Source organism: Thunnus thynnus, chromosome 24 (assembly GCF_963924715.1).
Source record: "Thunnus thynnus chromosome 24, fThuThy2.1, whole genome shotgun sequence".
In the NCBI taxonomy this organism is placed as follows: domain Eukaryota; kingdom Metazoa; phylum Chordata; class Actinopteri; order Scombriformes; family Scombridae; genus Thunnus; species Thunnus thynnus.
The window spans coordinates 10297784-10441962 of NC_089540.1; the positions used below are offsets into that span (position 1 = coordinate 10297784).

General features: G+C 39.6%; 1 protein-coding gene across 6 annotated transcripts; it reads right to left on the reverse strand.

The window, feature by feature from the left end:
- Positions 1 to 1850: 1850 nt before the first annotated feature.
- Positions 1851 to 61873, reverse strand: LOC137177148 (uncharacterized). Of its 6 annotated transcripts, none has more exons than XR_010925982.1 (30): positions 61680 to 61873; positions 61152 to 61345; positions 60315 to 60386; positions 59969 to 60202; positions 59037 to 59143; positions 58728 to 58896; positions 57982 to 58120; positions 57759 to 57877; positions 57520 to 57642; positions 57357 to 57422; positions 56972 to 57060; positions 56245 to 56350; positions 56002 to 56098; positions 55745 to 55818; positions 10035 to 10141; positions 9726 to 9894; positions 8980 to 9118; positions 8757 to 8875; positions 8518 to 8640; positions 8355 to 8420; positions 7970 to 8058; positions 7243 to 7348; positions 7000 to 7105; positions 6743 to 6816; positions 5766 to 5888; positions 4946 to 5161; positions 4604 to 4802; positions 4245 to 4399; positions 3729 to 3967; positions 1851 to 2175 (listed from the first exon to the last, which is right to left on the reverse strand). XR_010925982.1 is itself a non-coding variant. In XM_067583274.1 (26 exons), exons 1-25 carry the CDS (start codon positions 61798 to 61800, stop codon positions 5799 to 5801), a joined length of 2907 nt encoding a protein of 968 aa, XP_067439375.1. In that variant the 5' UTR covers positions 61801 to 61872; the 3' UTR covers positions 1851 to 2175; positions 5766 to 5798. The 6 variants fall into 6 exon arrangements, 1 of the variants encoding a protein (XP_067439375.1); XR_010925983.1 differs by having other exon boundaries at positions 7000 to 7096; positions 56002 to 56107; XR_010925981.1 differs by having other exon boundaries at positions 56002 to 56107; positions 61680 to 61872.
- Positions 61874 to 144179: the final 82306 nt, after the last annotated feature.

Below are 144179 nucleotides of genomic sequence, written 5' to 3' on the forward strand. Positions count from 1 at the left end.
CATCAGTTAAAACTAAAAGCAATAAAGTTAATAAAATTGCAAATCAATTTTCCTGTTCCTTTCCTGCTACGATGCAGCCCATCATATTTGAACAGGTCCCACTCAGTCCAGAATGAATCAAAGTGACTGATAAAACCAAGTCCAGTTGCAGCAGAGACATTTTGCATCCACAGGTGCAGACTAAAAAGACAGTTAAAACGTTCAACGCTCTTGGTTATAGTCGGAGTGGATTGCCCGGTGTGCGCTATCACAGTGTGGACTGAGGGATGGATGTCAAGAGGAGCTGGGATTAGCTAAATAAAATCAACTGTCTTGCCTCAGACAGTATGTAATGGCACCAGGAAGCTTTACGCACCTAATGATAAAGTCTCCAACAATTAAAATCTCAGGCCGCTCAGTTTCAGGGTTGCCTTTGTAAACTTAAAGCTTTGATCTGAGATTATGGTCGATTAACAAACTAACTGAGTGCAGGTGAGCTGAGTGATTGATTACCTGATCTGGTGATTGTGTGTGTAACAGGTGGCTGTGATGAAGGAGAGGAGGTCACTGGAGCTGACTCCGACTGCAGGAGTGACAAACGGGGACGTTTGCACTCAGGGGGGCCGATGAAGGGGACGGTGAGCCCGAAGACGGAGTGAAACTGGCGGGCATGGAGCGCTTTCTGATGGCACTCCGGACACGACCCGCTCCTTGAGCAGGAGGTGGGGTAGGGGAGAGAACAGGCTCTGGCGGCAGCTCAGCCAGAAGAGAGAATAAGTTAGAGAATGGCATATGATCACCACCGATACCGAGCGGGTCATATAGGGGGAGAGAGAGCCCTCTGTGACCCTTAACAACAGACGTCCAGGAGTGGGGAAAAGGTGAAGTCAGGCCAGGTGCGTCAGCATGGTTAGCCGCTGCTGAAGAGGCCAAGAGCCGCTGGCTACTCGCAAACTCGAGACTCGTTCGCTCAATGGATCGCAGTTCACCTTTCAGCTCATCAACCTCTGTTAATGGGGTCATAAGTGGAGCTGTAAAAAGAGGGAACACCACAGCCAGCAGCGACATAAGGGACAGGCACAGAGGTCTGGAGCTGTCGGCCGCAGTAAGGACGTCTGAGGAGCAGGGATACATCTTAATCGCCCGGGCTCCGTACAGGAGCCCACAACGGTGAAACGGCAGATTTCCGACCAAAAATAGAGGAGAAACCTAACACCGGCCCGCTGCGGATGTATGAGCTCTGGTAAGTTCGTCAATAATTATTATAACTTTAATGATTATTATAATTGCATAGCAATTTAATTTGATGGGGCATACTATAACTTCCTAGCTCTAACAGCTCTACAGCCAATAAAGGCAATAAAAGTAATCGAAGGAAAGAGTCTACATTACTTCTGCTCTCATGAGCTGAACCAGGATAGGAGTTTAGGAGGTGACCTTATAGGGCTGAGGGAAACGAACATATCCACTCAATAAAAACATTTCCATAATGTGAAATTCAGAAAGTGTATGTATACATATATACATAAACTAATACACTTGAAATTGAACATCCAATCACACCGAAACAGTCACCCAGCCCTATAACCCTGCCGTGGGAAATCTTCAGATGGGCCAATAAATCTTTAGGTCACCCACAACTGAGCATTAAACTCAAAACGTATAAGAGAGAGACTCAAAAAATACACTTGAAGCTTGTAGAGTTCAATGTGAGAAGGTTTACTGTGCGTAAAGAGCAATACAAAGCAAACCGAGGCCTTGATCCCGGGATAGAGAACCCAATTCAAAATCATAAAACATCATATTATATACCTTTCACAACTCCTCCTATTGTGGAGCGTAGGGGTCGTTCAAAATAATATTCAAAACTGTTCTGTCATTATTTCTGAGTTTATTAGTGACCTTGATGCTTTGGTAATAATCCAAGTATGATTCATCTTAGAAACAATGGTGTCTCAGACTTCCCTAAAATGTATCAGTTGCATCTGGCTTAGAAATAATCAACTCCCTCTTCAACAATGCTTCTTGGTAGTGAGATACAGAGACTGCAGGTAGATGCGTAGGGGAATCGTCGTGTTCTTGGCTCCTGGTCATAAAAGTCTATGACACAGGACTGCTGGAAACCCAAGGGTGGGAGGCTGTCAGCCCCGGTGACAAAGACCAACAGCTCCTCGAAGCTTATGTCAACTTCCCCCTCTGTTGACATAAATAGAAATGGTATTATAAACAGTGAATTTTATGAATTATATGAAATTAATTATCATGGTTCTTTGTTTATTTTTCCAAATGAGTGTAATGTGGTTATTTCTATAGTTATGTAATTACTTAATAGAGCTAATATAAAGAAAACGTTTTAGATCTCTTTATGGATATAAAAAAAACACTCAGTCTAAGGATCATTAGCCAGGTTGTGAAATAACAGAGAGAAGGAAGACTAAAGAGACAAGGTGACTGAAATGCTCAAGTGAGGAAAATACTAATTTTTCCCTTTTATAAATATACTACAGCATAAGTTTTCACAATGAAAATAATGATTATGGAACTACTTTTCAGTATCTTTTGTAAGCAAGAAAATGGTGATGACTTTCAGGGGGATTCAATACTTCTTCAAGGCACTGTACCATTAACATTCAATGCACTATACAGGTGTATGTTAGTGCTTTGCTGGTTTTTAAATTGAATAAAAATACAGAAAGAGTTTGTTGCTTACAAACAAGGTTTATGTATGCAAGTTTCATTAACCTTATAATAGTGAGCAATAAGCTTTCATCTAAAATTCAGACTTATTCTTCTAACAAGATGAATGTCCCTCAAGGTAATGTGCAATTGTAGTATTGGGAAAACTACTTTAAAACTGTAGTTAACCAAAATACTAGCTACTTCACAATGAAAATTAGTTAAACTACATCTTTACTACTATCAGATTAATTTAGCTTGTCAAACTAAAACTACTTTTCAAAAAGTAGTTAAACTATATCCAAACTACATCATGGAACATTATCACAATCTGAGTCTGTAATCTCTAGGACTAGGACAGGCCAGTCCTCAGGCAGCCTGAGGATGTATTTTAAGGAGAGGATAGGTAGAAACAGCTAAGGAGTAATCAGAAAAAAGCTTGATTTCTAGGGAAATTCATAGTATTCAATCACAGACATCTTGGTCGCAAACCATAGGTGATTTTAATCATATAGCAGGTGATTGTTATTAAATGACAACCATGGCCAATGAGCTGTGACATTGTGCCATATTGTATGGCAAAATACATCATGAGAATACTTTGAATATGTAGTTTGTAATTAACTACCTAAACTACATGACCCAAAGTAGTTAACTGAAAAAATACCACCCAACATCTGCAAATTGTAGTGAAACTAGCTATTGAACTACATGTAGTTAACTAATCCCCAACACACAACACAACTGTAGAATTGTTGCATCCTCATTTCTTTATAATAATCACATTTGATGCTGTGATTGCAAAATACACCTCCATCAATCAATCATGTGATCGTGTGGAGAATTAGAGAGCAGAAAGAACTGAGATATGTGCAATTATAGAAGAATGACTGCCTTGAATTTTGTGCATTTCATGAAATAGTTGGCTGGAAAGAACAGGAAATATATTCAGCTGTATGTCTGTATTATACTGGTGTATGAAGTATTTTTTTGATTTTCCATCTTAAGATTAGTTTAAAGTGACATATGGAAAAACAGATCAACCAAGGAACTCCAAATCTATGAGAACTCACCTTGAATGGCCATAAGCCACCACTCCCACTGGAAAACTGTGGCTTCTTCCTCCTCTTGCTTATTGCTTCCAGCAGGACTCCATGAAATGGTGAAGAGATTCTGGATACAGTTCCTCGACAGCCCCTCCCCAATATTAGTAAATACTGGAAAGGACTGTCTCCAGTATCTCTTCACCATTTGCCAGAAATTGCCACAAGACTCCATGCTAGACATGAATTGCTGTGTCATACTGGCGACTCTGTTGAACACAGATAATTATGCTGTTATTTCTTTTTCTTTCATATCAATACTACAGACTTAAGAGAGAGCAAGAGAAATAGCAAAACTAAGAAATGGTTACCATCTTATCAACTTCAAACATCATGTGGAGTTAGTACACATATATCATGTTGGGACCACAGCATTTGCATTTTGCGTATACTTTTCAGGATGAGTGGCAATCATAGAAAAAGTTAGTCAGTCAGCCAACTGCCAAGGTGTTGTACCTCATAGTTAATTCCATCTTCATTTCTTACCGGTGAAAAAGGAAGTGGGCAACAATCTGTTGCCTGACTCTGGGCAGGTCCTGGAGTGTGGCTGTATAGATGTTAGGCACACCACAGCCAGTGATCCAGTCCCCATTTTCAGCCTTGAGGCTGACCAGGTCCTGTGCTGTGCTGCACATCACAACCTTTTAAAGTAAGCAGAATAAGAAAAGAAAAAAAAACTAAACATGCACAGTTGTAATTCCAGACTGCTTTGGTATTTTCTTGAATTTTCTGTGTAGTTATAATAAAATATGGTATATCATCTACATCCTTCCACTCAAACCTCTGTTGTCATGCTAGGTTTGTACTAATATATGACAGGAATTCAGTTAACGTCATTATGTTACCTTTTCCATGTTTAGACGCAGGTCTTCTTCCATGAAGAGGTTGACATCCACTACCTGGTCCATCATGCATAATGGACCAGGCCGTCAGCTTTCCAGCTGTATAATACTTGTTAGCAGCTAGGGCCTGTTGGTGAACATTAGGTCCCCAGGCTTCCCCTCAAACACTCCAAGGGAGTTTTGTACATCCAACATCAGTAATCTGCAAGAAAATATAAAGGGAAAATATTTTGTCTAATTTGATTGAATCAAATAATACTAATTTCTGTGTAATTATCATAAGAACTCACAATAAAGCATTCACTGTATTATATTATTCACAAGTAAGATGGGAGTTTAACCTACCTAAAAAAATTCCCTCCTTGGGCCACCATAGTCATCAGCCATTTCAGAAACAAATTCAATGTTGGGCACTTCATGCCAGTCAAAGTAAGATTTTGATAGCGCCATACAGGCGCTCTGGAGAACATGCCTGCGTCTGGTGATAACTGTCATGTGGGAGTCACTATTTATGTTTTCCTGTCAGAAAACATTTATTATAGTGAAGAGATCTCTGATATCCTGAAATAAAATGGAACAGTTTAGTTAGTTATAATTTAAACAATGAGGTAACAGAACCTGTGTTTTTGGGTTTTTTATGTCTTTATTAACACAACCAACTACTGTTATTTCTATCAATAAATAATATTAGCCTATGTTTGTGAGATTTTTCAATTTAAATACTGTAGATGCTCTGTTGTCCACTTTAGTTCACCTATTTACACTCAACTATATCTGATGATTTTCTGTCACTTTCACTCCATTTTACTGAAAAAATGTCAAAAGAAATTGTGGCTGAAAAAAATCACCACGCAAATTTTTAGGTGTAATCTTTGTCTTAAAACCACCTCCGTTACAGCAAGGTGACGCATCCTGACAGCTGAGAAATTTACTGTAAGATACTGTTCCCCCTGTGTTTAGTAGGAAAGGAAGCTCAAATATTACATGGAAGACTTAAATAACATTAAACAAAAAATAAATTGTGCTCACCTGCCTTTTCAAATATACAATAATGTTCAATTTGGTTGAAACCAGCACAGTAGCAGCTTGTCTTGCTGTCTACATGTTTTTCACATGACTTATAAAACATTCAAAATCAAGAAAAATAATAAACAACAATACTCACGTCTTTTAGTTCCTTTTTTATTTCTGTGTAGACTCAGCATGCTGCACATACAAATCTCTCCTCAACCTTTGGCCTTCCTACACACACATAGTGGAACCGCCTCCTGCAGGCATGGCAGGATATCTGTAGTGCAAAACATTTTAACAATTGTGTTATAATGTACACATTGATGTTAATTCTTTCACCAATATTGGCTTGGGGGATAATAGAGGTTGCTTAAGCTAGTGCTTTAGTGCTTGCCATTTGGGGGGTCAGACTATTTAGGGCACAAAAGTGAAGATATCACCAAGTTTATTGCAGGTCATTTTTGTTAAATACCCAATGCTGAATTAACCTGCCAGTACAGAAACTGTTGTGTCAATAGCAGATACAATGTACATACAGAAAGTGAATTTAATACTCTTAAGTATTTGTAACTGTTGTTACCGCCGCCTGGCCAGCTACAATAGTAATCGTGCCCAAAGGTTTGGTATTTTAAGCCTTGCACAAAAGAGTTAATTCCTTACCTTGGCATGAGTGATAATAATTTTTAATTCAAATGCACTCTTAGTGGTTTCATCAGAGATCACAAGCACTTACAAATAATCATTCAATACCTTACATTATCTGTTGTTGTTAACACTGACCAAAATATTTAAAGACAACATGGAAAGACAACTTAAGATTGGCAAAACATGTGCAAAATAAGATTTTCCTTGCTCCCCATGATGAGAATTTTTCATAAAAATCAGAATGTATTAACAGTAAAGTATGTTAACAAATATAAACATATGTCTCGGAAGAAATTGTTCTGTGAAATGATCCCAACACATGGAGTGTGGCTTGTAATTACTGGAGAAATCTTCTTAATGAAAAGTGAAATACTGGCACATGAGTAAATGGGTAAAAGAGACATTAAATAATTTAAAATGACATTGGAAATGGAATCACCAATGAATGCACCCACAGGACTGCATTATATATCTAAAATAAAATACCCATGTCAGCTCCTCCTCTTCAGTGTCATCTACGTCAACCTCCCCGCAGAAGAAACACAGGTCTGTCAGATCATCTGTCAGAAAAATGGAAAAATATTTGAAAGGGGACGACATTTGTGAGGACAAGAAGCTTTCTTTTGAGCAAAATCCACTGTATTTGTATTATTTGTATTTTCTGTAATTATCGAAGATGACAACCAGAGTACTCATAAACATTTTCATTCACAACTTGTTAGTAGTGCTATCATGTAACTTACCAGACTCCCGAAGAAGAGTAGTGGCAATCTGCCAACGTAGCGCTGTCATATCACTTAAGCCAGCAGGGAATTTGAGCTTTTCCTCCATTAAGATTTTCTCAATGAACTGATATTAAAAATACATGTTATAATTTACCAACAAATATGAATTTTATTTTATTTTATTCTAAATATATATTTCACCAAGGAGGCAATATTTTATATGTGCACATACTGGAGTATAAAGAACATGTTTTTTCATACCTTAATGGCAAAAACCCCACAGGAGGTGCTGTCTTGTTGGTGAGGATGAGGCACTGTGTCACATTTCCACCTTGACACATTGAACCCTTTCTTCCTCATGAGTGCTCTAAAAACACAAAATATGTTTAAATAAAGTAACCAGATTTACTGACTTAAACATCATACAAGCATCACAATATATTTGTTATACAATACAAAAGTGCAAAGGGCGGAGCACAAGAAAATACTATTACCAATTCCTCAGACATCAGAACAGAAAAGATAGTTGTTCCAGATAAAAATAACCAGTCTTCTTTCCTTACTTATGCACTTGTGAAATATTCATCTATAATGTTGAAATTGAGCCAACTTGCCATTGTCCATGTTTGACATACACATCTGCATTTTGTCATTTAGTCATTTCAGGTCTGCAATTGCTCTCTTGACCACCAGCAGTACTTAACCCAGTCTTTTGGCTGATATTCACCAGATACTACACATATACTTACCATTTCTGCAACTATTTCTAGTTCTGTTTGTCTGCATGAGCAAATGTCATCCCTTGAACTCCATTGTTTGTCTTGAATGCTAACCAGTTGCCATTTGAGAGTATTGTAAAGTAAGAGATTGTTTAAATCCACAACTGGTCAGCTGAGTCTGCTCCCGGGTGTAAGTTGTTTAAGAAATTATAACTTAAATGTATTTGTTATTTAGTATCACAATTGCAATTAAAAAGTGCAAATTGTACCTTGTTACATCCTTGCACCTTTGCAGCTTTGCAGCAGTTTCTCCAAGTGAATCCATCAGTAGAGTCCTCTTTTCGGATGGATATATTACCTGTATGAAACATAAACAAAAACCAAAGATTATTGTACATATAAGTATACGCTTGTCCACCATATTGACTTTAAAAATAGCTGTTATACTACTACTACTGCTATAGCTGCTACTGTATGTGATCTTAAACAAGAACATCTTCTCACATTTAGCTTCTTTGGCATCAAGGTGCAAGATGAAGAGTTTACAAAGCTGAACATAAACTAAAAAAAACAACCACTTGATCTTTTACTGTATGGTATATTGTATGTAACATGTCAATATGTGCTCCCAGTTGCTGAAAAAGTAATACTTACAACCAGGAACCAGTGATGGTGTTCATTCACAACAGCAAACAGCATTTTATAATGTGTGGGGTCCCACTGAAATAATGTAAATATAGTACAAAAGCTTTAGCTTGCAAGTCATCAACATCAGTCACTGTTACCAGCATATGTAATGAGACAGTCTGCAACTAACCCTGAATCGTGGAATATTTCCTTTCCACACTGAGGTCATTCCAAATGTATCTATATGGAGCACCTTCTCCTTCGCTGTTATATTATGTTGACGCTCCAGCATGGCCAAGTACGCATTTATGACCTAGTAAAATTGACTTACAATTATTAACAGTTTAAAATGAACAATTAATTATTTTATTCATACATTATCCACATATGAATTAGGTATTTTTATATATTTATATATATATATTTTACCTCACTCTCAAGCTCCAATCCAGGCCCCGTTCGGCCAATGTCCCAGTAAAAGATCTTGTACGGCCCAATTTTTGATAGCAGGACATTGGCCTTTAGACCATCCCAGGCATCCTTCACGCCTTAAAGAAATAAGCACAAAGTGCAGGGATTACTACATAAAAACCTGGTATGTGAGGGACTTTGTTCTTTACATTAAAAGAGAGCTAAATATTCTGAAACATACATTTTTCGATATTGCCTGGAGACAAAGCTGTGACTGCAGCAGACTTTGGTGGCGCTGGGCCTGTTGGTGGTGCTGGGCCTGTTTCATCAGCCTCTGACACCACCTCCTGGTCAAGGCCATTCTCCACGCTGCTGTCAATCTGTAAAATACAACTTTCATTTTTTCATTGTTATTGGACTTGACCCCTTGCTTGACCGTTGCAGTCATTAGACTGTATGTGGGAATGAGACAAATTTATCTATTTGTTGACTAACTGTACAATCTCAAAGCACTCCTGATCACTATAACTATAACAGTAATGACATTTTTGTTAGCATAGTCATTTCGATCATAACCTCAAATATGAATAACTAATGTTGGCAGAAAGTACTGAAAATTATACTGCCCACACCCAATCTATCAATAATGAGGACAGAAAAAAACCTACAGTATCACATAATAAAATGCTGTCCAGTACAAAACCTCCCTTAACTATGACCTTGGTAATGAATATCTAATTAAAATAACATATTTCCAACAATGTCAACTAAACAAAATTAGGTCCCATTAAAGGTTTAAATGGGCACTTGCCTTCTACTAAGAGACATGGAATTTTCCTCGGCCACAAAATATTGATACAGTGTGTAGATTACTTATTTATTGCATAGCATGTAACAAACATTGACACATATTTTCAATGAGCTATATTTTTTTTAATTGGTTATTCTAAATATGGATTATCTGTAGCTGTTTTACACTAAACCAACCTTGTAATCCTCTGGAATCTCACTCGGGAGACGGGCCTCTGTCCCAAACAGGAGGAAGAATGGGGAGAACTTCATAGTGCTGTCTTTTTTGGTTCTCAACCCAAACATCACTCCTTCCAAATATGAATCCCAACTCTCTGGATGCTGCTTCACAAGTTGGAACAGTGCCCTGAAAAGTATTATCACATAAATAGGCAGGCCACCTTGCTTCCAATACATTTTCAGTTCACAATATCATAAATATATAAAAAATTACATGTATCAAAAAACAATATACACAGTAAAGTAAAATAATTACAGTGCTGTTACCTCTGTATTGTTCCGTTCTGTTTTTCGACAGGCCCATTTGTTTTTGGGTGATATGGTGCGCAAAGGCTGCACTGAATCCCCAGACTGTTGCACACCTCCTTGTTTAGCTGTTGGCAAACAATAATAAGCATTATCCTTTGTTTGAAACAAATAACTTTTAATGATTCATTGCAAAAAATATTACCGCCTATGCAGATAAATGTGAGATCATCAAAAACATTTTCATTTATGTAACGACATGCTGTAAACAGGGTGCGATGTGCCACACCTGGGCCCAGTGTGGTCGGGACTACAAAGCTTGGCCGCCTAGAGTTTCTCCCCCCTCCTTCATCACGCCTCGTCCACTTCGAGAGCGGCGTGGCACGGCTGTTTTGTTTTTTTTGGTTGCCGACACGCACACATCCACACACGCCTACATTACTGATTACTGACTTCCACGTTTGTTCCGTTATCATTTTGTAAATAAACGCTTATCCTCAGTTACAAGACTCGTCTGGTCTCCCATATTTTGTCGCAGCCTATGAGCCGGGCTGTGACACTTGGCACGTCTGCGGCGCTATCGATGGTGCTGAAAGGAGCGTTGGGGGATTTAATTCAAGCATCTAAAATTAGCATTTAACTTTTTGTTTTATTGTACATGATCACATGTACTATGTGTCTGCATGAGCTTGACATCACACCCCTGAGAATGAAAATATCACGCTACTTGATGAATTAAATTAATTAAGAAAATGATTCAATTATTCCTGCAAATGTAGTGGCCAACTTAAAATTTTGTAGCCTTATTGTTTTTATTTAAGTTCATAGTTATTTTATAAATGTTACTGCACAACAGCAAGAAATAGCCTAATAAGCTCCATAGTCTATATAGGCCCACTGTGGTTCTGATTTATTTTCCACAAATCGCAACCTGGCTGTAACATTCAACAAACCTCATTAACGAACTCTTGTCCCTCATCAATGAGGATCCTTTTTGGGGCCCCAAAACGGTAAAAGAATCTGACTATACAGTCAGCCACATCTGCAGGTGTTTTTGTGGGCAGGGCAAACGCTTCGGACCACTTGGTGTAGTAGTCCACCATCACACAGATGTATGTGTTGCCCGCCTCTGTCTCAGCCACTTTGCCAAAAATGTCCATCCCCACAAGTTCAAAGGGCTGGCTCACCTTAACAAAGGAGAGCAAAATAACAAATACATTATTCACTTAGAATTACTATAAAGCATTCTCCATCACAAAATATAAGCTTCAAAGAGTAAAGCAAAATATTGTGAATTACTTGTATGGGGATGTACTCGGTCTCCTGCTTCATAGTTGAAGCTCTGGCCTGGCATTCTGCACATTCTCTAACCTGGAAAATAATATGTTAACAGTGAACTTCAGTATTAGAAGGAGGGAATATTTAGTCTGTGATTATAAAGTTTTATGTGGTATGGCAGCCTGGTCGCCTGAATAAAATGTTGGCTTTGTACGTTTCTGCAAACCACAGATACATTGAATCTGTATCATATCAACATTTCTAAAGTGATGTAGTTCACATGACATCTATATGAGCTGAATTTCTTATTAGGAGGAGAGAGGGTTCGAGACCACCTCGAAACCAAGGCCCGCTTCCCGTTTCAACCGACAAAACCATGAGTTTTTAGTCAGACTTCGGGACATTTGCAGCCATTTTTATTTTTATTTTTTTTAACCCAAACCATGATCTTTCCCTAACCCCAACCAACTGTTTTTTGTGCCTAAACCTAACCAAACCTCAACCACAGTGTTGTCACATTATAAAACATTATTATTTAACTGATAATGGCCAACAACAACGTAGACATTAAATGTATCCGTGGTTTGCAGAAACATACAATGCCAACATTTTATTCTGGCGTTTGGGTTGGTTGTGGCTAGTCTCTGGACAAACAGATACATATTTGGCTGCATCGCACCATACATGTTTGATACTGGGTCCAGTATCAAAACAGGACATTGGCCTTCTACTAAGTCCAGTACTCAAGTAAGAATTATGAAGTGGTATGTTCCATCACTTATGTGTGTTTTTGCTTGAAATGAAGTGATGATAAATAGAATAATTTTTCTCTTTAGATGAATCAAAAAATATACTCACCCACTTATCAATAGCAGATGTCATGCCAGGCCAGTAAAATCTTTTGCACACTGCGTTCCTTGTTTTAACAATACCACAGTGGGCTCCAAAGGCACCTGCATGGCATTCCTCAAAAATTTGGTTGGCTTCTTCCCTGTCATAGACAACCTTTCTCTTGGCTTCTTCCTTCCCTTTCTTGTAGTACAATGTTCCTTCTGTTAGAATATAGAAAAAAGTAAGTGGCTTACTTTACTTGCAGGTCATAAATATATTTTTAATTTATCTTACATTAAAACAAATTATTGTATATAAAGTGCATCTTACTCCACATGTTTATGTAATATTTCAATGCTTACATAAGTTATTTGTAGATCATAATTGGATTTGCGTAAATGATAGACGAGTATATAGCTAAATATAAATACAGCCTCCAAATTAACCAAGATGACACTAACCGTTGTAATAGTTTAAACAAAATTGTATATTATTACCTTCATGGAAATAGGAATTTTTGGATTATAACAAGAACTTTAATGTCTTTTCACTTACCATCAATGATGAAGTCTGATGACCTTCTTCGAATCACATATTTCTCTGATTTTGTAGCACCTTCTGGGTAGTTACCATTTGAGATGTAATTAACAATCTCGTGGTAAATGTCTGGATTCATTTGCCTTGAGGACAAGAGGTAACATGGCTAGAGTTAATGGAGAGTTCTGAAACTTAAGGTAGTTAGTCTATTTCAATATTGGTGATGAAAATCGTCCACAGCACAATTTACATACCTTTTCTATTGCTTATCCACAGTTTTTCAACTTCAATGATGTCCTGGTTAGGGTTCTCCTATGCAAATGGCCTACTGTAACTGGGGTTTAGGGTTGATCCACTCCGTGAGCTCCTGGTAATATACAAGCACGTGATGAATGCATGTTGTGTTCGTGACCTCAGTGAGGGGGCTGTCTCAGGAGGTAGGTCAGAGGTCAATCTGAAGGTAAATTTGATTTTTTTTTTTTCGTACTTTCAATTTTGTTATTGATAGTATTGTTGTTTATAGTTTTCCTTGATTTTGAATGTTTTATGTTTTGTATTATTTTGATTTTTCCAAGTCATGTGAAAAACATGTAGACAGCAAGACAAGCTGCTACTGTGCTGGTTTCAACCAAAATGAACTTTATTGTATATTTGAAAAGGTAGGTGTGCATGATTTATTTTTTGTTTAATGTTATTAAAGTCTTCCATGTAATATTTATGTGAGCTTCCTTTCCTACTAAACACAGGGGTAACAGTATCTGACAGTAACAGTCTTAGTTGGATGCGTTCCCCCTGCTATGACGGACAAATTGAGGGATATCAGTCTGAAAATCACAGGACTTAGCTGTTTTGAGGAAACAATCCAGCAGTATGAATTTGACAGGTGTGTGAGCTTCCTTCCCTACTAAACACAGGGGGAACAGTATCTGGCAGTAACATTTTCAGCCGTCAAGATGTAGGCCTAACTTTTTCACTGAAAAGATTGAGCTAATCAGGAATGATATTACTGGTAAGGCAGTGTCCCTCTCCTCTGATCCCTCCCACCCTCTGCTTCCTTCTCATACTGGTTTCCAATCCATAAGCTACTTTTTTCAGTTTGATCTAGTCAATTCATGCACCCTCTCGCAAATTACTAGCTCCAAACCAACCACGTGTTCTGGATCCCATCCCTGGTAACCTCATTAAAGACATGTTCACTGTGACTGGAAGCCCTCTTCTTGACATCATCCATAAATCACTCAGTTCTGGTATCGATCCCACTGCTTCTAAAACAGCTGTGGTTACTCCACTATTAAAAAAGACCTAACCTTGACCCACAAACCCTTAACAATTTTAGGCCGATTTCAAATCACCCATTCATGTCCAAACTGTTAGTAAAGGTGGTTGCTAGTCACATTACATATAATAATACTATGTCTTCCTGCTCTAAGGTCAAACACGGTGTCCCACAGGGATAAGTACTCAGTCCACTTCTGTCCTGTGTTTACTTGCTGCCTTTGGGTCACATTTTCAAAAAACACAACATAAAATATCACTGCTATGCTGATGACACACAAGTCTATCTTTTTGTAACAGTCAGCGACTGTTGTAAGACACATATCAAGTATATAACATGAACAGTCTTCTTCCACCTTAATAAAATAGCTCAAATACGCCGCATTCTATCAAATTCAGACGCTGAAATCCTCAGACATGCCTTCATAACAATTAGAATAGACTATTATAATGAAATTTTCTTTTGCCTACCTAAAACAGCATCAAAATGTCTTCAATTGGTCCAGAAACCAGCTGCCAAAAAACTGGATCATATAACACCGGTACTGATGTCTTTGCATCGGCTACTGGCTCATACAAGAGCTGATTTTAAAATCCTCCTGCTTACCTTTAGGGCTTTAAATGGATTAGCTCCTTCATATATCTCCAGCCTTTTGCTCCGTATACTCATCATGTCCCTTATGTTCTCAAGGTGCCAGGTACTCAACTGTTTCTTGATTCAATAAGAATGCTTTTGGTGGTCAAGCCTTTGCCCACCAAACTCCATTTTTCTGGAATAATCTACCACTGCACATTCGAGAGGCAAGCTCTGTTGATACTTTCAAATCCAGGCTGAAAACACATCTTTTTCTGTTTTTATTATGACCATTCCTAATTTCACTGGCTGGGAACCCAAATCACAAATTGTTTTTCTCTTTCACATGAAGCTACTCCAACCGTGTTAAAGCTACATGATCTCTGTTTTAAAATCAAAAACCTAAACCTTTTGTTGTAATATTAACATTACTACTGGTATATATGTATGACTTGTAAAGTGTACAGAGACTCTCTGGGTGACGTGCACTTTAAATAAACGGAAGTTTATGTTGAACAAACATAGGTTCTGTTACTCCATTGTTTAAAATAATGACTAACAATCATAACTAAACAACCATGAAATTTGCCATTCACTTTTAGAAAACAACTTTCTATAGATAAAACTCCATAAAAGTTAGTTCTAAGCCTTAGCGCTCTCCATAGTACCCCGATGGCAGAGCACAGCATCACGGGGGGCGAGTTTTTAGTGAAGGCGAGCCTGGACGGGGCGGGACTAGGGTTCACCCACATCTCCACGTGGAAACAGAGTTCGACACACCTGTTAGCTCACGAAAAATCGAATCTGCACATTTCACAGAAAACTGCATCAAGAACACTATCCATACTACTGTGATGGCTAATTTTCCATTATTGTCTGTGCAGGGACATACACATTAGGCTGTGAATGTGGTTCATAAATGGCACATAAATCGGTGGGTGAACCCATAGCCACGAGAACCTGATTTCAGTCGGAGGTGCGGGGGTGCTGACTATCAAAAAAAGTTTGAATTTATGAAACACTCGCAGTGATCCCACCGCAGCAGAAACGATAAATGCGTCTCCCCATTGAGAGAGACGCTGTGCGCATTTACACGTGAGGCACAGCAGCATAATTTAATTGATTGGGCTACTTAATCTCCCTACACGCCGACAGGATCTCATGTTAATTAATGTCCTGTGTTCTTCTACACATCCAAAAGGTCACACACACAGTCCAGGTTCATACAGCGAAATTGTTTGAAGTAAGCAGCTGTCCTCCTGATAAATCCTGAGCTCCATCAGAGTTGTCTAAAAATATTTCAGAAGCTAAAAGTTTAATTTTGTTTTCTCTGGAGAGTTTCCTCTGTCCTGTCAAGTTCATAACTACAGTTTTTAGTAGTCTGGCAGACTACGCCTGGTTTTTTTTCCCCACTTGTGCCATTAATCGCCACTATTTCAACAAAATCTAAATGAAAACGTCGGTGTTTACACCGTTTTAGCCGATATCTCTGACGCGCTAGTGACTTACCGTAAACCGCCGGAAAAGCCGGTAAAACCCGCCGCTTTTTAAGGCGTTTTTCACATTTTTTTAGGCGTACCTTTATTAATAACAATACTTTATATGTACATAACATGTACAAAAGATACATACCACGGGTACATATACCAAATGTAAAAACAAAACAAACAAAAAAAAAAAACGTAAAGAAAATATACACTTTTTAATGCTAGCAATGAATTCTAGGGGGAATAAAGATATAGCCTATGTTAGAAAAAATTGAACACAGCACAAGCTGTTACAGTTTTAATTGGTTTTTGTTTAAGAGTGTTGAATTGAATAAACGTATTGTTTGAATTCTTTGCTAAAGGCAATAAAGCACGATTTCTTACCGGTAAATTTACATTTATGGATATGGAATTTGGCCATTATAATAATAAGATTTATCATGTACACACCAGTGTTCTTCTGTGTATTATTTTCCTGGAGATGAAACAATACATTTTTCCAAAGTAAGATAAAACTTTCATCAATATTTTTATTAATGAGAACACAAAGGTTTTACCAGATATTCTTCACAATTAGACATTGCTAAAATAAATGCACATCAGTTTCTGGATATTCATAACAGGAACTACAACTCACATCAATGTCTCTCTTTCAATGTCTAACTTCAATGTCTAACTTTTTTATCATAGTTTTTGGCTGGATAGAATTTATGAATAAGTTTAAAGGAAATTCCCTTAACTTTATTGGTGATTAAGTATCGATTAGGTAAAAGCCAGGCCTTCTTCCATACCATGTCATCCACAAATTGATTTCTGTATGAAATCACATATGGTAATGTAGTAATATCTCCCTGGAACAGAGCTCTTATAGATCTGTTTTTATTACCAGAATAAAAGGAAATATAAATTTTGCCTATAAGGGAATGTATGTTGGAGATAACAAGGGCAGTTGTTGAGTAACATTAACCCTTGGCTGAGATTGAAACAGCATACAGACTCCAGAGGGTATTGCACCAATGACTTTTGCATAATCCCCAGGTGTTATATGGATATTATATTCTTATAGAAACTCTTCATAAGTAAAGACCATCCCTATTAAATCAAAGTTTCTGTAATCAATCAGTGAAGAGTAAAGCATCAAAAATGCATCGATGAATGATGCCTGCCATTGTTAGGCTGTGTTGCTCTTCTGAATTGTACAGGGAAGTACTCAGATTCAGAGGATTAAATACTGATTTGCATGAAAATATAATTCATAATATAATTCATTGTCTTAAAAAAAGCCTGGGTTAATCATTGTAGTGTAAATATAACTATATTGGGTTGTCTGTCACTTCAAGAGATGGGTACTTGGTCAATAGCTAGCCAATTAAGATTCACAATAGTTTTCAGGATTCAGATGATTGAGTCTTGATTTGCGTGAGAATATAACCTTACCTTCTTTTAAAATGACCTGTATTTATCACCACTGAAGATACAAGAGCCAAATTACACTTATCACAGGTGACTGACGATGGTCTAACGGTCTCACCATCTTCATTTTTTCTCCCTCGCAGCTCTTGAAATGTGGTTTGTCTCTAGCTGTGATTCAAAGTATGCTATTGTCAGTGGCACCATTTGTCAGGTCCAACATCAGTTATTACTTTATCTTACTCTTATTGTTATTCTATGGGGAAATCATTTACATGTTATACACTTTACATTTATTACTCTTGATTTTGTAATTTTTTGAACAATCTCTGGCAAAAGAATTTTCTTAAGGATAAATAAAATGTTATCTTATGCTGACGTTTCTAATTCACCTGTGCCTAGTTCACTACCAGGAACATACAATTAGGCAGAACCCAACTTCTGCCATATCCAGTGCCATTCTGCAGTAGGGGTCAGCCTACTCTTAATAATTACTCCCATGTCCATAATACAACAACAACACTGTATTTAATTCAACTTATTGCAAGTGCTGCTACACCTTAATTTTACCCACTAGTTAACCACTAAAACCTTCGCCAGTGAGCCAGATGAGGAAATGAGGGAGGAAAGTGATGCTGCAAGCAAATTGATTGTCAGGCCTCTCAGCCCAGTGAACCCTCCAAAGACACCTTAAGTGTCAAAGTAAGAAGTTATTGTTAATTCTTTCCTATCAATTAAATTTTCACAAAATTTCAATCCAAACATACTGTAAAATAAAGATTTTTTTTTACTCTAACGGAGTATTGAATTATATTTCTTATTGCAGTGCTGTTAAGTTCACATACATTTTAAAACTTTAAGTTACCCTCCTGTGCGAGCTTTATGTACGCTGCTGAAGTTACATTATTGCTTGTCTCCTCTTTTTTCATTACAGAAACAACGGAGATAATAATAATTAATAATATCATTATTTATATAGAACCTTTAAAAACAGAATTTACCAAGTGCTTTGACAGACAAAGCAAAGACATGATACAGAAAACAACTACAGATCTGACCTTAAGAAGACGGCGGCCGAAGACAAAGAAAAACAATAAAGAGATGTTAAAAAGTTTAAAAGACAATAAAAGGATTATTGAAAGACAACGTTTACATAAAAGCAAGTCTGTAAAAATGGGTTTTAAGAAGTGATTTGAAAGAAGTTATTATTTTTTTGTTTGCTTTAACAATGTGTCAGAGTTATCTTACTTAGACTTTGTTCTTATTGGTTATATCGGGCAATGCAGACTTCTGATTGGAAATAAGTCCCAGGTAGGAGCAGTGGATAACGTTGTTATGAATGACACTAATGTGGAGTGAAAGAGGCATTCCGGGGATCTGTGCCCCAGGAGTTCACCGCTGTTATCAGCGTCTTGGTGAGTTTAGCTGAGTTGAGATAGTGCGGCTAATAATATCCGGTGTTACAAATCAACTGGTTTTCCTGTTAACATGTTACCTTTGTTTGTAAATGTCGGACGTTTCTCATGGCGACAGCAGATGTTCCAATCATGGAGAGGAAACAATGCTGACCTTGCAAATGCCTGATTATGATATTATTAAATTATTTTATCACTCATAATTCCGCAGACTAGGCTATCCATCTGATTAATTCAGGTTATTGATGATTTATGGATCTACGAAAAACTGTTTAACTTCAGAGGCGCAACAAACCGGGCTTGTGTGGGCAATAACAGTGGTCACAAGTTAATCTAGCAGAGGTATTTTAAAACCCAAAGATAATAAAGGCTACGGTTGTTTTTGCGTCAAAATAGGCTGTGTGTTTTAGTATATTGGTAGTTCTCAGAGCCGCATTGCTCAGTGGTGTAGCACAATGTATTGTAAGTTTTCCTTTAGATTTAACACCTGGTACCAAACCCAGATGGTGAGTTTTTACTTTGAAGAAAATGCATCAAAATATGGTTAAGAATCTTTCTGATCCCACAGTTTCATTGATCTCCATAAAACATAAAGTGAATTAATCAGATGGATAGTCTAGACTATGAAATTATGAGTGATATAAAATCATAATAAGACATGTGCAAGGTCAGCATCGTTTCCTCTCCGTGATTTGAACATCTGCTGTCGCCATGAGAAACTCCTGACGTTTACAAATACGGGTAACCAGTTAACAGGAAAGCCAGTTGGTTTGTAACACTGTTGTCTGTCGTGGCGCCACAGAAAGCTTATTTTTTCCTTGCTGATATGTGAGTTTAACGTTATATTTACAGCTGTGATATTAAGAGTGTTAATGGTCTAGTTGAAACAGCACATTCCTGCATTGATAATCTGATAGAAAATAGGAAATCGCTCGCTCAACTCTTTTACTTTGGTACGTTTGTTTGTGTTATACTACGTACGCTTGGCTGCACTGCCAGTGCTAATCATAATATGTGGTGTGTTTGAGAAGACTACTGAATATGTCCATTTTAACTGCAGTCTTGAATATACGAATGGAATGTACGTAAGATTTATAATGTGTTTTTATTCAGTTAATGATTTAAAGAGAGAAACACATGTCGATGTCATGGTTAAAATGTTTAATAATCATAATTCATGGTAAAAAAAAAAAATAAAAAAAATAAGAAGAAAATAAAAAGCTAAAAATAATTCCTCATTGGTGTTTAAAAGATAAAATACCCCATAAGAGAGAATGCTGTACAATTAGAAATAATTCATGAGTTTAATCATTGTTGTGTTAAAATGGGTCCAGACTTTCGAATCTGCCAATTCCACCAGGTTCACTTATAAATTCTGTCTAATATCAGGCAAAGTAGTATTATGAGAATTCTGATGTGGCCATATTCATTATTACATTAGCATCTACAAGTGCTTTCCAGTGTAACCAGAAAAAACACGTTACATTCTGTGTGTTGTATTTTACAGTAGTCGTAACATAAAAAAATCGCCATATTAACATTAACAATGTGTAGGACTATAAACAGAATAAGGCTACCTGCCTTTTGGGGAGAACGTATTTTTCATAATGATCAACAGAACATGTATTCTTTCATGTTAACGTGAAAACTTTTCTACTAATTGGTTTGAATTTATTATCAATATGAATTAGAAAAATATGGATTAAATGGTTACATGATGTACATCACAATTCTACTTACTGACCAATGACAGTTGGCTGACAAACTTTTAAGTGTGATCATTTTGGACCCCAAGTTGCGTTTTATTATGCATGAGCTGTCATGGATCGCGACCATGTATTTGTTTTATCTTTGAGAACCATACATACTCTTGAATATTGCATTTAAGTGTAGTAAACATATCAACTGTCTGAAGAATCACTATTTTTAGAAGGCTTTGGGATGGACATTGCAACATGGAGGTGAAGCTAGTTTCAACTACTTTACATACAGTTAGCTAGTTTAGTCCAGTGGTTCCCAACCTAGGGGTCGGGCCCCTCCAAAAGGTCACCAGATAAATATGAGGGGTCATGAGATGATTAATGGGAGAAGAAAGAAGAAAAAACAAAGTTCTGATACACAAATCTGTTTTCAGTTTTTGGACTTTTTCTCTAATCTTTGATTTTGGTGAAATATTGGATCAATTGAACATTTATTGAATTGAAACCATGTGAGAAGTTTAGAGGGGAAAATCACTATTTGGTGGAGCTGTTAACAACTCATAGACATCTGAAATGTGACCCCGACTACACACTACTTTGTATAAGACGTCAAAAGCCAAAAAGGTTGGAAACACATAATTTAAATTATGTGTAAATTACTAACTGTCACAGTGGTCCCTGTCTGACCTTTTCTGTTTCACTATCACTGCATGACACTGTGAACATGAAGGGTGTAAATTAAAGGACAAGCTACAGTATGTGTCTGCTGCTTAAGATCACATTGTACAACAAGCTGTTGGAGCTTCCACTGTTTTTTGTGAAACATTTCAGTGGATCATCATGTTTTCATTATTGGATATTTATTGCTGGTTTTCTGTCACAGATTGGGATAGATAAATTACCTTTAAAAACCTTCCAAGACAGAGGTTTTTTTTTTTTTTTTACTATTCTTGTGGACAACAGAAATGAATTATGCTTTTCTGTGCTAAAAATGTTGCAAACTTGTAAATAAATTCTGAGTGTTTGCTAAAAAGAAAGTGGGCTCATGGATAAAAAGGTATTTGAATATGTAAACAGAGCGGAGCCACAAGAGTTATGCTGAGTTATGTTCTCACCCTTTCTTTATTCAAATAAGTGTAATTCTCCATCTTTCACACCTTATTCTTTCTGAGTAGATGTCAAACAGTTTTACTGCTGAGCACCATAAATGGTTTCTCTTCCTCTGTAGTTGCGTGAGATGATATTCTAATATTCATTTTCTTATTTTGAAGCAACGGGGAAATTATGATTTTATGCATCAAAGTCTTGGAGAGTATTTCTGCATATAGGCCCAGATAAACACTGTAAACATCCTCATTAAAACTAAAAGTCAGCACTCACACTCAAACCTCATGGTCCATTTTAACCCTGTTTCATAGAAATTACGTTGATATCCATATAATTTGCAACAGAGTATATTACTAAAACTATAAAGATTTGTTTCTTCTCATGTGGACTGCACCGTATGCTGACCTGTTCTTCACTCTGTGATTTGCCTATCATGTATTCTTTCTTATAACACAGAGCAGTGTGTAGCACATTTTGTTCCTTTATCTTCATTCAAATTGGTTAGAGAAACAGTTGGTGTTCATCCCCCTGGATAGTATATAATGAACTGACTGTAACCAGGTCGCAGCTTCAGAGGATTTCCTTCACTGAAGACTCTTCAGCAACTGACTCAGTTGACCAACTCCTGCCTGGATCACAGCCAGTGAACCAACCAGTCAACCAACCAACCAACCAACTACTCATCAGCCGAGCAAGAAATAAGGTAAGGGACCTTATTAGAAAAAGTTCCTCTTTAAATGTCTTGGTGGTCTGATTCTCCTCAGTGAACCTCGCTCACGTTTGCTTGATTAAATTTGTTAAATTAATAAATGAAAAAAATGTATTTTTCCAGATTTGAACAAAACCATCCTGAATCTGCTCAACTTTGGTCATGTAGTTCATAATGTTTCCACAGCAGCCTTCTGGAGATTTTTTATGTAGCATTTTTGAATGCATGAGTTTGCAGTATTTTCTTGTGTTCTTCCTGTGTTGGATACTGACTCACTGAATACAGTTCACACAGTCCCATGAAAAACTGTAGTTCAAATAAAACTTAAGGACTTCAAACTTCAAACCAATCCTCTCTGTCCAAAACAGCAGGTACTGATGTTTTCATTTCATTATAACACAATAAATGCAAACATGAAAAGAAAATATACATACCAGTGTGTGTTGTACTTCACTTTATTCCTTTTTTTTTTTTGTCTGCCTTCTTGGCTGCAAGCTGACAACAGATCCTGAGTTTGTGTTTAATGATTCATTGTTTTATGAAACTTAACGAGCAGATGAAAAAATATTACATTAAATATACCAGGATGACTTTTGCTCACACTCTTGTTTTGTTGTATTTAATCACACTTGTTTTAACAATAAACATGCATAAAGATCCAGGATCTTTAAGGTCTTATCATTGAGGACTTTATGTTTGAGAACAATAAATGAGTTTCTGTAGACAAATTAAGTCTGTTGTATGTCTGTAAATGTCTTCAGTGAGTGTCTGAGTTTTCATTTTGCCTCTTTTTGTCTGTTTTTTTTTCTTTTGGTGCAATTACCTGGACTTTGTGCCTAAACCACACAGCACTTGAAGTTGTTGCACTGTTATATTAAATAAATAAAAGAACAAAGTCATGTGAATGTAGTTTCTTTAACACAGGTGTGAATGCTTTGGAGATCCATTGAATGTAACCCTTTCAGCACATCACTGACACCTTGTGGTCTTCACATGAGCCTTGTTACAGTTTTTTTCTGATTGTTTAGGCACTATCTTTAAAACTACAGGCTATTTAACCACAAAACCTTACAGCAAACCAGCAAAACATTATACATCTCATGCAAAAGCAAACTATTCTTGCAAAACTCAAACTGTTTTTAAAAAATCATGTTGCATCAATACAGTACACAAAACCATCATTTGAATAAGCAAATGAAGCACAAACTACACACTGATGGCATAAATGAAAAACACTTGTGGCTTTTGCTTTTTCTGTGTGCAGGGCAGCAGTTTGCAATAAAGTTTTGTCATACATGTAGTAAACACACATAAAGGTGTCGCCTGGAGTGTTGTATCCAGTCCCGACATGACTCTCTGTCCAATATTGGCCTCCATTGTTGTGTGAGAAGTTTAGTGTGGAGTAGTTTTAAGATACTGATGTGATCAGAAACTGAAGAATCTGTTGTGACGTTTGTCCTTTTATCCACTTGGATCTGCTTCATGCAGTATAGAAGGAAATGTGAGAGCATCTTTGTGAAGTCTGGACTTCATTTCCAAGTGAACACCTGCAGACAAGACAAATAGATAAAACACAATAATGCAGCAGATATTTGGATTCAGCTGGAAAATACATAACTAGTAACATTAATAAAAGCTCATAGGCACACATACAGTATATGAGATGGGACCATTATTATTATTAGTTACATTTCTGTTGACAAGTAACATGTCTGCAGTGTGAAAGACAAACATACTTACAGTGTTAGATGTTGTACTGTCACTCTACCTGTAGAGGGAGTGAAAGCTTAATGGGTCACTGCTACCTCTGATAGCTCTGCCTTTAAAGGACACGTTCACAATTTTTAAAGTTTGTTCTAAAACAATAGCCAGATGCAAAAATGAACATTGTCATGTTCTTCAGTTCTACTTCTGTGTTTAAAATGTATTTAAAAGTTGAATTAAATGTCTCTCAAAGTTACAGTCTTTTTAGTGCCAAAGTCCTTCTTTATGTTACTAAACTTCCACTGCAGCTGAACAGGAAAACATTATGTGGAGACACAAAGAGGGAATTTGCTTTATTTGATTAACTCAGTCGGCTGAAGCTTCGTATAAACTGCAGATAAACTTTTAAATACATGTTTGCTCAAAACGTGGACTGGATGAACATGTCATGGTTCTGTCCCAGTCTGGCTCTATGTCCCTCCACCAGTCCACCAGATGACCTCTGACTTTTTCCCTGTTTGTTAACTGGATTTAGTGGGAGAAGGCCCTTATACAGGAAATTGGAGTTTGTTTTCACACTAGTTGTTTTCTTAAGGAAATGTGACTGAGGACTGTTGCTTGCTACACACTGACTCTCCTAGAAACTAAGTTAAAGAGTGAACTGAAACTCAGAACAACAGTTGTATTTCAGTCCTGTTTTTGTTGTTACATGCAGCCTTAATATGCAGACCACTCTGCTTGACAGATTTATTGGTTCATGTTTCTGTCAACAGTGATGTATGTTTCTAGTCTTTAAGGTAAAGATTTCGAGGTTTGCAATGTGATGCTGAAGTTTATTTGCTGTGTTTGTTAAGTGTGACTTGTGTATTTAAGTTATATTCATGTGTATGTTGGGTTTTCAGTTGTTTTTTTCCTTCTGTGCTCCCAGCCTGCTCTTCCCTCCACACCTGCCCTGCATCAGTCTCGTTGGCTCTGCCCTGCTCCCTGTATCCACCTGATATGATGGACGAATTTAGTGATATCAGTCTGAAAATCACAGGACTTAGCTGTTATGAAGAAAGAAGTCCAGATTATGAATTTGAGAGGTGTGTGAGCTTCCGTTCCCACTAAACACAGGGAGAACAGTATCTGACAGTAATATTCTTGGTCGTCAGGATGCGTTCCCCCTGATATGATGGACAAATTTAGTGATATCAGTCTGAAAATCACAGGACTTAGTTGTTATGAGGAAACATGTCAGCAGTATGAACTTGACAGGTGTGTGAGCTTCCGTTCCCACTAAACACAGGGGGAACAGTATCCAACAGTAATATTCTTGGATGTCAGGATGCATTCCCACTGCTATGATGGACAAATTTAGTGATATCAGTCTGAAAATCACAGGACTTAGCTGTTATGAGGAAATGACTCAAGATTATCAATTTCAGAGGTGTGTGAGCTTCCGTTCCCAGTAAACACAGGGAAAACAGTATCTGACAGTAATATTCTTGGATATCAGGATGCGTTCCCCCTGCTATGATGGAACAAATTTAGTGATATCAGTCTGAAAATCACAGGACTTAGCTGTTATGAAGAAAGTAGTCCAGATTATGAATTTGAGAGGTGTGTGAGCTTCCGTTCCCACTAAACACAGGGGGAACAGTATCTGACAGTAATATTCTTGGATGTCAGGATGCGTTCCCCCTGCTATGATGGACAAATTTATTGATATCAGTCTGAAAATCACAGGACTTAGCTGTTATGAGGAAATGACTCAAGATTATCAATTTCAGAGGTGTGTGAGCTTCCGTTCCTACTAAACACAGGGGGAACAGTATCTGACAGTAACATTCTTGCAGGTCAGGATGCGTTCCCCCTGCTGTAATGGACAAATTTAGTGATATCAGTCTGAAAATCACAGGACTTCGTTGTTATGAAGAAAGAAGTCCAGATTATCAATTTCAGAGGTGTGTGAGCTTCCGTTCTCACTAAACACAGGAAGAACAGTATCTGACAGTAATATTCTTGGATGTCAGGATGAGTTCCCCCTGATATGATGGACAAATTTAGTGATATCAGTCTGAAACTCACAGGACTTAGTTGTTATGAGGAAACATGTCAGCAGTATGAACTTGACAGGTATGTGAGCTTCCATTCCCACTAAACACAGGGGGAACAGTATCTGACAGTAATATTCTTGGTCGTCAGGATGCGTTCCCCCTGATATGATGGACAAATTTAGTGATATCAGTCTGAAAATCACAGGACTTAGCTGTTATGAAGAAAGAAGTCCAGATTATGAATTTGAGAGGTGTGTGAGCTTCCGTTCCCACTAAACACAGGGGGAACAGTATCTGACAGTAATATTCTTGGATATCAGGATGCGTTCCCCCTGCTATGATGGACAAATTTAGTGATATCTGTCTGAAAATCACAGGACTTAGCTGTTTTGAAGAAAGAAATCCAGATTATGAATTTGAGAGGTGTGTGAGCTTCTGTTCCCACTAAACACAATGGGAACAGTATCTGACAGTAATATTCTTGGTCGTCAGGATGCGTTCACCCTGATATGATGGACAAATTTATTGATATCAGTCTGAAAATCACAGGACTTAGCTGTTATGAAGAAAGAAGTCCAGATTATCAATTTCAGAGGTGTGTGAGCTTCCGTTCCCACTAAACACAGGGGGAACAGTATCTGACAGTAACATTCTTGGTCGTCAGGATGCGTTCCCCCTGCTATGATGGACAAATTTATTGATATCAGTCTGAAAATCACAGGACTTAGTTGTTATGAAGAAAGAAGTCCAGATTATCAATTTCAGAGGTGTGTCAGCTTCCGTTCCCACTAAACACAGGGGGAACAGTATCTGACAGTAATATTCTTGGTCGTCAGGATGCGTTCCCCCTGCTATGATGGACAAATTTATTGATATCAGTCTGAAAATCACAGGACTTAGCTGTTATGAAGAAAGAAGTCCAGATTATGAATTTGAGAGGTGTGTGAGCTTCCGTTCCTACTAAACACAGATACTAAACAGTATCTGACAGTAATATTCTTGGATGTCAGGATGCGTTCCCCCTGCTATGATGGACAAATTTAGTGATATCAGTCTGAGAATCACAGGACTTAGCTGTTATGGGGAAATGACTCAAGATTATCAATTTCACAGGTGTGTGAGTTTCCATTCCCACTAAACACAGGGGGAACAGTATCTGACAGTAATATTCTTGGATGTCAGGATGCGTTCCCCCTGCTATGATGGACAAATTTAGTGATATCAGTCTGAAAATCACAGGACTTAGCTGTTATGAAGAAAGAAATCCAGATTATCAATTTCAGAGGTGTGTGAGCTTCCGTTCCCACTAAACACAGGGGGAACAGTATCTGACAGTAATATTCTTGGATGTTAGGATGCGTTCCCCCTGCTATGATGGACAAATTTAGTGATATCAGTCTGAAAATCACAGGACTTAGCTGTTATGAAGAAAGAAGTCCAGATTATCAATTTCAGAGGTGTGTGAGCTTCTGTTCCCACTAAACACAGGGGGAACAGTATCTGACAGTAATATTCTTGGATGTCAGGATGCGTTCCCCCTGCTATGATGGACAAATTTAGTGATATCAGTCTGAAAATCACAGGACTTAGCTGTTATGAAGAAAGAAGTCCAGATTATCAATTTCAGAGGTGTGTGAGCTTCTGTTCCTACTAAACACAGGGGGAACAGTATCTGACAGTAATATTCTTGGATGTCAGGATGCGTTCCCCCTGCTATGATGGACAAATTTATTGATATCAGTCTGAAAATCACAGGACTTAGCTGTTATGAGGAAATGACTCAAGATTATCAATTTCAGAGGTGTGTGAGCTTCCGTTCCCACTAAACACAGGGGGAACAGTATCTGACAGTAACATTCTTGGTCGTCAGGATGTGTTCCCCCTGCTATGATGGACAAATTTAGTGATATCAGTCTGAAAATCACAGGACTTAGCTGTTATGAAGAAAGAAGTCCAGATTATCAATTTCAGAGGTGTGTGAGCTTCTGTTCCTACTAAACACAGGGGGAACAGTATCTGACAGTAATATTCTTGGATGTCAGGATGCGTTCCCCCTGCTGTGATGGACAAATTTATTGATATCAGTCTGAAAATCACAGGACTTAGCTGTTATGAGGAAATGACTCAAGATTATCAATTTCAGAGGTGTGTGAGCTTCCGTTCCCACTAAACACAGGGGGAACAGTATCTGACAGTAACATCTTGGTCGTCAGGATGCGTTCCCCCTGCTATGATGGACAAATTTATTGATATCAGTCTGAAAATCACAGGACTTAGTTGTTATGAAGAAAGAAGTCCAGATTATCAATTTCAGAGGTGTTTGAGCTTCCGTTCCCACTAAACACAGGGGGAACAGTATCTGACAGTAATATTCTTGGTCGTCAGGATGCGTTCCCCCTGCTATGATGGACAAATTTATTGATATCAGTCTGAAAATCACAGGACTTAGCTGTTATGAAGAAAGAAGTCCAGATTATGAATTTGAGAGGTGTGTGAGCTTCCGTTCCTACTAAACACAGATACTAAACAGTATCTGACAGTAATATTCTTGGATGTCAGGATGCGTTCCCCCTGCTATGATGGACAAATTTATTGATATCAGTCTGAAAATCACAGGACTTAGCTGTTATGAGGAAATGACTCAAGATTATCAATTTCAGAGGTGTGTGAGCTTCCGTTCCCACTAAACACAGGGGGAACAGTATCTGACAGTAACATTCTTGGTCGTCAGGATGCGTTCCCCCTGCTATGATGGACAAATTTAGTGATATCAGTCTGAAAATCACAGGACTTAGCTGTTATGAAGAAAGAAGTCCAGATTATCAATTTCAGAGGTGTGTGAGCTTCTGTTCCTACTAAACACAGGGGGAACAGTATCTGACAGTAATATTCTTGGATGTCAGGATGCGTTCCCCCTGCTGTGATGGACAAATTTATTGATATCAGTCTGAAAATCACAGGACTTAGCTGTTATGAGGAAATGACTCAAGATTATCAATTTCAGAGGTGTGTGAGCTTCCGTTCCCACTAAACACAGGGGGAACAGTATCTGACAGTAACATCTTGGTCGTCAGGATGCGTTCCCCCTGCTATGATGGACAAATTTATTGATATCAGTCTGAAAATCACAGGACTTAGTTGTTATGAAGAAAGAAGTCCAGATTATCAATTTCAGAGGTGTTTGAGCTTCCGTTCCCACTAAACACAGGGGGAACAGTATCTGACAGTAATATTCTTGGTCGTCAGGATGCGTTCCCCCTGCTATGATGGACAAATTTATTGATATCAGTCTGAAAATCACAGGACTTAGCTGTTATGAAGAAAGAAGTCCAGATTATGAATTTGAGAGGTGTGTGAGCTTCCGTTCCTACTAAACACAGATACTAAACAGTATCTGACAGTAATATTCTTGGATGTCAGGATGCGTTCCCCCTGCTATGATGGACAAATTTAGTGATATCAGTCTGAGAATCACAGGACTTAGCTGTTATGGGGAAATGACTCAAGATTATCAATTTCACAGGTGTGTGAGTTTCCATTCCCACTAAACACAGGGGGAACAGTATCTGACAGTAATATTCTTGGATGTCAGGATGCGTTCCCCCTGCTATGATGGACAAATTTAGTGATATCAGTCTGAAAATCACAGGACTTAGCTGTTATGAAGAAAGAAATCCAGATTATCAATTTCAGAGGTGTGTGAGCTTCCGTTCCCACTAAACACAGGGGGAACAGTATCTGACAGTAATATTCTTGGATGTTAGGATGCGTTCCCCCTGCTATGATGGACAAATTTAGTGATATCAGTCTGAAAATCACAGGACTTAGCTGTTATGAAGAAAGAAGTCCAGATTATCAATTTCAGAGGTGTGTGAGCTTCTGTTCCCACTAAACACAGGGGGAACAGTATCTGACAGTAATATTCTTGGATGTCAGGATGCGTTCCCCCTGCTATGATGGACAAATTTAGTGATATCAGTCTGAAAATCACAGGACTTAGCTGTTATGAAGAAAGAAGTCCAGATTATCAATTTCAGAGGTGTGTGAGCTTCTGTTCCTACTAAACACAGGGGGAACAGTATCTGACAGTAATATTCTTGGATGTCAGGATGCGTTCCCCCTGCTGTGATGGACAAATTTATTGATATCAGTCTGAAAATCACAGGACTTAGCTGTTATGAGGAAATGACTCAAGATTATCAATTTCAGAGGTGTGTGAGCTTCCGTTCCCACTAAACACAGGGGGAACAGTATCTGACAGTAACATTCTTGATCGTCAGGATGCGTTCCCCCTGCTATGATGGACAAATTTATTGATATCAGTCTGAAAATCACAGGACTTAGTTGTTATGAAGAAAGAAGTCCAGATTATCAATTTCAGAGGTGTGTGAGCTTCCGTTCCCACTAAACACAGGGGGAACAGTATCTGACAGTAATATTCTTGGTCGTCAGGATGCGTTCCCCCTGCTATGATGGACAAATTTATTGATATCAGTCTGAAAATCACAGGACTTAGCTGTTATGAAGAAAGAAGTCCAGATTATGAATTTGAGAGGTGTGTGAGCTTCCGTTCCTACTAAACACAGATACTAAACAATATCTGACAGTAATATTCTTGGATGTCAGGATGCGTTCCCCCTGCTATGATGGACAAATTTAGTGATATCAGTCTGAGAATCACAGGACTTAGCTGTTATGGGGAAATGACTCAAGATTATCAATTTCACAGGTGTGTGAGTTTCCATTCCCACTAAACACAGGGGGAACAGTATCTGACAGTAATATTCTTGGATGTCAGGATGCGTTCCCCCTGCTATGATGGACAAATTTAGTGATATCAGTCTGAAAATCACAGGACTTAGCTGTTATGAAGAAAGAAATCCAGATTATCAATTTCAGAGGTGTGTGAGCTTCCGTTCCCACTAAACACAGGGGGAACAGTATCTGACAGTAATATTCTTGGATGTTAGGATGCGTTCCCCCTGCTATGATGGACAAATTTAGTGATATCAGTCTGAAAATCACAGGACTTAGCTGTTATGAAGAAAGAAGTCCAGATTATCAATTTCAGAGGTGTGTGAGCTTCTGTTCCCACTAAACACAGGGGGAACAGTATCTGACAGTAATATTCTTGGATGTCAGGATGCGTTCCCCCTGCTATGATGGACAAATTTAGTGATATCAGTCTGAAAATCACAGGACTTAGCTGTTATGAGGAAATGACTCAAGATTATCAATTTCAGAGGTGTGTGAGCTTCCGTTCCCACTAAACACAGGGGGAACAGTATCTGACAGTAACATTCTTGGTCGTCAGGATGCGTTCCCCCTGCTATGATGGACAAATTTAGTGATATCAGTCTGAAAATCACAGGACTTAGCTGTTATGAAGAAAGAAGTCCAGACTATCAATTTCAGAGGTGTGTGAGCTTCTGTTCCTACTAAACACAGGGGGAACAGTATCTGACAGTAATATTCTTGGATGTCAGGATGCGTTCCCCCTGCTGTGATGGACAAATTTATTGATATCAGTCTGAAAATCACAGGACTTAGCTGTTATGAGGAAATGACTCAAGATTATCAATTTCAGAGGTGTGTGAGCTTCCGTTCCCACTAAACACAGGGGGAACAGTATCTGACAGTAACATTCTTGGTCGTCAGGATGCGTTCCCCCTGCTATGATGGACAAATTTATTGATATCAGTCTGAAAATCAAAGGACTTAGCTGTTATCAGGAAATGACTCAAGATTATCAATTTCAGAGGTGTTTGAGCTTCCGTTCCCACTAAACACAGGGGGAACAGTATCTGACAGTAATATTCTTGGTCGTCAGGATGCGTTCCCCCTGCTATGATGGACAAATTTATTGATATCAGTCTGAAAATCACAGGTCTTAGCTGTTATGAAGAAAGAAGTCCAGATTATGAATTTGAGAGGTGTGTGAGCTTCCGTTCCTACTAAACACAGATACTAAACAGTATCTGACAGTAATATTCTTGGATGTCAGGATGCGTTCCCCCTGCTATGATGGACAAATTTAGTGATATCAGTCTGAGAATCACAGGACTTAGCTGTTATGGGGAAATGACTCAAGATTATCAATTTCACAGGTGTGTGAGTTTCCATTCCCACTAAACACAGGGGGAACAGTATCTGACAGTAATATTCTTGGATGTCAGGATGCGTTCCCCCTGCTATGATGGACAAATTTAGTGATATCAGTCTGAAAATCACAGGACTTAGCTGTTATGAAGAAAGAAGTCCAGATTATCAATTTCAGAGGTGTGTGTGAGCTTCCGTTCCCACTAAACACAGGAGGAACAGTATCTGACAGTAATATTCTTGGATGTCAGGATGCGTTCCCCCTGCTATGATGGACAAATTTATTGATATCAGTCTGAAAATCACAGGACTTAGTTGTTATGAAGAAAGAAGTCCAGATTATCAATTTCAGAGGTGTGTGAGCTTCCGTTCCCACTAAACACAGATACTAAACAGTATCTGACAGTAATATTCTTGGATGTCAGGATGCGTTCCCCCTGCTATGATGGACAAATTTAGTGATATCAGTCTGAGAATCACAGGACTTAGCTGTTATGGGGAAATGACTCAAGATTATCAATTTCACAGGTGTGTGAGTTTCCATTCCCACTAAACACAGGGGGAACAGTATCTGACAGTAATATTCTTGGATGTCAGGATGCATTCCCCCTGCTATGATGGACAAATTTAGTGATATCAGTCTGAAAATCACAGGACTTAGCTGTTATGAAGAAAGAAGTCCAGATTATCAATTTCAGAGGTGTGTGAGCTTCCATTCCCACTAAACACAGGGGGAACAGTATCTGACAGTAATATTCTTTGGTTGTCAGGATGCGTTCCCCCTGCTATGATGGACAAATTTACTGATATCAGCCTGAAAATCACAGGACTTAGCTGTTATGAAGAAAGAAGTCCAGATTATGAATTTGAGAGGTGTGTGAGCTTCCGTTCCTACTAAACACAGATACTAAACAGTATCTGACAGTAATATTCTTGGATGTCAGGATGCGTTCCCCCTGCTATGATGGACAAATTTAGTGATATCAGTCTGAGAATCACAGGACTTAGCTGTTATGGGGAAATGACTCAAGATTATCAATTTCACAGGTGTGTGAGTTTCCATTCCCACTAAACACAGGGGGAACAGTATCTGACAGTAATATTCTTGGATGTCAGGATGCGTTCCCCCTGCTATGATGGACAAATTTAGTGATATCAGTCTGAAAATCACAGGACTTAGCTGTTATGAAGAAAGAAATCCAGATTATCAATTTCAGAGGTGTGTGAGCTTCCGTTCCCACTAAACACAGGGGGAACAGTATCTGACAGTAATATTCTTGGATGTTAGGATGCGTTCCCCCTGCTATGATGGACAAATTTAGTGATATCAGTCTGAAAATCACAGGACTTAGCTGTTATGAAGAAAGAAGTCCAGATTATCAATTTCAGAGGTGTGTGAGCTTCTGTTCCCACTAAACACAGGGGGAACAGTATCTGACAGTAATATTCTTGGATGTCAGGATGCGTTCCCCCTGCTATGATGGACAAATTTAGTGATATCAGTCTGAAAATCACAGGACTTAGCTGTTATGAAGAAAGAAGTCCAGATTATCAATTTCAGAGGTGTGTGAGCTTCTGTTCCTACTAAACACAGGGGGAACAGTATCTGACAGTAATATTCTTGGATGTCAGGATGCGTTCCCCCTGCTGTGATGGACAAATTTATTGATATCAGTCTGAAAATCACAGGACTTAGCTGTTATGAGGAAATGACTCAAGATTATCAATTTCAGAGGTGTGTGAGCTTCCGTTCCCACTAAACACAGGGGGAACAGTATCTGACAGTAACATTCTTGATCGTCAGGATGCGTTACCCCTGCTATGATGGACAAATTTATTGATATCAGTCTGAAAATCACAGGACTTAGTTGTTATGAAGAAAGAAGTCCAGATTATCAATTTCAGAGGTGTGTGAGCTTCCGTTCCCACTAAACACAGGGGGAACAGTATCTGACAGTAATATTCTTGGTCGTCAGGATGCGTTCCCCCTGCTATGATGGACAAATTTATTGATATCAGTCTGAAAATCACAGGACTTAGCTGTTATGAAGAAAGAAGTCCAGATTATGAATTTGAGAGGTGTGTGAGCTTCCGTTCCTACTAAACACAGATACTAAACAATATCTGACAGTAATATTCTTGGATGTCAGGATGCGTTCCCCCTGCTATGATGGACAAATTTAGTGATATCAGTCTGAGAATCACAGGACTTAGCTGTTATGGGGAAATGACTCAAGATTATCAATTTCACAGGTGTGTGAGTTTCCATTCCCACTAAACACAGGGGGAACAGTATCTGACAGTAATATTCTTGGATGTCAGGATGCGTTCCCCCTGCTATGATGGACAAATTTAGTGATATCAGTCTGAAAATCACAGGACTTAGCTGTTATGAAGAAAGAAATCCAGATTATCAATTTCAGAGGTGTGTGAGCTTCCGTTCCCACTAAACACAGGGGGAACAGTATCTGACAGTAATATTCTTGGATGTTAGGATGCGTTCCCCCTGCTATGATGGACAAATTTAGTGATATCAGTCTGAAAATCACAGGACTTAGCTGTTATGAAGAAAGAAGTCCAGATTATCAATTTCAGAGGTGTGTGAGCTTCTGTTCCCACTAAACACAGGGGGAACAGTATCTGACAGTAATATTCTTGGATGTCAGGATGCGTTCCCCCTGCTATGATGGACAAATTTAGTGATATCAGTCTGAAAATCACAGGACTTAGCTGTTATGAGGAAATGACTCAAGATTATCAATTTCAGAGGTGTGTGAGCTTCCGTTCCCACTAAACACAGGGGGAACAGTATCTGACAGTAACATTCTTGGTCGTCAGGATGCGTTCCCCCTGCTATGATGGACAAATTTAGTGATATCAGTCTGAAAATCACAGGACTTAGCTGTTATGAAGAAAGAAGTCCAGACTATCAATTTCAGAGGTGTGTGAGCTTCTGTTCCTACTAAACACAGGGGGAACAGTATCTGACAGTAATATTCTTGGATGTCAGGATGCGTTCCCCCTGCTGTGATGGACAAATTTATTGATATCAGTCTGAAAATCACAGGACTTAGCTGTTATGAGGAAATGACTCAAGATTATCAATTTCAGAGGTGTGTGAGCTTCCGTTCCCACTAAACACAGGGGGAACAGTATCTGACAGTAACATTCTTGGTCGTCAGGATGCGTTCCCCCTGCTATGATGGACAAATTTATTGATATCAGTCTGAAAATCACAGGTCTTAGCTGTTATGAAGAAAGAAGTCCAGATTATGAATTTGAGAGGTGTGTGAGCTTCCGTTCCTACTAAACACAGATACTAAACAGTATCTGACAGTAATATTCTTGGATGTCAGGATGCGTTCCCCCTGCTATGATGGACAAATTTAGTGATATCAGTCTGAGAATCACAGGACTTAGCTGTTATGGGGAAATGACTCAAGATTATCAATTTCACAGGTGTGTGAGTTTCCATTCCCACTAAACACAGGGGGAACAGTATCTGACAGTAATATTCTTGGATGTCAGGATGCGTTCCCCCTGCTATGATGGACAAATTTAGTGATATCAGTCTGAAAATCACAGGACTTAGCTGTTATGAAGAAAGAAGTCCAGATTATCAATTTCAGAGGTGTGTGTGAGCTTCCGTTCCCACTAAACACAGGAGGAACAGTATCTGACAGTAATATTCTTGGATGTCAGGATGCGTTCCCCCTGCTATGATGGACAAATTTATTGATATCAGTCTGAAAATCACAGGACTTAGTTGTTATGAAGAAAGAAGTCCAGATTATCAATTTCAGAGGTGTGTGAGCTTCCGTTCCCACTAAACACAGGGGGAACAGTATCTGACAGTAATATTCTTGGTCGTCAGGATGCGTTCCCCCTGCTATGATGGACAAATTTATTGATATCAGTCTGAAAATCACAGGACTTAGCTGTTATGAAGAAAGAAGTCCAGATTATGAATTTGAGAGGTGTGTGAGCTTCCGTTCCTACTAAACACAGATACTAAACAGTATCTGACAGTAATATTCTTGGATGTCAGGATGCGTTCCCCCTGCTATGATGGACAAATTTAGTGATATCAGTCTGAGAATCACAGGACTTAGCTGTTATGGGGAAATGACTCAAGATTATCAATTTCACAGGTGTGTGATTTTCCATTCCCACTAAACACAGGGGGAACAGTATCTGACAGTAATATTCTTGGATGTCAGGATGCATTCCCCCTGCTATGATGGACAAATTTAGTGATATCAGTCTGAAAATCACAGGACTTAGCTGTTATGAAGAAAGAAGTCCAGATTATCAATTTCAGAGGTGTGTGAGCTTCCGTTCCCACTAAACACAGGGGGAACAGTATCTGACAGTAATATTCTTTGGTTGTCAGGATGCGTTCCCCCTGCTATGATGGACAAATTTACTGATATCAGCCTGAAAATCACAGGACTTAGCTGTTATGAAGAAAGAAGTCCAGATTATGAATTTGAGAGGTGTGTGAGCTTCTGTTCCTACTAAACACAGATACTAAACAGTATCTGACAGTAATATTCTTGGATGTCAGGATGCGTTCCCCCTGCTATGATGGACAAATTTATTGATATCAGTCTGAAAATCACAGGACTTAGCTGTTATGAGGAAATGACTCAAGATTATCAATTTCAGAGGTGTGTGAGCTTCCGTTCCCACTAAACACAGGGGGAACAGTATCTGACAGTAACATTCTTGGTCGTCAGGATGCGTTCCCCCTGCTATGATGGACAAATTTAGTGATATCAGTCTGAAAATCACAGGACTTAGCTATTATGAAGAAAGAAGTCCAGATTATCAATTTCAGAGGTGTGTGAGCTTCTGTTCCTACTAAACACAGGGGGAACAGTATCTGACAGTAATATTCTTGGATGTCAGGATGCGTTCCCCCTGCTGTGATGGACAAATTTATTGATATCAGTCTGAAAATCACAGGACTTAGCTGTTATGAGGAAATGACTCAAGATTATCAATTTCAGAGGTGTGTGAGCTTCCGTTCCCACTAAACACAGGGGGAACAGTATCTGACAGTAACATTCTTGGTCGTCAGGATGCGTTCCCCCTGCTATGATGGACAAATTTATTGATATCAGTCTGAAAATCACAGGACTTAGTTGTTATGAAGAAAGAAGTCCAGATTATCAATTTCAGAGGTGTGTGAGCTTCCGTTCCCACTAAACACAGGGGGAACAGTATCTGACAGTAATATTCTTGGTCGTCAGGATGCGTTCCCCCTGCTATGATGGACAAATTTATTGATATCAGTCTGAAAATCACAGGACTTAGCTGTTATGAAGAAAGAAGTCCAGATTATGAATTTGAGAGGTGTGTGAGCTTCCGTTCCTACTAAACACAGATACTAAACAGTATCTGACAGTAATATTCTTGGATGTCAGGATGCGTTCCCCCTGCTATGATGGACAAATTTATTGATATCAGTCTGAAAATCACAGGACTTAGCTGTTATGAGGAAATGACTCAAGATTATCAATTTCAGAGGTGTGTGAGCTTCCGTTCCCACTAAACACAGGGGGAACAGTATCTGACAGTAACATTCTTGGTCGTCAGGATGCGTTCCCCCTGCTATGATGGACAAATTTAGTGATATCAGTCTGAAAATCACAGGACTTAGCTGTTATGAAGAAAGAAGTCCAGACTATCAATTTCAGAGGTGTGTGAGCTTCTGTTCCTACTAAACACAGGGGGAACAGTATCTGACAGTAATATTCTTGGATGTCAGGATGCGTTCCCCCTGCTGTGATGGACAAATTTATTGATATCAGTCTGAAAATCACAGGACTTAGCTGTTATGAGGAAATGACTCAAGATTATCAATTTCAGAGGTGTGTGAGCTTCCGTTCCCACTAAACACAGGGGGAACAGTATCTGACAGTAACATTCTTGGTCGTCAGGATGCGTTCCCCCTGCTATGATGGACAAATTTATTGATATCAGTCTGAAAATCAAAGGACTTAGCTGTTATCAGGAAATGACTCAAGATTATCAATTTCAGAGGTGTTTGAGCTTCCGTTCCCACTAAACACAGGGGGAACAGTATCTGACAGTAATATTCTTGGTCGTCAGGATGCGTTCCCCCTGCTATGATGGACAAATTTATTGATATCAGTCTGAAAATCACAGGTCTTAGCTGTTATGAAGAAAGAAGTCCAGATTATGAATTTGAGAGGTGTGTGAGCTTCCGTTCCTACTAAACACAGATACTAAACAGTATCTGACAGTAATATTCTTGGATGTCAGGATGCGTTCCCCCTGCTATGATGGACAAATTTAGTGATATCAGTCTGAGAATCACAGGACTTAGCTGTTATGGGGAAATGACTCAAGATTATCAATTTCACAGGTGTGTGACTTTCCATTCCCACTAAACACAGGGGGAACAGTATCTGACAGTAATATTCTTGGATGTCAGGATGCGTTCCCCCTGCTATGATGGACAAATTTAGTGATATCAGTCTGAAAATCACAGGACTTAGCTGTTATGAAGAAAGAAGTCCAGATTATCAATTTCAGAGGTGTGTGTGAGCTTCCGTTCCCACTAAACACAGGGGGAACAGTATCTGACAGTAATATTCTTGGATGTCAGGATGCGTTCCCCCTGCTATGATGGACAAATTTAGTGATATCAGTCTGAAAATCACAGGACTTAGCTGTTATGAAGAAAGAAGTCCAGATTATCAATTTCAGAGGTGTGTGTGAGCTTCCGTTCCCACTAAACACAGGGGGAACAGTATCTGACAGTAATATTCTTGGATGTCAGGATGCGTTCCCCCTGCTATGATGGACAAATTTAGTGATATCAGTCTGAAAATCACAGGACTTAGTTGTTATGAAGAAAGAAGTCCAGATTATCAATTTCAGAGGTGTGTGAGCTTCCGTTCCCACTAAACACAGGGGGAACAGTATCTGACAGTAATATTCTTGGATGTCAGGATGCGTTCCCCCTGCTATGATGGACAAATTTATTGATATCAGTCTGAAAATCACAGGACTTAGCTGTTATGAAGAAAGAAGTCCAGATTATGAATTTGAGAGGTGTGTGAGCTTCCGTTCCTACTAAACACAGATACTAAACAGTATCTGACAGTAATATTCTTGGATGTCAGGATGCGTTCCCCCTGCTATGATGGACAAATTTAGTGATATCAGTCTGAGAATCACAGGACTTAGCTGTTATGGGGAAATGACTCAAGATTATCAATTTCACAGGTGTGTGATTTTCCATTCCCACTAAACACAGGGGGAACAGTATCTGACAGTAATATTCTTGGATGTCAGGATGCATTCCCCCTGCTATGATGGACAAATTTAGTGATATCAGTCTGAAAATCACAGGACTTAGCTGTTATGAAGAAAGAAGTCCAGATTATGAATTTCAGAGGTGTGTGAGCTTCCGTTCCCACTAAACACAGGGGGAACAGTATCTGACAGTAATATTCTTTGGTTGTCAGGATGCGTTCCCCCTGCTATGATGGACAAATTTACTGATATCAGCCTGAAAATCACAGGACTTAGCTGTTATGAAGAAAGAAGTCCAGATTATGAATTTGAGAGGTGTGTGAGCTTCCGTTCCTACTAAACACAGATACTAAACAGTATCTGACAGTAATATTCTTGGATGTCAGGATGCGTTCCCCCTGCTATGATGGACAAATTTAGTGATATCAGTCTGAAAATCACAGGACTTAGCTGTTATGAAGAAAGAAGTCCAGATTATCAATTTCAGAGGTGTGTGAGCTTCTGTTCCCACTAAACACAGGGGGAACAGTATCTGACAGTAATATTCTTGGATGTCAGGATGCGTTCCCCCTGCTATGATGGACAAATTTAGTGATATCAGTCTGAAAATCACAGGACTTAGCTGTTATGAAGAAAGAAGTCCAGATTATCAATTTCAGAGGTGTGTGAGCTTCTGTTCCTACTAAACACAGGGGGAACAGTATCTGACAGTAATATTCTTGGATGTCAGGATGCGTTCCCCCTGCTATGATGGACAAATTTATTGATATCAGTCTGAAAATCACAGGACTTAGCTGTTATGAGGAAATGACTCAAGATTATCAATTTCAGAGGTGTGTGAGCTTCCGTTCCCACTAAACACAGGGGGAACAGTATCTGACAGTAACATTCTTGGTCGTCAGGATGCGTTCCCCCTGCTATGATGGACAAATTTATTGATATCAGTCTGAAAATCACAGGACTTAGTTGTTATGAAGAAAGAAGTCCAGATTATCAATTTCAGAGGTGTGTGAGCTTCCGTTCCCACTAAACACAGGGGGAACAGTATCTGACAGTAATATTCTTGGTCGTCAGGATGCGTTCCCCCTGCTATGATGGACAAATTTATTGATATCAGTCTGAAAATCACAGGACTTAGCTGTTATGAAGAAAGAAGTCCAGATTATGAATTTGAGAGGTGTGTGAGCTTCCGTTCCTACTAAACACAGATACTAAACAGTATCTGACAGTAATATTCTTGGATGTCAGGATGCGTTCCCCCTGCTATGATGGACAAATTTATTGATATCAGTCTGAAAATCACAGGACTTAGCTGTTATGGGGAAATGACTCAAGATTATCAATTTCACAGGTGTGTGATTTTCCATTCCCACTAAACACAGGGGGAACAGTATCTGACAGTAATATTCTTGGATGTCAGGATGCGTTCCCCCTGCTATGATGGACAAATTTAGTGATATCAGTCTGAAAATCACAGGACTTAGCTGTTATGAAGAAAGAAGTCCAGATTATCAATTTCAGAGGTGTGTGAGCTTCTGTTCCTACTAAACACAGGGGGAACAGTATCTGACAGTAATATTCTTGGTTGTCAGGATGCGTTCCCCCTGCTATGATGGACAAATTTAGTGATATCAGTCTGAAAATCACAGGACTTAGCTGTTATGAGGAAATGACTCAAGATTATCAATTTCAGAGGTGTGTGAGCTTCCGTTCCCACTAAACACAGGGGGAACAGTATCTGACAGTAACATTCTTGGTCGTCAGGATGCGTTCCCCCTGCTATGATGGACAAATTTATTGATATCAGTCTGAAAATCACAGGACTTAGTTGTTATGAAGAAAGAAGTCCAGATTATCAATTTCAGAGGTGTGTGAGCTTCCGTTCCCACTAAACACAGGGGGAACAGTATCTGACAGTAATATTCTTGGTCGTCAGGATGCGTTCCCCCTGCTATGATGGACAAATTTATTGATATCAGTCTGAAAATCACAGGACTTAGCTGTTATGAAGAAAGAAGTCCAGATTATGAATTTGAGAGGTGTGTGAGCTTCCGTTCCTACTAAACACAGATACTAAACAGTATCTGACAGTAATATTCTTGGATGTCAGGATGCGTTCCCCCTGCTATGATGGACAAATTTAGTGATATCAGTCTGAGAATCACAGGACTTAGCTGTTATGGGGAAATGACTCAAGATTATCAATTTCACAGGTGTGTGATTTTCCATTCCCACTAAACACAGGGGGAACAGTATCTGACAGTAATATTCTTGGATGTCAGGATGCGTTCCCCCTGCTATGATGGACAAATTTAGTGATATCAGTCTGAAAATCACAGGACTTAGCTGTTATGAAGAAAGAAGTCCAGATTATCAATTTCAGAGGTGTGTGAGCTTCTGTTCCTACTAAACACAGGGGGAACAGTATCTGACAGTAATATTCTTGGTTGTCAGGATGCGTTCCCCCTGCTATGATGGACAAATTTAGTGATATCAGTCTGAAAATCACAGGACTTAGCTGTTATGAAGAAAGAAGTCCAGATTATGAATTTCAGAGGTGTGTGAGCTTCTGTTCCTACTAAACACAGGGGGAACAGTATCTGACAGTAATATTCTTGGTCGTCAGGATGCGTTCCCCCTGCTATGATGGACAAATTTATTGATATCAGTCTGAAAATCACAGGACTTAGCTGTTATGAAGAAAGAAGTCCAGATTATGAATTTGAGAGGTGTGTGAGCTTCCGTTCCCACTAAACACAGGGGGAACAGTATCTGACAGTAATATTCTTGGATGTCAGGATGCGTTCCCCCTGCTATGATGGACAAATTTATTGATATCAGTCTGAAAATCACAGGACTTAGCTGTTATGAGGAAATGACTCAAGATTATGAATTTGAGAGGTGTGTGAGCTTCCGTTCCCACTAAACACAGGGGGAACAGTATCTGACAGTAACATTCTTGGTCGTCAGGATGCGTTCCCCCTGATATGATGGACAAATTTATTGATATCAGTCTGAAAATCACAGGACTTAGTTGTTATGAAGAAAGAGGTCCAGATTATCAATTTCAGAGGTGTGTGAGCTTCCGTTCCCACTAAACACAGGGGGAACAGTATCTGACAGTAATATTCTTGGTCGTCAGGATGCGTTCCCCCTGCTATGATGGACAAATTTATTGATATCAGTCTGAAAATCACAGGACTTAGCTGTTATGAGGAAAAATGTCGGCAGTATGAACTTGACAGGTGTGTGAGCTTCCATTCCCACTAAACACAGGGGGAACAGTATCTGACAGTAATATTCTTGGTCGTCAGGATGCGTTCCCCCTGCTATGATGGACAAATTTATTGATATCAGTCTGAAAATCACAGGACTTAGCTGTTATGAAGAAAGATGTCCAGATTATCAATTTCAGAGGTGTGTGAGCTTCCGTTCCTACTAAGCACAGATACTAAACAGTATCTGACAGTATCTGTATCAGTATCTGACAGTAATATTCTTGGATGTCAGGATGCGTTCCCCCTGCTATGATGGGCAAATTTAGTGATATCAGTCTGAAAATCACAGGACTTAGCTGTTATGAAAAAAGAAGTCCAGATTATCAATTTCAGAGGTGTGTGAGCTTCCGTTCCCACTAAACACAGGGAGAACAGTATCTGACAGTAATATTCTTGGATGTCAGGATGCGTTCCCCCTGCTATGATGGACAAATTTAGTGATATCAGTCTGAAAATCACAGGACTTAGTTGTTATGAAGAAAGAAGTCCAGATTATCAATTTGAGAGGTGTGTGAGCTTCCATTCCCACTAAACACAGGGGGAACAGTATCTGACAGTAACATTCTTGGAGGTCAGGATGAATTCCCACTGCTGTAACGGACAAATTTAGCGATATCAGTCTGAAAATCACAGGACTTAGTTGTTATGAGGAAACATGTCAGCAGTATGAACTTGACAGGTGTGTGAGCTTCCATTCCCACTAAACACAGGGGGAACAGTATCTGACAGTAATATTCTTGGTCGTCAGGATGCGTTCCCCCTGCTATGATGGACAAATTTATTGATATCAGTCTGAAAATCACAGGACTTAGCTGTTATGGGGAAATGACTCAAGATTATGAATTTGAGAGGTGTGTGAGCTTCCGTTCCCACTAAACACAGGGGGAACAGTATCTGATATTAACATTCTTGGATGTCAGGATGCGTTCCCCCTGCTATGATGGACAAATTTAGTGATATCTGTCTGAAAATTACTGGACTTAGTTGTTATGAAGAAAGAAGTCCAGATTATCAATTTCAGAGGTGTGTGAGCTTCCGTTCCTACTAAGCACAGATACTAAACAGTATCTGACAGTAATATTCTTGGATGTCAGGATGCGTTCCCCTTCTTATGATGCACAAATTTAGTGATATCAGTCTGAAAATCACAGGACTTAGCTGTTATGAAGAAAGAAGTCCAGATTATCAATTTGAGAGGTGTGTGAGCTTCCGTTCCCACTAAACACAGGGGGAACAGTATCTGATATTAACATTCTTGGATGTCAGGATGCGTTCCCCCTGCTATGATGGACAAATTTAGTGATATCAGTCTGAAAATCACGGGACTTAGCTGTTATGAGGAAATGACTCAAGATTATCAATTTCAGAGGTGTGTGAGCTTGCGTTCCTACTAAACACAGGGGAACAATATCTGACATTAACATTCTTGGATGTCAGGATGAATTCCCACTGCTGTAACGTACAAATTTAGTGATATCAGTCTGAAAATCACAGGTCTTAGCTGTTATGAATAAAGAAGTCCAGATTATCAATTTCAGAGGTGTGTGAGCTTCCATTCCCACTAATCACAGGGGGAACAGTATCTGACAGTAATATTCTTGGATGTCAGGATGCGTTCCCCCTGATATGATGGACAAATTTAGTGATATCAGTCTGAAAATCACAGGACTTAGTTGTTATGAGGAAACATGAAAGCAGTATGAACTTGACAGGTGTGTGAGCTTCCATTCCCACTAAACACAGGGGGAACAGTATCTGACAGTAACATTCTTGGAGGTCAGGATGAATTCCCACTGCTGTAACGGACAAATTTAGCGATATCAGTCTGAAAATCACAGGACTTAGTTGTTATGAGGAAACATGTCAGCAGTATGAACTTGACAGGTGTGTGAGCTTCCATTCCCACTAAACACAGGGGGAACAGTATCTGACAGTAATATTCTTGGTCGTCAGGATGCGTTCCCCCTGCTATGATGGACAAATTTAGTGATATCAGTCTGAAAATCACAGGACTTAGCTGTTATGAGGAAATGACTCAAGATTATGAATTTGAGAGGTGTGTGAGCTTCCGTTCCCACTAAACACAGGGGGAACAGTATCTGACAGTAACATTCTTGGATGTCTGGATGCGTTCCCCCTGATATGATGGACAAATTTATTGATATCTGTCTGAAAATCACAGGACTTAGCTGTTATGAAGAAAGAAGTCCAGATTATGAATATGAGAGGTGTGTGAGCTTCCGTTCCTACTAAACACAGGGGGAACAGTATCTGACAGTAATATTCTTGGATGTCAGGATGCGTTCCCCTTGTTATGATGGACAAATTTAGTGATATCAGTCTGAAAATCACAGGACTTAGCTGTTATGAAGAAAGAAGTCCAGATTATCAATTTGAGAGGTGTGTGAGCTCCCTTTGCTACTAAACACAGGGGGAACAGTATCTGATATTAACATTCTTGGATGTCAGGATGTGTTCCCCCTGCTATGATGGACAAATTTAGTGATATCAGTCTGAAAATCACAGGACTTAGCTGTTATGGGGAATTGACTCAAGATTATCAATTTCAGAGGTGTGTGAGCTTCCGTTCCCACTAAACACAGGAGGAACAGTATCGGATATTAACATTCTTGATTGTCAGGATGCGTTCCCCCTGATATCATGGACAAATTTATTGATATCAGTTTGAAAATCACAGGACTTAGTTGTTATGAGGAAAGAAGTCCAGATTATGAATTTGAGAGGTGTGTGAGCTTCCGTTCCCACTAAACACAGGGGGAACAGATGTGTGTAAGAGGCAGAGAAAGTGGAGCAGCTGTCAGTTCAGTTTCAGTTACCAGGCGGTGAACCTTGTAAAGCTCACAGGACTTTTATGTTTTAACCACTTTTTGGTTGATTCGTTGAGTTATAAGTGAAATATATTGTTCAACATAAATAATCAGCTTAGAAATGTTTAGCTTCATGCTTGTAAATTTTGATTTATAACTATAAAATTTGGTCAAAATAACAAAATAATCAATCTGGTCGCCTGGAGAGTGAGAATTCTTGTCATGGTTCATATGTTTAGCAATGAATCGTGACGGTTTACTTCACACCTTCTGGGTGGAAAGACACGACATGTGTAAAAAGTCTCTGTGTCCTTCGTAGACTGTATCATTCCACTCACATGAGAGAAGACGGATTTTCTGCTTATTGCATTTACAGCTTCCTGCCTCTCACACCTGCTGAGTTTGGTGGAGTTGGTTTGTGAGCTGCTGAGGGTCAAGCTGTGGTTTATGCAGCAGGGTGGTGCAAATGAACTTTGGGGGGGGGGGGGAATACTCTCACGCTGGTCTTTCAGGAACTGAAAGGAAACAACAGAAAAATATGCTTTTGTTTTGTTTTAAATATATGAGAATGAAAGAATAAAGCAAAGAAACTACATTCACGTGACTTTGTTCTCTTATTTATTTAATATAACAGTGCAACATCATTAGGTGCTGTGTGGTTTAGGCACAAAGTCCAGGTAATTGCACTACAAGAAAAACAAAACAGACAAAACGAGGCAGAATGAACATTCACTGAAGACATTTACAGACACACAACAAACTTAATTTGTCTACAGAGACTCATTTATTGTTCTCAAACATATAGTCCTCAATAATAAGACATTAAAGATCCTGGATCTTTATGCATGTTCATTGTTAAAACAAGTGTGACTAAATACAACAAAACAAGAGTGTGAGCAAAAGTCATCCTGACATATTTAATGCAATATTTTTTTATCTGCTCGTTAAGTTTCATAAAACAATGAATCATTAAACACAAACTCAGGATCTGTTGTCAGCGTGCAGCCAAGAAGGCAGACATGACAAGAGCTGCTAACTTCTAATAGCAAAGTCTGAATCATATCATGGAAGATTTAAAATACATAGATGAAAACAAAAAGGAATAAAGTGAAGTACAACACACACTGGTATGTATATTTTCTTTTCATGTTTGCATTTATTGTGTTATAATTGAATGAAAACATCAGTACCTGCTGTTTTGGACAGAGAGGATTGGTTTGAACAGACAGTCCTGAAGTTTTAATTGAACTACAGTTTTTCATGGGACTGTGTGAACTGTATTCAGTGAGTCAGTATCCAACACAGCTGATGGCAGCCATGACAGAAAACCTTTCACAGCCTTTCCTATGACAGTTGTTTGAGTTTAGTATTGGCAGCTCTATGCTGCCCTCTGCTGGACAACATCTGATTAAACTAGTGTAGTAAAACTATTAGAAAAAAGGAAAGACAGGACACAAATATTTATTTCCAGTTTCATCTGTTTATTTAATGACAGACTAACAGCAGTGTTAATGTTGGATTAGGGGGCATTCTCTACAAGTGTATAGACGGAAAACATGACTAAACTGAAAACATGATCAATCTTTAATTAGTGGAACTGTGGTCCTAAAAGCTCAGCAGTGTCCTCTGCAGTTTGCAAAGAGAAGTGAAAAAGCTTACAGCACCTGGTATTCCCAGGCGGTCTCCTATCCAAGTACTAACTAGGCCCGACCCTGCTTAGCTTCCAAAATCAGTGATCAAATTCATACTGCTGACATGTTTCCCAATAACAGTTAAGTCTTGTGATTTTCAGACTGATATCCCTTAATTTGTTAATCATAGCAGGGGGAACACATCCTGACGACCAAGAATATTACTGTCAGATACTGTTCCGCCTGTGTTTAGTAACAAAGGAAGCTCAAACACCCGTCAAATTCATATTGCTTACTTGTTTCCTCACAGCGCTTCCTTAGTCCCATTTCATTAGTTTCCACAAATTTTCATTAAACCATGCTATATTGTTTTTATTTTTAGATTTGATCTGTATCCTCACATTAAATCTTTCCCTCGCAGAGTTGATTCTGTGAGTAAAAGTAGCATAGTCCAGATCATCAGAGGAAAGTACATCATCCCAGTTCAAGCTGTTAATTTCATTGGTAAATACTTCTTGCTTAGCTCTGGGTATGCAATCAAAGGATCATTGTCTTAGTTGCTGTGGTCTTAAATCTACTTTTAGTCAGTTTTCTTGCACATAGGGTTAGGTTATGATCTGATAAGCCAGTGATTAAATTATAACTTTTAGTTATTCTTTCTGGTTTATTAGTGAATATCAGATCAATTTGTGTACTGGAGCATTTTGCAATCCTAGTTGGGCCTTTTACTAGTTGTTCTAGTTGGAATTTCTCTGTGATCATGTTTAGTTTTTTCCTCTTAATTTTATCCTCCCAGTTTACATTAAAATCACCCATAAGTGATAATTCTTTGTTGAGATTGCACTCTTTCAAGACTTCTGTGAGTTGATCATAGAAAGTGTCATCTGCAGAAGGGAGCCTATAGACACCTATGATGTTAAAAGACATTTGTTGGGATAACTATCTTTATCCCAACATATTCTAACGTGTTACTCGCATTATAAACCACACGTTCACATTTGATGTTGTCTCTCACACAAAAAAGCACCCCTCCTCCTCTTCCATCAGGTCCGTCTCTTCTGAAACATTGGTATCCGGGCACCGTGAACACACTTGCAGGAGTTGTTTGTTTCAACCATGTTTCAGTCAGACAGAGAAAGTCCAGATTTGAGTCAAACACAAGATGAGTGAGCTGATTGCTCTTTGCAACAATGCCTCTGGTGTTAAAATGTCCACCGAATAGCCCCTCGGTTTCAGCTTTGGGTCCCATAAGACTTTTGCATGATTGACAGTTTGGAAGGTTTTGAATAACCTCTGCCTCCTCACTGCAGGGTTTCGACACACAGTGGCGTCAGGAGCAGGTTTTGTGAGAGAGACACTGGACCTATCAAGGTTTCCACAGCCCAGTGGCGAAAAGTTAGTCATTGAGACATCATTTACTGATGCCCCAAAAGTATATAATAATGCTTCTCACATTTAAGTGAATGAAACCTAAACCTTTTCTATTCTTAAAGCGTAGAAGACTAAGAAAAGGGTGTGAAGCAGACTCAGACACTGGGGTATTTGTAGGTGGTGGGGATGACAGAGCCGGAACAGCAGGGATTGAAGAAGTGGTTTTAACTATGATGAGATTGTTTCTGTGTGGACTATGAGTAGATTTTGGTGTTGCACACTGCCTTTCAGTAATCCTAACAGGAATGAATAAATTTGTGAGTGAAACAAAACCAGCACCAGCAGGACCCACATTTTCTGGAACAGGACTATGAAATACACCGCCAGGATGCTGAGCAGGGTCTTGCTGGGGAGACCATCAGTTAAAACTAAAAGCAATAAAGTTAATAAAATTGCAAATCAATTTTCCTGTTCCTTTCCTGCTACGATGCAGCCCATCATATTTGAACAGGTCCCACTCAGTCCAGAATGAATCAAAGTGACTGATAAAACCAAGTTCAGTTGCAGCAGAGACATTTTGCATCCACAGGTGCAGACTAAAAAGACAGTTAAAACGTTCAACGCTCTTGGTTATAGTCGGAGTGGATTGCCCGGTGTGCGCTATCACAGTGTGGACTGAGGGATGGATGTCAAGAGGAGCTGGGATTAGCTAAATAAAATCAACTGTCTTGCCTCAGACAGTATGTAATGGTACCAGGAAGCTTTACGCACCTGATGATAAAGTCTCCAACAATTAAAATCTCAGGCCGCTCAGTTTCAGGGTTGCCTTTGTAAACTTAAAGCTTTGATCTGAGATTATGGTCGATTAACAAACTAACTGAGTGCAGGTGAGCTGAGTGATTAATTACCTGATCTGGTGATTGTGTGTGTAACAGGTGGCTGTGATGAAGGAGAGGAGGTCACTGGAGCTGACACCGAGTAGAGCAGTTTGTCAGACTCCGACTGCAGGAGTGACAAACGGGGACGTTTGCACCCAGGGGGGCCGATGAAGGGGACGGTGAGCCCGAAGACGGAGTGAAACTGGCGGGCATGGAGCGCTTTCTGATGGCACTCCGGACACGACCCGCTCCTTGAGCAGGAGGTGGGGTAGGGGAGAGAACAGGCTCTGGCGGTAGCTCAGCCAGAAGAGAGAATAAGTTAGAGAATGGCATATGATCACCACCGATACCGAGCGGGTCATATAGGGGGAGAGAGAGCCCTCTGTGACCCTTAACAACAGACGTCCAGGAAAAGGTGAAGTCAGGCCAGGTGCGTCAGTATGGTTAGCCGCTGCAGAAGAGGCCAAGAGCCGCTGGCTACTCGCAAACTCGAGACTCGTTCGCTCAATGGATCGCAGTTCACCTTTCAGCTCATCAACCTCTGTTAATGGGGTCATAAGTGGAGCTGTAAAAAGAGGGAACACCACAGCCAGCAGCGACATAAGGGACAGGCACAGAGGTCTGGAGCTGTCGGCCGCAGTAAGGACGTCTGAGGAGCAGGGATACATCTTAATCGCCCGGGCTCCGTACAGGAGCCCACAACGGTGAAACGGCAGATTTCCGACCAAAAATAGAGGAGAAACCTAACACCGGCCCGCTGCGGATGTATGAGCTCTGGTAAGTTCGTCAATAATTATTATAACTTTAATGATTATTATAATTGCATAGCAATTTAATTTGATGGGGCATACTATAACTTCCTAGCTCTAACAGCTCTACAGCCAATAAAGGCAATAAAAGTAATCGAAGGAAAGAGTCTACATTACTTCTGCTCTCATGAGCTGAACCAGGATAGGAGTTTAGGAGGTGACCTTATAGGGCTGAGGGAAACGAACATATCCACTCAATAAAAACATTTACATAATGTGAAATTCATTAAGTATATGTATACATATATACATAAACTAATACACTTGAAATTGAACATCCAATCACAACGAAACAGTCACCCAGCCCTATAACCCTGTCGTGGGAAATCTTCAGATGGGCCAATAAATCTTTAGGTCACCCACAACTGAGCATTAAACTCAAAACGTAGAAGAGAGAGACTCAAAAGAATACACTTGAAGCTTGTAGAGTTCAATGTGAGTAGGTTTACTGTGCGTAAAGAGCAATACAAAGCAAACCGAGGCCTTGATCCCGGGATAGAGAACCCAATGCAAAATCATAAAACATCATATTATATACCTTTCACAACTCCTCCTATTGTGGAGCTTAGGGGTCGTTCAAAATAATATTCAAAACTGTTCTGTCATTATTTCTGAGTTTATTAGTGACCTTGATGCTTTGGTAATAATCCAAGTATGATTCATCTTAGAAACAATGGTGTCTCAGACTTCCCTAAAATGTATCAGTTGCATCTGGCTTAGAAATAATCAACTCCCTCTTCAACAATGCTTCTTGGTAGTGAGATACAGAGACTGCAGGTAGATGCGTAGGGGAATCGTCGTGTTCTTGGCTCCTGGTCATAAAAGTCTATGACACAGGACTGCTGGAAACCCAAGGGTGGGAGGCTGTCAGCCCCGGTGACAAAGACCAACAGCTCCTCGAAGCTTATGTCAACTTCCCCCTCTGTTGACATAAATAGAAATGGTATTATAAACAGTGAATTTTATGAATTATATGAAATTAATTATCATGGTTCTTTGTTTATTTTTCCAAATGAGTGTAATGTGGTTATTTCTATAGTTATGTAATTACTTAATAGAGCTAATATAAAGAAAACGTTTTAGATCTCTTTATGGATATAAAAAAAACACTCAGTCTAAGGATCATTAGCCAGGTTGTGAAATAACGGAGAGAAGGAAGACTAAAGAGACAAGATGACTGAAATGCTCAAGTGAGGAAAATACTAATTTTTCCCTTTTATAAATATACTACAGCATAAGTTTTCACAATGAAAATAATGATTATGGAACTATTTTTCAGTATCTTTTGTAAGCAAGAAAATGGTGATGACTTTCAGGGGGATTCAATACTTCTTCAAGGCACTGTACCATTAACATTCAATGCACTATACAGGTGTATGTTAGTGCTTTGCTGGTTTTTAAATGGAATAAAAATACAGAAAGAGTTTGTTGCTTCCAAACAAGGTTTATGTATGCAAGTTTCATTAACCTTATAATAGTGAGCAATAAGCTTTCATCTAAAATTCAGACTTATTCTTCTAACAAGATGAATGTCCCTCAAGGTAATGTGCAATTGTAGTATTGGGAAAACTACTTTAAAACTGTAGTTAACCAAAATACTAGCTACTTTACAATGAAAATTAGTTAAACTACATCTTTACTACTATCAGATTAATTTAGCTTGTCAAACTAAAACTACTTTTCAAAAAGTAGTTAAACTATATCCAAACTACATCATGGAACATTATCACAATCTGAGTCTGTAATCTCTAGGACTAGGACAGGCCAGTCCTCAGGCAGCCTGAGGATGTATTTTAAGGAGAGGATAGGTAGAAACAGCTAAGGAGGAATCAGAAAAAAGCTTGATTTCTAGGGAAATTCATAGTATTCAATCACAGACATCTTGGTCGCAAACCATAGGTGATTTTAATCATATAGCAGGTGATTGTTATTAAATGACAACCATGGCCAATGAGCTGTGACATTGTGCCATATTGTATGGCAAAATACATCATGAGAATACTTTGAATATGTAGTTTGTAATTAACTACCTAAACTACATGACCCAAAGTAGTTAACTGAAAAAATTCCACCCAACATCTGCAAATTGTAGTGAAACTAGCTATTGAACTACATGTAGTTAACTAATCCCCAACACACAACACAACTGTAGAATTGTTGCATCCTCATTTCTTTATAATAATCACATTTGATGCTGTGATTGCAAAATACACCTCCATCAATCAATCATGTGATCGTGTGGAGAATTAGAGAGCAGAAAGAACTGAGATATGTGCAATTATAGAAGAATGACTGCCTTGAATTTTGTGCATTTCATGAAATAGTTGGCTGGAAAGAACAGGAATTATATTCAGTTGTATGTCTGTATTATACTGGTGTTTTTTTTGCTTTTCCATCTTAAGATTAGTTTAAAGTGACATATGGAAAAACAGATCAACCAAGGAACTCCAAATCTATGAGAACTCACCTTGAATGGCCATGAGCCACCACTTCCACTGGAAAACTGTGGCTTCTTCCTCCTCTCACTTATTGCTTCCAGCAGGACTCCATGAAATGGTGAAGAGATTCTGGATACAGTTCCTCGACAGCTCCTCCCCAATATTAGTAAATACTGGAAAGGACTGTCTCCAGTATCTCTTCACCATTTGCCAGAAATTGCCACAAGACTCCATGCCAGACATGAATTGCTGTGTCATACTGGCGACTCTGTTGAACACAGATAATTATGCTGTTATTTCTTTTTCTTTCATATCAATACTACAGACTTAAGAGAGAGCAAGAGAAATAACAAAACTAAGAAATGGTTACCATCTTATCAACTTCAAACATCATGTGGAGTTAGTACACATATATCATGTTGGGACCACAGCAATTGTATTTTGCGTATACTTTTCAGGATGAGTGGCAATCATAGAAAAAGTTAGTCAGTCAGCCAACTGCCAAGGTGTTGTACCTCATAGTTAATTCCATCTTCATTTCTTACCGGTGAAAAAGGAAGTGGGCAACAATCTGTTGCCTGACTCTGGGCAGGTCCTGGAGTGTGGCTGTATAGATGTTAGGCACACCACAGCCAGTGATCCAGTCCCCATTTTCAGCCTTGAGGCTGACCAGGTCCTGTGCTGTGCTGCACATCACAACCTTTTAAAGTAAGCAGAATAAGAAAAGAAAAAAAAACTAAACATGCATAGTTGTAATTCCAGACTGCTTTGGTATTTTCTTGAATTTTCTGTGTAGTTATAATAAAATATGGTATATCATCTACATCCTTCCACTCAAACCTCTGTTGTCATGCTAGGTTTGTACTAATATATGACAGGAATTCAGTTAACGTCATTATGTTACCTTTTCCATGTTTAGACGCAGGTCTTCTTCCATGAAGAGGTTGACATCCACTACCTGGTCCATCATGCATAATGGACCAGGCCGTCAGCTTTCCAGCTGTATAATACTTGTTAGCAGCTAGGGCCTGTTGGTGAACATTAGGTCCCCAGGCTTCCCCTCAAACACTCCAAGGGAGTTTTGTACATCCAACATCAGTAATCTGCAAGAAAATATAAAGGGAAAATATTTTGTCTAATTTGATTGAATCAAATAATACTAATTTCTGTGTAATTATCATAAGAACTCACAATAAAGCATTCACTGTATTATATTATTCACAAGTAAGATGGGAGTTTAACCTACCTAAAAAAATTCCCTCCTTGGGCCACCATAGTCATCAGCCATTTCAGAAACAAATTCAATGTTGGGCACTTCATGCCAGTCAAAGTAAGATTTTGATAGCGCCATACAGGCGCTCTGGAGAACATGCCTGCGTCTGGTGATAACTGTCATGTGGGAGTCACTATTTATGTTTTCCTGTCAGAAAACATTTATTATAGTGAAGAGATCTCTGATATCCTGAAATAAAATGGAACAGTTTAGTTAGTTATAATTTAAACAATGAGGTAACAGAACCTGTGTTTTTGGGTTTTTTATGTCTTTATTAACACAACCAACTACTGTTATTTCTATCAATAAATAATATTAGCCTATGTTTGTGAGATTTTTCAATTTAAATACTGTAGATGCTCTGTTGTCCACTTTAGTTCACCTATTTACACTCAACTATATCTGATGATTTTCTGTCACTTTCACTCCATTTTACTGAAAAAATGTCAAAAGAAATTGTGGCTGAAAAAAATCACCACGCAAATTTTTAGGTGTAATCTTTGTCTTAAAACCACCTCCGTTACAGCAAGGTGACGCATCCTGACAGCTGAGAAATTTACTGTAAGATACTGTTCCCCCTGTGTTTAGTAGGAAAGGAAGCTCAAATATTACATGGAAGACTTAAATAACATTAAACAAAAAATAAATTGTGCTCACCTGCCTTTTCAAATATACAATAATGTTCAATTTGGTTGAAACCAGCACAGTAGCAGCTTGTCTTGCTGTCTACATGTTTTTCACATGACTTATAAAACATTCAAAATCAAGAAAAATAATAAACAACAATACTCACGTCTTTTAGTTCCTTTTTTATTTCTGTGTAGACTCAGCATGCTGCACATACAAATCTCTCCTCAACCTTTGGCCTTCCTACACACACATAGTGGAACCGCCTCCTGCAGGCATGGCAGGATATCTGTAGTGCAAAACATTTTAACAATTGTGTTATAATGTACACATTGATGTTAATTCTTTCACCAATATTGGCTTGGGGGATAATAGAGGTTGCTTAAGCTAGTGCTTTAGTGCTTGCCATTTGGGGGGTCAGACTATTTAGGGCACAAAAGTGAAGATATCACCAAGTTTATTGCAGGTCATTTTTGTTAAATACCCAATGCTGAATTAACCTGCCAGTACAGAAACTGTTGTGTCAATAGCAGATACAATGTACATACAGAAAGTGAATTTAATACTCTTAAGTATTTGTAACTGTTGTTACCGCCGCCTGGCCAGCTACAATAGTAATCGTGCCCAAAGGTTTGGTATTTTAAGCCTTGCACAAAAGAGTTAATTCCTTACCTTGGCATGAGTGATAATAATTTTTAATTCAAATGCACTCTTAGTGGTTTCATCAGAGATCACAAGCACTTACAAATAATCATTCAATACCTTACATTATCTGTTGTTGTTAACACTGACCAAAATATTTAAAGACAACATGGAAAGACAACTTAAGATTGGCAAAACATGTGCAAAATAAGATTTTCCTTGCTCCCCATGATGAGAATTTTTCATAAAAATCAGAATGTATTAACAGTAAAGTATGTTAACAAATATAAACATATGTCTCGGAAGAAATTGTTCTGTGAAATGATCCCAACACATGGAGTGTGGCTTGTAATTACTGGAGAAATCTTCTTAATGAAAAGTGAAATACTGGCACATGAGTAAATGGGTAAAAGAGACATTAAATAATTTAAAATGACATTGGAAATGGAATCACCAATGAATGCACCCACAGGACTGCATTATATATCTAAAATAAAATACCCATGTCAGCTCCTCCTCTTCAGTGTCATCTACGTCAACCTCCCCGCAGAAGAAACACAGGTCTGTCAGATCATCTGTCAGAAAAATGGAAAAATATTTGAAAGGGGACGACATTTGTGAGGACAAGAAGCTTTCTTTTGAGCAAAATCCACTGTATTTGTATTATTTGTATTTTCTGTAATTATCGAAGATGACAACCAGAGTACTCATAAACATTTTCATTCACAACTTGTTAGTAGTGCTATCATGTAACTTACCAGACTCCCGAAGAAGAGTAGTGGCAATCTGCCAACGTAGCGCTGTCATATCACTTAAGCCAGCAGGGAATTTGAGCTTTTCCTCCATTAAGATTTTCTCAATGAACTGATATTAAAAATACATGTTATAATTTACCAACAAATATGAATTTTATTTTATTTTATTCTAAATATATATTTCACCAAGGAGGCAATATTTTATATGTGCACATACTGGAGTATAAAGAACATGTTTTTTCATACCTTAATGGCAAAAACCCCACAGGAGGTGCTGTCTTGTTGGTGAGGATGAGGCACTGTGTCACATTTCCACCTTGACACATTGAACCCTTTCTTCCTCATGAGTGCTCTAAAAACACAAAATATGTTTAAATAAAGTAACCAGATTTACTGACTTAAACATCATACAAGCATCACAATATATTTGTTATACAATACAAAAGTGCAAAGGGCGGAGCACAAGAAAATACTATTACCAATTCCTCAGACATCAGAACAGAAAAGATAGTTGTTCCAGATAAAAATAACCAGTCTTCTTTCCTTACTTATGCACTTGTGAAATATTCATCTATAATGTTGAAATTGAGCCAACTTGCCATTGTCCATGTTTGACATACACATCTGCATTTTGTCATTTAGTCATTTCAGGTCTGCAATTGCTCTCTTGACCACCAGCAGTACTTATCCCAGTCTTTTGGCTGATATTCACCAGATACTACACATATACTTACCATTTCTGCAACTATTTCTAGTTCTGTTTGTCTGCATGAGCAAATGTCATCCCTTGAACTCCATTGTTTGTCTTGAATGCTAACCAGTTGCCATTTGAGAGTATTGTAAAGTAAGAGATTGTTTAAATCCACAACTGGTCAGCTGAGTCTGCTCCCGGGTGTAAGTTGTTTAAGAAATTATAACTTAAATGTATTTGTTATTTAGTATCACAATTGCAATTAAAAAGTGCAAATTGTACCTTGTTACATCCTTGCACCTTTGCAGCTTTGCAGCAGTTTCTCCAAGTGAATCCATCAGTAGAGTCCTCTTTTCGGATGGATATATTACCTGTATGAAACATAAACAAAAACCAAAGATTATTGTACATATAAGTATACGCTTGTCCACCATATTGACTTTAAAAATAGCTGTTATACTACTACTACTGCTATAGCTGCTACTGTATGTGATCTTAAACAAGAACATCTTCTCACATTTAGCTTCTTTGGCATCAAGGTGCAAGATGAAGAGTTTACAAAGCTGAACATAAACTAAAAAAAACAACCACTTGATCTTTTACTGTATGGTATATTGTATGTAACATGTCAATATGTGCTCCCAGTTGCTGAAAAAGTAATACTTACAACCAGGAACCAGTGATGGTGTTCATTCACAACAGCAAACAGCATTTTATAATGTGTGGGGTCCCACTGAAATAATGTAAATATAGTACAAAAGCTTTAACTTGCAAGTCATCAACATCAGTCACTGTTACCAGCATATGTAATGAGACAGTCTGCAACTAACCCTGAATCGTGGAATATTTCCTTTCCACACTGAGGTCATTCCAAATGTATCTATATGGAGCACCTTCTCCTTCGCTGTTATATTATGTTGACGCTCCAGCATGGCCAAGTACGCATTTATGACCTAGTAAAATTGACTTACAATTATTAACAGTTTAAAATGAACAATTAATTATTTTATTCATACATTATCGACATATGAATTAGGTATTTTTATATATTTATATATATATATTTTACCTCACTCTCAAGCTCCAATCCAGGCCCCGTTCGGCCAATGTCCCAGTAAAAGATCTTGTACGGCCCAATTTTTGATAGCAGGACATTGGCCTTTAGACCATCCCAGGCATCCTTCACGCCTTAAAGAAATAAGCACAAAGTGCAGGGATTACTACATAAAAACCTGGTATGTGAGGGACTTTGTTCTTTACATTAAAAGAGAGCTAAATATTCTGAAACATACATTTTTCGATATTGCCTGGAGACAAAGCTGTGACTGCAGCAGACTTTGGTGGCGCTGGGCCTGTTGGTGGTGCTGGGCCTGTTTCATCAGCCTCTGACACCACCTCCTGGTCAAGGCCATTCTCCACGCTGCTGTCAATCTGTAAAATACAACTTTCATTTTTTCATTGTTATTGGACTTGACCCCTTGCTTGACCGTTGCAGTCATTAGACTGTATGTGGGAATGAGACAAATTTATCTATTTGTTGACTAACTGTACAATCTCAAAGCACTCCTGATCACTATAACTATAACAGTAATGACATTTTTGTTAGCATAGTCATTTCGATCATAACCTCAAATATGAATAACTAATGTTGGCAGAAAGTACTGAAAATTATACTGCCCACACCCAATCTATCAATAATGAGGACAGAAAAAAACCTACAGTATCACATAATAAAATGCTGTCCAGTACAAAACCTCCCTTAACTATGACCTTGGTAATGAATATCTAATTAAAATAACATATTTCCAACAATGTCAACTAAACAAAATTAGGTCCCATTAAAGGTTTAAATGGGCACTTGCCTTCTACTAAGAGACATGGAATTTTCCTCGGCCACAAAATATTGATACAGTGTGTAGATTACTTATTTATTGCATAGCATGTAATAAACATTGACACATATATTCAATGAGCTATATTTTTTTTAATTGGTTATTCTAAATATGGATTATCTGTAGCTGTTTTACACTAAACCAACCTTGTAATCCTCTGGAATCTCACTCGGGAGACGGGCCTCTGTCCCAAACAGGAGGAAGAATGGGGAGAACTTCATAGTGCTGTCTTTTTTGGTTCTCAACCCAAACATCACTCCTTCCAAATATGAATCCCAACTCTCTGGATGCTGCTTCACAAGTTGGAACAGTGCCCTGAAAAGTATTATCACATAAATAGGCAGGCCACCTTGCTTCCAATACATTTTCAGTTCACAATATCATAAATATATAAAAAATTACATGTATCAAAAAACAATATACACAGTAAAGTAAAATAATTACAGTGCTGTTACCTCTGTATTGTTCCGTTCTGTTTTTCGACAGGCCCATTTGTTTTTGGGTGATATGGTGCGCAAAGGCTGCACTGAATCCCCAGACTGTTGCACACCTCCTTGTTTAGCTGTTGGCAAACAATAATAAGCATTATCCTTTGTTTGAAACAAATAACTTTTAATGATTCATTGCAAAAAATATTACCGCCTATGCAGATAAATGTGAGATCATCAAAAACATTTTCATTTATGTAACGACATGCTGTAAACAGGGTGCGATGTGCCACACCTGGGCCCAGTGTGGTCGGGACTACAAAGCTTGGCCGCCTAGAGTTTCTCCCCCCTCCTTCATCACGCCTCGTCCACTTCGATAGCGGCGTGGCACGGCTGTTTTGTTTTTTTTGGTTGCCGACACGCACACATCCTCACACGCCTACATTACTGATTACTGACTTCCACGTTTGTTCCGTTATCATTTTGTAAATAAACGCTTATCCTCAGTTACAAGACTCGTCTGGTCTCCCATATTTTGTCGCAGCCTATGAGCCGGGCTGTGACACTTGGCACGTCTGCGGCGCTATCGATGGTGCTGAAAGGAGCGTTGGGGGATTTAATTCAAGCATCTAAAATTAGCATTTAACTTTTTGTTTTATTGTACATGATCACATGTACTATGTGTCTGCATGAGCTTGACATCACACCCCTGAGAATGAAAATATCACGCTACTTGATGAATTAAATTAATTAAGAAAATGATTCAATTATTCCTGCAAATGTAGTGGCCAACTTAAAATTTTGTAGCCTTATTGTTTTTATTTAAGTTCATAGTTATTTTATAAATGTTACTGCACAACAGCAAGAAATAGCCTAATAAGCTCCATAGTCTATATAGGCCCACTGTGGTTCTGATTTATTTTCCACAAATCGCAACCTGGCTGTAACATTCAACAAACCTCATTAACGAACTCTTGTCCCTCATCAATGAGGATCCTTTTTGGGGCCCCAAAACGGTAAAAGAATCTGACTATACAGTCAGCCACATCTGCAGGTGTTTTTGTGGGCAGGGCAAACGCTTCGGACCACTTGGTGTAGTAGTCCACCATCACACAGATGTATGTGTTGCCCGCCTCTGTCTCAGCCACTTTGCCAAAAATGTCCATCCCCACAAGTTCAAAGGGCTGGCTCACCTTAACAAAGGAGAGCAAAATAACAAATACATTATTCACTTAGAATTACTATAAAGCATTCTCCATCACAAAATATAAGCTTCAAAGAGTAAAGCAAAATATTGTGAATTACTTGTATGGGGATGTACTCGGTCTCCTGCTTCATAGTTGAAGCTCTGGCCTGGCATTCTGCACATTCTCTAACCTGGAAAATAATATGTTAACAGTGAACTTCAGTATTAGAAGGAGGGAATATTTAGTCTGTGATTATAAAGTTTTATGTGGTATGGCAGCCTGGTCGCCTGAATAAAATGTTGGCTTTGTACGTTTCTGCAAACCACAGATACATTGAATCTGTATCATATCAACATTTCTAAAGTGATGTAGTTCACATGACATCTATATGAGCTGAATTTCTTATTAGGAGGAGAGAGGGTTCGAGACCACCTCGAAACCAAGGCCCGCTTCCCGTTTCAACCGACAAAACCATGAGTTTTTAGTCAGACTTCGGGACATTTGCAGCCATTTTTATTTTTATTTTTTTTAACCCAAACCATGATCTTTCCCTAACCCCAACCAACTGTTTTTTGTGCCTAAACCTAACCAAACCTCAACCACAGTGTTGTCACATTATAAAACATTATTATTTAACTGATAATGGCCAACAACAACGTAGACATTAAATGTATCCGTGGTTTGCAGAAACATACAATGCCAACATTTTATTCTGGCGTTTGGGTTGGTTGTGGCTAGTCTCTGGACAAACAGATACATATTTGGCTGCATCGCACCATACATGTTTGATACTGGGTCCAGTATCAAAACAGGACATTGGCCTTCTACTAAGTCCAGTACTCAAGTAAGAATTATGAAGTGGTATGTTCCATCACTTATGTGTGTTTTTGCTTGAAATGAAGTGATGATAAATAGAATAATTTTTCTCTTTAGATGAATCAAAAAATATACTCACCCACTTATCAATAGCAGATGTCATGCCAGGCCAGTAAAATCTTTTGCACACTGCGTTCCTTGTTTTAACAATACCACAGTGGGCTCCAAAGGCACCTGCATGGCATTCCTCAAAAATTTGGTTGGCTTCTTCCCTGTCATAGACAACCTTTCTCTTGGCTTCTTCCTTCCCTTTCTTGTAGTACAATGTTCCTTCTGTTAGAATATAGAAAAAAGTAAGTGGCTTACTTTACTTGCAGGTCATAAATATATTTTTAATTTATCTTACATTAAAACAAATTATTGTATATAAAGTGCATCTTACTCCACATGTTTATGTAATATTTCAATGCTTACATAAGTTATTTGTAGATCATAATTGGATTTGCGTAAATGATAGACGAGTATATAGCTAAATATAAATACAGCCTCCAAATTAACCAAGATGACACTAACCGTTGTAATAGTTTAAACAAAATTGTATATTATTACCTTCATGGAAATAGGAATTTTTGGATTATAACAAGAACTTTAATGTCTTTTCACTTACCATCAATGATGAAGTCTGATGACCTTCTTCGAATCACATATTTCTCTGATTTTGTAGCACCTTCTGGGTAGTTACCATTTGAGATGTAATTAACAATCTCGTGGTAAATGTCTGGATTCATTTGCCTTGAGGACAAGAGGTAACATGGCTAGAGTTAATGGAGAGTTCTGAAACTTAAGGTAGTTAGTCTATTTCAATATTGGTGATGAAAATCGTCCACAGCACAATTTACATACCTTTTCTAGTGCTTATCCACAGTTTTTCAACTTCAATGATGTCCTGGTTAGGGTTCTCCTATGCAAATGGCCTACTGTAACTGGGGTTTAGGGTTGATCCACTCCGTGAGCTCCTGGTAGTATACAAGCACGTGATGAATGCATGAACTTTATTGTATATTTGAAAAGGAAGGTGTGCATGATTAATTTTTTGTTTAATGTTATTAAAGTCTTCCATGTAATATTTATGTGAGCTTCCTTTCCTACTAAACACAGGGGTAACAGTATCTGACAGTAACAGTCTTAGTTGGATGCGTTCCCCCTGCTATGATGGACAAATTGAGGGATATCAGTCTGAAAATCACAGGACTTAGCTGTTTTGAGGAAACAATCCAGCAGTATGAATTTGACAGGTGTGTGAGCTTCCTTCCCTACTAAACAGGGGGAACAGTATCTGGCAGTAACATTTTCAGCCGTCAGGATGTAGGCCTAACTTTTTCACTGAAAAGATTAAGCTAATCAGGAATGATATTACTGGTAAGGCAGTGTCCCTCTCCTCTGATCCCTCCCACCCTCTGCTTCCTTCTCATACTGGTTTCCAAACCATAAGCTACTTTTTCAGGTTGATCTAGTCAATTCATGCACCCTCTCTCAAATTACTAGCTCCAAACCAACCACGTGTTCTGGATCCCATCCCTGGTAACCTCATTAAAGACATGTTCACTGTGATTGGAAGCCCTCTTCTTGACATCATCCATAAATCACTCAGTTCTGGTATCGATCCCACTGCTTCTAAAACAGCTGTGGTTACTCCACTATTAAAAAAGACCTAACCTTGACCCACAAACCCTTAACAATTTTAGGCCGATTTCAAATCACCCATTCATGTCCAAACTGTTAGAAAAGGTGGTTGCTAGTCACATTACATATAATAATACTATGTCTTCCTGCTCTAAGGTCAAACACGGTGTCCCACAGGGATAAGTACTCAGTCCACTTCTGTTCTGTGTTAACTTGCTGCCTTTGGGTCACATTTTCAAAAAACACAACATAAAATATCACTGCTATGCTGATGACACACAAGTCTATCTTTTTGTAACAGTCAGCGACTGTTGTAAGACACATATCAAGTATATAACACGAACAGTTTTCTTCCACCTTAATAAAATAGCTCAAATACGCCGCATTCTATCAAATTCAGACGCTGAAATCCTCAGACATGCCTTCATAACAATTAGAATAGACTATTATAATGAAATTTTCTTTTGCCTACCTAAAACAGCATCAAAATGTCTTCAATTGGTCCAGAAACCAGCTGCCAAAAAACTGGATCATATAACACCGGTACTGATGTCTTTGCATCGGCTACTGGCTCATACAAGAGCTGATTTTAAAATCCTCCTGCTTACCTTTAGGGCTTTAAATGGATTAGCTCCTTCATATATCTCCAGCCTTTTGCTCCGTATACTCATCATGTCCCTTATGTTCTCAAGGTGCCAGGTACTCAACTGTTTCTCGATTCAATAAGAATGCTTTTGGTGGTCAAGCCTTTGCCCACTGAACTCCATTTTTCTGGAATAATCTACCACTGCACATTCGAGAGGCAAGCTCTGTTGATACTTTCAAATCCAGGCTGAAAACCCATCTTTTTCTGTTTTTATTATGACCATTCCTAATTTCACTGGCTGGGAACCCAAATCACAAATTGTTTTTCTCTTTCACATGAAGCTACTCCAACCCTGTTAAAGCTACATGATCTCTGCTTTAAAATCAAAAACCTAAACCTTTTGTTGTAATATTAACATTACTACTGGTATATATGTATGACTTGTAAAGTGTACAGAGACTCTCTGGGTGACGTGCACTTTAAATAAACGGAAGTTTATGTTGAACAAACATAGGTTCTGTTACCCCATTGTTTAAAATAATGACTAACAATCATAACTAAATAACCATGAAATTTGCCATTCACTTTTAGAAAACAACTTTCTATAGATAAAACTCCATAAAAGTTAGTTCTAAGCCTTAGCGCTCTCCATAGTACCCCGATGGCAGAGCACAGCATCACGGGGGGCGAGTTTTTAGTGAAGGCGAGGCTGGACGGGGCGGGACTAGGGTTCCCCCACATCTCGACGTGGAAACAGAGTTCGACACACCTGTTAGCTCACGAAAAATCGAATCTGCACATTTCACAGAAAACTGCATCAAGAACACTATCCATACTACTGTGATGGCTAATTTTCCATTATTGTCTGTGCAGGGACATACACATTAGGCTGTGAATGTGGTTCATAAATGGCACATAAATCGGTGGGTGAACCCATAGCCACGAGAACCTGATTTCAGTCGGAGGTGCGGGGGTGCTGACTATCAAAAAAAGTTTGAATTTATGAAACACTCGCAGTGATCCCACCGCAGCAGAAACGATAAATGCGTCTCCCCATTGAGAGAGACGCTGTGCGCATTTACACGTGAGGCACAGCAGTATAACTTCATTGATTGGGCTACTTAATCTCCCTACATGCCGACAGGATCTCATGTTAATTAATGTCCTGTGTTCTTCTACACATCCAAAAGGTCACACACACAGTCCAGGTTCATACAGCGAAATTGTTTGGAGTAAGCAGCTGTCCTCCTGATAAATCCTGAGCTCCATCAGAGTTGTCTAAAAATATTTCAGAAGCTAAAAGTTTAATTTTGTTTTCTCTGGAGAGTTTCCTCTGTCCTGTCAAGTTCATAACTACAGTTTTTAGTAGTCTGGCAGACTACGCCTGGTTTTTTTTCCCCCACTTGTGCCATTAATCGCCACTATTTCAACAAAATCTCTATGAAAACGTCGGTGTTTACACCGTTTTAGCCGATATCTCTGACGCGCTAGTGACTTACCGTAAACCGCCGGAAAAGCCGGTAAAACCCGCCGCTTTTTAAGGCGTTTTTCAATTTTTTTTAGGCGTACCTTTATTAATAACAATACTTTATATGTACATAACATGTACAAAAGATACATACCACGGGTACATATACCAAATGTAAAAACAAAACAAACAAAAAAAAAACGTAAAGAAAATATACACTTTTTAATGCTAGCAATGAATTCTAGGGGGAATAAAGATATAGCCTATGTTAGAAAAAATTGAACACAGCACAAGCTGATACAGTTTTAATTGGTTTTTGTTTAAGAGTGTTGAATTGAATAAACGTATTGTTTGAATTCTTTGCTAAAGGCAATAAAGCACGATTTCTTACCAGTAAATTTACATTTATGGATATGGAATTTGACCATTATAATAATAAGATTTATCATGTATGTACACACCAGTGTTCTTCTGTGTATTATTTTCCTGGAGATGAAACAATACATTCTTCCAAAGTAAGATAAAACTTTCATCAATATTTTTATTAATGAGAACACAAAGGTTTTACCAGATATTCTTCACAATTAGACATTGCTAAAATAAATGCACATCAGTTTCTGGATATTCATAACAGGAACTACAACTCACATCAATGTCTCTCTTTCAATGTCTAACTTCAATGTCTAACTTTTTTAACATAGTTTTTGGCTGGATAGAATTTATGAATAAGTTTAAAGGAAATTCCCTTAACTTTATTGGTGATTAAGTATCGATTAGGTAAAAGCCAGGCCTTCTTCCATACCATGTCATCCACAAATTGATTTCTATATGAAATCACATATGGTAATGTAGTAATATCTCCCTGGAACAGAGCTCTTATAGATCTGTTTTTATTACCAGAATAAAAGGAAATATACATTTTGCCTATAAGGGAATGTATGTTGGAGATAACAAGGGCAGTTGTTGAGTAACATTAACCCTTGGCTGAGATTGAAACAGCATACAGACTCCAGAGGGTATTGCACCAATGACTTTTGCATAATCCCCAGGTGTTATATGGATATTATATTCTTATAGAAACTCTTCATAAGTAAAGACCATCCCTATTAAATCAAAGTTTCTGTAATCAATCAGTGAAGAGTAAAGCATCAAAAATGCATCGATGAATGATGCCTGCCATTGTTAGGCTGTGTTGCTCTTCTGAATTGTACAGGGAAGTACTCAGATTCAGAGGATTAAATACTGATTTGCATGAAAATATAATTCATAATATAATTCATTGTCTTAAAAAAAGCCTGGGTTAATCATTGTAGTGTAAATATAACTATATTGGGTTGTCTGTCACTTCAAGAGATGGGTACTTGGTCAATAGCTAGCCAATTAAGATTCACAATAGTTTTCAGGATTCAGATGATTGAGTCTTGATTTGCGTGAGAATATAACCTTACCTTCTTTTAAAATGACCTGTATTTATCACCACTGAAGATACAAGAGCCAAATTACACTTATCACAGGTGACTGACGATGGTCTAACGGTCTCACCATCTTCATTTTTTCTCCCTCACAGCTCTTGAAATGTGGTTTGTCTCTAGCTGTGATTCAAAGTATGCTATTGTCAGTGGCACCATTTGTCAGGTCCAACATCAGTTATTACTTTATCTTACTCTTATTGTTATTCTATGGGGAAATCATTTACATGTTATACACTTTACATTTATTACTCTTGATTTTGTAATTTTTTGAACAATCTCTGGCAAAAGAATTTTCTTAAGGATAAATAAAATGTTATCTTATGCTGACGTTTCTAATTCACCTGTGCCTAGTTCACTACCAGGAACATACAATTAGGCAGAACCCAACTTCTGCCATATCCAGTGCCATTCTGCAGTAGGGGTCAGCCTACTCCTAATAATTACTCCCATGTCCATAATACAACAACAACACTGTATTTAATTCAACTTATTGCAAGTGCTGCTACACCTTGATTTTACCCACTAGTTAACCACTAAAACCTTCGCCAGTGAGCCAGATGAGGAAATGAGGGAGGAAAGTGATGCTGCAAGCAAATTGATTGTCAGGCCTCTCAGCCCAGTGAACCCTCCAAAGACACCTTAAGTGTCAAAGTAAGAAGTTATTGTTAATTCTTTCCTATCAATTAAATTTTCACAAAATTTCAATCCAAACATACTGTAAAATAAAGATTTTTTTTTACTCTAACGGAGTATTGAATTATATTTCTTATTGCAGTGCTGTTAAGTTCACATACATTTTAAAACTTTAAGTTACACTCCTGTGCGAGCTTTATGTACGCTGCTGAAGTTACATTATTGCTTGTCCCCTCTTTTTTCATTACAGAAACAACGGAGATAATAATAATAATTAATAATATCTTTATTTATATAGAACCTCTAAAAACAGAATTTACCAAGTGCTTTGACAGACAAAGCAAAGACATGATACAGAAAACAATTACAGATCTGACCTTAAGAAGACGGCGGCCCGAAGACAAAGAAAAACAATAAAGAGATGTTAAAAAGTTTAAAAGACAATAAAAGGATTATTGAAAGACAACGTTTACATAAAAGCAAGTCTGTAAAAATGGGTTTTAAGAAGTGATTTAAAAGAAGTTATTATTTTTTTGTTTGCTTTAACAATGTGTCAGTCAGAGTTATCTTACTTAGACTTTGTTCTTATTGGTTATATCGGGCAATGCAGACTTCTGATTGGAAATAAGTCCCAGGTAGGAGCAGTGGATAACGTTGTTATGAATGACACTAATGTGGAGTGAAAGAGGCATTCCGGGGATCTGTGCCCCAGGAGTTCACCGCTGTTTGCAGCGTCTTGGTGAGTTTAGCTGAGTTGAGATAGTGCGGCTAATAATATCCGGTGTTACAAATCAACTGGTTTTCCTGTTAACATGTTACCTTTGTTTGTAAATGTCGGACGTTTCTCATGGCGACAGCAGATGTTCCAATCATGGAGAGGAAACGATGCTGACCTTGCAAATGCCTGATTATGATATTATTAAATTATTTTATCACTCATAATTCCGCAGACTAGGCTATCCATCTGATTAATTCAGGTTATTGATGATTTATGGATCTACGAAAAACTGTTTAACTTCAGAGGCGCAACAAACCGGGCTTGTGTGGGCAATAACAGTGGTCACAAGTTAATCTAGCAGAGGTATTTTAAAACCCAAAGATAATATAGGCTACGGTTGTTTTTGCGTCAAAATAGGCTGTGTGTTTTAGTATATTGGTAGTTCTCAGAGCCGCATTGCTCAGTGGTGTAGCACAATGTATTGTAACTTTTCCTTTAGATTTAACACCTGGTACCAAACCCAGATGGTGAGTTTTTACTTTGAAGAAAATGCATCAAAATATGGTTAAGAATCTTTCTGATCCCACAGTTTCATTGATCTCCATAAAACATAAAGTGAATTAATCAGATGGATAGTCTAGACTATGAAATTATGAGTGATATAAAATCATAATAAGACATGTGCAAGGTCAGCAACGTTTCCTCTCCGTGATTTGAACATCTGCTGTCGCCATGAGAAACTCCTGACGTTTACAAATACGGGTAACCAGTTAACAGGAAAACCAGTTGGTTTGTAACACTGTTGTCTGTCGTGGCGCCACAGAAAGCTTATTTTTTCCTTGCTGATATGTGAGTTTAACGTTATATTTACAGCTGTGATATTAAGAGTGTTAATGGTCTAGTTGAAACAGCACGTTTCTGCATTGATAATCTGATAGAAAATAGGAAATCGCTCGCTCAACTCTTTTACTTTGGTACGTTTGTTTGTGTTATACTACGTACGCTTGGCTGCACTGCCAGTGCTAATCATAATATGTGGTGTGTTTGAGAAGACTACTGAATATGTCCATTTTAACTACAGTCTTGAATATACGAATGGAATGTACGTAAGATTTATAATGTTGTGTTTTTATTCAGTTAATGATTGAAAGAGAGAAACACATGTCGATGTCATGGTTAAAATGTTTAATAATCATAATTCATGGTAAAAAAAAAAAAAAAAAAAAAAAAAAGAAGAAAATAAAAAGCTAAAAATAATTCCTCATTGGTGTTTAAAAGATAAAATACCCCATAAGAGAGAATGCTGTACAATTAGAAATAATTCATGAGTTTAATCATTGTTGTGTTAAAATGGGTCCAGACTTTTGAATCCGCCAATTCCACCAGGTTCAGTTATAAATTCTGTCTAATATCAGGCAATCAAAGTAGTATTATGAGAATTCTGATGTGGCCATATTCATTATTACATTAGCATCTATAAGTGCTTTCCAGTGTAACCAGAAAAAACACGTTACATTCTGTGTATTGTATTTTACAGTAGTCGTAACATAAAAAAATCGCCATATTAACATGAACAATGTGTAGGACTATAAACAGAATACGGCTACCTGCCTTTTGGGGAGAACGTATTTTTCATAATGATCAACAGAACATGTATTCTTTCATGTTAACGTGAAAACTTTTCTACTAATTGGTTTGAATTTATTATCAATATGAATTAGAAAAATATGGATTAAATGGTTACATGATGTACATCACAATTCTACTTACTGACCAATGACAGTTGGCTGACAAACTTTTAAATGTGATCATTTTGGACCCCAAGTTGCGTTTTATTATGCATGAGCTGTCATGGATTGCGACCATGTATTTGGTTTATCTTTGAGAACCATACATACTCTTGAATATTGCATTTAAGTGTAGTAAACATATCAACTGTCTGAAGAATCACTATTTTTAGAAGGCTTTGGGATGGACATTGCAACATGGAGGTGAAGCTAGTTTCAACTACTTTATATACAGTTAGCTAGTTTAGTCCAGTGGTTCCCAACCTAAGGGTCGGGCCCCTCCAAAAGGTCACCAGATAAATCTGAGGGGTCATGAGATGATTAATGGGAGAAGAAAGAAGAAAAAACAAAGCTCTGATACACAAATCTGTTTTCAGTTTTTGGATTTTTTCTCTAATCTTTGATTTTTGGTGAAATATTGGATCAATTGAACATTTATTGAATTGAAACCATGTGAGAAGTTTAGAGGGGAAAATCACTATTTGGTGGAGCTGTTAACAACTCATAGACATCTGAAATGTGACCCCGACTACACACTACTTTGTATAAGACGTCAAAAGCCAAAAAGGTTGGAAACACATAATTTAAATTATGTGTAAATTACTAACTGTCACAGTGGTCCCTGTCTGACCTTTTCTGTTTCACCATCACTGCATGACACTGTGAACATGAAGGGTGTAAATTAAAGGACAAGCTACAGTATGTGTCTGCTGCTTAAGATCACATTGTACAACAAGCTGTTGGAGCCTCCACTGTTTTTTGTGGAACATTTCAGTGGATCATCATGTTTTCATTATTGGATATTTATTGCTGGTTTTCTGTCACAGAATGGGATAGATAAATTACCTTTAAAAACCTTCCAAGACAGAGATTGTTTTTTTTTTTTACTATTCTTGTGGACAACAGAAATGAATTATGCTTTTCTGTGCTAAAAATGTTGCAAACTTGTAAATAAATTCTGAGTGTTTGCTAAAAAGAAAGTGGGCTCATGGATAAAAAGGTATTTGAATATGTAAACAGAGCGGAGCCACAAGAGTTATGCTGAGTTATGTTCTCACCCTTTCTTTATTCAAATAAGTGTAATTCTCCATCTTTCACACCTTATTCTTTCCGAGTAGATGTCAAACAGTTTTACTGCTGAGCACCATAAATGGTTTCTCTTCCTCTGTAGTTGCGTGAGATGATATTCTAATATTCATTTTCTTATTTTGAAGCAACGGGGAAATTATGATTTTATGCATCAAAGTCTTGGAGAGTATTTCTGCATACAGGCCCAGATAAACACTGTAAACATCCTCATTAAAACTAAAAGTCAGCACACACACTCAAACCTCATGGTCCATTTTAACCCTGTTTCTTAGAAATTACGTTGATATCCATCTAATTTGCAACAGAGTATATCACTAAAACTATAAAGATTTGTTTCTTCTCATGTGGACTGCACCGTATGCTGACCTGTTCTTCACTCTGTGATTTGCCTATCATGTATTCTTTCTTATAACACAGAGCAGTGTGTAGCACATTTTGTTCCTTTATCTTCATTCAAATTGGTTAGAGAAACAGTTGGTGTTCATCCCCCTGGATAGTATATAATGAGCTGACTGTAACCAGGTCGCAGCTTCAGAGGATTTCCTTCACTGAAGACTCTTCAGCAACTGACTCAGTTGACCAACTCCTGCCTGGATCACAGCCAGTGAACCAACCAGTCAACCAACCAACCAACCAACCAACTACTCATCAGCCGAGCAAGAAATAAGGTAAGGGACCTTATTAGAAAAAGTTCCTCTTTAAATGTCTTGGTGGTCTGATTCTCCTCAGTGAACCTCGCTCACGTTTGCTTGATTAAATTTGTTAAATTAATAAATGAAAAAAATGTATTTTTCCAGATTTGAACAAAACCATCCTGAATCTGCTCAACTTTGGTCATGTAGTTCATAATGTTTCCACAGCGGCCTTCTGGAGATTTTTTATGTAGCATTTTTGAATGCATGAGTTTGCAGTATTTTCTTGTGTTCTTCCTGTGTTGGATACTGACTCACTGAATACAGTTCACACAGTCCCATGAAAAACTGTAGTTCAAATAAAACTTAAGGACTTTAAACTTCAGACCAATCCTCTCTGTCCAAAACAGCAGGTACTGATGTTTTCATTTCATTATAACACAATAAATGCAAACATGAAAAGAAAATATACATACCAGTGTGTGTTGTACTTCACTTTATTCCTTTTTTTTTTTTTTTTGTCTGCCTTCTTGGCTGCAAGCTGACAACAGATCCTGAGTTTGTGTTTAATGATTCATTGTTTTATGAAACTTAACGAGCAGATGAAAAAATATTACATTAAATATGTCAGGATGACTTTTGCTCACACTCTTGTTTTGTTGTATTTAGTCACACCTGTTTTAACAATGAACATGCATAAAGATCCAGGATCTTTAAGGTCTTATCATTGAGGACTTTATGTTTGAGAACAATAAATGAGTTTCTGTAGACAAATTAAGTTTGTTGTGTCTGTAAATGTCTTCAGTGAGTGTTTGACTTTTCATTTTGCCTCTTTTTGTCTGTTTTTTTTTTTCTTTTGGTGCAATTACCTGGACTTTGTGCCTAAACCACACAGCACCTGAAGATGTTGCACTGTTATATTAAATAAATAAAAGAACAAAGTCACATGAATGTAGTTTCTTTAACACAGGTGTGAATGCTTTGGAGATCCATTGAATGTAACCCTTTCAGCACATCACTGACACCTTGTGGTCTTCACATGAGCCTTGTTACAGTTTTTTTCTGATTGTATAGGCACTATCTTTAAAACTACAGGCTATTTAACCACAAAACCTTACAGCAAACCAGCAAAACATTATACATCTCATGCAAAAGCAAACTATTCTTGCAAAACTCAAACTGTTTTTAAAAAATCATGTTGCATCAATACAGTACACAAAACCATCATTTGAATAAGCAAATGAAGCACAAACTACACACTGATGGCATAAATGAAAAACACTTGTGGCTTTTGCTTTTTCTGTGTGCAGGGCAGCAGTTTGCAATAAAGTTTTGTCATACATGTAGTAAACACACATAAAGGTGTCGCCTGGAGTGTCGTATCCAGTCCCGACATGACTCTCTGTCCAATATTGGCCTCCATTGTTGTGTGAGAAGTTTAGTGTGGAGTAGTTTTAAGATACTGATGTGATCAGAAACTGAAGAATCTGTTGTGACATTTGTCCTTTTATCCACTTGGATCTGCTTCATGCAGTATAGAAGGAAATGTGAGAGCATCTTTGTGAAGTCTGGACTTCATTTGCAAGTGAACACCTGCAGACAAGACAAATAGATAAAACACAATAATGCAGCAGATATTTGGATTCAGCTGGAAAATACATAACTAGTAACATTAATAAAAGCTCACAGGCACACATACAGTATATGAGATGGGACCATTATTATTATTAGTTACATTTCTGTTGACAAGTAACATGTCTGCAGTGTGAAAGACCAACATACTTACAGTGTTAGATGTTGTACTGTCACTCTACCTGTAGAGGGAGTGAAAGCTTAATGGGTCACTGCTACCTCTGATGGCTCTGCCTTTAAAGGACACGTTCACAATTTTTAAAGTTTGTTCTAAAACAATAGCCAGATGCAAAAATGAACATTGTCATGTTCTTCAGTTCTACTTCTGTGTTTAAAATGTATTTAAAAGTTGAATTAAATGTCTCTCAAAGTTACAGTCTTTTTAGTGCCAAAGTCCTTCTTTATGTTACTAAACTTCCACTGCAGCTGAACAGGAAAACATTATGTGGAGACACAAAGAGGGAATTTGCTTTATTTGATTAACTCAGTCGGCTGAAGCTTCGTATAAACTGCAGATAAACTTTTAAATACATGTTTGCTCAAAACGTGGACTGGATGAACATGTCATGGTTCTGTCCCAGTCTGGCTCTATGTCCCTCCACCAGTCCACCAGATCACCTCTGACTTTTTCCCTGTTTGTTAACTGGATTTAGTGGGAGAAGGCCCTTATACAGGAAATTGGAGTTTGTTTTCACACTAGTTGTTTTCTTAAGGAAATGTGACTGAGGACTGTTGCTTGCTACACACTGACCCTCCTAGAAACTAAGTGCACAAGTGAGCTGAAACTCAGAACAACAGTTGTCTTTCAGTCCTGTTTTTGTTGTTACATATGCAGACCACTCTGCTTGACAGATTTATTGGTTCATGTTTATGTCAACAGTGATGTATGTTTCTAGTCTTTAAGGTAAAGATTTCGAGGTTTGCAATGTGATGCTGAAGTTTATTTGCTGTGTTTGTTAAGTGTGACTTGTGTATTTAAGTTATATTCATGTGTATGTTGGGTTTTCAGTTGTTTTTTTCCTTCTGTGCTCCCAGCCTGCTCTTCCCTCCACACCTGCCCTGCATCAGTCTCGTTGGCTCTGCCCTGCTCCCTGTATCCACCTGATATGATGGACAAATTTAGTGATATCAGTCTGAAAATCACAGGACTTAGCTGTTATGAGGAAATGACTCAAGATTATCAATTTCAGAGGTGTGTGAGCTTCCGTTCCCACTAAACACAGGGGGAACAGTATCTGAAAGTAATATTCTTGGTCGTGAGGATGCGTTCCCCCTGCTATGATGGACAAATTTATTGATATCAGTCTGAAAATCACAGGACTTAGCTGTTATGAGGAAATGACTCAAGATTATCAATTTCAGAGGTGTGTGAGCTTCCGTTCCCACTAAACACAGGGGGAACAGTATCTGAAAGTAATATTCTTGGTCGTGAGGATGCGTTCCCCCTGCTATGATGGACAAATTTATTGATATCAGTCTGAAAATCACAGGACTTAGCTGTTATGAGGAAATGACTAGAGATTATCAATTTCAGAGGTGTGTGAGCTTCCGTTCCTGCTAAACACAGGGGGAACAGTATCTGACAGTAACATTCTTGGATGTCAGGATGAGTTCCCTCTGCTGTAACGGACAAATTTAGTGATATTAGTCTGAAAATCACAGGACTTAGCTGTTATGAGGAAATGACTCAAGATTATCAATTTCAGAGGTGTGTGAGCTTCCGTTCCTACTAAACACAGGGAGAACAGTATCTGACAGTAATATTCTTGTATATCAGGATGCGTTCGCACTGCTATGATGGACAAATTTAGTGATATCAGTCTGAAAATCACAGGACTTAGCTGTTATGAAAAAAGAAGTCCAGATTATCAATTTCAGAGGTGTGTGAGCTTCCGTTCCCACTAAACACAGGGGGAACAGTATCTGACAGTAATATTCTTGGATATCAGGATGCGTTCCCACTGCTATGATGGACAAATTTAGTGATATCAGTCTGAAAATCACAGGACTTAGCTGTTATGAAAAAAGAAGTCCAGATTATCAATTTCAGAGGTGTGTGAGCTTCCGTTCCCACTAAACACAGGGGGAACAGTATCTGACAGTAATATTCTTGGTCGTCAGGATGCGTTCCCCCTGATATGATGGACAAATTTAGTGATATCAGTCTGAAAATCACAGGACTTAGTTGTTATGAGGAAACATGTCAGCAGTATGAACTTGACAGGTGTGTGAGCTTCCATTCCCACTAAACACAGGGGGAACAGTATCTGACAGTAACATTCTTGGATGTCAGGATGCGTTCCCCATGCTATGATGGACAAATTTAGTGATATCAGTCTGAAAATCACAGGACTTAGTTATGAAAAAAGAAGTCCAGATTATCAATTTCAGAGGTGTGTGAGCTTCCGTTCCCACTAAACACAGGGGGAACAGTATCTGACAGTAATATTCTTGGATATCAGGATGCGTTCCCACTGCTATGATGGACAAATTTAGTGATATCAGTCTGAAAATCACAGGACTTAGCTGTTATGAAAAAAGAAGTCCAGATTATCAATTTCAGAGGTGTGTGAGCTTCCGTTCCCACTAAACACAGGGGGAACAGTATCTGACAGTAATATTCTTGGATATCAGGATGCGTTCCCACTGCTATGATGGACAAATTTAGTGATATCAGTCTGAAAATCACAGGACTTAGTTGTTATGAGGAAACATGTCAGCAGTATGAACTTGACAGGTGTGTGAGCTTCCGTTCCCACTAAACACAGGGGGAACAGTATCTGACAATAATATTCTTGGATATCAGGATGCGTTCCCACTGCTATGATGGACAAATTTAGTGATATCAGTCTGAAAATCACAGGACTTAGCTGTTATGAAAAAAGAAGTCCAGATTATCAATTTCAGAGGTGTGTGAGCTTCCGTTCCCACTAAACACAGGGGGAACAGTATCTGACAGTAATATTCTTGGATATCAGGATGCGTTCCCACTGCTATGATGGACAAATTTAGTGATATCAGTCTGAAAATCACAGGACTTAGCTGTTATGAAAAAAGAAGTCCAGATTATCAATTTCAGAGGTGTGTGAGCTTCCGTTCCCACTAAACACAGGGGGAACAGTATCTGACAGTAATATTCTTGGTCGTCAGGATGCGTTCCCCCTGATATGATGGACAAATTTAGTGATATCAGTCTGAAAATCACAGGACTTAGTTGTTATGAGGAAACATGTCAGCAGTATGAACTTGACAGGTGTGTGAGCTTCCATTCCCACTAAACACAGGGGGAACAGTATCTGACAGTAACATTCTTGGATGTCAGGATGCGTTCCCCATGCTATGATGGACAAATTTAGTGATATCAGTCTGAAAATCACAGGACTTAGTTATGAAAAAAGAAGTCCAGATTATCAATTTCAGAGGTGTGTGAGCTTCCGTTCCCACTAAACACAGGGAGAACAGTATCTGACAGTAATATTCTTGGATGTCAGGATGCGTTCCCCCTGCTGTAACGGACAAATTTAGTGATATCAGTCTGAAAATCACAGGACTTAGCTGTTATGAGGAAATGACTCAAGATTATCAATTTCAGAGGGGTGTGAACTTCCGTTCCTACTAAACACAGGGGGAACAGTATCTGATATTAACTTACTTGATTGTCAGGATGCGTTCCCCCTGATATCATGGACAAATTTATTGATATCAGTCTGAAAATCACAGGACTTAGCTGTTATGAGGAAATGACTCAAGATTATCAATTTCAGAGGTGTGTGAGCTTCCGTTCCTACTAAACACAGGGGAAACAGTATCTGACAGTAATATTCTTGGATATCAGGATGCGTTCCCACTGCTATGATGGACAAATTTAGTGATATCAGTCTGAAAATCACAGGACTTAGCTGTTATGAAGAAAGAAGTCCAGATTATCAATTTCAGAGGTATGTGAGCTTCCATTCCCACTAAACATAGGGAGAACAGTATCTGACAGTAATATTCTTGGATATCAGGATGCGTTCCCCCTGCTATGATGGACAAATTTGTGATATCAGTCTGAAAATCACAGGACTTAGCTGTTATGAAGAAAGAAGTCCAGATTATGAATTTGAGAGGTGTGTGAGCTCCCTTTGCTACTAAACACAGGGGGAACAGTATCTGATATTAACATTCTTGATTGTCAGGATGCGTTCCCCCTGATATCATGGACAAATTTATTGATATCAGTCTGAAAATCACAGGACTTAGTTGTTATGAAAAAAGAAGTCCAGATTATCAATTTCAGAGGTGTGTGAGCTTCCGTTCCCACTAAACACAGGGGGAACAGTATCTGACAGTAATATTCTTGGATATCAGGATGCGTTCCCACTGCTATGATGGACAAATTTAGTGATATCAGTCTGAAAATCACAGGACTTAGCTGTTATGAAAAAAGAAGTCCAGATTATCAATTTCAGAGGTGTGTGAGCTTCCGTTCCCACTAAACACAGGGGGAACAGTATCTGACAGTAATATTCTTGGATGTCAGGATGCGTTCCCACTGCTATGATGGACAAATTTAGTGATATCAGTCTGAAAATCACAGGACTTAGTTGTTATGAGGAAACATGTCAGCAGTATGAACTTGACAGGTGTGTGAGCTTCCGTTCCCACTAAACACAGGGGGAACAGTATCTGACAGTAATATTCTTGGATATCAGGATGCGTTCCCACTGCTATGATGGACAAATTTAGTGATATCAGTCTGAAAATCACAGGACTTAGCTGTTATGAGGAAATCACTCAAGATTATCAATTTCAGAGGTGTGTGAGCTTCCGTTCCTACTAAACACAGGGAGAACAGTATCTGACAGTAATATTCTTGGATATCAGGATGCGTTCCCACTGCTATGATGGACAAATTTAGTGATATCAGTCTGAAAATCACAGGACTTAGCTGTTATGAAAAAAGAAGTCCAGATTATCAATTTCAGAGGTGTGTGAGCTTCCGTTCCCACTAAACACAGGGGGAACAGTATCTGACAGTAATATTCTTGGATATCAGGATGCGTTCCCACTGCTATGATGGACAAATTTAGTGATATCAGTCTGAAAATCACAGGACTTAGCTGTTATGAAGAAAGAAGTCCAGATTATGAATTTCAGAGGTGTGTGAGCTTCCGTTCCCACTAAACACAGGGGGAACAGTATCTGACAGTAATATTCTTGGTCGTAAGGATGCGTTCCCCCTGATATGATGGACAAATTTAGTGATATCAGTCTGAAAATCACAGGACTTAGCTGTTATGAAGAAAGAAGTCCAGATTATCAATTTCAGAGGTGTGTGAGCTTCCGTTCCCACTAAACACAGGGGGAACAGTATCTGACAGTAATATTCTTGGTCGTCAGGATGCGTTCCCCCTGATATGATGGACAAATTTAGTGATATCAGTCTGAAAATCACAGGACTTAGTTGTTATGAGGAAACATGTCAGCAGTATGAACTTGACAGGTGTGTGAGCTTCCATTCCCACTAAACGCAGGGGGAACAGTATCTGACAGTAACATTCTTGGATGTCAGGATGCGTTCCCCATGCTATGATGGACAAATTTAGTGATATCAGTCTGAAAATCATAGGACTTAGTTATGAAAAAAGAAGTCCAGATTATCAATTTCAGAGGTGTGTGAGCTTCCGTTCCTACTAAACACAGGGGAAACAGTATCTGACAGTAATATTCTTGGATATCAGGATGCGTTCCCACTGCTATGATGGACAAATTTAGTGATATCAGTCTGAAAATCACAGGACTTAGCTGTTATGAAGAAAGAAGTCCAGATTATCAATTTCAGAGGTGTGTGAGCTTCCATTCCCACTAAACATAGGGAGAACAGTATCTGACAGTAATATTCTTGGATATCAGGATGCGTTCCCCCTGCTATGATGGACAAATTTGTGATATCAGTCTGAAAATCACAGGACTTAGCTGTTATGAAGAAAGAAGTCCAGATTATGAATTTGAGAGGTGTGTGAGCTCCCTTTGCTACTAAACACAGGGGGAACAGTATCTGATATTAACATTCTTGATTGTCAGGATGCGTTCCCCCTGATATCATGGACAAATTTATTGATATCAGTCTGAAAATCACAGGACTTAGTTGTTATGAAAAAAGAAGTCCAGATTATCAATTTCAGAGGTGTGTGAGCTTCCGTTCCCACTAAACACAGGGGGAACAGTATCTGACAGTAATATTCTTGGATATCAGGATGCGTTCCCACTGCTATGATGGACAAATTTAGTGATATCAGTCTGAAAATCACAGGACTTAGCTGTTATGAAAAAAGAAGTCCAGATTATCAATTTCAGAGGTGTGTGAGCTTCCGTTCCCACTAAACACAGGGGGAACAGTATCTGACAGTAATATTCTTGGATATCAGGATGCGTTCCCACTGCTATGATGGACAAATTTAGTGATATTAGTCTGAAAATCACAGGACTTAGTTGTTATGAGGAAACATGTCAGCAGTATGAACTTGACAGGTGTGTGAGCTTCCGTTCCCACTAAACACAGGGGGAACAGTATCTGACAGTAATATTCTTGGATATCAGGATGCGTTCCCACTGCTATGATGGACAAATTTAGTGATATCAGTCTGAAAATAACAGGACTTAGCTGTTATGAGGAAATCACTCAAGATTATCAATTTCAGAGGTGTGTGAGCTTCCGTTCCTACTAAACACAGGGAGAACAGTATCTGACAGTAATATTCTTGGATATCAGGATGCGTTCCCACTGCTATGATGGACAAATTTAGTGATATCAGTCTGAAAATCACAGGACTTAGCTGTTATGAAAAAAGAAGTCCAGATTATCAATTTCAGAGGTGTGTGAGCTTCCGTTCCCACTAAACACAGGGGGAACAGTATCTGACAGTAATATTCTTGGATATCAGGATGCGTTCCCACTGCTATGATGGACAAATTTAGTGATATCAGTCTGAAAATCACAGGACTTAGCTGTTATGAAAAAAGAAGTCCAGATTATCAATTTCAGAGGTGTGTGAGCTTCCGTTCCCACTAAACACAGGGGGAACAGTATCTGACAGTAATATTCTTGGTCGTAAGGATGCGTTCCCCCTGATATGATGGACAAATTTAGTGATATCAGTCTGAAAATCACAGGACTTAGTTGTTATGAGGAAACATGTCAGCAGTATGAACTTGACAGGTGTGTGAGCTTCCATTCCCACTAAACACAGGGGGAACAGTATCTGACAGTAACATTCTTGGATGTCAGGATGCGTTCCCCATGCTATGATGGACAAATTTAGTGATATCAGTCTGAAAATCATAGGACTTAGTTATGAAAAAAGAAGTCCAGATTATCAATTTCAGAGGTGTGTGAGTTTCCGTTCCCACTAAACACAGGGAGAACAGTATCTGACAGTAATATTCTTGGATGTCAGGATGCGTTCCCCCTGCTATGATGGATAAATTTGTGATATCAGTCTGAAAATCACAGGACTTAGCTGTTATGAAGAAAGAAATCCAGATTATGAATTTGAGAGGTGTGTGAGCTTCCGTTCCCACTAAACACAGGGAGAACAGTATCTGACAGTAATATTCTTGGATGTCAGGATGCGTTCCCCCTGCTGTAACGGACAAATTTAGTGATATCAGTCTGAAAATCACAGGACTTAGCTGTTATGAGGAAATGACTCAAGATTATCAATTTCAGAGGGGTGTGAGCTTCCGTTCCTACTAAACACAGGGGGAACAGTATCTGATATTAACTTACTTGATTGTCAGGATGCGTTCCCCCTGATATCATGGACAAATTTATTGATATCAGTCTGAAAATCACAGGACTTAGCTGTTATGAGGAAATGACTCAAGATTATCAATTTCAGAGGTGTGTGAGCTTCCGTTCCCACTAAACACAGGGGGAACAGTATCTGACAGTAATATTCTTGGTCGTCAGGATGCGTTCCCCCTGATATGATGGACAAATTTAGTGATATCTGTCTGAAAATCACAGGACTTAGTTGTTATGAGGAAACATGTCAGCAGTATGAACTTGACAGGTGTGTGAGCTTCCATTCCCACTAAACACAGGGAGAACAGTATCTGACAGTAATATTCTTGGATGTCAGGATGCGTTCCCCCTGCTATGATGGATAAATTTGTGATATCAGTCTGAAAATCACAGGACTTAGCTGTTATGAGGAAATCACTCAAGATTATCAATTTCAGAGGTGTGTGAGCTTCCGTTCCTACTAAACACAGGGAGAACAGTATCTGACAGTAATATTCTTGGATATCAGGATGCGTTCCCACTGCTATGATGGACAAATTTAGTGATATCAGTCTGAAAATCACAGGACTTAGCTGTTATGAAAAAAGAAGTCCAGATTATCAATTTCAGAGGTGTGTGAGCTTCCGTTCCCACTAAACACAGGGGGAACAGTATCTGACAGTAATATTCTTGGATGTCAGGATGCGTTCCCACTGCTATGATGGACAAATTTATTGATATCAGTCTGAAAATCACAGGACTTAGCTGTTATGAGGAAATGACTCAAGATTATGAATTTGACAGGTGTTTGAGCTTCCGTTCCCACTAAACACAGGGGGAACAGTATCTGACAGTAATATTCTTGGTCGTCAGGATGCGTTCCCCCTGATATGATGGACAAATTTATTGATATCAGTCTGAAAATCACAGGACTTAGCTGTTATGAGGAAATGACTCAAGATTATGAATTTGACAGGTGTTTGAGCTTCCGTTCCCACTAAACACAGGGGGAACAGTATCTGACAGTAACATTCTTGGATGTCAGGATGAGTTCCCACTGCTGTAACGGACAAATTTAGTGATATTAGTCTGAAAATCACAGGACTTAGCTGTTATGAGGAAATGACTCAAGATTATCAATTTCAGAGGTGTGTGAGCTTCCGTTCCTACTAAACACAGGGAGAACAGTATCTGACAGTAATATTCTTGTATATCAGGATGCTTTCCCACTGCTATGATGGACAAATTTAGTGATATCAGTCTGAAAATCACAGGACTTAGCTGTTATGAAAAAAGAAGTCCAGATTATCAATTTCAGAGGTGTGTGAGCTTCCGTTCCCACTAAACACAGGGGGAACAGTATCTGACAGTAATATTCTTGGATATCAGGATGCGTTCCCCCTGCTATGATGGACAAATTTAGTGATATCAGTCTGAAAATCACAGGACTTTGCTGTTATGAAAAAAGAAGTCCAGATTATCAATTTCAGAGGTGTGTGAGCTTCCGTTCCCACTAAACACAGGGGGAACAGTATCTGACAGTAATATTCTTGGTCGTCAGGATGCGTTCCCCCTGCTATGATGGACAAATTTAGTGATATCAGTCTGAAAATCACAGGACTTAGTTGTTATGAGGAAACATGTCAGCAGTATGAACTTGACAGGTGTGAGCTTCCATTCCCACTAAACACAGGGGGAACAGTATCTGACAGTAACATTCTTGGATGTCAGGATGCGTTCCCCATGCTATGATGGACAAATTTAGTGATATCAGTCTGAAAATCACAGGACTTAGTTGTTATGAAAAAAGAAGTCCAGATTATCAATTTCAGAGGTGTGTGAGCTTCCGTTCCCACTAAACATAGGGAGAACAGTATCTGACAGTAATATTCTTGGATGTCAGGATGCGTTCCCCCTGCTATGATGGACAAATTTGTGATATCAGTCTGAAAATCACAGGACTTAGCTGTTATGAAGAAAGAAGTCCAGATTATGAATTTGAGAGGTGTGTGAGCTCCCTTTGCTACTAAACACAGGGGGAACAGTATCTGATATTAACATTCTTGATTGTCAGGATGCGTTCCCCCTGATATCATGGACAAATTTATTGATATCAGTCTGAAAATCACAGGACTTAGTTGTTATGAAAAAAGAAGTCCAGATTATCAATTTCAGAGGTGTGTGAGCTTCCGTTCCCACTAAACACAGGGGGAACAGTATCTGACAGTAATATTCTTGGATATCAGGATGCGTTCCCACTGCTATGATGGACAAATTTAGTGATATCAGTCTGAAAATCACAGGACTTAGCTGTTATGAAAAAAGAAGTCCAGATTATCAATTTCAGAGGTGTGTGAGCTTCCGTTCCCACTAAACACAGGGGGAACAGTATCTGACAGTAACATTCTTGGATGTCAGGATGCGTTCCCCATGCTATGATGGACAAATTTAGTGATATCAGTCTGAAAATCATAGGACTTAGTTATGAAAAAAGAAGTCCAGATTATCAATTTCAGAGGTGTGTGAGCTTCCGTTCCCACTAAACACAGGGAGAACAGTATCTGACAGTAATATTCTTGGATGTCAGGATGCGTTCCCCCTGCTATGATGGATAAATTTGTGATATCAGTCTGAAAATCACAGGACTTAGCTGTTATGAAGAAAGAAATCCAGATTATGAATTTGAGAGGTGTGTGAGCTTCCGTTCCCACTAAACACAGGGAGAACAGTATCTGACAGTAATATTCTTGGATGTCAGGATGCGTTCCCCCTGCTGTAACGGACAAATTTAGTGATATCAGTCTGAAAATCACAGGACTTAGCTGTTATGAGGAAATGACTCAAGATTATCAATTTCAGAGGTGTGTGAGCTTCCGTTCCCACTAAACACAGGGGGAACAGTATCTGACAGTAATATTCTTGGTCGTCAGGATGCGTTCCCCCTGATATGATGGACAAATTGAGTGATATCAGTCTGAAAATCACAGGACTTAGTTGTTATGAGGAAACATGTCAGCAGTATGAACTTGACAGGTGTGTGAGCTTCCATTCCCACTAAACACAGGGGGAACAGTATCTGATATTAACTTACTTGATTGTCAGGATGCGTTCCCCCTGATATCATGGACAAATTTATTGATATCAGTCTGAAAATCACAGGACTTAGCTGTTATGAGGAAATGACTCAAGATTATCAATTTCAGAGGTGTGTGAGCTTCCGTTCCTACTAAACACAGGGAGAACAGTATCTGACAGTAATATTCTTGGATATCAGGATGCGTTCCCACTGCTATGATGGACAAATTTAGTGATATCAGTCTGAAAATCACAGGACTTAGCTGTTATGAAAAAAGAAGTCCAGATTATCAATTTCAGAGGTGTTTGAGCTTCCGTTCCCACTAAACACAGGGGGAACAGTATCTGAAAGTAATATTCTTGGTCGTCAGGATGCGTTCCCCCTGCTATGATGGACAAATTTATTGATATCAGTCTGAAAATCACAGGACTTAGCTGTTATGAGGAAATGACTAGAGATTATCAATTTCAGAGGTGTGTGAGCTTCCGTTCCTGCTAAACACAGGGGGAACAGTATCTGACAGTAACATTCTTGGATGTCAGGATGAGTTCCCACTGCTGTAACGGACAAATTTAGTGATATTAGTCTGAAAATCACAGGACTTAGCTGTTATGAGGAAATGACTCAAGATTATCAATTTCAGAGGTGTGTGAGCTTCCGTTCCTACTAAACACAGGGAGAACAGTATCTGACAGTAATATTCTTGTATATCAGGATGCGTTCCCACTGCTATGATGGACAAATTTAGTGATATCAGTCTGAAAATCACAGGACATAGCTGTTATGAAAAAAGAAGTCCAGATTATCAATTTCAGAGGTGTGTGAGCTTCCGTTCCCACTAAACACAGGGGGAACAGTATCTGACAGTAATATTCTTGGATATCAGGATGCGTTCCCACTGCTATGATGGACAAATTTAGTGATATCAGTCTGAAAATCACAGGACTTAGTTGTTATGAGGAAACATGTCAGCAGTATGAACTTGACAGGTGTGTGAGCTTCCGTTCCCACTAAACACAGGGGGAACAGTATCTGACAATAATATTCTTGGATATCAGGATGCGTTCCCACTGCTATGATGGACAAATTTAGTGATATCAGTCTGAAAATCACAGGACTTAGCTGTTATGAAAAAAGAAGTCCAGATTATCAATTTCAGAGGTGTGTGAGCTTCCGTTCCCACTAAACACAGGGGGAACAGTATCTGACAGTAATATTCTTGGATATCAGGATGCGTTCCCACTGCTATGATGGACAAATTTAGTGATATCAGTCTGAAAATCACAGGACTTAGCTGTTATGAAAAAAGAAGTCCAGATTATCAATTTCAGAGGTGTGTGAGCTTCCGTTCCCACTAAACACAGGGGGAACAGTATCTGACAGTAATATTCTTGGTCGTCAGGATGCGTTCCCCCTGATATGATGGACAAATTTAGTGATATCAGTCTGAAAATCACAGGACTTAGTTGTTATGAGGAAACATGTCAGCAGTATGAACTTGACAGGTGTGTGAGCTTCCATTCCCACTAAACACAGGGGGAACAGTATCTGACAGTAACATTCTTGGATGTCAGGATGCGTTCCCCATGCTATGATGGACAAATTTAGTGATATCAGTCTGAAAATCACAGGACTTAGTTATGAAAAAAGAAGTCCAGATTATCAATTTCAGAGGTGTGTGAGCTTCCGTTCCCACTAAACACAGGGGGAACAGTATCTGACAGTAATATTCTTGGATATCAGGATGCGTTCCCACTGCTATGATGGACAAATTTAGTGATATCAGTCTGAAAATCACAGGACTTAGCTGTTATGAAAAAAGAAGTCCAGATTATCAATTTGAGAGGTGTGTGAGCTTCCGTTCCCACTAAACACAGGGGGAACAGTATCTGACAGTAATATTCTTGGATATCAGGATGCGTTCCCACTGCTATGATGGACAAATTTAGTGATATCAGTCTGAAAATCACAGGACTTAGTTGTTATGAGGAAACATGTCAGCAGTATGAACTTGACAGGTGTGTGAGCTTCCGTTCCCACTAAACACAGGGGGAACAGTATCTGACAATAATATTCTTGGATATCAGGATGCGTTCCCACTGCTATGATGGACAAATTTAGTGATATCAGTCTGAAAATCACAGGACTTAGCTGTTATGAAAAAAGAAGTCCAGATTATCAATTTCAGAGGTGTGTGAGCTTCCGTTCCCACTAAACACAGGGGGAACAGTATCTGACAGTAATATTCTTGGATATCAGGATGCGTTCCCACTGCTATGATGGACAAATTTAGTGATATCAGTCTGAAAATCACAGGACTTAGCTGTTATGAAAAAAGAAGTCCAGATTATCAATTTCAGAGGTGTGTGAGCTTCCGTTCCCACTAAACACAGGGGGAACAGTATCTGACAGTAATATTCTTGGTCGTCAGGATGCGTTCCCCCTGATATGATGGACAAATTTAGTGATATCAGTCTGAAAATCACAGGACTTAGTTGTTATGAGGAAACATGTCAGCAGTATGAACTTGACAGGTGTGTGAGCTTCCATTCCCACTAAACACAGGGGGAACAGTATCTGACAGTAACATTCTTGGATGTCAGGATGCGTTCCCCATGCTATGATGGACAAATTTAGTGATATCAGTCTGAAAATCACAGGACTTAGTTATGAAAAAAGAAGTCCAGATTATCAATTTCAGAGGTGTGTGAGCTTCCGTTCCCACTAAACACAGGGAGAACAGTATCTGACAGTAATATTCTTGGATGTCAGGATGCGTTCCCCCTGCTATGATGGATAAATTTGTGATATCAGTCTGAAAATCACAGGACTTAGCTGTTATGAAGAAAGAAATCCAGATTATGAATTTGAGAGGTGTGTGAGCTTCCGTTCCCACTAAACACAGGGAGAACAGTATCTGACAGTAATATTCTTGGATGTCAGGATGCGTTCCCCCTGCTGTAACGGACAAATTTAGTGATATCAGTCTGAAAATCACAGGACTTAGCTGTTATGAGGAAATGACTCAAGATTATCAATTTCAGAGGGGTGTGAACTTCCGTTCCTACTAAACACAGGGGGAACAGTATCTGATATTAACTTACTTGATTGTCAGGATGCGTTCCCCCTGATATCATGGACAAATTTATTGATATCAGTCTGAAAATCACAGGACTTAGCTGTTATGAGGAAATGACTCAAGATTATCAATTTCAGAGGTGTGTGAGCTTCCGTTCCTACTAAACACAGGGGAAACAGTATCTGACAGTAATATTCTTGGATATCAGGATGCGTTCCCACTGCTATGATGGACAAATTTAGTGATATCAGTCTGAAAATCACAGGACTTAGCTGTTATGAAGAAAGAAGTCCAGATTATCAATTTCAGAGGTGTGTGAGCTTCCATTCCCACTAAACATAGGGAGAACAGTATCTGACAGTAATATTCTTGGATATCAGGATGCGTTCCCCCTGCTATGATGGACAAATTTGTGATATCAGTCTGAAAATCACAGGACTTAGCTGTTATGAAGAAAGAAGTCCAGATTATGAATTTGAGAGGTGTGTGAGCTCCCTTTGCTACTAAACACAGGGGGAACAGTATCTGATATTAACATTCTTGATTGTCAGGATGCGTTCCCCCTGATATCATGGACAAATTTATTGATATCAGTCTGAAAATCACAGGACTTAGTTGTTATGAAAAAAGAAGTCCAGATTATCAATTTCAGAGGTGTGTGAGCTTCCGTTCCCACTAAACACAGGGGGAACAGTATCTGACAGTAATATTCTTGGATATCAGGATGCGTTCCCACTGCTATGATGGACAAATTTAGTGATATCAGTCTGAAAATCACAGGACTTAGTTGTTATGAGGAAACATGTCAGCAGTATGAACTTGACAGGTGTGTGAGCTTCCGTTCCCACTAAACACAGGGGGAACAGTATCTGACAGTAATATTCTTGGATATCAGGATGCGTTCCCACTGCTATGATGGACAAATTTAGTGATATCAGTCTGAAAATCACAGGACTTAGCTGTTATGAGGAAATCACTCAAGATTATCAATTTCAGAGGTGTGTGAGCTTCCGTTCCTACTAAACACAGGGAGAACAGTATCTGACAGTAATATTCTTGGATATCAGGATGCGTTCCCACTGCTATGATGGACAAATTTAGTGATATCAGTCTGAAAATCACAGGACTTAGCTGTTATGAAAAAAGAAGTCCAGATTATCAATTTCAGAGGTGTGTGAGCTTCCGTTCCCACTAAACACAGGGGGAACAGTATCTGACAGTAATATTCTTGGATATCAGGATGCGTTCCCACTGCTATGATGGACAAATTTAGTGATATCAGTCTGAAAATCACAGGACTTAGCTGTTATGAAGAAAGAAGTCCAGATTATGAATTTCAGAGGTGTGTGAGCTTCCGTTCCCACTAAACACAGGGGGAACAGTATCTGACAGTAATATTCTTGGTCGTAAGGATGCGTTCCCCCTGATATGATGGACAAATTTAGTGATATCAGTCTGAAAATCACAGGACTTAGCTGTTATGAAGAAAGAAGTCCAGATTATCAATTTCAGAGGTGTGTGAGCTTCCGTTCCCACTAAACACAGGGGGAACAGTATCTGACAGTAATATTCTTGGTCGTCAGGATGCGTTCCCCCTGATATGATGGACAAATTTAGTGATATCAGTCTGAAAATCACAGGACTTAGTTGTTATGAGGAAACATGTCAGCAGTATGAACTTGACAGGTGTGTGAGCTTCCATTCCCACTAAACGCAGGGGGAACAGTATCTGACAGTAACATTCTTGGATGTCAGGATGCGTTCCCCATGCTATGATGGACAAATTTAGTGATATCAGTCTGAAAATCATAGGACTTAGTTATGAAAAAAGAAGTCCAGATTATCAATTTCAGAGGTGTGTGAGCTTCCGTTCCTACTAAACACAGGGGGAACAGTATCTGACAGTAATATTCTTGGATATCAGGATGCGTTCCCACTGCTATGATGGACAAATTTAGTGATATCAGTCTGAAAATCACAGGACTTAGCTGTTATGAAGAAAGAAGTCCAGATTATCAATTTCAGAGGTGTGTGAGCTTCCATTCCCACTAAACATAGGGAGAACAGTATCTGACAGTAATATTCTTGGATATCAGGATGCGTTCCCCCTGCTATGATGGACAAATTTGTGATATCAGTCTGAAAATCACAGGACTTAGCTGTTATGAAGAAAGAAGTCCAGATTATGAATTTGAGAGGTGTGTGAGCTCCCTTTGCTACTAAACACAGGGGGAACAGTATCTGATATTAACATTCTTGATTGTCAGGATGCGTTCCCCCTGATATCATGGACAAATTTATTGATATCAGTCTGAAAATCACAGGACTTAGTTGTTATGAAAAAAGAAGTCCAGATTATCAATTTCAGAGGTGTGTGAGCTTCCGTTCCCACTAAACACAGGGGGAACAGTATCTGACAGTAATATTCTTGGATATCAGGATGCGTTCCCACTGCTATGATGGACAAATTTAGTGATATCAGTCTGAAAATCACAGGACTTAGCTGTTATGAAAAAAGAAGTCCAGATTATCAATTTCAGAGGTGTGTGAGCTTCCGTTCCCACTAAACACAGGGGGAACAGTATCTGACAGTAATATTCTTGGATATCAGGATGCGTTCCCACTGCTATGATGGACAAATTTAGTGATATCAGTCTGAAAATCACAGGACTTAGTTGTTATGAGGAAACATGTCAGCAGTATGAACTTGACAGGTGTGTGAGCTTCCGTTCCCACTAAACACAGGGGGAACAGTATCTGACAGTAATATTCTTGGATATCAGGATGCGTTCCCACTGCTATGATGGACAAATTTAGTGATATCAGTCTGAAAATCACAGGACTTAGCTGTTATGAAAAAAGAAGTCCAGATTATCAATTTCAGAGGTGTGTGAGCTTCCGTTCCCACTAAACACAGGGGGAACAGTATCTGACAGTAATATTCTTGGTCGTAAGGATGCGTTCCCCCTGATATGATGGACAAATTTAGTGATATCAGTCTGAAAATCACAGGACTTAGTTGTTATGAGGAAACATGTCAGCAGTATGAACTTGACAGGTGTGTGAGCTTCCATTCCCACTAAACACAGGGGGAACAGTATCTGACAGTAACATTCTTGGATGTCAGGATGCGTTCCCCATGCTATGATGGACAAATTTAGTGATATCAGTCTGAAAATCATAGGACTTAGTTATGAAAAAAGAAGTCCAGATTATCAATTTCAGAGGTGTGTGAGTTTCCGTTCCCACTAAACACAGGGAGAACAGTATCTGACAGTAATATTCTTGGATGTCAGGATGCGTTCCCCCTGCTATGATGGATAAATTTGTGATATCAGTCTGAAAATCACAGGACTTAGCTGTTATGAAGAAAGAAATCCAGATTATGAATTTGAGAGGTGTGTGAGCTTCCGTTCCCACTAAACACAGGGAGAACAGTATCTGACAGTAATATTCTTGGATGTCAGGATGCGTTCCCCCTGCTGTAACGGACAAATTTAGTGATATCAGTCTGAAAATCACAGGACTTAGCTGTTATGAGGAAATGACTCAAGATTATCAATTTCAGAGGGGTGTGAGCTTCCGTTCCTACTAAACACAGGGGGAACAGTATCTGATATTAACTTACTTGATTGTCAGGATGCGTTCCCCCTGATATCATGGACAAATTTATTGATATCAGTCTGAAAATCACAGGACTTAGCTGTTATGAGGAAATGACTCAAGATTATCAATTTCAGAGGTGTGTGAGCTTCCGTTCCCACTAAACACAGGGGGAACAGTATCTGACAGTAATATTCTTGGTCGTCAGGATGCGTTCCCCCTGATATGATGGACAAATTTAGTGATATCTGTCTGAAAATCATAGGACTTAGTTATGAAAAAAGAAGTCCAGATTATCAATTTCAGAGGTGTGTGAGCTTCCGTTCCCACTAAACACAGGGAGAACAGTATCTGACAGTAATATTCTTGGATGTCAGGATGCGTTCCCCCTGCTATGATGGATAAATTTGTGATATCAGTCTGAAAATCACAGGACTTAGCTGTTATGAAGAAAGAAATCCAGATTATGAATTTGAGAGGTGTGTGAGCTTCCGTTCCCACTAAACACAGGGAGAACAGTATCTGACAGTAATATTCTTGGATGTCAGGATGCGTTCCCCCTGCTGTAACGGACAAATTTAGTGATATCAGTCTGAAAATCACAGGACTTAGCTGTTATGAGGAAATGACTCAAGATTATCAATTTCAGAGGTGTGTGAGCTTCCGTTCCCACTAAACACAGGGGGAACAGTATCTGACAGTAATATTCTTGGATGTCAGGATGCGTTCCCACTGCTATGATGGACAAATTTAGTGATATCAGTCTGAAAATCACAGGACTTAGTTGTTATGAGGAAACATGTCAGCAGTATGAACTTGACAGGTGTGTGAGCTTCCGTTCCCACTAAACACAGGGGGAACAGTATCTGACAGTAATATTCTTGGATGTCAGGATGCGTTCCCCCTGCTATGATGGACAAATTTAGTGATATCAGTCTGAAAATCACAGGACTTAGCTGTTATGAGGAAATGACTCAAGATTATCAATTTCAGAGGTGTGTGAGCTTCCGTTCCTACTAAACACAGGGGGAACAGTATCTGATATTAACTTACTTGATTGTCAGGATGCGTTCCCCCTGATATCATGGACAAATTTATTGATATCAGTCTGAAAATCACAGGACTTAGTTGTTATGATGAAAGAAATCCAGATTATGGATTTGAGAGGTGTGTGAGCTTCCGTTCCCACTAAACACAGGGAGAACAGTATCTGACAGTAATATTCTTGGATGTCAGGATGCGTTCCCCCTGCTGTAACGGACAAATTTAGTGATATCAGTCTGAAAATCACAGGACTTAGCTGTTATGAGGAAATCACTCAAGATTATCAATTTCAGAGGTGTGTGAGCTTCCGTTCCTACTAAACACAGGGAGAACAGTATCTGACAGTAATATTCTTGGATATCAGGATGCGTTCCCACTGCTATGATGGACAAATTTAGTGATATCAGTCTGAAAATCACAGGACTTAGCTGTTATGAAAAAAGAAGTCCAGATTATCAATTTCAGAGGTGTGTGAGCTTCCGTTCCCACTAAACACAGGGGGAACAGTATCTGACAGTAACATTCTTGGATGTCAGGATGCGTTCCCCATGCTATGATGGACAAATTTAGTGATATCAGTCTGAAAATCATAGGACTTAGTTATGAAAAAAGAAGTCCAGATTATCAATTTCAGAGGTGTGTGAGCTTCCGTTCCCACTAAACACAGGGAGAACAGTATCTGACAGTAATATTCTTGGATGTCAGGATGCGTTCCCCCTGCTATGATGGATAAATTTGTGATATCAGTCTGAAAATCACAGGACTTAGCTGTTATGAAGAAAGAAATCCAGATTATGAATTTGAGAGGTGTGTGAGCTTCCGTTCCCACTAAACACAGGGAGAACAGTATCTGACAGTAATATTCTTGGATGTCAGGATGCGTTCCCCCTGCTGTAACGGACAAATTTAGTGATATCAGTCTGAAAATCACAGGACTTAGCTGTTATGAGGAAATGACTCAAGATTATCAATTTCAGAGGGGTGTGAGCTTCCGTTCCTACTAAACACAGGGGGAACAGTATCTGATATTAACTTACTTGATTGTCAGGATGCGTTCCCCCTGATATCATGGACAAATTTATTGATATCAGTCTGAAAATCACAGGACTTAGCTGTTATGAGGAAATGACTCAAGATTATCAATTTCAGAGGTGTGTGAGCTTCCGTTCCTACTAAACACAGGGAGAACAGTATCTGACAGTAATATTCTTGGATATCAGGATGCGTTCCCACTGCTATGATGGACAAATTTAGTGATATCAGTCTGAAAATCACAGGACTTAGCTGTTATGAAAAAAGAAGTCCAGATTATCAATTTCAGAGGTGTTTGAGCTTCCGTTCCCACTAAACACAGGGGGAACAGTATCTGACAGTAATATTCTTGGATATCAGGATGCGTTCCCACTGCTATGATGGACAAATTTAGTGATATCAGTCTGAAAATCACAGGACTTAGCTGTTATGAAGAAAGAAGTCCAGATTATCAATTTCAGAGGTGTTTGAGCTTCCGTTCCCACTAAACACAGGGAGAACAGTATCTGACAGTAATATTCTTGGTCGTCAGGATGCGTTCCCCCTGATATGATGGACAAATTTAGTGATATATGTCTGAAAATCACAGGACTTAGCTGTTATGAGGAAATGACTCAAGATTATGAATTTGAGAGGTGTGTGAGCTTCCGTTCCCACTAAACACAGGGGGAACAGTATCTGACAGTAACATTCTTGGATGTCAGGATGCGTTCCCCCTGCTATGATGGACAAATTTAGTGATATCAGTCTGAAAATCACAGGACTTAGTTGTTATGAGGAAACATGTCAGCAGTATGAACTTGACAGGTGTGTGAGCTTCCATTCCCACTAAAAACAGGGGGAACAGTATCTGACAGTAACATTCTTGGATGTCAGGATGCGTTCCCATGCTATGATGGACAAATTTAGTGATATCAGTCTGAAAATCAGAGGATTTAGCTGTTATGAAAAAATAAAGTCCAGATTATCAATTTCAGAGGTGTGTGAGCTTCCATTCCCACTAAACACAGGGGGAACAGTATCTGACAGTAACATTCTTGGATATCAGGATGCGTTCCCCATGATATGATGCACAAATTTAGTGATATCAGTCTGAAAATCACAGGACTTAGTTGTTATGAAAAAAGAAGTCCAGATTATCAATTTCAGAGGTTTGTGAGCTTCCGTTCCCACTAAACACAGGGAGAACAGTATCTGACAGTAATATTCTTGGATGTCAGGATGCGTTCCCCCTGCTATGATGGACAAATTTGTGATATCAGTCTGAAAATCACAGGATTTAGCTGTTATGAAGAAAGAAGTCCAGATTATGAATATGAGAGGTGTGTGAGCTTCCGTTCCCACTAAACACAGGGGGAACAGTATCTGACATTAATATTCTTGGATGTCAGGATGCGTTCCCCCTGCTGTAACGGACAAATTTAGTGATATCAGTCTGAAAATCACAGGACTTAGCTGTTATGAGGAAATGACTCAAGATTATCAATTTCAGAGGTGTGTGAGCTTCTGTTCCTACTAAACACAGGGAGAACAGTATCTGACAGTAATATTCTTGGATATCAGGATGCGTTCCCACTGCTATGATGGACAAATTTAGTGATATCAGTCTGAAAATCACAGGACTTAGCTGTTATGAAAAAAGAAGTCCAGATTATCAATTTCAGAGGTGTGTGAGCTTCCGTTCCCACTAAACATAGGGAGAACAGTATCTGACAGTAATATTCTTGGATGTCAGGATGCGTTCCCCATGCTATGATGGACAAATTTAGTGATAGCAGTCTGAAAATCACAGGACTTAGCTGTTATGAGGAAATGACTAGAGATTATCAATTTCAGAGGTGTGTGAGCTTCCGTTCCTACTAAACACAGGGGGAACAGTATCTGACAGTAACATTCTTGGATGTCAGGATGAGTTCCCACTGCTGTAACGGACAAATTTAGTGATATCAGTCTGAAAATCACAGGACTCAGCTGTTATGAAAAAAGAAGTCCAGATTATCAATTTCAGAGGTGTGTGAGCTTCCGTTCCCACTAAACACAGGGAGAACAGTATCTGACAGTAATATTCTTGGATGTCAGGATGCGTTCCCCCTGCTGTAACGGACAAATTTAGTGATATCAGTCTGAAAATCACAGGACTTAGCTGTTATGAGGAAATGACTCAAGATTATCAATTTCAGAGGGGTGTGAGCTTCCGTTCCCACTAAACACAGGGGGAACAGTATCTGACAGTAACATTCTTGGATGTCAGGATGCGTTCCCACTGCTATGATGGACAAATTTATTGATATCAGTCTGAAAATCACAGGACTTAGTTGTTATGAAAAAAGAGGTCCAGATTATCAATTTCAGAGGTGTGTGAGCTTCCGTTCCCACTAAACATAGGGAGAACATTATCTGACAGTAATATTCTTGGATGTCAGGATGCGTTCCCCCTGCTATGATGGACAAATTTGTGATATCAGTCTGAAAATCACAGGACTTAGCTGTTATGAAAAAAGAAGTCCAGATTATCAATTTCAGAGGTGTGTGAGCTTCCGTTCCCACTAAACACAGGGGGAACAGTATCTGACAGTAATATTCTTGGTCGTCAGGATGCGTTCCCCCTGCTATGATGGACAAATTTAGTGATATCAGTCTGAAAATCACAGGACTTAGTTGTTATGAGGAAACATGTCAGCAGTATGAACTTGACAGGTGTGTGAGCTTCCATTCCCACTAAACACAGGGGGAACAGTATCTGACAGTAATATTCTTGGATGTCAGGATGCGTTCCCCATGATATGATGGACAAATTTAGTGATAGCAGTCTGAAAATCACAGGACTTAGCTGTTATGAGGAAATGACTAGAGATTATCAATTTCAGAGGTGTGTGAGCTTCCGTTCCTACTAAACACAGGGGGAACAGTATCTGACAGTAACATTCTTGGATGTCAGGATGAGTTCCCACTGCTGTAACGGACAAATTTAGTGATATCAGTCTGAAAATCACAGGACTCAGCTGTTATGAAAAAAGAAGTCCAGATTATCAATTTCAGAGGTGTGTGAGCTTCCGTTCCCACTAAACACAGGGAGAACAGTATCTGACAGTAATATTCTTGGATGTCAGGATGCGTTCCCCCTGCTGTAACGGACAAATTTAGTGATATCAGTCTGAAAATCACAGGACTTAGCTGTTATGAGGAAATGACTAAAGATTATCAATTTCAGAGGTGTGTGAGCTTCTGTTCCTACTAAACACAGGGGGAACAGTATCTGACAGTAACATTCTTGGATGTCAGGATGCGTTCCCACTGCTATGATGGACAAATTTATTGATATCAGTCTGAAAATCACAGGACTTAGTTGTTATGAAAAAAGAGGTCCAGATTATCAATTTCAGAGGTGTGTGAGCTTCCGTTCCCACTAAACATAGGGAGAACAGTATCTGACAGTAATATTCTTGGATGTCAGGATGCGTTCCCCCTGCTATGATGGACAAATTTAGTGATATCAGTCTGAAAATCACAGGACTTAGCTGTTATGAGGAAATGACTAGAGATTATCAATTTCAGAGGTGTGTGAGCTTCCGTTCCTACTAAACACAGGGGGAACAGTATCTGACAGTAACATTCTTGGATGTCAGGATGAGTTCCCCATGCTCTGATGGACAAATTTAGTGATATCAGTCTGAAAATCACAGGACTTAGCTGTTATGAAAAAAGAAGTCCAGATTATCAATTTCAGAGGTGTGTGAGCTTCCGTTCCCACTAAACACAGGGGGAACAGTATCTGACAGTAATATTCTTGGTCGTCAGGATGCGTTCCCCCTGCTATGATGGACAAATTTAGTGATATCAGTCTGAAAATCACAGGACTTAGCTGTTATGAGGAAATGACTAGAGATTATCAATTTCAGAGGTGTGTGAGCTTCCGTTCCTACTAAACACAGGGGGAACAGTATCTGACAGTAACATTCTTGGATGTCAGGATGAGTTCCCCATGCTCTGATGGACAAATTTAGTGATATCAGTCTGAAAATCACAGGACTTAGCTGTTATGAGGAAATGACTAGAGATTATCAATTTCAGAGGTGTGTGAGCTTCCGTTCCTACTAAACACAGGGGGAACAGTATCTGACAGTAACATTCTTGGATGTCAGGATGAGTTCCCACTGCTGTAACGGACAAATTTAGTGATATCAGTCTGAAAATCACAGGACTCAGCTGTTATGAGGAAACATGTCAGCAGTATGAACTTGACAGGTGTGTGAGCTTCCATTCCCACTAAACACAGGGGGAACAGTATCTGACAGTAACATTCTTGGATGTCAGGATGCGTTCCCACTGCTATGATGGACAAATTTAGTGATATCAGTCTGAAAATCACAGGACTTAGTTGTTATGAGGAAACATGTCAGCAGTATGAACTTGACAGGTGTGTGAGCTTCCATTCCCACTAAACACAGGGGGAACAGTATCTGACAGTAACATTCTTGGATGTCAGGATGCGTTCCCACTGCTATGACGGACAAATTTGTGATATCAGTCTGAAAATCACAGGACTTAGCTGTTATGAAAAAAGAAGTCCAGATTATCAATTTCAGAGGTGTGTGAGCTTCCGTTCCCACTAAACACAGGGGGAACAGTATCTGACAGTAATATTCTTGGTCGTCAGGATGCGTTCCCCCTGCTATGATGGACAAATTTAGTGATATCAGTCTGAAAATCACAGGACTTAGTTGTTATGAGGAAACATGTCAGCAGTATGAACTTGACAGGTGTGTGAGCTTCCATTCCCACTAAACACAGGGGGAACAGTATCTGACAGTAATATTCTTGGATATCAGGATGCGTTCCCACTGCTATGATGGACAAATTTAGTAATATCAGTCTGAAAATCACAGGACTCAGCTGTTATGAAAAAAGAAGTCCAGATTATCAATTTCAGAGGTGTGTGAGCTTCCGTTCCCACTAAACACAGGGAGAACAGTATCTGACAGTAATATTCTTGGATGTCAGGATGCGTTCCCCCTGCTGTAACGGACAAATTTAGTGATATCTGTCTGAAAATCACAGGACTTAGTTGTTATGAGGAAATGACTCAAGATTATCAATTTCAGAGGTGTGTGAGCTTCTGTTCCTACTAAACACAGGGGGAACAGTATCTGACAGTAACATTCTTGGATGTCAGGATGCGTTCCCACTGCTATGATGGACAAATTTATTGATATCAGTCTGAAAATCACAGGACTTAGTTGTTATGAAAAAAGAAGTCCAGATTATCAATTTCAGAGGTGTGTGAGCTTCCGTTCCCACTAAACATAGGGAGAACAGTATCTGACAGTAATATTCTTGGATGTCAGGATGCGTTCCCCCTGCTATGATGGACAAATTTGTGATATCAGTCTGAAAATCACAGGATTTAGCTGTTATGAAGAAAGAAGTCCAGATTATGAAATTCAGAGGTGTGTGAGCTTCCGTTCCCACTAAACACAGGGGGAACAGTATCTGACAGTAACATTCTTGGATGTCAGGATGCGTTCCCCCTGCTATGATGGACAAATTTATTGATATCAGTCTGAAAATCACAGGACTTAGCTGTTATGAAGAAAGAAGTCCAGATTATGAATTTGAGAGGTGTGTGAGCTCCCTTTGCTACTAAACACAGGGGGAACAGTATCTGACAGTAATATTCTTGGTCGTCAGGATGCGTTCCCCCTGCTATGATGGACAAATTTAGTGATATCAGTCTGAAAATCACAGGACTTAGCTGTTATGAGGAAATGACTCAAGATTATCAATTTGAGAGGTGTGTGAGCTTCCGTTCCTACTAAACACAGGGGGAACAGTATCTGACAGTAATATTCTTGGTCGTCAGGATGCGTTCCCCCTGATATGATGGACAAATTTATTGATATCAGTCTGAAAATCACAGGACTTAGTTGTTATGAAGAAAGAAATCCAGATTATGAATTTGAGAGGTGTGTGAGCTTCCGTTCCCACTAAACACAGGGAGAACAGTATCTGACAGTAATATTCTTGGATGTCAGGATGCGTTCCCCCTGCTGTAACGGACAAATTTAGTGATATCAGTCTGAAAATCACAGGACTTAGCTGTTATGAGGAAATGACTCAAGATTATCAATTTCAGAGGTGTGTGAGCTTCCGTTCCTACTAAACACAGGGGGAACAGTATCTGATATTAACTTACTTGATTGTCAGGATGCGTTCCCCCTGATATCATGGACAAATTTATTGATATCAGTCTGAAAATCACAGGACTTAGCTGTTATGAGGAAATGACTCAAGATTTTGAATTTGACAGGTGTTTGAGCTTCCGTTCCCACTAAACACAGGGGAAACAGTATCTGACAGTAATATTCTTGGATGTCAGGATGCGTTCCCCCTGCTGTAACGGACAAATTTATTGATATCAGTCTGAAAATCACAGGACTTAGCTGTTATGAGGAAATGACTCAAGATTATCAATTTCAGAGGTGTGTGAGCTTCTGTTCCTACTAAACACAGGGAAAACAGTATCTGATATTAACTTACTTGATTGTCAGGATGCGTTCCCCCTGCTATGATGGACAAATTTGTGATATCAGTCTGAAAATCACAGGACTTAGCTGTTATGAAAAAAGAAGTCCAGATTATCAATTTCAGAGGTGTGTGAGCTTCCGTTCCCACTAAACACAGGGGGAACAGTATCTGACAGTAATATTCTTGGTCCTCAGGATGCGTTCCCCCTGCTATGATGGACAAATTTAGTGATATCAGTCTGAAAATCACAGGACTTAGTTGTTATGAGGAAACATGTCAGCAGTATGAACTTGACAGGTGTGTGAGCTTCCATTCCCACTAAACACAGGGGGAACAGTATCTGACAGTAATATTCTTGGATGTCAGGATGCGTTCCCCATGCTATGATGGACAAATTTAGTGATATCAGTCTGAAAATCACAGGACTTAGCTGTTATGAGGAAATGACTAGAGATTATCAATTTCAGAGGTGTGTGAGCTTCCGTTCCTACTAAACACAGGGGGAACAGTATCTGACAGTAACATTCTTGGATGTGAGGATGAGTTCCCACTGCTGTAACGGACAAATTTAGTGATATCAGTCTGAAAATCACAGGACTTAGTTGTTATGAGGAAACATGTCAGCAGTATGAACTTGACAGGTGTGTGAGCTTCCATTCCCACTAAACACAGGGGGAACAGTATCTGACAGTAACATTCTTGGATGTCAGGATGCGTTCCCACTGCTATGATGGACAAATTTATTGATATCAGTCTGAAAATCACAGGACTTAGTTGTTATGAAAAAAGAGTTCCAGATTATCAATTTCAGAGGTGTGTGAGCTTCCGTTCCCACTAAACATAGGGAGAACAGTATCTGACAGTAATATTCTTGGATGTCAGGATGCGTTCCCCCTGCTATGACGGACAAATTTGTGATATCAGTCTGAAAATCACAGGACTTAGCTGTTATGAAAAAAGAAGTCCAGATTATCAATTTCAGAGGTGTGTGAGCTTCCGTTCCCACTAAACACAGGGGGAACAGTATCTGACAGTAATATTCTTGGTCGTCAGGATGCGTTCCCCCTGCTATGATGGACAAATTTAGTGATATCAGTCTGAAAATCACAGGACTTAGTTGTTATGAGGAAACATGTCAGCAGTATGAACTTGACAGGTGTGTGAGCTTCCATTCCCACTAAACACAGGGGGAACAGTATCTGACAGTAATATTCTTGGATATCAGGATGCGTTCCCACTGCTATGATGGACAAATTTAGTGATATCAGTCTGAAAATCACAGGACTCAGCTGTTATGAAAAAAGAAGTCCAGATTATCAATTTCAGAGGTGTGTGAGCTTCCGTTCCCACTAAACACAGGGAGAACAGTATCTGACAGTAATATTCTTGGATGTCAGGATGCGTTCCCCCTGCTGTAACGGACAAATTTAGTGATATCAGTCTGAAAATCACAGGACTTAGTTGTTATGAGGAAATGACTCAAGATTATCAATTTCAGAGGTGTGTGAGCTTCTGTTCCTACTAAACACAGGGGGAACAGTATCTGACAGTAACATTCTTGGATGTCAGGATGCGTTCCCACTGCTATGATGGACAAATTTATTGATATCAGTCTGAAAATCACAGGACTTAGTTGTTATGAAAAAAGAAGTCCAGATTATCAATTTCAGAGGTGTGTGAGCTTCCGTTCCCACTAAACATAGGGAGAACAGTATCTGACAGTAATATTCTTGGATGTCAGGATGCGTTCCCCCTGCTATGATGGACAAATTTGTGATATCAGTCTGAAAATCACAGGACTTAGCTGTTATGAAGAAAGAAGTCCAGATTATGAATTTGAGAGGTGTGTGAGCTCCCTTTGCTACTAAACACAGGGGGAACAGTATCTGACAGTAATATTCTTGGTCGTCAGGATGCGTTCCCCCTGCCATGATGGACAAATTTAGTGATATCAGTCTGAAAATCACAGGACTTAGCTGTTATGAGGAAATGACTCAAGATTATCAATTTGAGAGGTGTGTGAGCTTCCGTTCCCACTAAACACAGGGGGAACAGTATCTGACAGTAATATTCTTGGATATCAGGATGCGTTCCCACTGCTATGATGGACAAATTTAGGGATATCAGTCTGAAAATCACAGGACTTAGCTGTTATGAAAAAAGAAGTCCAGATTATCAATTTCAGAGGTGTGTGAGCTTCCGTTCCTACTAAACACAGGGGGAACAGTATCTGACAGTAATATTCTTGGTCGTCAGGATGCGTTCCCCCTGATATGATGGACAAATTTATTGATATCAGTCTGAAAATCACAGGACTTAGTTGTTATGAAGAAAGAAATCCAGATTATGAATTTGAGAGGTGTGTGAGCTTCCGTTCCCACTAAACACAGGGAGAACAGTATCTGACAGTAATATTCTTGGATGTCAGGATGCGTTCCCCCTGCTGTAACGGACAAATTTAGTGATATCAGTCTGAAAATCACAGGACTTAGCTGTTATGAGGAAATGACTCAAGATTATCAATTTCAGAGGTGTGTGAGCTTCCGTTCCTACTAAACACAGGGGGAACAGTATCTGATATTAACTTACTTGATTGTCAGGATGCGTTCCCCCTGATATCATGGACAAATTTATTGATATCAGTCTGAAAATCACAGGACTTAGCTGTTATGAAAAAAGAAGTCCAGATTATCAATTTCAGAGGTGTGTGAGCTTCCGTTCCCACTAAACACAGGGAGAACAGTATCTGACAGTAATATTCTTGGATGTCAGGATGCGTTCCCCCTGCTGTAACGGACAAATTTATTGATATCAGTCTGAAAATCACAGGACTTAGCTGTTATGAGGAAATGACTCAAGATTATCAATTTCAGAGGTGTGTGAGCTTCCGTTCCTACTAAACACAGGGGGAACAGTATCTGACAGTAATATTCTTGGATGTCAGGATGCGTTCCCCCTGATATGATGGACAAATTTAGTGATAACAGTCTGAAAATCACAGGACTTAGCTGTTATGAGGAAACATGTCAGCAGTATGAACTTGACAGGTGTGTGAGCTTCCATTCCCACTAAACACAGGGGGAACAGTATCTGACAGTAACATTCTTGGTCGTCAGGATGAGTTCCCCCTGCTATGATGGACAAATTTAGTGATATCAGTCTGAAAATCACAGGACTTAGCTGTTATGAAAAAAGAAGTCCAGATTATCAATTTCAGAGGTGTGTGAGCTTCCGTTTCTACTAAACACAGGGGGAACAGTATCTGACAGTAATATTCTTGGTCGTCAGGATGCGTTCCCCCTGATATGATGGACAAATTTATTGATATCAGTCTGAAAATCACAGGACTTAGTTGTTATGAAGAAAGAAATCCAGATTATGAATTTGAGAGGTGTGTGAGCTTCCGTTCCCACTAAACACAGAGAGAACAGTATCTGACAGTAATATTCTTGGATGTCAGGATGCGTTCCCCCTGCTGTAACGGACAAATTTAGTGATATCAGTCTGAAAATCACAGGACTTAGCTGTTATGAGGAAATGACTCAAGATTATCAATTTCAGAGGTGTGTGAGCTTCCGTTCCTACTAAACACAGGGGGAACAGTATCTGATTTTAACTTACTTGATTGTCAGGATGCGTTCCCCCTGATATCATGGACAAATTTATTGATATCAGTCTGAAAATCACAGGACTTAGCTGTTATGAGGAAATGACTCAAGATTATCAATTTCAGAGGTGTGTGAGCTTCCGTTCCTACTAAACACAGGGAGAACAGTATCTGACAGTAATATTCTTGGATATCAGGATGCGTTCCCATTGCTATGATGGACAAATTTAGTGATATCAATCTGAAAATCACAGGACTTAGTTGTTATGAAAAAAGAAGTCCAGATTATCAATTTCAGAGGTGTGTGAGCTTCCGTTCCCACTAAACACAGGGAGAACAGTATCTGACAGTAATATTCTTGGATGTCAGGATGCGTTCCCCCTGCTGTAACGGACAAATTTAGTGATATCAGTCTGAAAATCACAGGACTTAGCTGTTATGAGGAAATGACTCAAGATTATCAATTTCAGAGGTGTGTGAGCTTCCGTTCCTACTAAACACAGGGAGAACAGTATCTGACAGTAATATTCTTGGATATCAGGATGCGTTCCCCCTGATATCATGGACAAATTTATTGATATCAGTCTGAAAATCACAGGACTTAGCTGTTATGAAAAAAGAAGTCCAGATTATCAATTTCAGAGGTGTGTGAGCTTCCGTTCCCACTAAACACAGGGGGAACAGTATCTGACAGTAATATTCTTGGATATCAGGATGCGTTCCCACTGCTATGATGGACAAATTTAGTGATATCAGTCTGAAAATCACAGGACTTAGCTGTTATGAGGAAATGACTAGAGATTATCAATTTCAGAGGTGTTTGAGCTTCCGTTCCTACTAAACACAGGGGGAACAGTATCTGACAGTAATATTCTTGGATGTCAGGATGAGTTCCCACTGCTGTAACGGACAAATTTAGTGATATCAGTCTGAAAATCACAGGACTTAGTTGTTATGAAAAAAGAAGTCCAGATTATCAATTTCAGAGGTGTGTGAGCTTACGTTCCCACTAAACACAGGGAGAACAGTATCTGACAGTAATATTCTTGGATGTCAGGATGCGTTCCCCCTGCTGTAACGGACAAATTTAGTGATATCAGTCTGAAAATCACAGGACTTAGCTGTTATGAGGAAATGACTCAAGATTATCAATTTCAGAGGTGTGTGAGCTTCCGTTCCTACTAAACACAGGGGGAACAGTATCTGATATTAACTTACTTGATTGTCAGGATGCGTTCCCCCTGATATCATGGACAAATTTATTGATATCAGTCTGAAAATCACAGGACTTAGCTGTTATGAGGAAATGACTCAAGATTATGAATTTGACAGGTGTTTGAGCTTCCGTTCCCACTAAACACAGGGGAAACAGTATCTGACAGTAATATTCTTGGATGTCAGGATGCGTTCCCCCTGCTGTAACGGACAAATTTAGTGATATCAGTCTGAAAATCACAGGACTTAGCTGTTATGAGGAAATGACTCAAGATTATCAATTTCAGAGGTGTGTGAGCTTCCGTTCCCACTAAACACAGGGAGAACAGTATCTGACAGTAATATTCTTGGATGTCAGGATGCGTTCCCCCTGCTGTAACGGACAAATTTAGTGATATCAGTCTGAAAATCACAGGACTTAGCTGTTATGAGGAAATGACTCAAGATTATCAATTTCAGAGGTGTGTGAGCTTCCGTTCCTACTAAACACAGGGGGAACAGTATCTGATATTAACTTACTTGATTGTCAGGATGCGTTCCCCCTGATATCATGGACAAATTTATTGATATCAGTCTGAAAATCACAGGACTTAGCTGTTATGAGGAAATGACTCAAGATTATGAATTTGACAGGTGTTTGAGCTTCCGTTCCCACTAAACACAGGGGAAACAGTATCTGACAGTAATATTCTTGGATGTCAGGATGCGTTCCCCCTGCTGTAACGGACAAATTTAGTGATATCAGTCTGAAAATCACAGGACTTAGCTGTTATGAGGAAATGACTCAAGATTATCAATTTCAGAGGTGTGTGAGCTTCCGTTCCTACTAAACACAGGGGGAACAGTATCTGATATTAACTTACTTGATTGTCAGGATGCGTTCCCCCTGATATCATGGACAAATTTATTGATATCAGTCTGAAAATCACAGGACTTAGCTGTTATGAGGAAATGACTCAAGATTATGAATTTGACAGGTGTTTGAGCTTCCGTTCCCACTAAACACAGGGGGAACAGTATCTGACAGTAATATTCTTGGATGTCAGGATGCGTTCCCCCTGATATGATGGACAAATCTATTGATATCAGTCTGAAAATCACAGGACTTAGCTGTTATGAGGAAATAACTCAAGATTATGAATTTGACAGGTGTGTGAGCTTCCGTTCCCACTAAACACAGGGGGAACAGTATCTGACAGTAACATTCTTGGTCGTCAGGATGAGTTCCCACTGCTGTAACGGACAAATTTAGTGATATCAGTCTGAAAATCACAGGACTTAGCTGTTATGAAAAAAGAAGTCCAGATTATCAATTTCAGAGGTGTGTGAGCTTCCGTTCCCAGTAAACACAGGGAGAACAGTATCTGACAGTAACATTCTTGGATGTCAGGATGCATTCCCCCTGCTATGATGGACAAATTTAGTGATATCAGTCTGAAAATCACAGGACTTAGCTGTTTTGAAGAAAGAAGTCCAGATCATGAATTTGAGAGGTGTGTGAGCTTCCGTTCCCACTAAACACAGGGGGAACAGTATCTGATATTAACATTCTTGGTTGTCAGGATGCGTTCCACCTGATATGATGGACAAATTTATTGATATCAGTCTGAAAATCACAGGACTTAGTTGTTATGAAGAAAGAAGTCCAGATCATGAATTTGAGAGGTGTGTGAGCTTCCGTTCCCACTAAACACAGGGGGAACGGTATCTGACAGTAATATTCTTGGTCGTCAGGATGCGTTCCCCGTGCTATGATGGACAAATTTAGTGATATCAGTCTGAAAATCACAGGACTTAGTTGTTATGAGGAAACATGTCAGCAGTATGAACTTGACAGGTGTGTGAGCTTCCATTCCCACTAAACACAGGGGGAACAGTATCTGATATTAACTTACTTGATTGTCAGGATGCGTTCCCCCTGATATCATGGACAAATTTATTGATATCAGTCTGAAAATCACAGGACTTAGCTGTTATGAAGAAAGAAGTCCAGATTATCAATTTCAGAGGTGTGTGAGCTTCCGTTCCCACTAAACACAGGGGGAACAGTATCTGACAGTAATATTCTTGGATGTCAGGATGCGTTCCCCCTGATATGATAGACAAATTTATTGATATCAGTCTGAAAATCACAGGACTTAGCTGTTATGAGGAAACATGTCAGCAGTATGAACTTGACAGGTGTGTGAGCTTCCATTCCCACTAAACACAGGGGGAACAGTATCTGACAGTAATAATCTTGGATGTCAGGATGCGTTCCCCCTGCTATGATGGACAAATTTAGTGATATCAGTCTGAAAATCACAGGACTTAGCTGTTTTGAAGAAAGAAGTCCAGATTATGAATTTGAGAGGTGTGTGAGCTCCCTTTGCTACTAAACACAGGGGGAACAGTATCTGACAGTAATATTCTTGGTCGTCAGGATGCGTTCCCCCTGATATGATGGACAAATTTATTGACATCAGTCTGAAAATCACAGGACTTAGCTGTTATGAAGAAAGAAGTCCAGATTATCAATTTCAGAGGTGTGTGAGCTTCCGTTCCCACTAAACACAGGGAGAACACTATCTGACAGTAACATTGTTGGTCGTCAGGATTAGTTCCCACTGCTGTAACGGACAAATTTAGTGATATCAGTCTGAAAATCACAGGACTCAGCTGTTATGGTGAATTGACTCAAGATTATCAATTTCAGAGGTGTGTGAGTTTCCATTCCCACTAATCACAGGGGGAACAGTATCTGACAGTAATATTCTTGGATGTCAGGATGCGTTCCCCCTGCTATGATGGACAAATTTAGTGATATCAGTCTGAAAATCACAGGACTTAGTTGTTATGAAGAAAGAAGTCCAGATTATGAATTTGAGAGGTGTGTGAGCTTCCGTTCCCACTAAACACAGGGGGAACAGTATCTGACAGTAATATTCTTGGATGTCAGGATGCGTTCCCCCTGCTATGATGGACAAATTTGTGATATCAGTCTGAAAATCACAGGACTTAGCTGTTATGAAGAAAGAAGTCCAGATTATCTATTTCAGAGGTGTGTGAGCTCCCTTTGCTACTAAACACAGGGGGAACAGTATCTGATATTAACATTCTTGATTGTCAGGATGCGTTCCCCCTGATATGATGGACAAATTTATTGACATCAGTCTGAAAATCACAGGACTTAGCTGTTATGAAGAAAGAAGTCCAGATTATCAATTTCAGAGGTGTGTGAGCTTCCGTTCCCACTAAACACAGGGGGAACAGTATCTGACAGTAACATTCTTGGAGGTCAGGATGAGTTCCCACTGCTGTAACGGACAAATTTAGTGATATCAGTCTGTAAATCACAGGACTTCGCTGTTATGAAAAAAGAAGTCCAGATTATGAATTTGAGAGGTGTGTGAGCTCCCTTTGCTACTAAACACAGGGGGAACAGTATCTGATATTAACATTCTTGGTTGTCAGGATGCGTTCCCCCTGATATGATGGACAAATTTATTGATATCAGTCTGAAAATCACAGGACTTAGCTGTTATGAAGAAAGAAGTCCAGATTATCAATTTCAGAGGTGTGTGAGCTTCTGTTCCTACTAATCACAGATACTAAACAGTATCTGACAGTAATATTCTTGGTCGTCAGGATGCGTTGAGGAAATGACTCAAGATTATCAATTTCAGAGGTGTGTGAGCTTCCGTTCCTACTAAACACAGGGGGAACAGTATCTGACAGTAACATTCTTGGAGGTCAGAATGAGTTCCCACTGCTGTAACGGACAAATTTAGTGATATCAGTCTGAAAATCACAGGACGTAGCTGTTATGAGGAAAGAAGTCCAGATTACGAATTTGACAGGTGTGTGAGCTTCCGTTCCCACTAAACACAGGGGGAACAGTATCTGACAGTAATATTCTTGGATGTCAGGATGCGTTCCCCCTACTATGATGGACAAATTTATATATATCCGTCTGAAAATCACAGGACTTAGCTGTTATGAGGAAAGAAGTCCAGATTATGAATTTGAGAGGTGTGTGAGCTCCCTATGCTACTAAACACAGGGGGAACAGTATCTGATAGTAACATTCTGGGATGTCAGGATGCGTTCCCCCTGATATGATGGACAAATTTATTGATATCAGTCTGAAAATCACAGGACTTAGCTGTTATGCAGAAAGAAGTCCAGATTATCAATTTCAGAGGTGTGTGAGCTTCCATTCCCACTAAACATAGGGAGAACAGTATCTGACAGTAATATTCTTGGTCGTCAGGATGCGTTCCCCCTGATATGATGGACAAATTTATTGATATCAGTCTGAAAATCACAGGACTTAGCTTTTATGAGGACATGACTCAAGATTATGAATTTGAGAGGTGTTTGAGCTTCCGTTCCTACTAAACACAGGGGGAACAGTATCTGACAGTAACATTCTTGGAGGTCAGAATGAGTTCCCACTGCTGTAACGGAGAAATTTAGTGATATCAGTCTGAAAATCACAGGACTTAGCTCTTATGAAGAAAGAAGTCCAGATTATGAATTTTAGAGGTGTGTGAGCTCCCTTTGCTATTAAACACAGGGGGAACAGTATCTGACAGTAATATTCTTGGATGTCAGGATGCGTTCCCCCTACTGTGATGGACAAATTTATATATATCCGTCTGAAAATCACAGGACTTAGCTGTTATGAGGAAAGAAGTCCAGATTATGAATTTGAGAGGTGTGTGAGCTCCCTATGCTACTAAACACAGGGGGAACAGTATCTGATAGTAACATTCTTGGTTGTCAGGATGCGTTCCCCCTGCTATGATGGACAAATTTAGTGATATCAGTCTGAAAATCACAGGACTTAGTTGTTATGAAGAAAGAAGTCCAGATTATGAATTTCAGAGGTGTGTGAGCTTCCGTTCCCACTAAACACAGGGGGAACAGTATCTGACAGTAACATTCTTGGATGTCAGGATGCGTTCCCCCTGCTGTGATGGACAAATTTATTGATATCAGTCTGAAAATCACAGGACTTAGCTGTTATGAAGAAAGAAGTCCAGATTATGAATTTGACAGGTGTTTGAGCTTCCGTTCCCACTAAACACAGGGGGAACAGTATCTGACAGTAATATTCTTGGATGTCAGGATGCGTTCCCCCTGCTATGATGGAAAAATTTATATATATCCGTCTGAAAATCACAGGACTTAGCTGTTATGAGGAAAGAAGTCCAGATTATGAATTTCAGAGGTGTGTGAGCTCCCTATGCTACTAAACACAGGGGGAACAGTATCTGATAGTAACATTCTTGGATTTCAGGATGCGTTCCCCCTGCTATGATGGACAAATTTAGTGATATCAGTCTGAAAATCACAGGACTTAGCTGTTATGAGGAAAGAAGTCCAGATTATGAATTTGAGAGGTGTGTGAGCTCCCTTTGCTATTAAACACAGGGGGAACAGTATCTGATAGTAACATTCTTGGTTGTCAGGATGCGTTCCCCCTGATATGATGGACAAATTTATTGATATCAGTCTGAAAATCACAGGACTTAGCTGTTATGAAGAAAGAAGTCCAGATTATGAATTTGACAGGTGTGTGACCTTCCGTTCCCACTAAACACAGGGGGAACAGTATCTGACAGTCATATTCTTGGATTTCAGGATGCGTTCCCCCTGATATGATGGACAAATTTATTGATATCAGTCTGAAAATCACAGGACTTAGCTGTTATGAGGAAAGAAGTCCAGATTATCAATTTCAGAGGTGTGTGAGCTTCCGTTCCCACTAAACACAGGGGGAACAGTATCTGACAGTAATATTCTTGGTCGTCAGGATGCGTTCCCTCTGCTGTGATGGACAAATTTAGTGATATCCGTCTGAAAATCACAGGACTTAGCTGTTATGAAGAAAGAAGTCCAGATTATCAATTTCAGAGGTGTGTGAGCTTCCGTTCCCACTAAACACAGGGGGAACAGTATCTGACAGTAACATTCATGGTCGTCAGGATGCGTTCCCCCTGCTGTAACGGACAAATTTAGTGATATCAATCTGAAAATCACAAGACTTAGATGTTAAGGGGAAACATGTCAGCAATATGAATTTGTCAACTCTGTGAGCTTCCGTTCCTACTAAACACAGGGGGAACAGTATCTGACTGTTATATTCTCGGTCGTCAGGATGCGTTCCCCCTGCCATGATGGACAAATTTAGTGATATCAGTCTGAAAATCACAGGACATAGCTGTTATGAGGAAAGAAGTAAAGATTGAGAATTTGACAGGTGTGTGAGCTTCCGTTCCCACTAAACACAGGGGGAACAGTATCTGACAGTAATATTCTTGGTCCTCAGGATGCGTTCCCCCTGATATGATGGACAAATTTAGTGATATCAGTCTGAAAATCACAGGACTTAGCTGTTATGAAGAAAGAAGTCCAGATTATGAATTTGACAGGTGTTTGAGCTTCCGTTCCCACTAAACACAGGGGGAACAGTATCTGACAGTAATATTCTTGGATGTCAGGATGCGTTCCCCCTGCTATGATGGACAAATTTAGTGATATCAGTCTGAAAATCACAGGACTTAGCTGTTATGAAGAAAGAAGTCCAGATTATGAATTTCAGAGGTGTGTGAGCTTCCGTTCCCACTAAACACAGGGGGAACAGTATCTGACAGTAATATTCTTGGTCGTCAGGATGCGTTCCCCCTGATATGATGGACAAATTTAGTGACATCAGTCTGAAAATCACAGGACTTAGCTGTTATGAGGAAAGAAATCCAGATTATGAATTTGAGAGGTGTGTGAGCTTCCGTTCCCACTAAACACAGGGGAAACAGTATCTGACAGTAATATTCTTGGATGTCAGGATGCGTTCCCCCTGCTATGATGGACAAATTTATATATATCCGTCTGAAAATCACAGGACTTAGCTGTTATGAGGAAAGAAGTCCAGATTATGAATTTGACAGGTGTGTGAGCTTCCGTTCCCACTAAACACAGGGGGAACAGTATCTGACAGTAATATTCTTGGATGTCAGGATGCGTTCCCCCTGCTATGATGGACAAATTTATATATATCCGTCTGAAAATCACAGGACTTAGCTGTTATGAGGAAAGAAGTCCAGATTATGAATTTCAGAGGTGTGTGAGCTCCCTATGCTACTAAACACAGGGGGAACAGTATCTGATAGTAACATTCTTGGTTGTCAGGATGCGTTCCCCCTGCTATGATGGACAAATTTCGTGATATCAGTCTGAAAATCACAGGACTTAGTTGTTATGAAGAAAGAAGTCCAGATTATGAAATTCAGAGGTGTGTGAGCTTCCGTTCCCACTAAACACAGGGGGAACAGTATCTGACAGTAACATTCTTGGATGTCAGGATGCGTTCCCCCTGCTATGATGGACAAATTTATTGATATCAGTCTGAAAATCACAGGACTTAGCTGTTATGAAGAAAGAAGTCCAGATTATGAATTTGACAGGTGTTTGAGCTTCCGTTCCCACTAAACACAGGGGGAACAGTATCTGACAGTAATATTCTTGGATGTCAGGATGCGTTCCCCCTGCTATGATAGACAAATTTATATATATCCGTCTGAAAATCACAGGACTTAGCTGTTATGAGGAAAGAAGTCCAGATTATGAATTTCAGAGGTGTGTGAGCTTCCGTTCCCACTAAACACAGGGGGAACAGTATCTGACAGTAATATTCTTGGTCGTCAGGATGCGTTCCCCCTGATATGATGGACAAATTTAGTGATATCAGTCTGAAAATCACAGGACTTAGCTGTTATGAAGAAAGAAGTCCAGATTATCAATTTCAGAGGTGTGTGAGCTTCTGTTCCTACTAATCACAGATACTAAACAGTATCTGACAGTAATATTCTTGGTCGTCAGGATGCGTTGAGGAAATGACTCAAGATTATCAATTTCAGAGGTGTGTGAGCTTCCGTTCCTACTAAACACAGGGGGAACAGTATCTGACAGTAACATTCTTGGATGTCAGGATGCGTTCCCCCTGATATGATGGACAAATTTATTGATATCAGTCTGAGAATCACAGGATTTAGCTGTTATGAAGAAAGAAGTCCAGATTATCAATTTCAGAGGTGTGTGAGCTTCCATTCCCACTAAACACAGGGAGAAAAGTATCTGACAGTAATATTCTTGGATGTCAGGATGCGTTCCCCCTGCTATGATGGACAAATTTTGTGATATCAGTCTGAAAATCACAGGACTTAGCTGTTATGAAAAAAGAAGTCCAGATTACCAATTTCAGAGGTGTGTGAGCTTCCGTTCCCACTAAACACAGGGAGAACAGTATCTGACAGTAATATTCTTGGTCGTCAGGATGCGTTCCCCCTGCTATGATGGACAAATTTAGTGATATCAGTCTGAAAATCACAGGACTTAGCTGGTTTGAAGAAAGAAGTCCAAATTATGAATTTGAGAGGTGTTTGAGCTCCCTTTGCTACTAAACACAGGGGGAACAGTATCTGATATTATCATTCTTGGTTGTCAGGATGCGTTCCACCTGATATGATGGACAAATTTAAGGATGTAAGTCTGAAAATCACAGGACTTAGCTGTTATGAAGAAAGAAGTCCAGATTATGAACTTGAGAGGTGTGTGAGCTTCCGTTCCCACTAAACACAGGGGGAACAGTATCTGACAGTAATATTCTTGGATGTCAGGATGCGTTCCCCCTACTATGATGGACAAATTTATATATATCCGTCTGAAAATCACAGGACTTAGCTTTTATGAGGAAAGAAGTCCAGATTATGAATTTCAGAGGTGTGTGAGCTCCCTATGCTACTAAACACAGGGGGAACAGTATCTGATAGTAACATTCTTGGTTGTCAGGATGCGTTCCCCCTGATATGATGGACAAATTTATTGATATCTGTCTGAAAATCACAGGACTTAGCTGTTATGAAGAAAGAAGTCCAGATTATCAATTTCAGGGGTGTTTGAGCTTCCGTTCACACTAAACACAGGGGGAACAGTATGTGACAGTAACATTCTTGGATGTCAGGATGCGTTCCCCCTGATATGATGGACAAATTTATTGATATCAGTCTGAAAATCACAGGACTTAGCTGTTATGAGGACATGACTCAAGATTATGAATTTGACAGGTGTTTGAGCTTCCGTTCCCACTAAACACAGGGGGAACAGTATCTGACAGTAATATTCTTGGTCGTCAGGATGCGTTCCCCCTGCTGTGATGGACAAATTTAGTGATATCAGTCTGAAAATCACAGGACTTAGTTGTTATGAGGAAATGACTCAAGATTATGAATTTCAGAGGTGTGTGAGCTTCCGTTCCCACTAAACACAGGGAGAACAGTATCTGACATTAATATTCTTGGATCACAGGATGCGTTCCCCCTGCTATGATGGACAAATTTAGTGATATCAGTCTGAAAATCACAGGACTTAGCTGTTATGAAGAAAGAAGTCCAGATTATGAATTTCAGAGGTGTGTGAGCTTCCGTTCCCACTAAACACAGGGGGAACAGTATCTGACAGGAATATTCTTGGTCGTCAGGATGCGTTCCCCCTGCTATGATGGACAAATTTATTGATATCAGTCTGAAAATCACAGGACTTAGTTGTTATGAAGAAAGAAGTCCAGATTATGAATTTGAGAGGTGTGTGAGCTTCCATTCCCACTAAACACAGGGAGAACTGTATCTGACAGTAATATTCTTGGTCGTCAGGATGCGTTCCCCCTGATTTGATGGACAAATTTAGTGATATCCGTCTGAAAATCACAGGACTTAGCTGTTATGAAGAAAGAAGTCCAGATTATCAATTTCAGGGGTGTTTGAGCTTCCGTTCACACTAAACACAGGGGGAACAGTATGTGACAGTAACATTCTTGGTCGTCAGGATGCGTTCCCCCTGATTTGATGGACAAACTTAGTGATATCCGTCTGAAAATCACAGGACTTAGCTGTTATGAGGAAAGAAATCCAGATTATGAATTTGAGAGGTGTGTGAGCTTCCGTTCCCACTAAACACAGGGGGAACAGTATCTGACAGTAATATTCTTGGATGTCAGGATGCGTTCCCCCTGATATGATGGACAAATTTAGTGACATCAGTCTGAAAATCACAGGACTTAGCTGTTATGAGGAAAGAAATCCAGATTATGAATTTGAGAGGTGTGTGAGCTTCCGTTCCCACTAAACACAGGGGAAACAGTATCTGACAGTAACATTCTTGGAGGTCAGAATGAGTTCCCACTGCTGTAACGGAGAAATTTAGTGATATCAGTCTGAAAATCACAGGACGTAGCTGTTATGAGGAAAGAAGTCCAGATTATGAATTTGACAGGTGTGTGAGCTTCCGTTCCCACTAAACACAGGGGGAACAGTATCTGACAGTAATATTCTTGGATGTCAGGATGCGTTCCCCCTGATATGATGGACAAATTTAGTGACATCAGTCTGAAAATCACAGGACTTAGCTGTTATGAGGAAAGAAATCCAGATTATGAATTTGAGAGGTGTGTGAGCTTCCGTTCCCACTAAACACAGGGGAAACAGTATCTGACAGTAACATTCTTGGAGGTCAGAATGAGTTCCCACTGCTGTAACGGAGAAATTTAGTGATATCAGTCTGAAAATCACAGGACGTAGCTGTTATGAGGAAAGAAGTCCAGATTATGAATTTGACAGGTGTGTGAGCTTCCGTTCCCACTAAACACAGGGGGAACAGTATCTGACAGTAATATTCTTGGATGTCAGGATGCGTTCCCCCTGCTATGATGGACAAATTTATATATATCCGTCTGAAAATCACAGGACTTAGCTGTTATGAGGAAAGAAGTCCAGATTATGAATTTCAGAGGTGTGTGAGCTCCCTATGCTACTAAACACAGGGGGAACAGTATCTGATAGTAACATTCTTGGTTGTCAGGATGCGTTCCCCCTGCTATGATGGACAAATTTCGTGATATCAGTCTGAAAATCACAGGACTTAGTTGTTATGAAGAAAGAAGTCCAGATTATGAAATTCAGAGGTGTGTGAGCTTCCGTTCCCACTAAACACAGGGGGAACAGTATCTGACAGTAACATTCTTGGATGTCAGGATGCGTTCCCCCTGCTATGATGGACAAATTTATTGATATCAGTCTGAAAATCACAGGACTTAGCTGTTATGAAGAAAGAAGTCCAGATTATGAATTTGACAGGTGTTTGAGCTTCCGTTCCCACTAAACACAGGGGGAACAGTATCTGACAGTAATATTCTTGGATGTCAGGATGCGTTCCCCCTGCTATGATAGACAAATTTATATATATCCGTCTGAAAATCACAGGACTTAGCTGTTATGAGGAAAGAAGTCCAGATTATGAAATTCAGAGGTGTGTGAGCTTCCGTTCCCACTAAACACAGGGGGAACAGTATCTGACAGTAATATTCTTGGATGTCAGGATGCGTTCCCCCTGCTATGATAGACAAATTTATATATATCCGTCTGAAAATCACAGGACTTAGCTGTTATGAGGAAAGAAGTCCAGATTATCAATTTCAGATGTGTGTGAGCTCCCTTTGCTACTAAACACAGGGGGAACAGTATCTGATTGTAACATTCTTGGATGTCAGGATGCGTTCCCCCTGCTATGATAGACAAATTTATATATATCCGTCTGAAAATCACAGGACTTAGCTGTTATGAAGAAAGAAGTCCAGATTATCAATTTCAGAGGTGTGTGAGCTTCCGTTCCCACTAAACACAGGGGGAACAGTATCTGACAGTAATATTCTTGGTCGTCAGGATGCGTTCCCTCTGCTGTGATGGACAAATTTAGTGATATCCGTCTGAAAATCACAGGACTTAGCTGTTATGAAAAAAGAAGTCCAGATTATCAATTTCAGAGGTGTGTGAGCTTCCGTTCCCACTAAACATAGGGAGAACAGTATCTGATATTAACATTCTTGGTCGTCAGGATGCGTTCCCCCTGATATGATGGACAAATTTATATATATCAGTCTGAAAATCACAGGACTTTGCTGTTATGAGGAAAGAAATCCAGATTATGAATTTGAGAGGTGTGTGAGCTCCCTATGCTACTAAACACAGGGGGAACAGTATCTGATAGTAACATTCTTGGATGTCAGGATGCGTTCCCCCTGATATGATGGACAAATTTATTGATATCAGTCTGAAAATCACAGGACTTAGCTGTTATGAAGAAAGAAGTCCAGATTATCAATTTCAGAGGTGTGTGAGCTTCCATTCCCACTAAACATAGGGAGAACAGTATCTGACAGTAATATTCTTGGTCGTCAGGATGCGTTCCCCCTGATATGATGGACAAATTTATTGATATCAGTCTGAAAATCACAGGACTTAGCTTTTATGAGGACATGACTCAAGATTATGAATTTGAGAGGTGTTTGAGCTTCCGTTCCTACTAAACACAGGGGGAACAGTATCTGACAGTAACATTCTTGGAGGTCAGAATGAGTTCCCACTGCTGTAACGGAGAAATTTAGTGATATCAGTCTGAAAATCACAGGACGTAGCTGTTATGAGGAAAGAAGTCCAGATTATGAATTTGACAGGTGTGTGAGCTTCCGTTCCCACTAAACACAGGGGGAACAGTATCTGACAGTAATATTCTTGGATGTCAGGATGCGTTCCCCCTGATATGATGGACAAATTTATATATATCCGTCTGAAAATCACAGGACTTAGCTGTTATGAGGAAAGAAGTCCAGATTATGAATTTCAGAGGTGTGTGAGCTCCCTATGCTACTAAACACAGGGGGAACAGTATCTGATAGTAACATTCTTGGATGTCAGGATGCGTTCCCCCTGATATGATGGACAAATTTATTGATATCAGTCTGAAAATCACAGGACTTAGCTGTTATGAAGAAAGAAGTCCAGATTATCAATTTCAGAGGTGTGTGAGCTTCCATTCCCACTAAACATAGGGAGAACAGTATCTGACAGTAATATTCTTGGTCGTCAGGATGCGTTCCCCCTGATATGATGGACAAATTTATTGATATCAGTCTGAAAATCACAGGACTTAGCTTTTATGAGGACATGACTCAAGATTATGAATTTGAGAGGTGTTTGAGCTTCCGTTCCTACTAAACACAGGGGGAACAGTATCTGACAGTAACATTCTTGGATTTCAGGATGCGTTCCCCCTGCTATGATGGACAAATTTAGTGATATCAGTCTGAAAATCACAGGACTTAGCTGTTATGAGGAAAGAAATCCAGATTATGAATTTGAGAGGTGTGTGAGCTCCCTTTGCTATTAAACACAGGGGGAACAGTATCTGATAGTAACATTCTTGGTTGTCAGGATGCGTTCCCCCTGATATGATGGACAAATTTATTGATATCAGTCTGAAAATCACAGGACTTAGCTCTTATGAAGAAAGAAGTCCAGATTATGAATTTTAGAGGTGTGTGAGCTCCCTTTGCTATTAAACACAGGGGGAACAGTATCTGACAGTCATATTCTTGGATGTCAGGATGCGTTCCCCCTGATATGATGGACAAATTTATTGATATCAGTCTGAAAATCACAGGACTTAGCTGTTATGAAGAAAGAGGTCCAGATTATGAATTTGACAGGTGTGTGACCTTCCGTTCCCACTAAACACAGGGGGAACAGTATCTGACAGTCATATTCTTGGATGTCAGGATGCGTTCCCCCTGATATGATGGACAAATTTATTGATATCAGTCTGAAAATCACAGGACTTAGCTGTTATGAGGAAAGAAGTCCAGATTATCAATTTCAGAGGTGTGTGAGCTTCCGTTCCCACTAAACACAGGGGGAACAGTATCTGACAGTAATATTCTTGGTCGTCAGGATATGTTCCCCCTGCTATGATGGACAAATTTATTGATATCAGTCTGAAAATCACAGGACTTAGCTGTTATGAAGAAAGAAGTCCAGATTATCAATTTCAGAGGTGTGTGAGCTTCCGTTCCCACTAAACACAGGGGGAACAGTATCTGACAGTAATATTCTTGGTCGTCAGGATGCGTTCCCTCTGCTGTGATGGACAAATTTAGTGATATCCGTCTGAAAATCACAGGACTTAGCTGTTATGAAGAAAGAAGTCCAGATTATCAATTTCAGAGGTGTGTGAGCTTCCGTTCCCACTAAACACAGGGGGAACAGTATCTGACAGTAACATTCATGGTCGTCAGGATGCGTTCCCCCTGCTGTAACGGACAAATTTAGTGATATCAATCTGAAAATCACAAGACTTAGATGTTAAGGGGAAACATGTCAGCAATATGAATTTGTCAACTCTGTGAGCTTCCGTTCCTACTAAACACAGGGGGAACAGTATCTGACTGTTATATTCTCGGTCGTCAGGATGCGTTCCCCCTGCCATGATGGACAAATTTAGTGATATCAGTCTGAAAATCACAGGACATAGCTGTTATGAGGAAAGAAGTAAAGATTGAGAATTTGACAGGTGTGTGAGCTTCCGTTCCCACTAAACACAGGGGGAACAGTATCTGACAGTAATATTCTTGGTCCTCAGGATGCGTTCCCCCTGATATGATGGACAAATTTAGTGATATCAGTCTGAAAATCACAGGACTTAGCTGTTATGAAGAAAGAAGTCCAGATTATGAATTTGACAGGTGTTTGAGCTTCCGTTCCCACTAAACACAGGGGGAACAGTATCTGACAGTAATATTCTTGGATGTCAGGATGCGTTCCCCCTGCTATGATGGACAAATTTAGTGATATCAGTCTGAAAATCACAGGACTTAGCTGTTATGAAGAAAGAAGTCCAGATTATGAATTTCAGAGGTGTGTGAGCTTCCGTTCCCACTAAACACAGGGGGAACAGTATCTGACAGTAATATTCTTGGTCGTCAGGATGCGTTCCCCCTGATATGATGGACAAATTTAGTGACATCAGTCTGAAAATCACAGGACTTAGCTGTTATGAGGAAAGAAATCCAGATTATGAATTTGAGAGGTGTGTGAGCTTCCGTTCCCACTAAACACAGGGGAAACAGTATCTGACAGTAATATTCTTGGATGTCAGGATGCGTTCCCCCTGCTATGATGGACAAATTTATATATATCCGTCTGAAAATCACAGGACTTAGCTGTTATGAGGAAAGAAGTCCAGATTATGAATTTGACAGGTGTGTGAGCTTCCGTTCCCACTAAACACAGGGGGAACAGTATCTGACAGTAATATTCTTGGATGTCAGGATGCGTTCCCCCTGCTATGATGGACAAATTTATATATATCCGTCTGAAAATCACAGGACTTAGCTGTTATGAGGAAAGAAGTCCAGATTATGAATTTCAGAGGTGTGTGAGCTCCCTATGCTACTAAACACAGGGGGAACAGTATCTGATAGTAACATTCTTGGTTGTCAGGATGCGTTCCCCCTGCTATGATGGACAAATTTCGTGATATCAGTCTGAAAATCACAGGACTTAGTTGTTATGAAGAAAGAAGTCCAGATTATGAAATTCAGAGGTGTGTGAGCTTCCGTTCCCACTAAACACAGGGGGAACAGTATCTGACAGTAACATTCTTGGATGTCAGGATGCGTTCCCCCTGCTATGATGGACAAATTTATTGATATCAGTCTGAAAATCACAGGACTTAGCTGTTATGAAGAAAGAAGTCCAGATTATGAATTTGACAGGTGTTTGAGCTTCCGTTCCCACTAAACACAGGGGGAACAGTATCTGACAGTAATATTCTTGGATGTCAGGATGCGTTCCCCCTGCTATGATAGACAAATTTATATATATCCGTCTGAAAATCACAGGACTTAGCTGTTATGAGGAAAGAAGTCCAGATTATGAATTTCAGAGGTGTGTGACCTTCCGTTCCCACTAAACACAGGGGGAACAGTATCTGACAGTCATATTCTTGGATGTCAGGATGCGTTCCCCCTGATATGATGGACAAATTTATTGATATCAGTCTGAAAATCACAGGACTTAGCTGTTATGAGGAAAGAAGTCCAGATTATCAATTTCAGAGGTGTGTGAGCTTCCGTTCCCACTAAACACAGGGGGAACAGTATCTGACAGTAATATTCTTGGTCGTCAGGATACGTTCCCCCTGCTATGATGGACAAATTTATTGATATCAGTCTGAAAATCACAGGACTTAGCTGTTATGAAGAAAGAAGTCCAGATTATCAATTTCAGAGGTGTGTGAGCTTCCGTTCCCACTAAACACAGGGGGAACAGTATCTGACAGTAATATTCTTGGTCGTCAGGATGCGTTCCCTCTGCTGTGATGGACAAATTTAGTGATATCCGTCTGAAAATCACAGGACTTAGCTGTTATGAAGAAAGAAGTCCAGATTATCAATTTCAGAGGTGTGTGAGCTTCCGTTCCCACTAAACACAGGGGGAACAGTATCTGACAGTAACATTCATGGTCGTCAGGATGCGTTCCCCCTGCTGTAACGGACAAATTTAGTGATATCAATCTGAAAATCACAAGACTTAGATGTTAAGGGGAAACATGTCAGCAATATGAATTTGTCAACTCTGTGAGCTTCCGTTCCTACTAAACACAGGGGGAACAGTATCTGACTGTTATATTCTCGGTCGTCAGGATGCGTTCCCCCTGCCATGATGGACAAATTTAGTGATATCAGTCTGAAAATCACAGGACATAGCTGTTATGAGGAAAGAAGTAAAGATTGAGAATTTGACAGGTGTGTGAGCTTCCGTTCCCACTAAACACAGGGGGAACAGTATCTGACAGTAATATTCTTGGTCCTCAGGATGCGTTCCCCCTGATATGATGGACAAATTTAGTGATATCAGTCTGAAAATCACAGGACTTAGCTGTTATGAAGAAAGAAGTCCAGATTATGAATTTGACAGGTGTTTGAGCTTCCGTTCCCACTAAACACAGGGGGAACAGTATCTGACAGTAATATTCTTGGATGTCAGGATGCGTTCCCCCTGCTATGATGGACAAATTTAGTGATATCAGTCTGAAAATCACAGGACTTAGCTGTTATGAAGAAAGAAGTCCAGATTATGAATTTCAGAGGTGTGTGAGCTTCCGTTCCCACTAAACACAGGGGGAACAGTATCTGACAGTAATATTCTTGGTCGTCAGGATGCGTTCCCCCTGATATGATGGACAAATTTAGTGACATCAGTCTGAAAATCACAGGACTTAGCTGTTATGAGGAAAGAAATCCAGATTATGAATTTGAGAGGTGTGTGAGCTTCCGTTCCCACTAAACACAGGGGAAACAGTATCTGACAGTAATATTCTTGGATGTCAGGATGCGTTCCCCCTGCTATGATGGACAAATTTATATATATCCGTCTGAAAATCACAGGACTTAGCTGTTATGAGGAAAGAAGTCCAGATTATGAATTTGACAGGTGTGTGAGCTTCCGTTCCCACTAAACACAGGGGGAACAGTATCTGACAGTAATATTCTTGGATGTCAGGATGCGTTCCCCCTGCTATGATGGACAAATTTATATATATCCGTCTGAAAATCACAGGACTTAGCTGTTATGAGGAAAGAAGTCCAGATTATGAATTTCAGAGGTGTGTGAGCTCCCTATGCTACTAAACACAGGGGGAACAGTATCTGATAGTAACATTCTTGGTTGTCAGGATGCGTTCCCCCTGCTATGATGGACAAATTTCGTGATATCAGTCTGAAAATCACAGGACTTAGTTGTTATGAAGAAAGAAGTCCAGATTATGAAATTCAGAGGTGTGTGAGCTTCCGTTCCCACTAAACACAGGGGGAACAGTATCTGACAGTAACATTCTTGGATGTCAGGATGCGTTCCCCCTGCTATGATGGACAAATTTATTGATATCAGTCTGAAAATCACAGGACTTAGCTGTTATGAAGAAAGAAGTCCAGATTATGAATTTGACAGGTGTTTGAGCTTCCGTTCCCACTAAACACAGGGGGAACAGTATCTGACAGTAATATTCTTGGATGTCAGGATGCGTTCCCCCTGCTATGATAGACAAATTTATATATATCCGTCTGAAAATCACAGGACTTAGCTGTTATGAGGAAAGAAGTCCAGATTATGAATTTCAGAGGTATGTGAGCTTCCGTTCCCACTAAACACAGGGGGAACAGTATCTGACAGTAATATTCTTGGTCGTCAGGATGCGTTCCCCCTGATATGATGGACAAATTTAGTGATATCAGTCTGAAAATCACAGGACTTAGCTGTTATGAAGAAAGAAGTCCAGATTATGAATTTCAGAGGTGTGTGAGCTTCCGTTCCCACTAAACACAGGGGGAACAGTATCTGACAGTAATATTCTTGGTCGTCAGGATGCGTTCCCCCTGATATGATGGACAAATTTAGTGACATCAGTCTGAAAATCACAGGACTTAGCTGTTATGAGGAAAGAAATCCAGATTATGAATTTGAGAGGTGTGTGAGCTTCCGTTCCCACTAAACACAGGGGAAACAGTATCTGACAGTAATATTCTTGGATGTCAGGATGCGTTCCCCCTGCTATGATGGACAAATTTATATATATCCGTCTGAAAATCACAGGACTTAGCTGTTATGAGGAAAGAAGTCCAGATTATGAATTTGACAGGTGTGTGAGCTTCCGTTCCCACTAAACACAGGGGGAACAGTATCTGACAGTAACATTCTTGGAGGTCAGAATGAGTTCCCACTGCTGTAACGGAGAAATTTAGTGATATCAGTCTGAAAATCACAGGACGTAGCTGTTATGAGGAAAGAAGTCCAGATTATGAATTTGACAGGTGTGTGAGCTTCCGTTCCCACTAAACACAGGGGGAACAGTATCTGACAGTAATATTCTTGGATGTCAGGATGCGTTCCCCCTGCTATGATGGACAAATTTATATATATCCGTCTGAAAATCACAGGACTTAGCTGTTATGAGGAAAGAAGTCCAGATTATGAATTTCAGAGGTGTGTGAGCTCCCTATGCTACTAAACACAGGGGGAACAGTATCTGATAGTAACATTCTTGGTTGTCAGGATGCGTTCCCCCTGCTATGATGGACAAATTTCGTGATATCAGTCTGAAAATCACAGGACTTAGTTGTTATGAAGAAAGAAGTCCAGATTATGAAATTCAGAGGTGTGTGAGCTTCCGTTCCCACTAAACACAGGGGAAACAGTATCTGACAGTAACATTCTTGGAGGTCAGAATGAGTTCCCACTGCTGTAACGGAGAAATTTAGTGATATCAGTCTGAAAATCACAGGACGTAGCTGTTATGAGGAAAGAAGTCCAGATTATGAATTTGACAGGTGTGTGAGCTTCCGTTCCCACTAAACACAGGGGGAACAGTATCTGACAGTAATATTCTTGGATGTCAGGATGCGTTCCCCCTGCTATGATGGACAAATTTATATATATCCGTCTGAAAATCACAGGACTTAGCTGTTATGAGGAAAGAAGTCCAGATTATGAATTTCAGAGGTGTGTGAGCTCCCTATGCTACTAAACACAGGGGGAACAGTATCTGATAGTAACATTCTTGGTTGTCAGGATGCGTTCCCCCTGCTATGATGGACAAATTTCGTGATATCAGTCTGAAAATCACAGGACTTAGTTGTTATGAAGAAAGAAGTCCAGATTATGAAATTCAGAGGTGTGTGAGCTTCCGTTCCCACTAAACACAGGGGGAACAGTATCTGACAGTAACATTCTTGGATGTCAGGATGCGTTCCCCCTGCTATGATGGACAAATTTATTGATATCAGTCTGAAAATCACAGGACTTAGCTGTTATGAAGAAAGAAGTCCAGATTATGAATTTGACAGGTGTTTGAGCTTCCGTTCCCACTAAACACAGGGGGAACAGTATCTGACAGTAATATTCTTGGATGTCAGGATGCGTTCCCCCTGCTATGATAGACAAATTTATATATATCCGTCTGAAAATCACAGGACTTAGCTGTTATGAGGAAAGAAGTCCAGATTATGAAATTCAGAGGTGTGTGAGCTTCCGTTCCCACTAAACATAGGGAGAACAGTATCTGATATTAACATTCTTGGTCGTCAGGATGCGTTCCCCCTGATATGATGGACAAATTTATATATATCAGTCTGAAAATCACAGGACTTAGCTGTTATGAGGAAAGAAATCCAGATTATGAATTTCAGAGGTGTGTGAGCTCCCTATGCTACTAAACACAGGGGGAACAGTATCTGATAGTAACATTCTTGGTTGTCAGGATGCGTTCCCCCTGCTATGATGGACAAATTTCGTGATATCAGTCTGAAAATCACAGGACTTAGTTGTTATGAAGAAAGAAGTCCAGATTATGAAATTCAGAGGTGTGTGAGCTTCCGTTCCCACTAAACACAGGGGGAACAGTATCTGACAGTAATATTCTTGGTCGTCAGGATACGTTCCCCCTGCTATGATGGACAAATTTATTGATATCAGTCTGAAAATCACAGGACTTAGCTGTTATGAAGAAAGAAGTCCAGATTATCAATTTCAGAGGTGTGTGAGCTTCCGTTCCCACTAAACACAGGGGGAACAGTATCTGACAGTAATATTCTTGGTCGTCAGGATGCGTTCCCTCTGCTGTGATGGACAAATTTAGTGATATCCGTCTGAAAATCACAGGACTTAGCTGTTATGAAGAAAGAAGTCCAGATTATCAATTTCAGAGGTGTGTGAGCTTCCGTTCCCACTAAACACAGGGGGAACAGTATCTGACAGTAACATTCATGGTCGTCAGGATGCGTTCCCCCTGCTGTAACGGACAAATTTAGTGATATCAATCTGAAAATCACAAGACTTAGATGTTAAGGGGAAACATGTCAGCAATATGAATTTGTCAACTCTGTGAGCTTCCGTTCCTACTAAACACAGGGGGAACAGTATCTGACTGTTATATTCTCGGTCGTCAGGATGCGTTCCCCCTGCCATGATGGACAAATTTAGTGATATCAGTCTGAAAATCACAGGACATAGCTGTTATGAGGAAAGAAGTAAAGATTGAGAATTTGACAGGTGTGTGAGCTTCCGTTCCCACTAAACACAGGGGGAACAGTATCTGACAGTAATATTCTTGGTCCTCAGGATGCGTTCCCCCTGATATGATGGACAAATTTAGTGATATCAGTCTGAAAATCACAGGACTTAGCTGTTATGAAGAAAGAAGTCCAGATTATGAATTTGACAGGTGTTTGAGCTTCCGTTCCCACTAAACACAGGGGGAACAGTATCTGACAGTAATATTCTTGGATGTCAGGATGCGTTCCCCCTGCTATGATGGACAAATTTAGTGATATCAGTCTGAAAATCACAGGACTTAGCTGTTATGAAGAAAGAAGTCCAGATTATGAATTTCAGAGGTGTGTGAGCTTCCGTTCCCACTAAACACAGGGGGAACAGTATCTGACAGTAATATTCTTGGTCGTCAGGATGCGTTCCCCCTGATATGATGGACAAATTTAGTGACATCAGTCTGAAAATCACAGGACTTAGCTGTTATGAGGAAAGAAATCCAGATTATGAATTTGAGAGGTGTGTGAGCTTCCGTTCCCACTAAACACAGGGGAAACAGTATCTGACAGTAATATTCTTGGATGTCAGGATGCGTTCCCCCTGCTATGATGGACAAATTTATATATATCCGTCTGAAAATCACAGGACTTAGCTGTTATGAGGAAAGAAGTCCAGATTATCAATTTCAGAGGTGTGTGACCTTCCGTTCCCACTAAACACAGGGGGAACAGTATCTGACAGTCATATTCTTGGATGTCAGGATGCGTTCCCCCTGATATGATGGACAAATTTATTGATATCAGTCTGAAAATCACAGGACTTAGCTGTTATGAGGAAAGAAGTCCAGATTATCAATTTCAGAGGTGTGTGAGCTTCCGTTCCCACTAAACACAGGGGGAACAGTATCTGACAGTCATATTCTTGGATGTCAGGATGCGTTCCCCCTGATATGATGGACAAATTTATTGATATCAGTCTGAAAATCACAGGACTTAGCTGTTATGAGGAAAGAAGTCCAGATTATGAATTTCAGAGGTGTGTGAGCTCCCTATGCTACTAAACACAGGGGGAACAGTATCTGATAGTAACATTCTTGGTTGTCAGGATGCGTTCCCCCTGCTATGATGGACAAATTTCGTGATATCAGTCTGAAAATCACAGGACTTAGTTGTTATGAAGAAAGAAGTCCAGATTATGAAATTCAGAGGTGTGTGAGCTTCCGTTCCCACTAAACACAGGGGGAACAGTATCTGACAGTAACATTCTTGGATGTCAGGATGCGTTCCCCCTGCTATGATGGACAAATTTATTGATATCAGTCTGAAAATCACAGGACTTAGCTGTTATGAAGAAAGAAGTCCAGATTATGAATTTGACAGGTGTTTGAGCTTCCGTTCCCACTAAACACAGGGGGAACAGTATCTGACAGTAATATTCTTGGATGTCAGGATGCGTTCCCCCTGCTATGATAGACAAATTTATATATATCCGTCTGAAAATCACAGGACTTAGCTGTTATGAGGAAAGAAGTCCAGATTATGAAATTCAGAGGTGTGTGAGCTTCCGTTCCCACTAAACATAGGGAGAACAGTATCTGATATTAACATTCTTGGTCGTCAGGATGCGTTCCCCCTGATATGATGGACAAATTTATATATATCAGTCTGAAAATCACAGGACTTAGCTGTTATGAGGAAAGAAATCCAGATTATGAATTTCAGAGGTGTGTGAGCTCCCTATGCTACTAAACACAGGGGGAACAGTATCTGATAGTAACATTCTTGGTTGTCAGGATGCGTTCCCCCTGCTATGATGGACAAATTTCGTGATATCAGTCTGAAAATCACAGGACTTAGTTGTTATGAAGAAAGAAGTCCAGATTATGAAATTCAGAGGTGTGTGAGCTTCCGTTCCCACTAAACACAGGGGGAACAGTATCTGACAGTAATATTCTTGGATGTCAGGATGCGTTCCCCCTGATATGATGGACAAATTTATTGATATCAGTCTGAAAATCACAGGACTTAGCTGTTATGAGGAAAGAAGTCCAGATTATCAATTTCAGAGGTGTGTGAGCTTCCGTTCCCACTAAACACAGGGGGAACAGTATCTGACAGTAATATTCTTGGTCGTCAGGATACGTTCCCCCTGCTATGATGGACAAATTTATTGATATCAGTCTGAAAATCACAGGACTTAGCTGTTATGAAGAAAGAAGTCCAGATTATCAATTTCAGAGGTGTGTGAGCTTCCGTTCCCACTAAACACAGGGGGAACAGTATCTGACAGTAATATTCTTGGTCGTCAGGATGCGTTCCCTCTGCTGTGATGGACAAATTTAGTGATATCCGTCTGAAAATCACAGGACTTAGCTGTTATGAAGAAAGAAGTCCAGATTATCAATTTCAGAGGTGTGTGAGCTTCCGTTCCCACTAAACACAGGGGGAACAGTATCTGACAGTAACATTCATGGTCGTCAGGATGCGTTCCCCCTGCTGTAACGGACAAATTTAGTGATATCAATCTGAAAATCACAAGACTTAGATGTTAAGGGGAAACATGTCAGCAATATGAATTTGTCAACTCTGTGAGCTTCCGTTCCTACTAAACACAGGGGGAACAGTATCTGACTGTTATATTCTCGGTCGTCAGGATGCGTTCCCCCTGCCATGATGGACAAATTTAGTGATATCAGTCTGAAAATCACAGGACATAGCTGTTATGAGGAAAGAAGTAAAGATTGAGAATTTGACAGGTGTGTGAGCTTCCGTTCCCACTAAACACAGGGGGAACAGTATCTGACAGTAATATTCTTGGTCCTCAGGATGCGTTCCCCCTGATATGATGGACAAATTTAGTGATATCAGTCTGAAAATCACAGGACTTAGCTGTTATGAAGAAAGAAGTCCAGATTATGAATTTGACAGGTGTTTGAGCTTCCGTTCCCACTAAACACAGGGGGAACAGTATCTGACAGTAATATTCTTGGATGTCAGGATGCGTTCCCCCTGCTATGATGGACAAATTTAGTGATATCAGTCTGAAAATCACAGGACTTAGCTGTTATGAAGAAAGAAGTCCAGATTATGAATTTCAGAGGTGTGTGAGCTTCCGTTCCCACTAAACACAGGGGGAACAGTATCTGACAGTAATATTCTTGGTCGTCAGGATGCGTTCCCCCTGATATGATGGACAAATTTAGTGACATCAGTCTGAAAATCACAGGACTTAGCTGTTATGAGGAAAGAAATCCAGATTATGAATTTGAGAGGTGTGTGAGCTTCCGTTCCCACTAAACACAGGGGAAACAGTATCTGACAGTAATATTCTTGGATGTCAGGATGCGTTCCCCCTGCTATGATGGACAAATTTATATATATCCGTCTGAAAATCACAGGACTTAGCTGTTATGAGGAAAGAAGTCCAGATTATGAATTTCAGAGGTGTGTGAGCTCCCTATGCTACTAAACACAGGGGGAACAGTATCTGATAGTAACATTCTTGGTTGTCAGGATGCGTTCCCCCTGCTATGATGGACAAATTTCGTGATATCAGTCTGAAAATCACAGGACTTAGTTGTTATGAAGAAAGAAGTCCAGATTATGAAATTCAGAGGTGTGTGAGCTTCCGTTCCCACTAAACACAGGGGGAACAGTATCTGACAGTAACATTCTTGGATGTCAGGATGCGTTCCCCCTGCTATGATGGACAAATTTATTGATATCAGTCTGAAAATCACAGGACTTAGCTGTTATGAAGAAAGAAGTCCAGATTATGAATTTGACAGGTGTTTGAGCTTCCGTTCCCACTAAACACAGGGGGAACAGTATCTGACAGTAATATTCTTGGATGTCAGGATGCGTTCCCCCTGCTATGATAGACAAATTTATATATATCCGTCTGAAAATCACAGGACTTAGCTGTTATGAGGAAAGAAGTCCAGATTATGAATTTCAGAGGTGTGTGACCTTCCGTTCCCACTAAACACAGGGGGAACAGTATCTGACAGTCATATTCTTGGATGTCAGGATGCGTTCCCCCTGATATGATGGACAAATTTATTGATATCAGTCTGAAAATCACAGGACTTAGCTGTTATGAGGAAAGAAGTCCAGATTATCAATTTCAGAGGTGTGTGAGCTTCCGTTCCCACTAAACACAGGGGGAACAGTATCTGACAGTAATATTCTTGGTTGTCAGGATACGTTCCCCCTGCTATGATGGACAAATTTATTGATATCAGTCTGAAAATCACAGGACTTAGCTGTTATGAAGAAAGAAGTCCAGATTATCAATTTCAGAGGTGTGTGAGCTTCCGTTCCCACTAAACACAGGGGGAACAGTATCTGACAGTAATATTCTTGGTCGTCAGGATGCGTTCCCTCTGCTGTGATGGACAAATTTAGTGATATCCGTCTGAAAATCACAGGACTTAGCTGTTATGAAGAAAGAAGTCCAGATTATCAATTTCAGAGGTGTGTGAGCTTCCGTTCCCACTAAACACAGGGGGAACAGTATCTGACAGTAACATTCATGGTCGTCAGGATGCGTTCCCCCTGCTGTAACGGACAAATTTAGTGATATCAATCTGAAAATCACAAGACTTAGATGTTAAGGGGAAACATGTCAGCAATATGAATTTGTCAACTCTGTGAGCTTCCGTTCCTACTAAACACAGGGGGAACAGTATCTGACTGTTATATTCTCGGTCGTCAGGATGCGTTCCCCCTGCCATGATGGACAAATTTAGTGATATCAGTCTGAAAATCACAGGACATAGCTGTTATGAGGAAAGAAGTAAAGATTGAGAATTTGACAGGTGTGTGAGCTTCCGTTCCCACTAAACACAGGGGGAACAGTATCTGACAGTAATATTCTTGGTCCTCAGGATGCGTTCCCCCTGATATGATGGACAAATTTAGTGATATCAGTCTGAAAATCACAGGACTTAGCTGTTATGAAGAAAGAAGTCCAGATTATGAATTTGACAGGTGTTTGAGCTTCCGTTCCCACTAAACACAGGGGGAACAGTATCTGACAGTAATATTCTTGGATGTCAGGATGCGTTCCCCCTGCTATGATGGACAAATTTAGTGATATCAGTCTGAAAATCACAGGACTTAGCTGTTATGAAGAAAGAAGTCCAGATTATGAATTTCAGAGGTGTGTGAGCTTCCGTTCCCACTAAACACAGGGGGAACAGTATCTGACAGTAATATTCTTGGTCGTCAGGATGCGTTCCCCCTGATATGATGGACAAATTTAGTGACATCAGTCTGAAAATCACAGGACTTAGCTGTTATGAGGAAAGAAATCCAGATTATGAATTTGAGAGGTGTGTGAGCTTCCGTTCCCACTAAACACAGGGGAAACAGTATCTGACAGTAATATTCTTGGATGTCAGGATGCGTTCCCCCTGCTATGATGGACAAATTTATATATATCCGTCTGAAAATCACAGGACTTAGCTGTTATGAGGAAAGAAGTCCAGATTATGAATTTGACAGGTGTGTGAGCTTCCGTTCCCACTAAACACAGGGGGAACAGTATCTGACAGTAATATTCTTGGATGTCAGGATGCGTTCCCCCTGCTATGATGGACAAATTTATATATATCCGTCTGAAAATCACAGGACTTAGCTGTTATGAGGAAAGAAGTCCAGATTATGAATTTCAGAGGTGTGTGAGCTCCCTATGCTACTAAACACAGGGGGAACAGTATCTGATAGTAACATTCTTGGTTGTCAGGATGCGTTCCCCCTGCTATGATGGACAAATTTCGTGATATCAGTCTGAAAATCACAGGACTTAGTTGTTATGAAGAAAGAAGTCCAGATTATGAAATTCAGAGGTGTGTGAGCTTCCGTTCCCACTAAACACAGGGGGAACAGTATCTGACAGTAACATTCTTGGATGTCAGGATGCGTTCCCCCTGCTATGATGGACAAATTTATTGATATCAGTCTGAAAATCACAGGACTTAGCTGTTATGAAGAAAGAAGTCCAGATTATGAATTTGACAGGTGTTTGAGCTTCCGTTCCCACTAAACACAGGGGGAACAGTATCTGACAGTAATATTCTTGGATGTCAGGATGCGTTCCCCCTGCTATGATAGACAAATTTATATATATCCGTCTGAAAATCACAGGACTTAGCTGTTATGAGGAAAGAAGTCCAGATTATGAATTTCAGAGGTGTGTGACCTTCCGTTCCCACTAAACACAGGGGGAACAGTATCTGACAGTCATATTCTTGGATGTCAGGATGCGTTCCCCCTGATATGATGGACAAATTTATTGATATCAGTCTGAAAATCACAGGACTTAGCTGTTATGAGGAAAGAAGTCCAGATTATCAATTTCAGAGGTGTGTGAGCTTCCGTTCCCACTAAACACAGGGGGAACAGTATCTGACAGTAATATTCTTGGTCGTCAGGATATGTTCCCCCTGCTATGATGGACAAATTTATTGATATCAGTCTGAAAATCACAGGACTTAGCTGTTATGAAGAAAGAAGTCCAGATTATCAATTTCAGAGGTGTGTGAGCTTCCGTTCCCACTAAACACAGGGGGAACAGTATCTGACAGTAATATTCTTGGTCGTCAGGATGCGTTCCCTCTGCTGTGATGGACAAATTTAGTGATATCCGTCTGAAAATCACAGGACTTAGCTGTTATGAAGAAAGAAGTCCAGATTATCAATTTCAGAGGTGTGTGAGCTTCCGTTCCCACTAAACACAGGGGGAACAGTATCTGACAGTAACATTCATGGTCGTCAGGATGCGTTCCCCCTGCTGTAACGGACAAATTTAGTGATATCAATCTGAAAATCACAAGACTTAGATGTTAAGGGGAAACATGTCAGCAATATGAATTTGTCAACTCTGTGAGCTTCCGTTCCTACTAAACACAGGGGGAACAGTATCTGACTGTTATATTCTCGGTCGTCAGGATGCGTTCCCCCTGCCATGATGGACAAATTTAGTGATATCAGTCTGAAAATCACAGGACATAGCTGTTATGAGGAAAGAAGTAAAGATTGAGAATTTGACAGGTGTGTGAGCTTCCGTTCCCACTAAACACAGGGGGAACAGTATCTGACAGTAATATTCTTGGTCCTCAGGATGCGTTCCCCCTGATATGATGGACAAATTTAGTGATATCAGTCTGAAAATCACAGGACTTAGCTGTTATGAAGAAAGAAGTCCAGATTATGAATTTGACAGGTGTTTGAGCTTCCGTTCCCACTAAACACAGGGGGAACAGTATCTGACAGTAATATTCTTGGATGTCAGGATGCGTTCCCCCTGCTATGATGGACAAATTTAGTGATATCAGTCTGAAAATCACAGGACTTAGCTGTTATGAAGAAAGAAGTCCAGATTATGAATTTCAGAGGTGTGTGAGCTTCCGTTCCCACTAAACACAGGGGGAACAGTATCTGACAGTAATATTCTTGGTCGTCAGGATGCGTTCCCCCTGATATGATGGACAAATTTAGTGACATCAGTCTGAAAATCACAGGACTTAGCTGTTATGAGGAAAGAAATCCAGATTATGAATTTGAGAGGTGTGTGAGCTTCCGTTCCCACTAAACACAGGGGAAACAGTATCTGACAGTAATATTCTTGGATGTCAGGATGCGTTCCCCCTGCTATGATGGACAAATTTATATATATCCGTCTGAAAATCACAGGACTTAGCTGTTATGAGGAAAGAAGTCCAGATTATGAATTTGACAGGTGTGTGAGCTTCCGTTCCCACTAAACACAGGGGGAACAGTATCTGACAGTAATATTCTTGGATGTCAGGATGCGTTCCCCCTGCTATGATGGACAAATTTATATATATCCGTCTGAAAATCACAGGACTTAGCTGTTATGAGGAAAGAAGTCCAGATTATGAATTTCAGAGGTGTGTGAGCTCCCTATGCTACTAAACACAGGGGGAACAGTATCTGATAGTAACATTCTTGGTTGTCAGGATGCGTTCCCCCTGCTATGATGGACAAATTTCGTGATATCAGTCTGAAAATCACAGGACTTAGTTGTTATGAAGAAAGAAGTCCAGATTATGAAATTCAGAGGTGTGTGAGCTTCCGTTCCCACTAAACACAGGGGGAACAGTATCTGACAGTAACATTCTTGGATGTCAGGATGCGTTCCCCCTGCTATGATGGACAAATTTATTGATATCAGTCTGAAAATCACAGGACTTAGCTGTTATGAAGAAAGAAGTCCAGATTATGAATTTGACAGGTGTTTGAGCTTCCGTTCCCACTAAACACAGGGGGAACAGTATCTGACAGTAATATTCTTGGATGTCAGGATGCGTTCCCCCTGCTATGATAGACAAATTTATATATATCCGTCTGAAAATCACAGGACTTAGCTGTTATGAGGAAAGAAGTCCAGATTATGAATTTCAGAGGTGTGTGACCTTCCGTTCCCACTAAACACAGGGGGAACAGTATCTGACAGTCATATTCTTGGATGTCAGGATGCGTTCCCCCTGATATGATGGACAAATTTATTGATATCAGTCTGAAAATCACAGGACTTAGCTGTTATGAGGAAAGAAGTCCAGATTATCAATTTCAGAGGTGTGTGAGCTTCCGTTCCCACTAAACACAGGGGGAACAGTATCTGACAGTAATATTCTTGGTCGTCAGGATACGTTCCCCCTGCTATGATGGACAAATTTATTGATATCAGTCTGAAAATCACAGGACTTAGCTGTTATGAAGAAAGAAGTCCAGATTATCAATTTCAGAGGTGTGTGAGCTTCCGTTCCCACTAAACACAGGGGGAACAGTATCTGACAGTAATATTCTTGGTCGTCAGGATGCGTTCCCTCTGCTGTGATGGACAAATTTAGTGATATCCGTCTGAAAATCACAGGACTTAGCTGTTATGAAGAAAGAAGTCCAGATTATCAATTTCAGAGGTGTGTGAGCTTCCGTTCCCACTAAACACAGGGGGAACAGTATCTGACAGTAACATTCATGGTCGTCAGGATGCGTTCCCCCTGCTGTAACGGACAAATTTAGTGATATCAATCTGAAAATCACAAGACTTAGATGTTAAGGGGAAACATGTCAGCAATATGAATTTGTCAACTCTGTGAGCTTCCGTTCCCACTAAACACAGGGGGAACAGTATCTGACTGTTATATTCTCGGTCGTCAGGATGCGTTCCCCCTGCCATGATGGACAAATTTAGTGATATCAGTCTGAAAATCACAGGACATAGCTGTTATGAGGAAAGAAGTAAAGATTGAGAATTTGACAGGTGTGTGAGCTTCCGTTCCCACTAAACACAGGGGGAACAGTATCTGACAGTAATATTCTTGGTCCTCAGGATGCGTTCCCCCTGATATGATGGACAAATTTAGTGATATCAGTCTGAAAATCACAGGACTTAGCTGTTATGAAGAAAGAAGTCCAGATTATGAATTTGACAGGTGTTTGAGCTTCCGTTCCCACTAAACACAGGGGGAACAGTATCTGACAGTAATATTCTTGGATGTCAGGATGCGTTCCCCCTGCTATGATGGACAAATTTAGTGATATCAGTCTGAAAATCACAGGACTTAGCTGTTATGAAGAAAGAAGTCCAGATTATGAATTTCAGAGGTGTGTGAGCTTCCGTTCCCACTAAACACAGGGGGAACAGTATCTGACAGTAATATTCTTGGTCGTCAGGATGCGTTCCCCCTGATATGATGGACAAATTTAGTGACATCAGTCTGAAAATCACAGGACTTAGCTGTTATGAGGAAAGAAATCCAGATTATGAATTTGAGAGGTGTGTGAGCTTCCGTTCCCACTAAACACAGGGGAAACAGTATCTGACAGTAATATTCTTGGATGTCAGGATGCGTTCCCCCTGCTATGATGGACAAATTTATATATATCCGTCTGAAAATCACAGGACTTAGCTGTTATGAGGAAAGAAGTCCAGATTATGAATTTGACAGGTGTGTGAGCTTCCGTTCCCACTAAACACAGGGGGAACAGTATCTGACAGTAATATTCTTGGATGTCAGGATGCGTTCCCCCTGCTATGATGGACAAATTTATATATATCCGTCTGAAAATCACAGGACTTAGCTGTTATGAGGAAAGAAGTCCAGATTATGAATTTCAGAGGTGTGTGAGCTCCCTATGCTACTAAACACAGGGGGAACAGTATCTGATAGTAACATTCTTGGTTGTCAGGATGCGTTCCCCCTGCTATGATGGACAAATTTCGTGATATCAGTCTGAAAATCACAGGACTTAGTTGTTATGAAGAAAGAAGTCCAGATTATGAAATTCAGAGGTGTGTGAGCTTCCGTTCCCACTAAACACAGGGGGAACAGTATCTGACAGTAACATTCTTGGATGTCAGGATGCGTTCCCCCTGCTATGATGGACAAATTTATTGATATCAGTCTGAAAATCACAGGACTTAGCTGTTATGAAGAAAGAAGTCCAGATTATGAATTTGACAGGTGTTTGAGCTTCCGTTCCCACTAAACACAGGGGGAACAGTATCTGACAGTAATATTCTTGGATGTCAGGATGCGTTCCCCCTGCTATGATAGACAAATTTATATATATCCGTCTGAAAATCACAGGACTTAGCTGTTATGAGGAAAGAAGTCCAGATTATGAATTTCAGAGGTATGTGAGCTTCCGTTCCCACTAAACACAGGGGGAACAGTATCTGACAGTAATATTCTTGGTCGTCAGGATGCGTTCCCCCTGATATGATGGACAAATTTAGTGATATCAGTCTGAAAATCACAGGACTTAGCTGTTATGAAGAAAGAAGTCCAGATTATGAATTTCAGAGGTGTGTGAGCTTCCGTTCCCACTAAACACAGGGGGAACAGTATCTGACAGTAATATTCTTGGTCGTCAGGATGCGTTCCCCCTGATATGATGGACAAATTTAGTGACATCAGTCTGAAAATCACAGGACTTAGCTGTTATGAGGAAAGAAATCCAGATTATGAATTTGAGAGGTGTGTGAGCTTCCGTTCCCACTAAACACAGGGGAAACAGTATCTGACAGTAACATTCTTGGAGGTCAGAATGAGTTCCCACTGCTGTAACGGAGAAATTTAGTGATATCAGTCTGAAAATCACAGGACGTAGCTGTTATGAGGAAAGAAGTCCAGATTATGAATTTGAGAGGTGTGTGAGTTTCCGTTCCCACTAAACACAGGGGGAACAGTATCTGACAGTAATATTCTTGGATGTCAGGATGCGTTCCCCCTGCTATGATGGACAAATTTATATATATCCGTCTGAAAATCACAGGACTTAGCTGTTATGAGGAAAGAAGTCCAGATTATGAATTTCAGAGGTGTGTGAGCTCCCTATGCTACTAAACACAGGGGGAACAGTATCTGATAGTAACATTCTTGGTTGTCAGGATGCGTTCCCCCTGCTATGATGGACAAATTTCGTGATATCAGTCTGAAAATCACAGGACTTAGTTGTTATGAAGAAAGAAGTCCAGATTATGAAATTCAGAGGTGTGTGAGCTTCCGTTCCCACTAAACACAGGGGAAACAGTATCTGACAGTAACATTCTTGGAGGTCAGAATGAGTTCCCACTGCTGTAACGGAGAAATTTAGTGATATCAGTCTGAAAATCACAGGACGTAGCTGTTATGAGGAAAGAAGTCCAGATTATGAATTTGACAGGTGTGTGAGCTTCCGTTCCCACTAAACACAGGGGGAACAGTATCTGACAGTAATATTCTTGGATGTCAGGATGCGTTCCCCCTGCTATGATGGACAAATTTATATATATCCGTCTGAAAATCACAGGACTTAGCTGTTATGAGGAAAGAAGTCCAGATTATGAATTTCAGAGGTGTGTGAGTTTCCATTCCCACTAATCACAGGGGGAACAGTATCTGATAGTAACATTCTTGGTTGTCAGGATGCGTTCCCCCTGCTATGATGGACAAATTTCGTGATATCAGTCTGAAAATCACAGGACTTAGTTGTTATGAAGAAAGAAGTCCAGATTATGAAATTCAGAGGTGTGTGAGCTTCCGTTCCCACTAAACACAGGGGGAACAGTATCTGACAGTAACATTCTTGGATGTCAGGATGCGTTCCCCCTGCTATGATGGACAAATTTATTGATATCAGTCTGAAAATCACAGGACTTAGCTGTTATGAAGAAAGAAGTCCAGATTATGAATTTGACAGGTGTTTGAGCTTCCGTTCCCACTAAACACAGGGGGAACAGTATCTGACAGTAATATTCTTGGATGTCAGGATGCGTTCCCCCTGCTATGATAGACAAATTTATATATATCCGTCTGAAAATCACAGGACTTAGCTGTTATGAGGAAAGAAGTCCAGATTATGAAATTCAGAGGTGTGTGAGCTTCCGTTCCCACTAAACACAGGGGGAACAGTATCTGACAGTAATATTCTTGGATGTCAGGATGCGTTCCCCCTGCTATGATAGACAAATTTATATATATCCGTCTGAAAATCACAGGACTTAGCTGTTATGAGGAAAGAAGTCCAGATTATCAATTTCAGATGTGTGTGAGCTCCCTTTGCTATTAAACACAGGGGGAACAGTATCTGATTGTAACATTCTTGGATGTCAGGATGCGTTCCCCCTGCTATGATAGACAAATTTATATATATCCGTCTGAAAATCACAGGACTTAGCTGTTATGAAGAAAGAAGTCCAGATTATGAATTTCAGAGGTGTGTGAGCTTCCGTTCCCACTAAACACAGGGGGAACAGTATCTGACAGTAATATTCTTGGTCGTCAGGATGCGTTCCCTCTGCTGTGATGGACAAATTTAGTGATATCCGTCTGAAAATCACAGGACTTAGCTGTTATGAAAAAAGAAGTCCAGATTATCAATTTCAGAGGTGTGTGAGCTTCCGTTCCCACTAAACATAGGGAGAACAGTATCTGATATTAACATTCTTGGTCGTCAGGATGCGTTCCCCCTGATATGATGGACAAATTTATATATATCAGTCTGAAAATCACAGGACTTAGCTGTTATGAGGAAAGAAATCCAGATTATCAATTTCAGATGTGTGTGAGCTCCCTTTGCTATTAAACACAGGGGGAACAGTATCTGATTGTAACATTCTTGGATGTCAGGATGCGTTCCCCCTGCTATGATAGACAAATTTATATATATCCGTCTGAAAATCACAGGACTTAGCTGTTATGAAGAAAGAAGTCCAGATTATCAATTTCAGAGGTGTGTGAGCTTCCGTTCCCACTAAACACAGGGGGAACAGTATCTGACAGTAATATTCTTGGTCGTCAGGATGCGTTCCCTCTGCTGTGATGGACAAATTTAGTGATATCCGTCTGAAAATCACAGGACTTAGCTGTTATGAAAAAAGAAGTCCAGATTATCAATTTCAGAGGTGTGTGAGCTTCCGTTCCCACTAAACATAGGGAGAACAGTATCTGATATTAACATTCTTGGTCGTCAGGATGCGTTCCCCCTGATATGATGGACAAATTTATATATATCAGTCTGAAAATCACAGGACTTAGCTGTTATGAGGAAAGAAATCCAGATTATGAATTTCAGAGGTGTGTGAGCTCCCTATGCTACTAAACACAGGGGGAACAGTATCTGATAGTAACATTCTTGGTTGTCAGGATGCGTTCCCCCTGCTATGATGGACAAATTTCGTGATATCAGTCTGAAAATCACAGGACTTAGTTGTTATGAAGAAAGAAGTCCAGATTATGAAATTCAGAGGTGTGTGAGCTTCCGTTCCCACTAAACACAGGGGGAACAGTATCTGACAGTAACATTCTTGGATGTCAGGATGCGTTCCCCCTGCTATGATGGACAAATTTATTGATATCAGTCTGAAAATCACAGGACTTAGCTGTTATGAAGAAAGAAGTCCAGATTATGAATTTGACAGGTGTTTGAGCTTCCGTTCCCACTAAACACAGGGGGAACAGTATCTGACAGTAATATTCTTGGATGTCAGGATGCGTTCCCCCTGCTATGATAGACAAATTTATATATATCCGTCTGAAAATCACAGGACTTAGCTGTTATGAGGAAAGAAGTCCAGATTATGAATTTCAGAGGTGTGTGACCTTCCGTTCCCACTAAACACAGGGGGAACAGTATCTGACAGTCATATTCTTGGATGTCAGGATGCGTTCCCCCTGATATGATGGACAAATTTATTGATATCAGTCTGAAAATCACAGGACTTAGCTGTTATGAGGAAAGAAGTCCAGATTATCAATTTCAGAGGTGTGTGAGCTTCCGTTCCCACTAAACACAGGGGGAACAGTATCTGACAGTAATATTCTTGGTCGTCAGGATACGTTCCCCCTGCTATGATGGACAAATTTATTGATATCAGTCTGAAAATCACAGGACTTAGCTGTTATGAAGAAAGAAGTCCAGATTATCAATTTCAGAGGTGTGTGAGCTTCCGTTCCCACTAAACACAGGGGGAACAGTATCTGACAGTAACATTCATGGTCGTCAGGATGCGTTCCCCCTGCTGTAACGGACAAATTTAGTGATATCAATCTGAAAATCACAAGACTTAGATGTTAAGGGGAAACATGTCAGCAATATGAATTTGTCAACTCTGTGAGCTTCCGTTCCTACTAAACACAGGGGGAACAGTATCTGACTGTTATATTCTCGGTCGTCAGGATGCGTTCCCCCTGCCATGATGGACAAATTTAGTGATATCAGTCTGAAAATCACAGGACATAGCTGTTATGAGGAAAGAAGTAAAGATTGAGAATTTGACAGGTGTGTGAGCTTCCGTTCCCACTAAACACAGGGGGAACAGTATCTGACAGTAATATTCTTGGTCCTCAGGATGCGTTCCCCCTGATATGATGGACAAATTTAGTGATATCAGTCTGAAAATCACAGGACTTAGCTGTTATGAAGAAAGAAGTCCAGATTATGAATTTGACAGGTGTTTGAGCTTCCGTTCCCACTAAACACAGGGGGAACAGTATCTGACAGTAATATTCTTGGATGTCAGGATGCGTTCCCCCTGCTATGATGGACAAATTTAGTGATATCAGTCTGAAAATCACAGGACTTAGCTGTTATGAAGAAAGAAGTCCAGATTATGAATTTCAGAGGTGTGTGAGCTTCCGTTCCCACTAAACACAGGGGGAACAGTATCTGACAGTAATATTCTTGGTCGTCAGGATGCGTTCCCCCTGATATGATGGACAAATTTAGTGACATCAGTCTGAAAATCACAGGACTTAGCTGTTATGAGGAAAGAAATCCAGATTATGAATTTGAGAGGTGTGTGAGCTTCCGTTCCCACTAAACACAGGGGAAACAGTATCTGACAGTAATATTCTTGGATGTCAGGATGCGTTCCCCCTGCTATGATGGACAAATTTATATATATCCGTCTGAAAATCACAGGACTTAGCTGTTATGAGGAAAGAAGTCCAGATTATGAATTTCAGAGGTGTGTGAGCTCCCTATGCTACTAAACACAGGGGGAACAGTATCTGATAGTAACATTCTTGGTTGTCAGGATGCGTTCCCCCTGCTATGATGGACAAATTTCGTGATATCAGTCTGAAAATCACAGGACTTAGTTGTTATGAAGAAAGAAGTCCAGATTATGAATTTCAGAGGTGTGTGAGCTCCCTATGCTACTAAACACAGGGGGAACAGTATCTGATAGTAACATTCTTGGTTGTCAGGATGCGTTCCCCCTGCTATGATGGACAAATTTCGTGATATCAGTCTGAAAATCACAGGACTTAGTTGTTATGAGGAAAGAAGTCCAGATTATGAATTTCAGAGGTGTGTGAGCTCCCTATGCTACTAAACACAGGGGAAACAGTATCTGACAGTAACATTCTTGGAGGTCAGAATGAGTTCCCACTGCTGTAACGGAGAAATTTAGTGATATCAGTCTGAAAATCACAGGACGTAGCTGTTATGAGGAAAGAAGTCCAGATTATGAATTTGACAGGTGTGTGAGCTTCCGTTCCCACTAAACACAGGGGGAACAGTATCTGACAGTAATATTCTTGGATGTCAGGATGCGTTCCCCCTGCTATGATGGACAAATTTATATATATCCGTCTGAAAATCACAGGACTTAGCTGTTATGAGGAAAGAAGTCCAGATTATGAATTTCAGAGGTGTGTGAGCTCCCTATGCTACTAAACACAGGGGGAACAGTATCTGATAGTAACATTCTTGGTTGTCAGGATGCGTTCCCCCTGCTATGATGGACAAATTTCGTGATATCAGTCTGAAAATCACAGGACTTAGTTGTTATGAAGAAAGAAGTCCAGATTATGAATTTGACAGGTGTTTGAGCTTCCGTTCCCACTAAACACAGGGGGAACAGTATCTGACAGTAATATTCTTGGATGTCAGGATGCGTTCCCCCTGCTATGATAGACAAATTTATATATATCCGTCTGAAAATCACAGGACTTAGCTGTTATGAGGAAAGAAGTCCAGATTATGAAATTCAGAGGTGTGTGAGCTTCCGTTCCCACTAAACACAGGGGGAACAGTATCTGACAGTAATATTCTTGGATGTCAGGATGCGTTCCCCCTGCTATGATAGACAAATTTATATATATCCGTCTGAAAATCACAGGACTTAGCTGTTATGAGGAAAGAAGTCCAGATTATCAATTTCAGATGTGTGTGAGCTCCCTTTGCTATTAAACACAGGGGGAACAGTATCTGATTGTAACATTCTTGGATGTCAGGATGCGTTCCCCCTGCTATGATAGACAAATTTATATATATCCGTCTGAAAATCACAGGACTTAGCTGTTATGAAGAAAGAAGTCCAGATTATGAATTTCAGAGGTGTGTGAGCTTCCGTTCCCACTAAACACAGGGGGAACAGTATCTGACAGTAATATTCTTGGTCGTCAGGATGCGTTCCCTCTGCTGTGATGGACAAATTTAGTGATATCCGTCTGAAAATCACAGGACTTAGCTGTTATGAAAAAAGAAGTCCAGATTATCAATTTCAGAGGTGTGTGAGCTTCCGTTCCCACTAAACATAGGGAGAACAGTATCTGATATTAACATTCTTGGTCGTCAGGATGCGTTCCCCCTGATATGATGGACAAATTTATATATATCAGTCTGAAAATCACAGGACTTAGCTGTTATGAGGAAAGAAATCCAGATTATCAATTTCAGATGTGTGTGAGCTCCCTTTGCTATTAAACACAGGGGGAACAGTATCTGATTGTAACATTCTTGGATGTCAGGATGCGTTCCCCCTGCTATGATAGACAAATTTATATATATCCGTCTGAAAATCACAGGACTTAGCTGTTATGAAGAAAGAAGTCCAGATTATCAATTTCAGAGGTGTGTGAGCTTCCGTTCCCACTAAACACAGGGGGAACAGTATCTGACAGTAATATTCTTGGTCGTCAGGATGCGTTCCCTCTGCTGTGATGGACAAATTTAGTGATATCCGTCTGAAAATCACAGGACTTAGCTGTTATGAAAAAAGAAGTCCAGATTATCAATTTCAGAGGTGTGTGAGCTTCCGTTCCCACTAAACATAGGGAGAACAGTATCTGATATTAACATTCTTGGTCGTCAGGATGCGTTCCCCCTGATATGATGGACAAATTTATATATATCAGTCTGAAAATCACAGGACTTAGCTGTTATGAGGAAAGAAATCCAGATTATGAATTTCAGAGGTGTGTGAGCTCCCTATGCTACTAAACACAGGGGGAACAGTATCTGATAGTAACATTCTTGGTTGTCAGGATGCGTTCCCCCTGCTATGATGGACAAATTTCGTGATATCAGTCTGAAAATCACAGGACTTAGTTGTTATGAAGAAAGAAGTCCAGATTATGAAATTCAGAGGTGTGTGAGCTTCCGTTCCCACTAAACACAGGGGGAACAGTATCTGACAGTAACATTCTTGGATGTCAGGATGCGTTCCCCCTGCTATGATGGACAAATTTATTGATATCAGTCTGAAAATCACAGGACTTAGCTGTTATGAAGAAAGAAGTCCAGATTATGAATTTGACAGGTGTTTGAGCTTCCGTTCCCACTAAACACAGGGGGAACAGTATCTGACAGTAATATTCTTGGATGTCAGGATGCGTTCCCCCTGCTATGATAGACAAATTTATATATATCCGTCTGAAAATCACAGGACTTAGCTGTTATGAGGAAAGAAGTCCAGATTATCAATTTCAGAGGTGTGTGAGCTTCCGTTCCCACTAAACACAGGGGGAACAGTATCTGACAGTAATATTCTTGGTCGTCAGGATGCGTTCCCCCTGATATGATGGACAAATTTAGTGATATCAGTCTGAAAATCACAGGACTTAGCTGTTATGAAGAAAGAAGTCCAGATTATCAATTTCAGAGGTGTGTGAGCTTCCGTTCCCACTAAACACAGGGGGAACAGTATCTGATATTAACATTCTTGGTCGTCAGGATGCGTTCCCCCTGATATGATGGACAAATTTATATATATCAGTCTGAAAATCACAGGACTTAGCTGTTATGAGGAAAGAAATCCAGATTATGAATTTCAGAGGTGTGTGAGCTCCCTATGCTACTAAACACAGGGGGAACAGTATCTGATAGTAACATTCTTGGTTGTCAGGATGCGTTCCCCCTGCTATGATGGACAAATTTCGTGATATCAGTCTGAAAATCAAAGGACTTAGTTGTTATGAAGAAAGAAGTCCAGATTATGAAATTCAGAGGTGTGTGAGCTTCCGTTCCCACTAAACACAGGGGGAACAGTATCTGACAGTAACATTCTTGGATGTCAGGATGCGTTCCCCCTGCTATGATGGACAAATTTATTGATATCAGTCTGAAAATCACAGGACTTAGCTGTTATGAAGAAAGAAGTCCAGATTATGAATTTGACAGGTGTTTGAGCTTCCGTTCCCACTAAACACAGGGGGAACAGTATCTGACAGTAATATTCTTGGATGTCAGGATGCGTTCCCCCTGCTATGATAGACAAATTTATATATATCCGTCTGAAAATCACAGGACTTAGCTGTTATGAGGAAAGAAGTCCAGATTATGAATTTCAGAGGTGTGTGAGCTTCCGTTCCCACTAAACACAGGGGGAACAGTATCTGACAGTAATATTCTTGGTCGTCAGGATGCGTTCCCTCTGCTGTGATGGACAAATTTAGTGATATCCGTCTGAAAATCACAGGACTTAGCTGTTATGAAAAAAGAAGTCCAGATTATCAATTTCAGAGGTGTGTGAGCTTCCGTTCCCACTAAACATAGGGAGAACAGTATCTGATATTAACATTCTTGGTCGTCAGGATGCGTTCCCCCTGATATGATGGACAAATTTATATATATCAGTCTGAAAATCACAGGACTTAGCTGTTATGAGGAAAGAAATCCAGATTATGAATTTCAGAGGTGTGTGAGCTCCCTATGCTACTAAACACAGGGGGAACAGTATCTGATAGTAACATTCTTGGTTGTCAGGATGCGTTCCCCCTGCTATGATGGACAAATTTCGT

Excerpts from the sequence above, each read along its gene's own strand:
- LOC137177148 (XM_067583274.1), bottom strand. The coding sequence starts at position 61,800 with ATGAATCCAGACATTTACCACGAGATTGTTAATTACATCTCAAATGGT. Across the intron at positions 8,641-8,756 it reads GATTGGAGCTTGAGAGTGAG|GTCATAAATGCGTACTTGGC; the intron begins GTAAAATATATA and ends CAATTTTACTAG. Across the intron at positions 5,889-6,742 it reads AAGAGGAGGAGCTGACATGG|ATATCCTGCCATGCCTGCAG; the intron begins GTATTTTATTTT and ends TTTGCACTACAG.